Source organism: Hypanus sabinus, unplaced genomic scaffold, assembly GCF_030144855.1.
Source record: "Hypanus sabinus isolate sHypSab1 unplaced genomic scaffold, sHypSab1.hap1 scaffold_637, whole genome shotgun sequence".
Lineage (NCBI taxonomy): Eukaryota > Metazoa > Chordata > Chondrichthyes > Myliobatiformes > Dasyatidae > Hypanus > Hypanus sabinus.
This window is the reverse complement of record NW_026781493.1, coordinates 123,619-267,797: the sequence shown is the minus strand read 5'-3', so window position 1 is coordinate 267,797 and position 144,179 is coordinate 123,619. Positions and strand designations below refer to the sequence as shown.

Sequence of the window (144,179 nt, the reverse complement as noted above, 5' to 3'; positions counted from 1 at the left end):
GAGTTTAGCAGCCATTGATTGCTAATTTATTTGCTTAAGCACAAAATTTTGTGTCGAAGACTCTGTTCCTGTGCTGTACGTTCCATGCTCTCTGTCCATGTTCTATGTCCATGTACTCTGTCTATGTTCTACGTCTATATTCTCCGTCTATGTTCTATTTCTATGTTCTGTCTATGTTCTCTGTCTGTGTTCTACGTCTGTTCTACGTCTATGTTCTATGTCTATGTTCTATGTCTATGCTCTTCAACATTGTTAAGCCTACAATATTTCAAAGTGATTTCCAATTTGGAGTCTTGCTTTACCATACCGAGCACCAGAATTTCCTTCAGCATTTTGTCCAACTTTCCCTACCCATTCCTCATTTTCCCAAAGGGTTCCAATATTGCTCACTGGGACTGCGAGCCTTTGCCCATCACAAGGCTGAGGAAGGGCGGCGATTCCTCTGTCGGGGTTTTCTTCTCTGTGAGATCTGTGATGTCTTGTTGACAATGAATTTTTTGAGTGGCCGACTGAGTGAAAGAGAATGGGAAGACAATGCCTGCTCCGTGGTGGGTCGTCCCAGCGACTTTGATCACAGGAACAGTCACTGGGCAGCCACTTTTACCATTCTGTAAATTCAGTCATTAGCAGAAAAGCACTGACTGTGGAAATTACAAATCAGAATATTATGAATTAATTATTAATAGTATAAATTGGTCAGTTCTGCTAAACCAATGGCAATTGATAAAGTTCCAGTGCCTTCTTTAATTAATATTGCTTCCTTACGCCAAAGCTAACCCTCTCACTGTTTCAGAATCGCTGATTAAATCCGGCGCCAAACGCTGTGCTTTCACCCCTGCACATTGTAACTTGAACCATCTCACTGAGGGTCTGATGGAGACGCAACCCCTGCGCTCTGCATATGTGATCACATCTCCCCTCTTCTGACATTTCAAATAACCTCAGAATGGTTTTCTGATTCAGTCTGAAGGTTATGGTACATTCAGCTCGTCGTCGGACCTGACAAACGGTGTCTTCCCACAGCTGGATCCACCTGTTGGTGTGTCCTCTTTCCTCCGCCTCCAGGGAAGCTGCATCACCACAGAAACCCCTCACTTGCAAAGATTGCTTATACTTTTAACCATATCATTGTTACTTTTCCGTTAGCTTGTCTGACTTGCTCATCTCCGGATGTTCTCCCGCTCACTCTCCTCCTCAACAAGCCCCTGTCCTCAGTCACCATCTATAGAAGGAATAATAGAAAAGCAGATTATTATTTAAATGGTGAAATATTTCCCCACACTTTTGTGCAGAGGGACTTTGGAGTGCTTGTTCATGAATAGCAAAAAGTTTGCTTGAAGTTACAACAGTTTATTAAGAAGACAAATGGGATGCTGATCTTCATTGCTCGAGGGATTGAATTCAGGAGCAGGAAGGTCATGCTGCAACAATACAGGGTACAGGTGAGGCCGCACCTGGGGTACTGTGTGCAGTTCTGGTGTCCATACTTGACGAAGGATATACTGGCTTTGGAGGCAGTGCAGAGGAGGTTCACCAGCTTGATTGCAGGGATGAAGGGGTTAACCTATAAGGAGCGATTGAGTCGCCTGGGACTATACTGTCTGGAATTCAGAAGAGTGAGAGGGGCTCTTATAGAAACAGACAAAATTTAGAAAGGGGTAGATAAGATAGAAGTAGGAAAGTTGTTTCCATTGGTAGGTGAGCCTAGAAATAGGGGACATTGTCTGAAGATTCAAGGGAGAAGATTTAGGACGCAGATGAGGAGAAACTGTTGTTTGCCAGAGAATGGTGAATCTGTGGAATTCTCTGCCCAGGGAAGCAGTTGAGGCTTCTTCACTAAATATGTTTAAGTTAAGGTTAGATAGGTTTTTACATAGTAAGGGAATTAAGGGATCTGGGGAGGAGGCAGGTAGATGGAGCTGAGTTTAAGGACAGATCAGCCATGATCTTATTGTATGGCGGGGCAGACACGATGGGCCGAATGGCCTACTCCTGCTCCTATTTCTCATGATCCTTATGTTAAGTTTGACCTGCCTCCTGTCAAATGAATCTCAAGTTCCATTGCTCGATAGTATACCCGCATTATAAACGTGTTTACTTCTGATCATCATAGCATGAGTGTCTCTCATCTCTGATTTCCGTTCTTGGTGATTTCCGTTGTGAGTGGACTGCGCTCCTGAGAAACACGGGCACACTTCTCTGAACTGCCTTGGTGATTTCCGTTGTGAGTGGACTGCGCTCCTGAGAAACACAGGCAACAGTCGCAGCCTTTGGTCTCAATCGGCCACTTTGTATTTTGACAGGATATTTTTTGTTCAGGTTTCCCAGCGCCTGCCACCTATTCAGCATCGCATCACTAGCGGTTCGCTGACTGTCATGCCCAGCCCGAGCTCCAGACACGGCCCGGCGATCCCCAGGCAGCGGCGTGTCAGTCTGCTACATTGACATCCCTTCATTTCTAAAGCCAAAGGTATTGCTTTTTATACCGACAGACAGGATTTAGTTTCAGCCACCACGAACATGGAGAACAGACGCTGACCGGAGCACCGCCTAATCTGGGTACAGACATGTTTGGATTTGCTTCAGGACCGGGGGAGGGTAGGGGAGGTGGCGGGGTGCCGGGCTGGATTTACACCAGTGGGTATCTTCTCCCCGGACCTTATGCCCCTGAACCCGGACCTCACTGCAGAGCTGGAAACCGAGCTCCGGCTCCTCACCTGTCCTCAGAGTCGATGCGGCCGAGGGGCTCACCGTCCGAAGACTGCCTCCGGATGCCGTTCCCATTCTTTGCAACTTTGGCTGTTTATTCGTCTCTGTGTGTAGTTCTACACTTGAACTGCCCTCTTCAAAATTAAGTCCATGAAATTTCTGCATCCCTTACAAACAATGCAATGCTGCATAGTTCAGCAAACTGGTGTATTAACATCCCTCTGTTGTCGTGACTGCCTTCTTCCACACTCGACAAGTATTCTCAGTCGCCACTCCGTCCCGACGCTGTCCGCTCGCTGGTCTTATACCAACACACTCGACAAGTATTCTCAGTGGCCACTCCGTCCCGACGCTGTCCGCTCGCTGGTCTCTTATACCAACACACTCGACAAGTATTCTCAGTGGCCACTCCGTCCCGACGCTGTCCGCTCGCTGGTCTCTTATACCAACACACTCGACATGTATTCTCAGTGGCCAATCCGTCCCGACGCAGTCCGCTCGCTGGTCTCTTATACCAACACACTCGACAAGTATTCTCAGTAGCCACTCCGTCCCGACGCTGTCCGCTCGCTGGTCTCTTATACCAACACACTCGACAAGTATTCTCAGTGGCCACTCCGTCCCGACGCTGTCCGCTAGCTGGTCCCTTATACTAACACACTCGACAAGTATTCTCCGTAGCCACTCCGTCCCGACGCTGTCCGCTCGCTGGCCTCTTATACTAACACACTCGACAAGTATTCTCAGTAGCCACTCCGTCCCGACGCTGTCCGCTAGCTGGTCCCTTATACTAACACACTCGACAAGTATTCTCCGTAGCCACTCCGTCCCGACGCTGTCCGCTCGCTGGTCTCTTATACTAACACACTCGATAAGTATTCTCAGTGGCCACTCCGTCCCGACGCAGTCCGCTAGCTGGTCCCTTATATCAAAACACACTCGACAAGTATTCTCAGTAGCCACTCCGTCCCGACGCAGTCCGCTAGCTGGTCTCTTATACCAACACACTCGACAAGTATTCTCAGTGGCCACTCCGTCCCGACGCTGTCCGCCAGCTGGTCTCTTATACCAACACACTCAACAAGGATTCTCAGTAGCCACTCCGTCCCGACGCTCTCCGCTAGCTGGTCTCTTATAGCAACACACTCAGACTCTCAACCAGAGACACAGACACGCGCAATCATGCACATACATGTATAGAAAAAAACACATACCCAGTAACACACGCAAAGGTACGGCACACACAGACATACAGCAGACGCACACACACAAAACGCATGCACATAGACAAGCGCACACTCACACAAGGTAGACATAGTTAGGCGCACAAACACTCTCTCTCTCTCTCTCTCTCTCTCTCTCTCTCTCTCTCTCTCTCTCTCTCTCTCTCTCTCTCTCTCTCTCTCTCTCTCTCTCTCTCTCTTTCTCTCACACACACAAACGCACATACGTGCACACACGCATACATGTATAAGTCACACGCACACAAGCAGAAACATACAGAATCACATGCAGCCAGGAAAATGGACGCACACATATGAAAAACATTCAGACACAAGAACTCGCATACACACAGTTGACATTCACTGAAACATACAGACGTACGCATGTACACGCACAACAACATGCAGACACACACACACACACACACTCATGCACGCGCGCACGCACGCACGCACGCACATGCACGTACGGGCAGAGGCGCACAGACACACGCGCCCTGACACGCACACATGCACGACTAGACTTTTTAAAAAATCTTCCTCTCCATCTTCCTCTCCTTGACAAAGAGACAAAGAACTATAGATTCCTGAGACTAAAGCTTGGACTGCTGACTTTGATGGTCATGTGTTCGGTTTAGGGGTGTGTCCTAGACGAGCCTTTATATGTACTGACTGTGACACAGAGAAAATTGGAAAGGTTAGTGGACATATAAGTGTTGATTCATCACCACAATTAGACATTTTCCTGGAGAGTCTCAAACTCATGCTACGTCAAGGGTTTAATCTTCTGGAGACAATGGCGACAAAAGGGTGATTCAGTACAATTTTAACTAGGTTAACATAACTTACTTCAATATTTTGAGTCTGACAAACGGTACCTTTGAAGTACACATGGAAGAACATTGTAATTGATAAGATAGCATTGAAGTTTTACATACTTTTGCTGGTACAACTAATTCACACAGACAGTCAAAAAGCATCTTGGAAGAAAACCCAGAAGTCCGCAAAAAATGTTGTAAGATTGACAAACGGTCAGACAGGGAAAGTGAGTAGCCAATTATGCATAGGATGGAGCGGTCCGTTTGGCTGGTATTGACACTGTGGGCCGAAGGGTCTATTCCCTTCTCAGTACCATTCTCTGTTCTATGTAAGAATAAGACAAATAGAAAGCAGCAGCGTTTCTTTTCTCAAACCATACATTTATCTCAATGATAATGAAAATGCACACGTGCTTTATATTTGACTCAGAACGAAGCTTGGTACACTTCACCCAAATTGAGAATTGTTACTGATAATGCAGAGTGACAGGGAAGGATGCAGTCATATTATCTAGAAGGACAACGTGAAGAATCAGAGTGGAGTGGCGTTTTACTCTCAAAGGATCTGCTCAACAGATGGACAAAAGTCGCACCAAGGAAACGTGAGGTGGAGAGCTGGGTCTGATGGTGTTTGAAACAATGCCCCTTTTGCTGGAAGAATGACGCTCGCAATTTACACCCCTTAGTGCCATCACAGATTCCATTGTTAGCAGTTTCACAATTAATTCACTCAGTTAATCACATTCCGTCACCGCAGGGAATGCACTTGTCTGACGTAATCAGGTGGAAAACAATTTTAAAATCTTTATTTTTGGATCTGTTGCGCTCTGTCCCTGTGGAGTTGCTAAGTGTTATCAAAAACCCCAGGCATGCGTTGCCTCAACAGTTCATTCCGAGAGATCGCCTATAGCACACGGGGACACGTCACTGGACAAAGTAAATGTCTGCTTTATTTGATAGTTACTTGAGACTGTATAAAATATTCAACGTGTTCATTGCCGTAATTGGAGTTCCTGGTGAGTGAGCGGAGCAACTCATGTCTGGTATTTCTGTAACCTGCATGAACCTGTCCAAGTATCCGTCGGTGATATCTATCTTGTCAAATCAACATCCTAAATTTCATATTTAGTGACAAACAAAACTAAAACTCTGCCTCTGTCCCAACTCACGGGATGGACTTGAACACTGTACCTGTTTTCAATGGAATTTTCTCCAGTGTTGTCCCGGTGCTGGGAATAGGCATATCAGAGAAATGCACGACTAGGAGAGGTGCACAGTCGTGTTAATTGCTTCTGAGTTATTACAGAGTAGGTACATCGTCCTTTAATGACACCTTGGCGAGAGTTGTCCCAGTGCTGGGGAGAGGCAGATCTCCGCGAAGGTGTGAATGGCAAGTTTCAACAGCATCTTGTCCAGAGTTGTAGCAGTGCCTTGAACAGAAAGGTGCGATGGGATCTTCTCCAGAGCTGCCCCAGCGTTGTTCGACCGGGAGTCCTCCTGGAAGAGGTGACTGGAAGGCATTTAGTCGGAATTTGCCCAGAGTTATATCAGTGCCAGGGGCAGGCAGCTCTCCAGGAAGGGCAGGCTAGAATGGCTTCGGTAGGACCGTCTCAGAACTGTCCCGGACTTCGGGCGGGCGCTCTCCGGCAAGATGTGACTGGTAGCAGTTAACACCGCAAAGTTCACTGTTTCGGAATTATTGACCCGAGTGAACTGCTGTCCTGTGTTTCACGTCTCCCTCTGAAGCCTGTCACAGTCGGATTCCACTGACTGATCATCAAAAATAGGGCCTGTCCACAGATGTATTTACGTTGGTTTTCGAAATGACATGCGCTGTGGAATGAATCCATTAATGCAGCCACTCAGTATTGGGTTACACTGCTGTCACTGTTTTCCCTCTGAGACCCGTCATCGACTGGGCTGCGCTTTGTCCTGAAGTAAGGTCTCGGCGGGATACTTTGAATGTTTGTTCAGTTGCATGAATGATGCTTGAGCCGCTAAGTTCATCCAGCATTTCCGGTGTGTTGCTTCGCTTTGGATACATTCTTCGGCTCGGACAGATGCTGAGTTTCCACCTGCCTGGACACGTCATGGTTAAATCAGTGAAACAGGTCCCATCAGTGACTGGAATAGTGATTGGCACCGATCGTTGTACTGTATGCAGCTCGTTGTTAACTCTGACAATTACCCACATATCGCCCTGAAAAGGTCAAGTGAGAGACAGGGGTACACTTGTCTCGGTTTAGATAAACGGCCCTCCCGAACACTCTTGATCTTTCGCTGAAACCCGATCCTGTGTTCATTCCGGTAGACGGTGTTCAATAATGCACAGTGTCTGTTCTCTTTTCTCTCCGCAGCGAACTTAATGGCGCTTGTGATCCTGTCCCGGGGAAAGTGCCGCCTTTCTACCTGGTGGCCATGGCAACGGCGGATCTACTGACCGTCGTCACATTGCGTCAAATCATATATGATTACTTTCCGTGGAGTTTTCTCAGCATTACCCCTGTGTGCAGAGTTATCGAGGTACTGAGGTTCACAGCCACATTCTGTTCTGTCTGGTTCACCCGCACCTTCACTTTTGATCGGTTTGTCGCCATTCAGCCAGAAGCTGAAAACAAAATATTGCACCGGGAAAACTGCGGCTGCAATTCTAATAACAGCCGGCCTGCTGTCCTTTCTGAAAAATGTTCCGCGCTTCTTCCTCTGGGAAGCTAGGGAGATAATCGACAATGTACCCTGGTTCTGTAATCTAATGGACAATACTTTCACTGATCCCTGGTGGGTGGGATACGATTGGCTCGATAGTTTTAAATCCGTTCATCCCTTTCGCTGTGATTCTGCTGCTCAACGCTCTGACGGTCCGGCACATTGTTGTGGCCAGCCGTGTCCGTAAGGGGCTGAGGGGTCAGAGCAAGGGGGAGAACAGCAGAGACCCGGAGATGAAGAGCAGGAAGAGATCTGTGGTTTTACTCTTCTGGTAGCTTCATCCTCCTGTGGATGACACTGGTTGCGAATTTTCTGTATGCTGAGATCACAGGAAAAGGATTCGGGTTGACTGCTTGGGAATGGATCTTTCGTCACGTCAGAGCCTTGCTGAAGAATTTCAACTGCTGCACGAACACATTTATTTACGCCGTGACTCAGTCGAAATTCAGGGAGCAGGTGATCAGCGCGGTGAAATCTCCTATCACCACCTTGCGTCAGTTGATTAATAAAGCCTCGCATTGGGAACAAACCAGAGCGTCCAGCGGTGTCTCCCGTCTGGGTACGAGCTCCTTACACTCACCGCTTAACCTCACAGGTGATATTCCTGGGTGCTTTGTCGCATCAACTGGCAGCCCCTGGTGTGGAGGGAGGCGAGAGTATCGTGATCGAGTGAGACGGGCATGTGGTTGCGAAGGGTAGTCGTGAGGTGGTGAACAGAGAGCAGTGCTCGCGTGCGGTTGGTGAGATTGGGAGAACGAGGGAGATAAAATGTGTGTGTTTGTGTGTGTGTGTGTGTGTGTGTGTGTGTCTGTGTGTGTGTGTGTCTGTCTGTGTGTGTGTGTGTGTGTGTCTGTGTGTGTGTGTGTGTGTGTGTGTGTGTGTGTCTGTGTGTGCGTGTGTGTGTGTGTGTCTGTCTGTGTGTGTGTGTGTGTGTGTGTGTGTGTGTGTGTGTGTGTGTGTGTGTCTGTGTGTGTGTGTGTCTGTGTGTGTGTGTGTGTGTGTGTGTGTGTGTGTCTGTGTGTGTGTGTGTGAGAGAGAGAGAGAGAGAGCGAAATGTGGATAAACTGGAAGGAGTGTAGAAACCATTTACGAGAATGTCGCCAGTATGAGGGGACCTGTGTCATAGGGAGAGTTTGGCCTGGTTGGGGGTTTATTGCTTGGAACTTTCAAGAGGGAGAAGGAACCAAATGGAAACGATTAAAGGTCGCAGAAATTCGGAGAAGGTCGGTGATTCCAGTGCCTCGGCCTGGAATGCCGGCTGCTTACTAATATCCATAGATGCTGCCAGACCTGCTGAATTCCTCCAGCGTTGTGTATCTGTTGCAATGTTTCAAATTCCACGTACATGGTAAACTTGCATTCAGGAGGATAAATCTGAAACCCCAGCTTCTCCAATACACCCGCCGGTGTAAATACACAAAATGGGGAAACCGTCTCACCCAGCGAGAAGTGAATGTGTTCAATGGTATCGTGTAAGGGGAATGGGGACCCAGAGGGATGCAAGGAGGAACATTTTCAACCCCATGTCGGATCGATTTTAGAATCCACCAAGCATGCGGCAACAGCTTGACTGCACTTCTGGAAAATGACGGCTAACACGGGCATATCCTTCCCGGCAATAAATACAATCGTCGCCATTTTGGAAGCTAATCACTGAATATACTGACAATGTCATTACTGATCCAGAAACACCAGTGACTGCACTGGGTGTGTATTCCACTGACCCAAATCCTTCCCTGGGCGTACTAATAACATCACTGTCTATCCAGAGCCACCGATGTCTACACTGGGAAATGACTACTCTACAGTTCAGTCATTTTCCACAATGACAACGTCGCTGCTAATCCGACCCTATCTCTGAGGACGAGTGTATGTATCTTTAAATAAGTCATTCATCGAGTCGATACGATATTCCTTCCTTTATCCTTGAGCTGTCTCAACAAATGTGAAGATGTGTACCAGTGATATTAAACCTGGTTTTAATTGTGATTCCAAATCAAAGTTCTGGAGAATTGCTGACTGACATTCGTTGATCTTGTTGTCAAGCAATATTTTGGATGAATATATTTCACGTCGAAGAGTTTTACGTATGTCCGCTGCTCCTGATAGCTTTTCAATTCCGGAGTTCAGTTTTCTCTCGAAAAGAAGCCTCGTTTTCTTGCCGTTATCCGCCCTCATATACATTGACATCCAAGTCCTTTATTTCTGTCTTGTCCTCCCTTTTCGCACCTTCGGTTCTAAACGTTCTGATAATTTCACATCCTTATTGCTTCCTACCTGTCGAAAGTTGAGTTGATTGCAAGTAAATACTCTCAGTCCAGGTCCTGACAGTTCGCCAGCCAGGTCTCCCCAGAAGGGCTCAGGTAGACTCCCAGATAGAGGAGACGTCTACTGCTCCACTCAAAAGCCCTCATCTCCTCCGGTAGGGAGTCCACCTGCCACTGACCCACTAAGAGTCCGGAATATTTCGCCTAGATGATCCTAGCGGAGGATGCCGGCGAGAAAACGTCTTGGCACTCGCGTATCCTCCGCAGGTCATTGGGATCTGTCATCCTGAGGAGTACATCATGGGCGTAGGCCGAGAGGACGATCTCCATGTCCGGTTCACGCAGCCTTCGCCGAAGAATGCTCAGGAATGGCTCGACACAGATCGCGTACAATTGACCGGACATGGGGCATCCCTGACGTACTCCACTTCAGAAGGGAATGGGCGCTGCCAGTGATCCACTGACATTAACAAGGCACTCTGCGGCAGTGTATAGGAGCCGACCCCGGGCCACAAACTGTGGTCCGAGCCCAAAGGCCTGCAGAGTGCCCAAAAAGAAATTGTGGTCCACCTAGTCGAACACATTCTCCTGGTCAAGTGAAAGAAACGCTGCCCGGGACCCAGTCTCCTGCTGCAGGTGGATCAGGTCCCGTTTTTCTAAGTGGACATTGTCCTGGATGGAGCGGCCCGGGATTGCGTAAGATTGGTCAGGATGAAGCACCTGTCTCAGTACTGAACCAAGATGTTTGGCCATTGCCTGGGCAAAGATCTTGTAGTCTGTGTACAAGAGGGAGACCGGGCGCCAGTTCTTTAGAAGGCGGAGGTCTCCCGTCTTGGGCAGTAGGACCACAACAGCTCTCCGCCATGAGAGGGGCATTTCCCCGGTGGCTAGGCTCTCCGCCAGAACAAGGCTGTAATCGACCCCCAGGACATCCCAAAAAGCCTGATAAAACTCCACACTCAGACCATCTAAGCCAGGGGATTTACCCCTCCGGAGTTGCCGAAGGGCAGCAGACAGCTCCTCCCCAGTCAGGGAGGCGTCCAGACGCGCTGCGTCATCAGGGCTGACCTTTGGCAAATCTTCCCAGACCTCACTGCACGCCCCCGCATTTGACGGATCTGGTGAGAATAAGGACAGATAGAAAGTGCGAACATCTTTGATAATTTCGTCGGGGTCCATGATGGAGGAGCCATCAGCAGCCAGTAGCTCCACCAGCTGCTTTTGAACTCTCCGCCACTTCTCCAACGAGTAGAAGAAGAGTGAGCCGCGGTCCAAATCTTGCAGCATTTGGATCCGCGACCTCACATATGCACCTCGGGACTGCTGAAGCTGCAGATTCCCGAGTGCGACCTTCTTCTCCTGGTATTCCTGCTACATTTGCTGGTCTCCACTGGTCGGACCAAGACGTGACTCTCGGTCAAGCAACGCTCTGTCAAGCCGCTCAATCTCAGAGTCCCGCCTCTTTGTCGACTCCCTAGTGTACTCCCGACATAAAAACCGGATGTCGGCCTTGCCCACATCCCACCACAGCCGTAGGGAGCAGAACTCTCTCCGTCTCTCACTCCAGGTGGCCCAGAACGCTCGGAATGAATCCGGGAATCGGCTGTCCTCCAGCAGCCGGTTGCTTAAGTGCCAAGACCCGGATCCCACCCGAGGGTGCAGAGGAGTAAATTCCATCCACACAAGGTGATGATCCGAGCACGACACCGGCCGCATGGAGGACGCCGACACGCGGGAGACATAAGCCCGAGAGATATACAGGCGGTCTATCCGGGAAACCCCTCTCTAGATCTTCTGGAGAAGGCGCTAGCGTCGGGGTGAAGATTCCGCCAGCTGTCCACCAAGTCAAAGGAGCCGACTATCTCTTTTAACTTTTTCCCCGATGCTGGGTCGCGTTGGAGGCCCGAACGGTCCTTCACCTCGAGGGTACAGTTGAAGTCTCCCACGGGGCTGACGCAGTCACCAGGATAGATGGAACTCAGCAAGGTGGACAGCTGACAGAATAGGCGCGTCTGCATCACCCCGCGCCTGGGGGCATACACGTTGACAAAATGCAGCCGTACTCCATCGAGGTGCACAGCCAGCTGGAGCAGACGGCCGGGCACAACATCTTGGACTCCTCCGATTTCTGGCCGAAAGGTTGGGTCTAACAGGATCGCCACCCCGCTAGAGTTGGAGCTAAGGTGACTCATGTAGACCCCGCCCTGCCACCAAGAGCCAAGCCAAGAGTCCCCCGGGGTTGTATGGGTTTCCTGCAGGAAACTCACCTCGTATCTCCCATCCCTGAGGACTGAGAGATTGTTCTATCTGCGGAGAGAGCCCCTGCTACCGTTTACATTAAGACTAGCTATGGTAAGTTTCAAGTCGGGAGCACACTAGGCCTCAGAACCAGTACCCTTCCCACTGAGAGCGATGGCGCCCTCAGCCGCACTATCCCGAAGGAAAACAAGAATATTCTTTGCTTTCCGGGCCCGACTGCTACCATCGCTACCCTGTGACCCACCATCTCCCGAAGGACCGAGGCTGCTTTTCACCCTGATGCCCCTCACCAGGTCATCCAGGAAGGATTTCAGCTGCCGTCTGTCATTCCCCGGCACAGCATTCCTCTTCCCCTTCCCCTTCCGTCCGAGGGTGACCCTCAGGGATTTCACCAGCCTCGGCATGCTAGGCCAGCGAAGCGAGGCTAGTTTAGGCCGATGATTTGCACCCACGGAGGAGTGAATAAACTCTCTGATCTCCTCCACAGGTATCAATGGGGTTTTCTCAGGAGGGGTGACGATGTCCATTGTCTCGCTATCAAATGAATCCCCCTCCAACACCTCACTGCAGACAGATCCCCCACGGTCCTCCTCATGTGGTGTATAAGGTGGCTGCCCCTGTAACCTACATTGCACAGCGGGTCCCTCCCTCATACCTTCCCGCTCCACCGTCGCATCAGTCTTACCCACAGTTGCGACGATGGAGGGAAAATCCCAAGGGAATCCCTGCAGGCCATTAGTTGATGGGGTCGGCATGCAGGGTATATCACCCTCCCCAGAAGACAGGTATGAAGGGGACCCCAGCAGCTCTGGAAAATGGATTCACCGGCAGCCTGATGCTGACTGTGAGAGAGCCTGGTCACCTCTCCACTTGTACTACTTAATACAATTCCCTCCAGGGAGGTGCTTACTGCGGAGTCCTGGGTGGAGGGCTCCAGGTCTGTTTTAGACGTGCAAGCAGGCCCAGCACCAGCTTCATGCACAACCACACCACCCACAACAGGACTGGCGGCTACATCTGGGGATTCAGGGTTAGACACAACTTCCACCCGGATCCCCATCCCTTTCTGGGACTCACCCTCATCTACATTCTCTGCCCTCTTGGGGGAACAATCCCATCTCCTCTTCAAGCCGGAGGAGCTTACAGGTGCGGAATTCACCGACAGCGCGGTACTCTCCGCTTCTATCGCCCCGTCCAACCGTACGCTTCCCCGAGCCTCTCTCTCCACCTCAGGGCAAATGGGCGTGAGCTCTGCGATCTCGGGGGCCGACTTCTTCCCGTGTTTCGACTTCTTCCTCGCTTTCTTGCCCCGCACAGACTCCACCCCGTCCCTCGCTTGAACCTCCCCGCAAGTAGCCCCAGGACCACCCGCCTGAACCACAGGGGTAGGAGCAGAGACTGGAACAGACGTAGGAATAGGGACAGGGGTAGAGACAGGGTCAGGGGCAGGAGCAGGGGCCGGCACAGGTGTAGGAGCAGGAATGGGATCAGGGGCAGAGTTAGCTGGGGCACTGGTTCCCGAAGTGGACTCCCTGGGTTTTCGGGTGCTAGGACAGTCCCGCCGAAAGTGTCCCACCTCCCCGCACGCATGGCACAGTGGGCACTCAGAGCTCCAATACCCCTGATAATCTGCCCCCTCGTGCCGGACAGTAAACCAGCCCTCAACTTCGTCCTTACTTTTCCAGTTTCATGAATACTTGTCGCCGGAAAGAGATTACCGTACGGAGGGTGCGTCTCCTGAATATGTGCCTGATGGCAGTTATTTCTGACCGTATTTGCCCCAGGCAGGCAGTGTTATTAAAAGGAAAAGTGATGTTACACAATGGTAAACATGCCTCTGTCCCAACTTTTGTTGAGTGTGTTCCAGCCATCAAATTCTAAATTTGTGTATATTTACAAAATACAATTACGTTGGTCAGTAAAACTATTGAAGACTTTTTCTTTATACTTTTGTCAGTTAAATTAAGGTTCACGTGAATTAACATATCACTGATTTTTGTTTTTATTGCATTTTGGAAAATATCCCAACTTTTCTGGAAATGGGGTTTGTAAATGCACAAGCAATAACAGATCAATTTATAGAGATTATAAAAGAAAATAACTTAATCCCTATAGACATGTTCAACTAAATAAAACATGAATTTTCACAAGTGCTAGAACGACATCAAGCTAAAGACCAGGACAATGCTACGCATGAAAATAATGAGGTTGCAACCCACCGAACCACTGATAAAAATGCAATTAATTCAACTGCTACACAATCGAACGTGGACAGCAACAACACAGCTTCAGTGCCTTTGGAGAATGCCGACGCCGAAGCTGAGATTACAGACAAAATAGTCCTAATATCTAACACCGCACTAACAGAATATATGGACGTGGACCCAGCTAAAAGACCCTACATACAAAGCAAAATACATCATGAAAACTGTTAATACTTTCAACAATATTACATGACCAGATCATTTTGGAAAACATGAAACATTTGAAGAATTATACACAATTACTTTAACGACAAAATAGAGGAACTTCTTATTTGAAACTCAACACTGAATAATGTCAGAATGGAAGTAGAGATTAAGAAACAAAATTATAATCATAAGAGCAGAAGTAGTGCGAATAATAGATATAAAAAGGTTAACCAGAGCAAGATGATTAAGAGAAAAGCTACCGAAATATCAGCAACACTGAGGAAATACAAGATGCGATCAGCCTAACAATTTTACTGTAAAATTTACAGATTGACTAAAACCAAAGTTCAGTGCATAAAAAGCCAGACTAATTAGATACATGAAATACACAAAGCCACGAAACAGAATTAGCAGTCCAGGAAAAAAAAGGTTCGTATACGACACTGAAATTAAATTCGACACACCAAATTGACAATAGCCTTAGCAGAGAAAAGTACTGGAAGTGATAATATTCATAATTATTGCCATAAAAATAGCTTGCCTTCATCCGTGCATGCAAATACATATCGACAAGTTTCTCAAAAATCGTGAGAAAGTACGTGAATTTTTGATAGATGTTTGAACATTCCTGTTACCTAAAGGAGAAATCTCAGAAGTTCCATCTGCATATGGTCCTATTATTTATTTACAAACTGTATATAAAATTATAGCATTATGCACTTCTCAACTAGTTACCACTCACTTAGAACATAGAAACACAGCGAAACTTAGAACATTGAAAATATATTGATTATCCAAAATATATTTACAGAAGAGCAGAGAGGATAGAGTGAGGGTATGAAGCGATGTAAAGATTCCGTAATTATAAGTCAAGCCCGGCACACACACACACACACACACACATCATACATGGTCACGTACAGGTATATAAACAGACAGACTCCGTACACACACGCACGCACAGCTACAGGAACACTCGGACAAAACATCCATAGATACAGAAAAGCACAAACTTGCTGAAAAGCAGACATTGTGAAGAAGGCACTGAAAAGATCGGAGAGGATAGTGGATATGACAGTGGAATGTGCTTTTGCTGCAAATATGTACGTCAAAGGACCCTTTTTTTCAGACACAAAATATTGAAGTAAATTATGCCAAAGTTGCTTGTGAACTTTTATTGAATCGCCTACTGTTAATATTGCCTCCTAGAGCATATACTCGGCGTACATTCAGTTTGAGAGTCTCTGCCGGGAATAGATCCAAGAAAATGTTTATTCATTGGTCATGATAAGTCACCTTTGAAAGTTCAGACTCTTTTGTTAGATCCATCTCATTCTGATATAAGGTTAAAAAGCTTCCGAGACAACTGCTGTGAAGGTTGAGACATTCACAGACAGAGAATGTAGCGAACTGATCATGCGTATGTAGGTGAGATCCAATTAATATGACGTCACGGTTGGCACAGAGACTGTGGGCCGAAGGGTTTGTTCCTGTGCTTTACCTGTCTCTGTTCTGTGTAGAAGTAAGACGATAGATGTCACTAACGTTTATTTTCCGAGTACACTTTTCTCTCAGTTGTGATAAGCGTAGACATGTTTTGAACCAGGGCAAAGTTCGGTACACTTCAGGGAAACAAGCTGAGGATGGTTGCTGGTAATCGGGAGTAGGAGATAAAGCTACAATGGGATGAGCTGTGTTTACAATTGGTGGAGAAACAGAGTGGAGTAGCCGCTTTACTGTCAGCACGTCTCCTCAACCGATGGACAAAAGTCGCACTGAAACATCATTATGTGGAGAGCTGGGTTGGATGGTGCTTGAAGAAATATCCCCTTTCGTGGAAAAATGCTGCTTGCCATTTACACCCCTTAGTACCCTCAGAATTTTCATTGTTCTCATTTTCACAATTAGTTCACTAAATTAAATAGAATGGTTCGCCGCGAGGATTGCACTTGTCTGATGTAATCGGATTGTAATTAATTGAAAATTATTTTTATATAGGTTGAAGTCTGTCCCTGCGGAGCGCTAAATTGTATTAAAACGCCAGGCATGTGCTGCCTCAACATTTCATTGGGAGGTATCGCCTGTAGCATACAGAGACACATCACCGAATATGTCGGCAGTGTTGGACAGCTACTGGAGTGTGGAGAAAATATTGTACGTGTTCATTGCCGTCATTGGAGTTCCCGGTGCGTGAGCAGAGCAACTCGTATTTGGTAGTTCTGAGTGTTAACCGGTGTGAAACCGTTAAGGATCATTTGACAGGTTTCCAACTTGGTAATTGTTGCGCAAATATCCCTCAGTGATGTCGATCTCATCAATTGAATATTCTGATTTTGCATACTTAATGATGAACGAAACTAAACCTCTGTCTCTTCTCTGATTCGCGGGATCGACTCAAACGCTGTTTTGCCTTTAATGACACCTTGTCAAGAGCGGTACCAGTGCCGGGGGCAGGCAGCTGTCCGGGAATGTGTGGCTCTGGGAGTTATACAGTGCATTGAAATGTTGACCCTTTCTGAGTTAATGATCAGAGCGAACTCCCGGTCCGTTAATGGCACCTTGTCCAGAGTGGTACCAGTGCCAGGGACAGGCAGCTCTCGAGAATGTGTGACTGGGAGGGTATTAATAACAGAGCTGTTCAGAGTTTTTCCAGGGCTGGGGACAGAACGCTCCCCGGGAGGTTGTGATTTGGACGGTTTTAATGTTCCCTCGTCCAAAGGTGCCCCAATGCTGGGGTCACGCAACTCTCCAGTAAAGGTTGAATCTGAGGGAAATACATTGTGAAGTTCACTGCTCCTGAGTGAAACTCTGGTCGCGTGCAGTATTTCACGTCATCCTGTGGAGTTTGTCACTGTCTGAATCTACTGCCGGTTGGTCAATAATTGTGTCAGATCACCTGAACCAGTGTTCACTGATCTGCTAGCGTGTGTTGTCGAATTGAACTGCCCTATCGAGTTATTCAATGAACAGGGCAACTCAACCTTTGGTTAGTGAATTGTACCTGCTTTCCCTTTGAGACCCGTCGTACAATGTAGCACAGCTTCGACCTGGGGAAAGGTCTCGACCCGAAACGTTTTGTTAATCTCCATGGATGCTGCCTGATCTGCCGAGATCCTCCAGCATTTTACCTGCTTTGGTTCCCTTTGGACGTGGATCGCTCCTCGGCCCCGTCAGCTGTTGAGTTTCCAGATGCCTGGTCAGTCACGGTTAAATCAGTGAAACCGGTTCCACCAGTGACTGGAATGGGATTAGCGCCGATCGTTGTTGTCCATGCGCTTTATTTTTATCCCCGATGATCCCTCATACATCATCTTATCTGCACATTGAACACGGCAGGTCAGTGACAGAGCGACCCGTGTCAGACGTTGCATTAGGAGCCGTTCACCGGCTCCAGCACTGCTGATCTTTAGCTAAAACCCGTGTTAACCCGTGTTAACCCGTGTTAACTCCCTGAAGAAATGTTCAGTATGTCCAGTGTCTGTACTACTCTCTCTATCTCTTACCAGTGAATTTCGTGGCGATTGTGATCCTGTCCCGGGGAAAGTGCGGCCTCTCCACCTGCACCACTCGCTACCTGGTGGCCATGGCAACGGCGGATCTATTGACCATTGTCACCGAGGTGATTTTTGTTCCAATCAAATTCTATTACTTTCTGTGGAGCTTTCTGAGCGTTACCCCCGCCTGTAAGACTATCGAGGTACTGAGGTACACAGCCACAGACTGTTCTGTCTGGTTCACCGTCACTTTCACCTTCGATCGGTTTGTCGCCATTTGCTGTCAGAAACTGAAAACAAAATATTGCACCGGGAAAACTGCGGCTGTGATTCTAACGATAACCTGCGTACTGTCGTGTCTGAAAAACTTTGCCCGCTACTTCGCCCAAGAACCCTTAGTGATAATCGACAATATACCATGGCTCTGCAAACCTATAGACAATTATTTCACTGACCCAGGGTGGGTAGGATATGATTGGCTCGATACCGTTTTGACTCCGTTCCTCCCTTTCACTGTGATTCTGCTGCTAAACGCTCTGACGGTCAGGCACATTGTTGTGGCCAGTCGTGTCCGTAAGGGGCTGAGGGGTCAGAGCAAGGGGGAGAACAGCAGAGACCCGGAGATGGAGAGCCGGAGGAGGTCTGTGATTTTACTCTTCACCCTCTCCGGCAGTTTCATCCTCCTGTGGATGACGATGGTTGTTAACGTCATATATTATCAGGTCACAGGAGAAGGATTCGATTTCAATGATTCTGAATGGATCTTTCACTATGTCGGGTATTTGCTGAGGAATTTCAACTGCTGCACAAACACATTTATTTATTCAGTGACTCAGTTGAAATTCAGGGAGCAGGTGATCAGCGCGGTGAAATATCCGGTCATCTCGGTGTTTCAGTTCCTTAATAAAGCCACGGCCTGAGCATAACCCAGAGGCCACCACAGTGTCGCCATTCCGGATTCCGGCTCCCTACATTCATCGCCTGATCTCCTGGGTATTCCCTGGTCGATTCTCCTCTGGACCCGGCATCTCCGGGACGTTAAAAACAGCAGGGATGAGGACATGAGGACAGCATGACGATAGACGATGGAGGATAGAGGAGTGTGTGTGTGTGTGTGTGTGTGTGTGTGTGTGTGAGAGAGAGAGAGAGACAGAGAGCCATTGAGATAAAGAGAGAGAAAGAGAAAGTGTGAGTGGCAAATTGCTTTCCGAAAAATGAGAATATCACACCAAAGATTTATCTGAAGTAATAAAACAAGAAACAATGAGCAATCTGAAGCAATGAATCAATGGGCAATGTGGGCGGAAGATGGGCTGCGTTTACCAGTGTCCGTATGTGGGGAAGATAGCGCTGTCAGAGTTACATGCTTGTAATACTGTGCCAAGTTCTCGGAACAGGACCTCTCGAACTTAATTGCCTAGTCCTACAGACCTACACCGTGACCAAAACCCTCCATACCCCGATCAACTATGCACTTCACAAACCTCATTGAAATCCAGTTGGAGTACAGCACCTCTGCTCGCAGCTCGGCCACACTCTCACGATCCTCCGAGTGAAGAGGTTTTCCCTGATGTGCCCCTGAAACCTTTCAACTTTAACCCATGCCGTCTGGCTGTAGTCCCACCAAACCTCAATTGAATAAGCCTGCTTGTATCCATCATATGAAAACGCCAGACCACTCCCACTACGACATGTCTGTCCATGGCCTCCTCCATCGTCAAGAACAGGCCACATGCAGGTTAATGGAGCAACATCTTATCTCAGCCCTAGGTAGCCTCCTCCCTGCCGGCATGAACATTCAACTCACAGACCACCGTTGATACCCCTGCCCCCTCCCTTACCCCATCCCTATCTATAAATTTAGTCTGGTTCTCTTTCTCTCTCTTTTTCTCCCCTCACTATAATCTCCCCTAGTCCTACCTTTCTTTCTCCTTTATTTCCCATAATTCTCCACCTTCCCCCTAGCCCATTTCCTTTCAGCCTATCACTTCCCAGCTCTCTATTTCATCCCTCCCCCCACTTCTTATCCCCCCTCGACCATCCCATGTTACTTCACTCCTGATGAAGGGTTTCGGCCCGAAACGTCCTCAGTACCTCCTCCCATGGATGCTGTCTGGCCTGCTGAGTTCTGCCAGCATCTTGTGTGTTTATTTACTGTTCTCAATCTTGTTCGCTCGAAGCACTACATTCTTAACCTATTCAATCTTCCCTTGATATTCGGATTCTCAGTAGCCTGTATTATCCTTCTGAATTTTCTCTGTACTCTTTAAAACATTATATCCCATCTCTTGCACTCAGTATTTTGATTGAGGGAGGCCAATGTGCCAAAAAAAATATTTCTGACTCCATTTACCTGTGACACACTTTCACGCATTATGCACCTGTATCCCCAGGTCTCTTTGTTCTACTACACTTCTCAACACCCTACCGTTGACTGTGTAAGACCTAGCCTACTTGCTCCTACCTAACTGAAAATCGTCATTTTCGTCTGCATTAAATTCCGTCTTCTCCTTTTTAACCCTTTTTCCAGTTTTATCCCGTTTCCGTCATTTGCATAAAACACGTGATGTCAAGAAACGACTCTGGGCACTAGCAGAATAAAGTTAATGGGAACGAAGCAAATGCGGGTGTGGACAAGAATTTCTTCCATCTATCCTACCTCAATACAGATACAGTACTGGTTTCTTGTCAGTAATATATATATTGCCCTAGTGGAACGAACATGAGCAAAGTAATCTGACTGATGAAGAACAAAGATTCTCCGATTTCAATGGGCAGCGACGGGTTTGAAGGCGTCTTCAGCTGTGTTATCAGCAACAGATGATCTAACGCCCCAGTGCGATTACGAGAGGGACCACTCGGCTTCAGTCCTCATCACAATGATGGTCTGAACATGAACGATAACGTTGAAATCCCCCTGTGCAGAGATAGTCACTGGCTCTGAGAACATCCCAGCCACTGTAACGTTAATCAGCACATTCTACCGGATGCCTTTGTGCAAGGGCGCTTCAGTCTGCTTCCCCACAGTCTGAGAATGCTGGAATCTGAGCTTTGAAAGTGATTGACAGCACACTCGGCAATGACAACCAAAGTCTTCATAAAATGTACCTTCAACTTCTCTTCCCTCATTCAGAATAGATTCTTATCAACTGGATCGCGGTAAAGATGCAGCGCGGAAGAAGGCCATTCGGCCGTTCCACCGTTCTGCTGCATAGCAGTTTTATATAAGATAAGTCATGTACTTGGATTATTGCGAGCTGTTCTCGGGCTCTTATATGAGAAATGACCTGTGACATTGGATGAGATTTGAAGGAGCTACACCAGGAATGTTCCCGGGAATGAAAAGGTTACCATACCAGGAGCGTTTTATGGCTCTAGGAATGTACTCATTCGAGTTTAGTACAGTGTAAATGGGGAGGGGGTTAATCTCAATGAAACATATTGACTATTGAAAGGCCTACATAGAGCGGACGTGGAGCACGTTTCTATAGTTGCACTCGAGTAACAGAGGTCGCAGCCTCAAAATTCAAGGACGGAGTTTAGGATTGAAATGAGGAAGAGTGTCATTAGCCGGACGGTGATGAATTTGAGAACTCCATTGCCAGAAACCGCTATGGGTGCCAAGTCTTTGGGTCCATTGAAAGCGGTGGTTGATATGTGCTTGATTAGTCATCTGGTTAATGGTTACAGGGGGAAGACATGCAAATGAGATGAAGACGCATATTAAGATCAGACATGATTGAAGGGAAGACCGCCATGCACGGTTCTAAGCCAGGCTGCAAAAGGAGGAGAGTTGGGCATGGAGATATAAACGCCATCCTGTTCGAAACAGAGCCAATGAAACGTCAAAGGAAATCACTAAGATGTTCTTCCTCTGGACAGGAAGAATCATTGAAGATGGGTTGCAGATGAGTACAATTTGAAAGGAGGAAGAGGAAGAAGAAGAGGAAGGAAGGTGTGAATTACTCTGGAGGCCGAATGGACTCATTCTTCTCATGGTATCGTCTTACAGTCTACAAGGGCCTACACTGTGCTGTAATCCTCTAGGTGGTGATCTGACATGAATGGTGTTCCGCAGGGATCTCTACGGGTGTCTCTGCAGTTTGTCTTATATATAAATGACGTTGTGAAGATGCAGACGGTTGGTTTAACGCTGGTGGAGTGAACAGCACAGAAGACTAGCAAGGAAAACACTGGGATACCCTGTCAATAATTTGCAGATATGGGCGGAGAAATGGCAGATAGAGTTTAACACTGCCAAATGTGAGGTGTTGCAACTTGGTAGGTCAAATATAAAGAGAATGTACACTGTTAAATGCAAAACCCTGAACAGTGTTAATGAGCTTAAAGATCTTATGGTCGAAGCTCACAGCTCCCTAAATGTGTCTCTGCGGGATTATTGGATGGCTGAGATGGCAAATGGCACGTTTTCCCTTTATAGTTAGAAACATAGACATAGTAACATAGAAAATAGGTGCAGGAGTAGGCCATTCGGCCCTTCGAGCCTGCACCGCCATTCAGTATGATCATGGCTGATCATCCAACTCAGAACCCTGTACCTGCTTTCTCTCCACACCCACGATCCCTTTAGCCACAAGGGCCATATCTAACTCCCTCTTAAATATAGCCAATGAACTCGACTCAACTGTTTCCTGTGGCAGAGAATTCCACAGATTCACCACTCTCTGTGTGAAGAGGTTTTTCCTCATCTCGGTCCTAAAAGGCTTTCCCTTTATCCTTAAACTGTGACCCCTCGTTCTGCACTAACCCAAATTCGGAAACAATCTTCCTACATCTAGACTGCCCAATTCCTTTAGAATTTTATACGTTTCAATAAGATCCCCCTCAATCTTCTAAATTCCAGCGAGTATAAGCCTAGTCGATCCAGTCTTTCTTCATATGAAAGCCCTGCCACCCCAGGAATCAAACTGGCGAACCTTCTCTGTACTCCCTCTATGGCAAGAATGTCTTCCCTCAGATTAGGGGACCAAAACTGCACACAATACTCCAGGTGTAGTCTCACCAAGGCCTACTACAACTGCAGTAGAACATCCATGCTCCTGAACTCGAATCCTTTTGCTATGAATGTCAACATACCATTTGCCTTTTTCACCGCCTGCTGTACCTGCATGCCCACTTTTAAGGACTGATGTACAATGACACCCAGTTGAAGCATTGAATCCAAAAGTCAGGAGGTTAGGTTGCAGCTTTATAAAACTCTAGCGAGGCCACATCTGGAGAATTGTATACAACACTGTTAACCTTATTATATATATATACACGATAAGGATCTGGAGAGAGTGCAAAAGAGGATCACCACGGCATCGACTGGATTAGAGGGCACGTGATATAATGAGTGGTTGGCCAAACTTGTTATTAACTTGGGAGAGGCGGAGCCAGAGGTTACATCTGACAGAGGTTTATAAGATTATAGGAGGTATAGATAGATTGGACACAGAGTATCCAATGTTTTCTCAGTGTTGAAATACAGTGTCTAATCCCTGAGGCCATGTATTTACTGTGAGAGCAGATCAGCTCAAAGGACGTTTGCGAGGCAAGTTTTTTCACAAAACTGTTGGGTGGCTGGAATGCGTATCTGCGGTGGTGGCAGAGGCAGATACATCAGAGACTTTTAAGAAGTACTTAGATAGAAACATGAATCTGAAGAGACGGGAGGGATATGGATATTAAGTAGGTGTAAGGGATCAGTTTAGCAGCCATTGATTGCTAATTTATTTGCTTAAGCACAAAATTTTGCGTCGAAGACTCTGTTCCTGTGCTGTACGTTCCATGCTCTCTGTCCATGTTCTATGTCCATGTACTCTGTCTATGTTCTACGTCTATATTCTCCGTCTATGTTCTATTTCTATGTTCTGTCTATGTTCTCTGTCTGTGTTCTACGTCTGTTCTACGTCTATGTTCTATGTCTATGTTCTATGTCTATGTTCTATGTTCTATGTCTATGCTCTTCAACATTGTTAAGCCTACAATATTTCAAAGTGATTTCCAATTTGGAGTCTTGCTTTACCATACCGAGCACCAGAATTTCCTTCAGCATTTTGTCCAACTTTCCCTACCCATTCCTCATTTTCCCAAAGGGTTCCAATATTGCTCACTGGGACTGCGAGCCTTTGCCCATCACAAGGCTGAGGAAGGGCGGCGATTCCTCTGTTGGGGTTCTCTTCTCTGTGAGTTCTGTGATGTCTTGTTGACAATGAATTTTTTGAGTGGCCGACTGAGTGAAAGAGAATGGGAAGACAATGCCTGCTCCGTGGTGAGTCGTCCCAGCGACTTTGATCACAGGAACAGTCACTGGGCAGCCACTTCTACCATTCTGTAAATTCAGTCATTAGCAGAAAAGCACTGACTGTGGAAATTACAAATCAGAATATTATGAATTAATTATTAATAGTATAAATTGGTCAGTTCTGCTAAACCAATGGCAATTGATAAAGTTCCAGTGCCTTCTTTAATTAATATTGCTTCCTTACGCCAAAGCTAACCCTCTCACTGTTTCAGAATCGCTGATTAAATCCGGCGCCAAACGCTGTGCTTTCACCCCTGCACATTGTAACTTGAACCATCTCACTGAGGGTCTGATGGAGACGCAACCCCTGCGCTCTGCATATGTGATCACATCTCCCCTCTTCTGACATTTCAAATAACCTCAGAATGGTTTTCTGATTCAGTCTGAAGGTTATGGTACATTCAGCTCGTCGTCAGACCTGACAAACCGTGTCTTCCCACAGCTGGATCCACCTGTTGCTGTGTCCTCTTTCCTCCGCCTCCAGGGAAGCTGCAACACCACAGAAACCCCTCACTTGCAAAGATTGCTTATACTTTTAACCATCTCATTGTCACTTTTCCGTTAGCTTGTCTGACTTGCTGAACTCCGGATGTTCTCCCGCTCACTCTCCTCCTCAACAAGCCCCTGTCCTCAGTCACCATCTATAGAAGGAATAATAGAAAAGCAGATTATTATTTAAATGGTGAAATATTTCCCCACACTTTTGTGCAGAGGGACTTTGGAGTGCTTGTTCATGAATAGCAAAAAAAGTTTGCTTGAAGTTACAACAGTTTATTAAGAAGACAAATGGGATGCTGATCTTCATTGCTCGAGGGATTGAATTCAGGAACAGGAAGGTCATGCTGCAACAATACAGGGTACAGGTGAGGCCGCACCTGGGGTACTGTGTGCAGTTCTGGTGTCCATACTTGACGAAGGATATTCTGGCTTTGGAGGCAGTGCAGAGGAGGTTCACCAGCTTGATTGCATGGATGAAGGGGTTAACCTATAAGGAGCGATTGAGTCGCCTGGGACTATACTGTCTGGAATTCAGAAGAGTGACAGGGGCTCTTATAGAAACAGACAATATTTAGAAAGGGGTAGATAAGATAGAAGTAGGAAAGTTGTTTCCATTGGTAGGTGAGCCTAGAAATAGGGGACATTGTCTGAAGATTCAAGGGAGAAGATTTAGGACGCAGATGAGGAGAAACTGTTGTTTGCCAGAGAGTGGTGAATCTGTGGAATTCTCTGCCCAGGGAAGCAGTTGAGGCTTCTTCACTAAATATGTTTAAGTTAAGGTTAGATAGGTTTTTACATAGTAAGGGAATTAAGGGATCTGGGGAGGAGGCAGGTAGATGGAGCTGAGTTTAAGGACAGATCAGCCATGATCTTATTGTATGGCGGGGCAGACACGATGGGCCGAATGGCCTACTCCTGCTCCTATTTCTCATGATCCTTATGTTAAGTTTGACCTGCCTCCTGTCAAATGAATCTCAAGTTCCATTGCTCGATAGTATACCCGCATTATAAACGTGTTTACTTCTGATCATCATAGCATGAGTGTCTCTCATCTCTGATTTCCGTTCTTGGTGATTTCCGTTGTGAGTGGACTGCGCTCCTGAGAAACACGGGCACACTTCTCTGAACTGCCTTGGTGATTTCCGTTGTGAGTGGACTGCGCTCCTGAGAAACACAGGCAACAGTCGCAGCCTTTGGTCTCAATCGGCCACTTTGTATTTTGACAGGATATTTTTTGTTCAGGTTTCCCAGCGCCTGCCACCTATTCAGCATCGCATCACTAGCGGTTCGCTGACTGTCATGCCCAGCCCGAGCTCCAGACACGGCCCGGCGATCCCCAGGCAGCGGCGTGTCAGTCTGCTACATTGACATCCCTTCATTTCTAAAGCCAAAGGTATTGCTTTTTATACCGACAGACAGGATTTAGTTTCAGCCACCACGAACATGGAGAACAGACGCTGACCGGAGCACCGCCTAATCTGGGTACAGACATGTTTGGATTTGCTTCAGGACCGGGGGAGGGTAGGGGAGGTGGCGGGGTGCCGGGCTGGATTTACACCAGTGGGTATCTTCTCCCCGGACCTTATGCCCCTGAACCCGGACCTCACTGCAGAGCTGGAAACCGAGCTCCGGCTCCTCACCTGTCCTCAGAGTCGATGCGGCCGAGGGGCTCACCGTCCGAAGACTGCCTCCGGATGCCGTTCCCATTCTTTGCAACTTTGGCTGTTTATTCGTCTCTGTGTGTAGTTCTACACTTGAACTGCCCTCTTCAAAATTAAGTCCATGAAATTTCTGCATCCCTTACAAACAATGCAATGCTGCATAGTTCAGCAAACTGGTGTATTAACATCCCTCTGTTGTCGTGACTGCCTTCTTCCACACTCGACAAGTATTCTCAGTCGCCACTCCGTCCCGACGCTGTCCGCTCGCTGGTCTTATACCAACACACTCGACAAGTATTCTCAGTGGCCACTCCGTCCCGACGCTGTCCGCTCGCTGGTCTCTTATACCAACACACTCGACAAGTATTCTCAGTGGCCACTCCGTCCCGACGCTGTCCGCTCGCTGGTCTCTTATACCAACACACTCGACATGTATTCTCAGTGGCCAATCCGTCCCGACGCAGTCCGCTCGCTGGTCTCTTATACCAACACACTCGACAAGTATTCTCAGTAGCCACTCCGTCCCGACGCTGTCCGCTCGCTGGTCTCTTATACCAACACACTCGACAAGTATTCTCAGTGGCCACTCCGTCCCGACGCTGTCCGCTAGCTGGTCCCTTATACTAACACACTCGACAAGTATTCTCCGTAGCCACTCCGTCCCGACGCTGTCCGCTCGCTGGCCTCTTATACTAACACACTCGACAAGTATTCTCAGTAGCCACTCCGTCCCGACGCTGTCCGCTAGCTGGTCCCTTATACTAACACACTCGACAAGTATTCTCCGTAGCCACTCCGTCCCGACGCTGTCCGCTCGCTGGTCTCTTATACTAACACACTCGATAAGTATTCTCAGTGGCCACTCCGTCCCGACGCAGTCCGCTAGCTGGTCTCTTATACCAACACACTCGACAAGTATTCTCAGTCGCCACTCCGTCCCGACGCTGTCCGCTAGCTGGTCCCTTATACTAACACACTCGACAAGCATTCTCAGTGGCCACTCCGTCCCGACGCAGTCCGCTAGCTGGTCCCTTATATCAAAACACACTCGACAAGTATTCTCAGTAGCCACTCCGTCCCGACGCAGTCCGCTAGCTGGTCTCTTATACCAACACACTCGACAAGTATTCTCAGTGGCCACTCCGTCCCGACGCTGTCCGCCAGCTGGTCTCTTATACCAACACACTCAACAAGGATTCTCAGTAGCCACTCCGTCCCGACGCTCTCCGCTAGCTGGTCTCTTATAGCAACACACTCAGACTCTCAACCAGAGACACAGACACGCGCAATCATGCACATACATGTATAGAAAAAAACACATACCCAGTAACACACGCAAAGGTACGGCACACACAGACATACAGCAGACGCACACACACAAAACGCATGCACATAGACAAGCGCACACTCACACAAGGTAGACATAGTTAGGCGCACAAACACTCTCTCTCTCTCTCTCTCTCTCTCTCTCTCTCTCTCTCTCTCTCTCTCTCTCTCTCTCTCTCTCTCTCTCTCTCTCTCTCTCTCTCTCTCTCTCTTCTCTCACACACACAAACGCACATACGTGCACACACGCATACATGTATAAGTCACACGCACACAAGCAGAAACATACAGAATCACATGCAGCCAGGAAAATGGACGCACACATATGAAAAACATTCAGACACAAGAACTCGCATACACACAGTTGACATTCACTGAAACATACAGACGTACGCATGTACACGCACAACAACATGCAGACACACACACACACACACACTCATGCACGCGCGCACGCACGCACGCACGCACATGCACGTACGGGCAGAGGCGCACAGACACACGCGCCCTGACACGCACACATGCACGACTAGACTTTTTAAAAAATCTTCCTCTCCATCTTCCTCTCCTTGACAAAGAGACAAAGAACTATAGATTCCTGAGACTAAAGCTTGGACTGCTGACTTTGATGGTCATGTGTTCGGTTTAGGGGTGTGTCCTAGACGAGCCTTTATATGTACTGACTGTGACACAGTCACTGAGAAAATTGGAAAGGTTAGTGGACATATAAGTGTTGATTCATCACCACAATTAGACATTTTCCTGGAGAGTCTCAAACTCATGCTACGTCAAGGGTTTAATCTTCTGGAGACAATGGCGACAAAAGGGTGATTCAGTACAATTTTAACTAGGTTAACATAACTTACTTCAATATTTTGAGTCTGACAAACGGTACCTTTGAAGTACACATGGAAGAACATTGTAATTGATAAGATAGCATTGAAGTTTTACATACTTTTGCTGGTACAACTAATTCACACAGACAGTCAAAAAGCATCTTGGAAGAAAACCCAGAAGTCCGCAAAAAATGTTGTAAGATTGACAAACGGTCAGACAGGGAAAGTGAGTAGCCAATTATGCATAGGATGGAGCGGTCCGTTTGGCTGGTATTGACACTGTGGGCCGAAGGGTCTATTCCCTTCTCAGTACCATTCTCTGTTCTATGTAAGAATAAGACAAATAGAAAGCAGCAGCGTTTCTTTTCTCAAACCATACATTTATCTCAATGATAATGAAAATGCACACGTGCTTTATATTTGACTCAGAACGAAGCTTGGTACACTTCACCCAAATTGAGAATTGTTACTGATAATGCAGAGTGACAGGGAAGGATGCAGTCATATTATCTAGAAGGACAACGTGAAGAATCAGAGTGGAGTGGCGTTTTACTCTCAAAGGATCTGCTCAACAGATGGACAAAAGTCGCACCAAGGAAACGTGAGGTGGAGAGCTGGGTCTGATGGTGTTTGAAACAATGCCCCTTTTGCTGGAAGAATGACGCTCGCAATTTACACCCCTTAGTGCCATCACAGATTCCATTGTTAGCAGTTTCACAATTAATTCACTCAGTTAATCACATTCCGTCACCGCAGGGAATGCACTTGTCTGACGTAATCAGGTGGAAAACAATTTTAAAATCTTTATTTTTGGATCTGTTGCGCTCTGTCCCTGTGGAGTTGCTAAGTGTTATCAAAAACCCCAGGCATGCGTTGCCTCAACAGTTCATTCCGAGAGATCGCCTATAGCACACGGGGACACGTCACTGGACAAAGTAAATGTCTGCTTTATTTGATAGTTACTTGAGACTGTATAAAATATTCAACGTGTTCATTGCCGTAATTGGAGTTCCTGGTGAGTGAGCGGAGCAACTCATGTCTGGTATTTCTGTAACCTGCATGAACCTGTCCAAGTATCCGTCGGTGATATCTATCTTGTCAAATCAACATCCTAAATTTCATATTTAGTGACAAACAAAACTAAAACTCTGCCTCTGTCCCAACTCACGGGATGGACTTGAACACTGTACCTGTTTTCAATGGAATTTTCTCCAGTGTTGTCCCGGTGCTGGGAATAGGCATATCAGAGAAATGCACGACTAGGAGAGGTGCACAGTCGTGTTAATTGCTTCTGAGTTATTACAGAGTAGGTACATCGTCCTTTAATGACACCTTGGCGAGAGTTGTCCCAGTGCTGGGGAGAGGCAGATCTCCGCGAAGGTGTGAATGGCAAGTTTCAACAGCATCTTGTCCAGAGTTGTAGCAGTGCCTTGAACAGAAAGGTGCGATGGGATCTTCTCCAGAGCTGCCCCAGCGTTGTTCGACCGGGAGTCCTCCTGGAAGAGGTGACTGGAAGGCATTTAGTCGGAATTTGCCCAGAGTTATATCAGTGCCAGGGGCAGGCAGCTCTCCAGGAAGGGCAGGCTAGAATGGCTTCGGTAGGACCGTCTCAGAACTGTCCCGGACTTCGGGCGGGCGCTCTCCGGCAAGATGTGACTGGTAGCAGTTAACACCGCAAAGTTCACTGTTTCGGAATTATTGACCCGAGTGAACTGCTGTCCTGTGTTTCACGTCTCCCTCTGAAGCCTGTCACAGTCGGATTCCACTGACTGATCATCAAAAATAGGGCCTGTCCACAGATGTATTTACGTTGGTTTTCGAAATGACATGCGCTGTGGAATGAATCCATTAATGCAGCCACTCAGTATTGGGTTACACTGCTGTCACTGTTTTCCCTCTGAGACCCGTCATCGACTGGGCTGCGCTTTGTCCTGAAGTAAGGTCTCGGCGGGATACTTTGAATGTTTGTTCAGTTGCATGAATGATGCTTGAGCCGCTAAGTTCATCCAGCATTTCCGGTGTGTTGCTTCGCTTTGGATACATTCTTCGGCTCGGACAGATGCTGAGTTTCCACCTGCCTGGACACGTCATGGTTAAATCAGTGAAACAGGTCCCATCAGTGACTGGAATAGTGATTGGCACCGATCGTTGTACTGTATGCAGCTCGTTGTTAACTCTGACAATTACCCACATATCGCCCTGAAAAGGTCAAGTGAGAGACAGGGGTACACTTGTCTCGGTTTAGATAAACGGCCCTCCCGAACACTCTTGATCTTTCGCTGAAACCCGATCCTGTGTTCATTCCGGTAGACGGTGTTCAATAATGCACAGTGTCTGTTCTCTTTTCTCTCCGCAGCGAACTTAATGGCGCTTGTGATCCTGTCCCGGGGAAAGTGCCGCCTTTCTACCTGGTGGCCATGGCAACGGCGGATCTACTGACCGTCGTCACATTGCGTCAAATCATATATGATTACTTTCCGTGGAGTTTTCTCAGCATTACCCCTGTGTGCAGAGTTATCGAGGTACTGAGGTTCACAGCCACATTCTGTTCTGTCTGGTTCACCCGCACCTTCACTTTTGATCGGTTTGTCGCCATTCAGCCAGAAGCTGAAAACAAAATATTGCACCGGGAAAACTGCGGCTGCAATTCTAATAACAGCCGGCCTGCTGTCCTTTCTGAAAAATGTTCCGCGCTTCTTCCTCTGGGAAGCTAGGGAGATAATCGACAATGTACCCTGGTTCTGTAATCTAATGGACAATACTTTCACTGATCCCTGGTGGGTGGGATACGATTGGCTCGATAGTTTTAAATCCGTTCATCCCTTTCGCTGTGATTCTGCTGCTCAACGCTCTGACGGTCCGGCACATTGTTGTGGCCAGCCGTGTCCGTAAGGGGCTGAGGGGTCAGAGCAAGGGGGAGAACAGCAGAGACCCGGAGATGAAGAGCAGGAAGAGATCTGTGGTTTTACTCTTCTGGTAGCTTCATCCTCCTGTGGATGACACTGGTTGCGAATTTTCTGTATGCTGAGATCACAGGAAAAGGATTCGGGTTGACTGCTTGGGAATGGATCTTTCGTCACGTCAGAGCCTTGCTGAAGAATTTCAACTGCTGCACGAACACATTTATTTACGCCGTGACTCAGTCGAAATTCAGGGAGCAGGTGATCAGCGCGGTGAAATCTCCTATCACCACCTTGCGTCAGTTGATTAATAAAGCCTCGCATTGGGAACAAACCAGAGCGTCCAGCGGTGTCTCCCGTCTGGGTACGAGCTCCTTACACTCACCGCTTAACCTCACAGGTGATATTCCTGGGTGCTTTGTCGCATCAACTGGCAGCCCCTGGTGTGGAGGGAGGCGAGAGTATCGTGATCGAGTGAGACGGGCATGTGGTTGCGAAGGGTAGTCGTGAGGTGGTGAACAGAGAGCAGTGCTCGCGTGCGGTTGGTGAGATTGGGAGAACGAGGGAGATAAAATGTGTGTGTTTGTGTGTGTGTGTGTGTGTGTGTGTGTGTGTGTGTGTGTGTGTGTGTCTGTCTGTGTGTGTGTGTGTGTGTCTGTGTGTGTGTGTGTGTGTGTCTGTGTGTGTGTGTGTGTGTGTGTGTGTGTGTGTCTGTGTGTGTGTGTGTGTGTGTGTGTCTGTCTGTGTGTGTGTGTGTGTGTGTGTGTGTGTGTGTGTGTGTGTGTGTGTGTGTGTCTGTGTGTGTGTGTGTGTCTGTGTGTGTGTGTGTGTGTGTGTGTGTGTGTGTGTGTCTGTGTGTGTGTGTGAGAGAGAGAGAGAGAGAGCGAAATGTGGATAAACTGGAAGGAGTGTAGAAACCATTTACGAGAATGTCGCCAGTATGAGGGGACCTGTGTCATAGGGAGAGTTTGGCCTGGTTGGGGGTTTATTGCTTGGAACTTTCAAGAGGGAGAAGGAACCAAATGGAAACGATTAAAGGTCGCAGAAATTCGGAGAAGGTCGGTGATTCCAGTGCCTCGGCCTGGAATGCCGGCTGCTTACTAATATCCATAGATGCTGCCAGACCTGCTGAATTCCTCCAGCGTTGTGTATCTGTTGCAATGTTTCAAATTCCACGTACATGGTAAACTTGCATTCAGGAGGATAAATCTGAAACCCCAGCTTCTCCAATACACCCGCCGGTGTAAATACACAAAATGGGGAAACCGTCTCACCCAGCGAGAAGTGAATGTGTTCAATGGTATCGTGTAAGGGGAATGGGGACCCAGAGGGATGCAAGGAGGAACATTTTCAACCCCATGTCGGATCGATTTTAGAATCCACCAAGCATGCGGCAACAGCTTGACTGCACTTCTGGAAAATGACGGCTAACACGGGCATATCCTTCCCGGCAATAAATACAATCGTCGCCATTTTGGAAGCTAATCACTGAATATACTGACAATGTCATTACTGATCCAGAAACACCAGTGACTGCACTGGGTGTGTATTCCACTGACCCAAATCCTTCCCTGGGCGTACTAATAACATCACTGTCTATCCAGAGCCACCGATGTCTACACTGGGAAATGACTACTCTACAGTTCAGTCATTTTCCACAATGACAACGTCGCTGCTAATCCGACCCTATCTCTGAGGACGAGTGTATGTATCTTTAAATAAGTCATTCATCGAGTCGATACGATATTCCTTCCTTTATCCTTGAGCTGTCTCAACAAATGTGAAGATGTGTACCAGTGATATTAAACCTGGTTTTAATTGTGATTCCAAATCAAAGTTCTGGAGAATTGCTGACTGACATTCGTTGATCTTGTTGTCAAGCAATATTTTGGATGAATATATTTCACGTCGAAGAGTTTTACGTATGTCCGCTGCTCCTGATAGCTTTTCAATTCCGGAGTTCAGTTTTCTCTCGAAAAGAAGCCTCGTTTTCTTGCCGTTATCCGCCCTCATATACATTGACATCCAAGTCCTTTATTTCTGTCTTGTCCTCCCTTTTCGCACCTTCGGTTCTAAACGTTCTGATAATTTCACATCCTTATTGCTTCCTACCTGTCGAAAGTTGAGTTGATTGCAAGTAAATACTCTCAGTCCAGGTCCTGACAGTTCGCCAGCCAGGTCTCCCCAGAAGGGCTCAGGTAGACTCCCAGATAGAGGAGACGTCTACTGCTCCACTCAAAAGCCCTCATCTCCTCCGGTAGGGAGTCCACCTGCCACTGACCCACTAAGAGTCCGGAATATTTCGCCTAGATGATCCTAGCGGAGGATGCCGGCGAGAAAACGTCTTGGCACTCGCGTATCCTCCGCAGGTCATTGGGATCTGTCATCCTGAGGAGTACATCATGGGCGTAGGCCGAGAGGACGATCTCCATGTCCGGTTCACGCAGCCTTCGCCGAAGAATGCTCAGGAATGGCTCGACACAGATCGCGTACAATTGACCGGACATGGGGCATCCCTGACGTACTCCACTTCAGAAGGGAATGGGCGCTGCCAGTGATCCACTGACATTAACAAGGCACTCTGCGGCAGTGTATAGGAGCCGACCCCGGGCCACAAACTGTGGTCCGAGCCCAAAGGCCTGCAGAGTGCCCAAAAAGAAATTGTGGTCCACCTAGTCGAACACATTCTCCTGGTCAAGTGAAAGAAACGCTGCCCGGGACCCAGTCTCCTGCTGCAGGTGGATCAGGTCCCGTTTTTCTAAGTGGACATTGTCCTGGATGGAGCGGCCCGGGATTGCGTAAGATTGGTCAGGATGAAGCACCTGTCTCAGTACTGAACCAAGATGTTTGGCCATTGCCTGGGCAAAGATCTTGTAGTCTGTGTACAAGAGGGAGACCGGGCGCCAGTTCTTTAGAAGGCGGAGGTCTCCCGTCTTGGGCAGTAGGACCACAACAGCTCTCCGCCATGAGAGGGGCATTTCCCCGGTGGCTAGGCTCTCCGCCAGAACAAGGCTGTAATCGACCCCCAGGACATCCCAAAAAGCCTGATAAAACTCCACACTCAGACCATCTAAGCCAGGGGATTTACCCCTCCGGAGTTGCCGAAGGGCAGCAGACAGCTCCTCTCCAGTCAGGGAGGCGTCCAGACGCGCTGCGTCATCAGGGCTGACCTTTGGCAAATCTTCCCAGACCTCACTGCACGCCCCCGCATTTGACGGATCTGGTGAGAATAAGGACAGATAGAAAGTGCGAACATCTTTGATAATTTCGTCGGGGTCCATGATGGAGGAGCCATCAGCAGCCAGTAGCTCCACCAGCTGCTTTTGAACTCTCCGCCACTTCTCCAACGAGTAGAAGAAGAGTGAGCCGCGGTCCAAATCTTGCAGCATTTGGATCCGCGACCTCACATATGCACCTCGGGACTGCTGAAGCTGCAGATTCCCGAGTGCGACCTTCTTCTCCTGGTATTCCTGCTACATTTGCTGGTCTCCACTGGTCGGACCAAGACGTGACTCTCGGTCAAGCAACGCTCTGTCAAGCCGCTCAATCTCAGAGTCCCGCCTCTTTGTCGACTCCCTAGTGTACTCCCGACATAAAAACCGGATGTCGGCCTTGCCCACATCCCACCACAGCCGTAGGGAGCAGAACTCTCTCCGTCTCTCACTCCAGGTGGCCCAGAACGCTCGGAATGAATCCGGGAATCGGCTGTCCTCCAGCAGCCGGTTGCTTAAGTGCCAAGACCCGGATCCCACCCGAGGGTGCAGAGGAGTAAATTCCATCCACACAAGGTGATGATCCGAGCACGACACCGGCCGCATGGAGGACGCCGACACGCGGGAGACATAAGCCCGAGAGATATACAGGCGGTCTATCCGGGAAACCCCTCTCTAGATCTTCTGGAGAAGGCGCTAGCGTCGGGGTGAAGATTCCGCCAGCTGTCCACCAAGTCAAAGGAGCCGACTATCTCTTTTAACTTTTTCCCCGATGCTGGGTCGCGTTGGAGGCCCGAACGGTCCTTCACCTCGAGGGTACAGTTGAAGTCTCCCACGGGGCTGACGCAGTCACCAGGATAGATGGAACTCAGCAAGGTGGACAGCTGACAGAATAGGCGCGTCTGCATCACCCCGCGCCTGGGGGCATACACGTTGACAAAATGCAGCCGTACTCCATCGAGGTGCACAGCCAGCTGGAGCAGACGGCCGGGCACAACATCTTGGACTCCTCCGATTTCTGGCCGAAAGGTTGGGTCTAACAGGATCGCCACCCCGCTAGAGTTGGAGCTAAGGTGACTCATGTAGACCCCGCCCTGCCACCAAGAGCCAAGCCAAGAGTCCCCCGGGGTTGTATGGGTTTCCTGCAGGAAACTCACCTCGTATCTCCCATCCCTGAGGACTGAGAGATTGTTCTATCTGCGGAGAGAGCCCCTGCTACCGTTTACATTAAGACTAGCTATGGTAAGTTTCAAGTCGGGAGCACACTAGGCCTCAGAACCAGTACCCTTCCCACTGAGAGCGATGGCGCCCTCAGCCGCACTATCCCGAAGGAAAACAAGAATATTCTTTGCTTTCCGGGCCCGACTGCTACCATCGCTACCCTGTGACCCACCATCTCCCGAAGGACCGAGGCTGCTTTTCACCCTGATGCCCCTCACCAGGTCATCCAGGAAGGATTTCAGCTGCCGTCTGTCATTCCCCGGCACAGCATTCCTCTTCCCCTTCCCCTTCCGTCCGAGGGTGACCCTCAGGGATTTCACCAGCCTCGGCATGCTAGGCCAGCGAAGCGAGGCTAGTTTAGGCCGATGATTTGCACCCACGGAGGAGTGAATAAACTCTCTGATCTCCTCCACAGGTATCAATGGGGTTTTCTCAGGAGGGGTGACGATGTCCATTGTCTCGCTATCAAATGAATCCCCCTCCAACACCTCACTGCAGACAGATCCCCCACGGTCCTCCTCATGTGGTGTATAAGGTGGCTGCCCCTGTAACCTACATTGCACAGCGGGTCCCTCCCTCATACCTTCCCGCTCCACCGTCGCATCAGTCTTACCCACAGTTGCGACGATGGAGGGAAAATCCCAAGGGAATCCCTGCAGGCCATTAGTTGATGGGGTCGGCATGCAGGGTATATCACCCTCCCCAGAAGACAGGTATGAAGGGGACCCCAGCAGCTCTGGAAAATGGATTCACCGGCAGCCTGATGCTGACTGTGAGAGAGCCTGGTCACCTCTCCACTTGTACTACTTAATACAATTCCCTCCAGGGAGGTGCTTACTGCGGAGTCCTGGGTGGAGGGCTCCAGGTCTGTTTTAGACGTGCAAGCAGGCCCAGCACCAGCTTCATGCACAACCACACCACCCACAACAGGACTGGCGGCTACATCTGGGGATTCAGGGTTAGACACAACTTCCACCCGGATCCCCATCCCTTTCTGGGACTCACCCTCATCTACATTCTCTGCCCTCTTGGGGGAACAATCCCATCTCCTCTTCAAGCCGGAGGAGCTTACAGGTGCGGAATTCACCGACAGCGCGGTACTCTCCGCTTCTATCGCCCCGTCCAACCGTACGCTTCCCCGAGCCTCTCTCTCCACCTCAGGGCAAATGGGCGTGAGCTCTGCGATCTCGGGGGCCGACTTCTTCCCGTGTTTCGACTTCTTCCTCGCTTTCTTGCCCCGCACAGACTCCACCCCGTCCCTCGCTTGAACCTCCCCGCAAGTAGCCCCAGGACCACCCGCCTGAACCACAGGGGTAGGAGCAGAGACTGGAACAGACGTAGGAATAGGGACAGGGGTAGAGACAGGGTCAGGGGCAGGAGCAGGGGCCGGCACAGGTGTAGGAGCAGGAATGGGATCAGGGGCAGAGTTAGCTGGGGCACTGGTTCCCGAAGTGGACTCCCTGGGTTTTCGGGTGCTAGGACAGTCCCGCCGAAAGTGTCCCACCTCCCCGCACGCATGGCACAGTGGGCACTCAGAGCTCCAATACCCCTGATAATCTGCCCCCTCGTGCCGGACAGTAAACCAGCCCTCAACTTCGTCCTTACTTTTCCAGTTTCATGAATACTTGTCGCCGGAAAGAGATTACCGTACGGAGGGTGCGTCTCCTGAATATGTGCCTGATGGCAGTTATTTCTGACCGTATTTGCCCCAGGCAGGCCAGTGCGGGAAGCAGGTCCTCGTTGGGGATGAAAGGCTGTACGTGACCGAGGACGATGCGCTGTGTGGGAGCTGTCAGTAGTTCCATCTGTAAAAAGATGTTCACCACCGTGATCCCTCTACTGAGGGCCCGATGCACCAACTCATCATTCCTCAGGTAAAACACCGCTTTCCCGAACTCTTTCTCAGCGGCCAGAACACCATCTCTCCCCAAGTTCTCCATAGCCTCCGCGCACTTTTCCAGCGTAGTTCCAGTTCGCAAAATACATTGCACCCCGCGTTCAACTTTCACCGTCCGAAACAGGGCGTTGTCCAAGGCCGGAGAGGCAGCCGCCTTTGCATAAATCCCCGCAGGCCTGCGACTCCCTGTAGACTGGTCCGGCATGTTACTTATGTGTCCGAATCGAGAATGATACGGTGGTGCTAGTTATAAAGTCTTGGAGTGAGTTGAGTAACTGGCGGGAAAAGTTTGTACTCGACGGTACCTTGCTGGCTCAGTGACAGAAATTCCAACGCCAGGAAAGGCTCCGTTAGTCCTGCAGAAACTTCCAGGCCGTGAGAGGTCGAGACGTCTCAAACGATGTTTCGGCTCCGACACCGAACGAGAATCCTGACGATAGAGATGGAAGGAGGATGTCCCGATATCAGTGCGGACAAACAACGTCGTTTGTCTCCGGTTTTTGGAGCGAACCAGCTCCCCGGCGAGTTGCCAGCGGCCACAGCCGGGAGCTACGCAGTTCGAAGCCGTCAACGAACCCCGTCCAAACTGGCAGAAAAACTCCAAACGAAGCTCCACTCTAAACCGGCCGCTCACTTAGATGTTCAAGAGACTTTTCAAACCAATTTCCAAGTAATTCAAGACCTTCATAAAGCAGTTTTTCCCCGATTTCTCCCAGTGCAATCAGAACAGCTCGACTCTGTGTCTGACCACGGGAGTGTGTGATGAGACGGTGTGGAGGGAGGTACACTCTGTGTCTGACCCCGGGAGAGTGTGATGGGACAGTGAGGAGGGAGTTTCACTGTCTGACCCCGGGTTGGTGTGATGGAACGGTGTGGAGGGAGCTTCATTCTGTGTCTGACCACGGGAGGGGTGATGGGTCGGTGAGGAGGGAGATTCACACTGTGTCTGACCCCTTGGAGTGTGTGATGAGACGGTGTGGAGGGAGGTACACTCTCTGTCTGACCCCGGGAGAGAGTGATACGAAAGTGAGGAGGGAGCTTCACTCTGTGTCTGACCGTGGGTGTGGTGATGGGTCGGTGAGGAGGGAGATTCACTGTGTCTGACCCCAGGGAGTGTGGGATTGGACGTTGTGGAGAGAGATTCACTCTGTTTCTGACCCTGGGTGGGGTGATGGGTCGGAGAAGAGGGAGATTAACTGTGTCTGACCCCGGGAAGTGTGTGATGAGACAGTGTGGAGGGACGTAGACCCTGTGTCTTATCCCGGGAGAGAGTGATAGAACAGTGAGGAGGGTGCTTCACTCTGTGTCTGACCCCGGGTGGGGTGATGGGTCGGAGAAGAGGGAGATTAACACTGTGTCTGACCCCGGGGAGTGTGTGATGAGACAGTGAGGAGGGAGATTCACTCTGTGTCTGACCCCGGGTGGGGTGATGGGTCGGAGAAGAGGGAGATTAACACTGTGTCTGACCCCGGGGAGTGTGTGATGAGACAGTGAGGAGGGAGATTCACTCTGTGTCTGACCCCGGGTGGGGTGATGGGTCGGAGAAGAGGGAGATTAACACTGTGTCTGACCCCGGGTGGGGTGATGGGTCGGAGAAGAGGGAGATTCACACTGTGTCTGACCCCGGGTGGGGTGATGGGACGGAGAAGAGGGAGATTAACACTGTGTCTGACCCCGGGAAGTGTGTGATGAGACAGTGTGGAGGGACGTAGACCCTGTGTCTTATCCCGGGAGAGAGTGATAGAACAGTGAGGAGGGTGCTTCACTCTGTGTCTGACCCCGGGTGGGTGTGATGGGAAGGGTGAGGAGAGAGATTCACACTGTGAGTGACCATGGGTGTGTGTTGGGACGATACGGAGGGAGCTTCATTCTGTGTTTGACCCCAGGTTTGTGTGATGGGACAGTGAGGAGGGAGATTCTCTCTGTGTCGGATCCCGGGTGTGTGTGATGGGACGCTGTGGAGGGAGCTTCATTCTGTGTCTGACCCAGGGAGGGGTGATCGGACGGTGAGGAGGGAGATTCACACTGTCTGACCCCGGGAGTGTATGATGGGACGGTGTGGAGGGAGATTCATTCTGTGTCTGACCGTGGGTGTGGTGATGGGTCGGTGAGGAGGAAGATTCACACTGTGTCTGACCCCGGGGAGTGTGTGATGAGACGGTGTGGAAAGAGGTACATTCTGTGTCTGAACCCGGGAGGGGTGATGGGACAGTGAGGAGGGAGATTCACACAGTGTCTGACCCCGGGGAGAGTGTCATGGGTCGTTGTGGAGGGAGATTCATTCTGTGACTGACCCCAGGTGGGGTGATCTGTCGGTGAGGAAGGCGATTCACTCTGTGTCTGACCCCGAGAAGGTGTGATTAGACGGTGTGGAGGGAGATTCACACTGTGTCTGATCCCGGGGTGTGTGTGATGGGACGGTTTGGTGGGAGCTTCATACTGTGTCTGACCCCGGGGAGTGTGTGATGGGACGGTGTGGAGGGAGCTTCAATCTGTGTCTGACCACGAGAGGGTGTGATGGGACAGTGAGGAGGAAGATTCACACTGTGTCTGACCCTGTGAGTGTGTGATGGAACGTTGAGGAGGGAGATTCACTCTGTGTCTGACCCTGAGACTGTGTGATTAGATGGTGTGGAGGGAGATTCTCACTGTGACTGAACCAGGGTGTGTGTGATGGGACGATGTGGAGGAAGCTTCATTCTGTGTCTGACTCCGGGTTTGTGTGATGGGACAGTGAGGAGGGAGATTCACTCTTTGTCTGACACCGGGTGTGTGTGATGGGACGGTGACGATGGAGCTTCACTCTGTGTCTGACGCCCTGAGTGTGTGATGGGACTTTGTGGAGGGAGCTTCATTCTGTGTCTGACCCAGGTAGAGCTGATGCGACGGTGTGGAGGGAGATTCATTCTGCGTCTGACCGTGGGTGGGGTGATGGGTCGGTGAGGAGGGAGTTTCACACTTTGTCTGACCCCGGGGAGTGTGTGATAATAGACAATAGACAATAGACGCAGAAGTAGACCATTCGGCCCCTCGAGTCTGCACCGCCATTCTGAGATCATGGCTGATCATTCACTATCAATACCCTGTCCCTGCCTTGTCCCCTTATCCCTTGATTCCCCTATCCATCATATATCTATCCAGCTCCTTCTTGAAAGCATCCAGAAAATTGGCCTCCACTGTCTTCCGAGGCAATGCATTCCACACCTCCACAACTCTCTGGGAGAAGAAGCTCTTCCTCAACTCTGTTTTAAATAACTGACCTCTTATTCTCAATCCATGCCCTCTGGTACTGGACTCTCCCAACATCTGGAACATATTTCCTGCCTCAATCCTATCAAATCCTTTAATTCTCTTAAACGTTTCAATCAGATCCTCTCTCAATCTCCTCAATTCCAGCGTGTACAAGCCCAATCTCTCCAATCTCTCTGCATAAGACAGCCCTGCCATCCCAGGAATCAACCTAGTGAATCTACGCTGCACTTCCTCAACTGCCAGAATATCCTTCCTTAAACCTGGAGACTAAAACTGTACACAATATTCCAGGTGTGGTCTCACCAGGGCCCTGTACAAATGCAAAAGGACATCCTTGCTCTTGTATGCAATTCCCCTTGTAACAAAGGCCATTTGCCCTCTTCACTGCCTGTTGCACTTGCTCATTCACCTTCATTGACTGGTGAACTAGGACTCCTAGGTCTCTTTGCATTTCTCCCTTACCTAACTCTACACCGTTCAGACAATACTCTGCCCTCTTGGTCCTGCTTCCAAAGTGGATAACTTCACATTTATTCACATTGAATGACATCTGCTAAGTATCTGCCCACTCACTCAGCCTATCCAAGTCTCCCTGTATTCTCCTAACGTCCTCTTCGCATGTCACACTGCCACCCAGTTTAGTATCGTCAGCAAGCTTGCTGATATAGTTTTCAATGCCCTCATCTAAATCGTTGACATAAATCGTAAAGAGCTGTGGTCCCAATACAGAGCCCTGTGGTACCCTGCTAGTCACTCCAGCCAGTCCGAGAAACACTCATTCACTGCTACCCTTTGCTTTCTATCTGCCAACCAGTTTTCTATCCATGTTGAAACCCTGCCCCCAATGCCATGAGCTCTGATTTTACACACCAATCTCCTATGTGGCACCTTATTGAATGTCTTCTGAAAATCTAGGTACACAACATCCACTGGCTTACCCTCGTCTAACATCCTTGTTACACCCTCAAAAAAACTGCAACAGATTAGTCAAGCATGAGTTGCCCTTGGTAAATCCATGCTGGCTCGGCCTAATCCTATTTCTGCCATCTAGATGTGCCACTGTTTCGTCCTTAATAATGGACTCAAGCATCTTCCCCACGACTGACGTTAGGCTAACAGGGCGATAGTTCTCCGTTTTCTCCGTCCCTCCCTTCTTGAAAAGTGGGACAACATTAGCCACTCTCCAATCTTCAGGAACTGATCCTGAAATTAAGGAACATTGGAAAATGATTACCAATGCATCCGCAATTTCCTGAGCCACCTCTTTTAGAACCCTCGGATGCAGACCATCTGGACCCGGGGATTTATTAGCCTTCGGTCCTACCAGTCTACTCATCACAGTTTCTTTCCTAATGTCAATCTGTCTCAATTCCTCTGATATCTTATGACCCTGGCCCATCCATACATCTGGGAGATTGCTTGTGTCCTCCCTGGTGAAGAGAGATCTAAAGTACGCATTAAATTCTGTTGCCATTTCCCTGTTTCCCATAACAATTTCTCCCAATTCATTCTTCAAGGGGCCAACATTGTTCTTAACTATCTTCTTTCTCTTCACATAGCTAAAAAAGCTTTTGCTATCCCCTTGTATATTTCTGGCTAGACTGAGCTCATACCTGATTTTTTCTCTCCGTATTGCTTTTTTAGTTAAGATCTGCTGTTCCTTAAAACTTTCCCAATCATCTGTATTCCCACTCATCTTAGCCCTGTCATACTTCTTTTTCTTTAATGCTATACAATCTCTGACTTCCTTTGTCAACCACTGTGGCCCCTTCCCCCTCTTTGAATCCTTCCTTCTCATTGGAATGAACTGCTTTTGCATCTTTTGTATTATGCCCAAGAATATCTGCCACTGCTGATCCACTGTCTTTCCTGCCAGGGCATCCGCCCATTTAACTTTGGCCAGCTCTTCCCTCATGGCTCCGTAGTCCCCTTTATTTAATTGCAACACTGACACCTCTGATCTGCCCTTATCCCTCGCAAATTGTAGATAAAAACTTATCATGTTATGATCACTACTTCCTAATGGCTCCTTTACTTCAAGATCACTTATCAATTCCTGTTCATTACACGTCACCAAGTCCAAAATAGCCTCGTTCCTGGTTGGCTCAAGCACAAGCTGTTCCACAAATACATCCCTTAGACACTCCACAAACTCCCTATCCTGGGGTCCAGCACCTACCTGATTCTCCCAGTTCACCTGCATGTTGAAATCTCCCATAACGACTGCATTACCTTTAGCACATGCCAATGTTAACTCCCTAATCAACTTGTACCCAATATAAACGCTACTGTTTGGGGGCCTGTACACAACACCCATTAGGGTCTTTTTTACCCTTACTGTTCCTCAGCTCAATCCACACAGACTCTATTTCCCCTGTTCCCAAGTCACCTCTTGCTGAATCTCATTCCTCACCAACGGGGCCACCCCACCCCCTCTTCCCATATTTCTGTCTCTACGATAGCACGTATACCCTGGTACACTCAATTCCCAGGCCTGATCCCCTTGCAGCCATGTCTCCGTTATCCCAACAATATCTTAGTTCCCCATTTCATCTGAGCTTCAAGCTCATCTGTCTTATTTCTGACACTACGCACATTCAAGTATAGAATTCTTAGCCCATTCCTCCTCTCTTTGCTTAAAACACTGTCTACCGTGCCTAACCCAGCTCCTTGAACTTCCATCGGGCTAATTGCACCCTGAATTTTGATGACCTTCTCAAGATCACCCAAACCTTCTACACGTTTAACCCCATGCTCCTTCTGACCAACCCTCTGGATCAGGATCCCTGCCCCCTGCACAACTAGTTTAACCCCCCACCCCCCGCCCCCGAGCAGCACTGGCAAACATTCCTGCAAGAATGTTAGTACCCCTCCCGTTCAGATGTAGACCGTCCCTTCGAAACAGATCCCAATGTCCCTGGAACAAAGAACAATTATCCAAAAACCTGAACCCTTCCTTCCTGCACCATGCTCTCAGCCTCGTATTAATGTGCATAATCATTCTATTCTTCGCCTCACTCGCACGTGGAACAGGTAGCAATCCCGAGATTGTCACCCTGGAGGTCCTGCCTTTCAGCTTCACTCCTAACTCCCTGAACTCTCTAAGCAGGACCCCCTCACTCACCTTACCTACATCGTTGGTCCCTACATGGACCCCTACATCTGGGTTCATGCCCTCGTTCTCAAGAATAGCCTGCACCCGATCTGAGATGTCCCGGACCCTGGCACCAGGGAGACAACATACCATCCGAGACTCCTGATCTGCCCCACAAAATCTCCTATCTGCCCCCCTGACTATGGAATCCCCTAAAACTATCGTTCTCTTCTCTTCCCTCCTCGCCTTTCTAGTTGAGGGTTCAACCTCTGTGCCAGAGGCAGGACCACTACAACTCATTCCTGGTAGGTCATCCCCATCAACAGTATCCAGTACGGTATACTTATTGTTAATGGGAATGGCCGCAGGGGTGCTCTGCTCTCTCTGCCTGCTCCCCCTGCCTCTCAGGACCGTCACCCATCTGCCTACTTCTTGTTTTTTTTTGGTGTGACTACCTGCTTTAAAATACATTTTAATCTATTGAAGTTCTGAATCATTTTACAGCTGTAGAAAATTATGGACCAATAAAAAAGATTCGAAAAATGACAAATGAAAATTACAAAACAATCTCTGTAACAAAGCATTATGGCTGCAGAGAAAGTGCAGTGTAGATAGACATATGGTGCAGGGTCACGTCGAGTTACATTGTGGGGCTGAGTCCATTTTATCATCCATTCGGCTTATAACTGCAGACAGGAAACCGTCCTTGAGCCGGGTGGTTCGCGCTTTAAGGCTTTTGTATCTCTTCCCCGATGGGGGAGCGGGTTTGCAGCGAGAATGTCCAGGTTTGAAGATCTTTGAGTACATGGACTGCCTTTCCGAGGCAGCGGAAGTGTAGGAAGAGTCCATGGAGGGGAGGCTTGTTTCTCTGATGTTCTCTGCTCTCCAAAGTTCTCTGAAGTTCGCTGCAGTCATGGGCAGAGCAGTAGCCACACGAAGGCGTGAAGTATCGACAAGAAGCTCAGAGACCTCGGCCTTCACCCTGCCTTGTGTAGCTGGATCCTGGACTTGCTGTCAGATCGACGGCAGGTGGTAAGAGTGGACTCCCTCACCTCTGTCTCTCTGACCCTCAGCACACATACCCCACAGGATTGTCTCCTTGCCCACTCCCTTACTCTCTGTGCACCCATGACTTGAGTTGCCACCCGCAGCTCCAATCTGCTAATTAAATTTGCTGACTACACTACACTGACTGGCCTAATCTCAAATAATAACGAGGCAGCCGACAGAGAAGAAGTCATCACCCGACACAGTGGTGTCAAGAAAACAATCTCTCCCTCATTGTGACAAAAACCCAGGAGCTGGTTGTGGATTACAGGATGAATGGAGACAGGGACCAAATTCAACATTTCCAAGACTGTTATTGACACAAAATGTACATTTTACTATTGATCATGACACAATGTATTTTATATAACGTTAATGACATGAAACATTTTTACAAATTGTTACTGACGGAAAATCGGATAATTTGTGTTCCGTGTATAATCTGAATGTACTTGCCTGTGATGCTGCCACAAGTCAGTGTTTCTCTGTCCCTGTACCTTCCCGTACTTGTACACTTGGCAATAAATTCAACTGGACCTGAGAAATCTCAGTGAGATTTGATTAGTGATGATCATCTTGGCAGCTCGGTAGGTCGAATGTATGAGACAGTACACTGCAAAACCCTGAACAGTGTTGATGATCAGAGGGATCTTAGACTCCAAGTTCATCGCTCCCTGAAAGAGACTACACAGATTGATCGGGTGGTTAAGAAGGCAAATGGCGTGGTTGTCTTTATTAGTTGAATCATTCAGTTCAAAAGTCGGGAAGTTGTGTTGCGGCTGTTCCGAGCCTGCGGTCGTACTGTGACTGTTTCTTTAAGAGCCCCGGCGTGAGGAGGCGGGGCTATGACGTCAGTCACAGGCTAAAAGCGCTGACTGTGGACAGAACCATAAGAGAGAGAGCGATCTGCAGACAGGCAGTCGGCCAGTCTAAAGAGAGAGAGAGAGACTGGAAAAGCTGATGGCTTCAGTTAGTCGCAGCTGAGGCTTGGAACTCTCCTATGCCCACAAGAGTGGGTTGATCATCGGTACACGGAACCACAACGAATGTTTGTGGCTGTCACTTCGTATAATCCAGAGGAGTGGATTTTGGAATATCTTGTGTTAACCCCTGCCAGGGTATGTTGTGTGGTAACCCGTGGAAGACGGTATTCCTGTGACAGGTCACTTTCGCTAATAACTCGTATATGGACGGATTCAACGGATAAGAAATTCGACGGGGATTGTTTTGAAGTAACGGCCTTTTTTCTACGTTTCACCCTGGATTATCAATATCTCTGCCCTATCATTTATTCCGTGGATTACTGAATTTTCCTACTTTACCATCTCAAGACTCTGGGCTTTGTTCCCTCAGGCTCGATAGTCTGGGAATTACATTTACACACATATACACTTAACACTGTTAACTTTCCTTTATTTCGTTAAATTACTATATTATAAGTAGATAATAATAAACAGCGTGTCTTAACCATCAAAACCAGACTCCAGTGTGAACTCTATTGCTGCTGGTTCGTTTCTAAAACGTTGCAGCTCGTAACACAGTTTTATGAAACTAGTTAGACCACATCTGGAGTGTGTCATACATTTCTGGTCGCCCCCATTCTCGGAAGGATGTTGGGGCTTTGGACAGGGCGGGGACGAGGTTTACCAGGACACTGCCTGGATTAGAGGGCATGAGCTATAACGAGAGGTTGGACAAACTTGTGTTGTTTTCTCCAGAGCGGCGCAGGCTGCGGTGAGACTGGATGGACGTTTACAAGATTACGAGAGGAATAGATAGAGTGGACAGACGATATATTTTTCCTGGGGGTTGAAATGTCTAATACATTTAAGGTGAGAGGAGATGTGAGCGGCAAGTTTGCTTCTTTCCACAGACTAATGAGTAGTTGGAGTCTCTGCCAGCGGGAGGGGTGGGGGGGGGAGGTGTCGCCAATCACGACACGTGATCCCGTTTGCCCCTCCCATTTAACTGCAGATGGGCAGCATCTGCGCGTCTGTTACCGAGGCCCCGCCTCCCGATGATGTAACAATCTCTTCGCGCATGTTCACAGTCTCCGGGTGGACGGTGTTATCCTCTCCGCTCAGAGCTGAAGTGGGTCGGCGGTGTGTTCGGGAAAGACCTTCGTCTCTTGCGTCGGGATCACTGTCTGCGGGCCGAAGATATCACTTTCCCATCGGTGAGTATTGAGACCGATCCCGAGCGGGGAGATCCGATGTTGGCCGTGAGCCCCGAACTGAGGGCCAGGAATTCATTTGTTTCCCCAACTATCTCAGCTCGTCAGAAATGTGTCGACTTCACTTAATCTGCATTGAACGATCCAAACCAGGAGCCCAGGCTGTCTGTTTCCGCAGAATTGAAATGGAAGACCCGACCCGCCGACAGGTCACGTGAGGCTGTGTGTAGATGCCAGATCACGTGGTATGATTTTTGCCACTGAGTCCCATAACTTCCCCGAACTCGTCTCTCTTCCTGAGGCTCCTCGCGTTTGTCCTGGAGCTTTATGGCTGTTGTGACTTCTCCCGGACTGGGGTGGGTGAGAAAGAAGAACGTCCGAGGTTGTGGGGATCTTTGATTTCACTGCCTGCTTTACCGATGGACTGGGAAGTCTCGGGGGGAGAATGGTTTGAGCCTCAGCTCCAAGCAGTAGAGCTGAGCCACACGTTACTACTGTAAGTTTATGGTCCATCGACGGCGGTCGGTCCAGTATAGACAAGACAGGATCTGTAATACAAATTTCCTGAAATGGCCCTGTTTTAACCTGGAAATGGAGTGATAGTATAACAGTAAAGGAAGCACAACTTTTCCTTGTAAATTATCCTGGAACCAGTTTGTCTGTTATTCCTGGAAATGTGTCCGGTGCAGTTCTTGCTAATGAGGTTCACATGAATAATCTCAGGAATGATCGGTGTTATGTATGAGGAGCATTTGATGGTTCTGGACCTGTGCTCGATGGAGTTCAGAGGGACGGTGGGAGTGGTGGAGGGATGCATGGTTAAGTAAACCTACCGAATGCTGAAAAGTCTGGATATAGTGGACATGGAGAGGAGGTTTCCATTAGACAGGGAGTCTGTAATCTGACAGCACAGTCTCAGAATAAAGATGCTTCCTTTAAAACTGAGATAAAAAAAAATTTTTGGCTAAAAGATGTCTGATATGTGGAATTTGTTACCACAGAATTTGTTTGAGGCTGCCATTTGGGTATATTTGTGACAGATTAATATATTGATTATTGCTGAGTAGCTTCAGGGTTACAGGAGGAAGACAGGGATATGGTGTTGGAATAAAAATCAGCCATGGTTGAATGGTGGGACAGACCAGATGGATTGAATCACCTAATTCTGTTCCTGTGTCTTATGTCTTACCATGACTGAATGATGGCTCCTTCTTATCCCATATTGTCTATTTCATGTGAGGGACAATAAAAGATTGTTCACTGAGATCATTATATTTGCCTTCAATGTTTAAATTTCAGTGAGTTTTGATTCTAGTAACATTAAGCAGATATGATTGGTCCTCCTTTTCATTGTTAATGTGCTTCATTATCTTTCATGTTAAAGTTAGACCTGCAGTGAGACATTTATTGGAAGAAAAGCACACAACTGGAAGCAGAGCGCGACTGAAGTCGAGGGAACAGCAGCAAGTGAACCAGCCCGAGGATTGAGAGCACCGACTGGAGAGAACCCATCTGACTCGGAGATTCCAGTGATTCAGTCAGGAGAAAGTTGGTGAGTCTCATTTACTCAAACACTGGTCCTTTAGACAATACATACCTGTGCAAAGGAAAGTACAAAATAGTTGGGAGTGAAACAGAATGTGCCCAGAAAAACCAGTTATGCCAGTACCAGTCAGACCCAGTTGTGAAGAAGCCCACTGAACCAATATTACCTTTAAACCTTTTGCCCTTCACCCTTAACCCATGTCCTCTGGGTTTTTTTCTCCCCTAGCCTCAGTGGAAAAAGCCTGCTTGCATTCACTCTATCTATACCCATCCTAATTTTATACACCTCTATCAAATCACCCCTCATTCTCCTACGCTCCAGGGAATAAAGTCCTAACCTATTCAACCTTTCTCTGTAACTCAGTTTCTCAAGTCCCAGCAACACCCTTGTAAATCTTCTCTGCACTCTTTCGACCTTATTAATATTCTTCCTGTAATTTGGTGACCGAAACTGCACACAATACTCCAAATTCCGCCTCACTAATGCAATATACAACCTCACCATTACATTCCAACTCATATACTCAGTACTTTGATTTATAAAGGCCAATGTACCAAAAGCTCTCTTTACTACCCTATCTACATGTGATGCCACTTTTAGGGAATTTTGTATCAGTATTCCTAGATCCCTCTGTTCTAGTGCACTACTCAGTGCCCTACCATTACCTTGTATGTTCTACCTTGGTTTGACCTTCCGAAGTGGAATACCTCACACTTGTCTGTATTAAACTCTATCTGCCATTTTTCCAACTGGTTCAGATCCCTCTGCAAGCTTTGAAAACCTTCCTCACTGTGCACTACACCTCCAATCTTTGTATCATCAACAAATTTGCTGATCCAATTTACCAAATTATTATCCAGATCATTGATATAGATGACAAATAACAATAGACCCAGCACTGATCCTTGTGCTTCACCAGATTCCAGAAGGTTCACCAGATTGATTCCTGGGATGGCAGGACTTTCATATGAAGAAAGACTGGGTCGACTAGGCTTATACTCACTGGAATTTAGAAGATTAAGGGGGGATCTTATTGAAACATATAAAATTCTAAAGGGATTGGACAGGCTAGATGCAGGAAGATTGTTTCCAATGTTGGAGGAGTCCAGAACGAGGGGTCACAGTTTAAGGATAAAGGGGAAGACTTTTAGGACCGAGATGAGGAAAAACTTCTTCACACAGAGAGTGGAGAATCCGTGGAATTCTCTGCCACAGGAAACAGTTGAGGCCAGTTCATTGGCTATATTTAAGAGGGTGTTAGATATGGCCCTTGTGGCTAAAGGCATCAGGGGTATGGAGAGAAAGCAGGTACAGGGTTCTGAGTTGGATGATCAGCCATGATCATACTGAATGGCGGTGTAGGCTCGAAGGGCCAAATGGCCTACTCCTGCACCTTTTTTGTATGTTTCTATGTGTGGAAAATTAGAATCTCCCACAATCACAACCTTGTGCTTGCTACAAATACCTGCTATCTCCTTACAAATTTGCTCCTCCAATTCTCGCTCCCAATTAGGTGGTTTACAATACGCCCCTATACGTGTTACTATACCTTTCCCAATCCTCAGTTCCACCCAAATAGGGTCCCTAACTGAGCCCTGTAATCTATCCTGTCAAAGCACCGCTGTAATATTTTCTCGGACAAGCATTGCAATACCTCCGCCTCTTGCCCCTCCGATTCTATCACACCGGAAGCAACGAAATCCAGGGATATTTAGTTGCCAATCACAGCCCTCCTGCAACCCTGTTTCACTAATGGATACAACATCATATTTCCAGTTATCATTCCATGCTCTAAGCTCATCCACCTTTCTTACAATGCTCATGGCATTAAAATAGGTGCATTCCAGAAACTTTCCACCTCTTTCTCTCTGTTTCTCCTAAAGCAACTTTATTATCTCTTTTTTTTCCTTCTCCCCTACATCTTCGGTCTGAGCGCTCCTACATCAGGGAGGAAGTTCAAATCATCTCTGTGTTAAAAGTTTCGCCATCACAGTGACTGAAGGCAGCTGCAGGTTCATGAGGGACTGTTACTGTCAGATTCTGCAGTTCTTGCGGCTGCTCATCGCACCCAGGACTGAACCCTGGTCACTGAGCATTGGAGGAGTCTGTTCTGCTGATGTTAGCCTTAAACTAGGCAGAAGTTTTACATTGTGGATCTGTGAATGATAAATCAATTCTGAATCATTTATCCCGTGTCTCAGGTATTTACTGTCTCTATCACCCTCACTATGTAAGGCCACTCAGTCCATCTGGTTCCTGTCCATGTTTCTGTTCCATATCAGTTTATCAAAATCTATCTCTGCCATTTCCCTCTCAACCTCCCTATGATGACAGGTTGCAACTAGTCACCTCTCCGTGTGATAAGAGATTTCCCTTGAATTTCATAGAATTATAGAAATCTACAGAGCATTATAGACGCGTTGGCCCATAATGTTGTGCCGACCATGTAACTTACTCTAGAAACTGTCCAGAATTACCCTACCGCATAGCCACCTATTTTCCTGAGCTCCATCTAAGAGTCCCTTAAAAGATCCTATTGTATCTGCCTCTACCACCGTTGCTGGCAGTGCATTCCAAACACACACCACTTTGTTTAAAAAACTTAGCTCTGACATCTCCTCTGTACCAACGCTCAAGCAATTTAAACCTATGCCCCTCGTGTTAGCCGTTCCAGCCCTGAGAAAAAGCCTTTGGCTATCCACACGTGAAATGCCTGTCGTCATCAAATACACCTCCATGAATTTCCTGCATGATTTTCTCCATGCTGAAGAACTGTGGTTTTAACGTTCTTCAGAACTCCAGACTGAGGTGGTTAACTCCTTTTTCCCTGCTCTTTTGAACGTTTTGGGTCATTTTCACTAATTTCAAAGGACTGTGCCTCAGACAGTTGGGTTGTTGCAACGCGCCTCTAAACTCTGACAGCACATCAGCAAGTTCACACTCTGGAGAGGCCGTTCACCTGCTCAGACTGTGGGAAGGGATTCACGTTGTCATCTCACCTATTGAGACATCAGTTAGTACACACTGGTGAGAGGCCATTCACCTGCTCTGAATGTGGGAAGGGATTCGCTTTGTCATCTCACCTATTGAGACATCAGTTAGTACACACAGGTGAGAGGCCATTCACCTGCTCAGACTGTGGGAAAGGATTCACTTCATCATCTCAACTTAAGGTACATCAGTGAGTTCACACCGGGGAGAGGCCATTCACCTGCTCAGACTGTGGGAAAGGATTCACTCAGTCATCCCACCTGCGAGCACACTACTCAGTTCACACTGGGGAGACTCTGGACACAAATAAATCAGTTCTATTTTAAACTCTGTCTCTGGTACTTAGTGAATTTATAACACACGTAGTGCTCAGTAGAGAGTCAACTCAGGCTGCCTGGACCTTGCTGAGATTCAATTCCACAACAGTCCTTTTAAATCATCCCCTGTTATTCACCTCTCACTCTCCCTGTGGTGATGGGTTCCAAACAGTCACTACTCTGTGGGTGAAGAGGTTTCCCTTGAATTTCCAGCAGACTGAAGAAGTTGAGCTGACTGCAGTTCTACCTGAGATGTTCTTCGCCCTTCAAATCTCTGGATGAGGAAGAGTGACATTGGTAGTTAACCTCCGTAATCACGACTCATTTCCATCTTATGGGTCATTTCTCCTGATAACAAAGGGTTGTTGAAAACACCAGTGTTCTTTAAAGACTGGAAGTAGAATCGGAAACCATCAGTTGGATGTTCAAAGAATCATGGTCAGAAACCAGAGGCAGGTCTGCACACGGTAGAGTTTGGGGCTCTGGAAGATGGTTGGGGTAAGAATGTATCGTGAGAAGGGAATCAGCAGCAGGGAGAGGAACTGCATAACAGAGTAGGAACATTTCAAAGCTGATTGACAGAAAATAATTGGGTTGTCTGACTGATGACAGAAACAATACCTGTGGTGAGGTGCTCCATTGGTCGAGGGAGATCTGGGTGTTGGGAATGGTTATATCTTTTGAGGGAGTTAGTCCTGCTTGTTTATCCTGTAGTATAATTTCTGGATGGTTATTATATAACCACATAACAATTACAGCACGGAAACAGGCCTTCTCGGCCCTTCTCGTCCGTGCTGAAACCTTACTCTCACCTAATCCCACCGAACTGCACTCACCCCATAAAAAATATCGAACCTGCTTCTACCACTTTTACTAGAAGCTCCTCCACACAGCTACCACTCTCTGAGTAAAGAAGTTCCCACTCATGTTACCCCTAAACTTTTTCCCCCTAACTCTCAACTCATGTCCTTTTGTTTGCATCTCCCCTACTCTCAATGGAAAAAGCCTATCCACGTCAACTCAATCTATCCCCATCATAATTTTAAATTCCTCTATCGAGTCCCCCCTGAACCTTCTACACTCCAAAGAATAAAGACCTAACTTGTTCAACCTTTACCTATAACTTAGGTGTTGAAACCCAGGTAACATTCTAGAAAATTTTCTCCGTACTCTCTCAATTATATTGACATCTTTCTTATAATTTGGTGAACAGAACTGCACACAATACTCCAAATTCAGCCTGAACAATGCCTTGTATAATTTTAACATTACATCCCAACTCCTATACTCAGTGCTCTGATTTATAAAGGCCAGCATACCAAAAGCTTTCTTTACAACCCTATCCACATGAGATGCCACCTTCAGGGGACTATTCACCATTATTCTATTATCTATGTCCCATAGATCACTCTGTCTACTGCATTCTTCAATGCCCTACCATTTACCATGTAAGTCCTATTTTAGTCCAAAATGTAGCTCCTCACACTTATTAGCATTAACCTCCATCTGCGATCTTTCTGTCCACTCTTCTAACTGGCTTAAATCTCTCTGCAAGCTTTGCAAACCTACTTCATTATCCACAATGCCACCTATCTTAGTATTATCTGCATACTTTCCAATCCAATGTACCGCTCCATCATCCAGATCATTAATGTATATGACAAACAACATTGGACCCAGTACTAATCCCTGAGGCACACCGCTAGTCACCGGCCTCTAGCCTGACAAACAGTTATCCACCACTACTCTCTGGCATCTCCCACCCAGCCACTGTTGAATCCATTTTACTACTTCAATATTAATACCTGACGATTGAACCTTTGTAACTATCCTTCCATGTGGAATCTTGTCAAAGGCCTTACTGAAGTCCATATAGACAACATCCACTGCTTTACCCTCATCAACTTTCCTAGTAACCACTTCAAAAAGTTCAATACGGTTTGTAAAACATGATCTTCCACGCACAAATCCATGTTGACTGTTCCTAATCAAACCCTGTCTAATCAGATAATTATATACCATATCCAAGAATATTTTCCATTAATTTATCCATCACTGATGTCAAACTTACAGGCCCATCATTGCTAGGTTTACTGTGAGACCCCTTTTTAAACAATGGAACATGAGCAATTTGCCAATCTTCTGGCACCATCCATGTTTTTAATGATATTTGAAATATTTCCGACAGAGCTCCTGCTGTTTCTACACTAAATTCCCTCAAGGTTCTAGAGAATATCCTGTCAGGAACCGGAGGGTTGTCCACTTTTATATTCCTTAAAAGCTCCTTACTTCCTTTTCTTTAATCATCAGAGTTTCCGTATCTACCCTACTTGTTTCTCTTACCTTACATAATTCAATATCCTTCTCCTTTGTGAATACCAATGAAAATAATTTTTCAAAATCTCCCCCATAGCTGTCCACTCTGATTCTCTAAGGGACCAATTTTATCCCTCACTATCGTTTTGCTATTAATATAACTGTAGAAACCCTTTGGATTCATTTTCACCTTACTTGCCAAAGCAACCTCATATCCTCTTTTAGCTTTTCTAATTACTTTCTTAAGATTCTTTTTACATTCTTTATATTCCTCGAGCACCTCATTTGCTCCATGCTGCCTATATTTATTATAGATCTCTTTTTCCGAACCATGTTTCCAATATCTCTTGAAACCATGGCTCTCTAGAACTTTTAACCTTTCCTTTCAACCTAATAGGAACATAAAGATCCTGTACCCTCAAAATTTCACCTTTAAATGAACTCCATTTCTTTGTTGTATCCTTCCCATAAACAAATTGTCCCAATCCACTCCTAAATCTTTTCACATTTCATCAAAGTCAGCCTTTCTCCAATCAAAAATCTCAACCCTGGGTCCAGTCCTATCCTTTTCCATAATTATATTGAAACTAATGGTATTGTGATCACTGGACCCGAAGTGCTCCCCAACACATACCTCTGTCACCTGACCTATCTCATTCCCAGCAGGAGATCCAACACTGCCATTTCTCTAATTGGTACCTCCATGTATTGCTGCAAAAACCTATCCTGCACACATTTTACAAACTCCAAACCATCCATCCCTTTTACAGAATGGACTTCCAGTCTGTGTGTGGAAAATTAAAATCTGCCACAATCACAACCTTGTGCTTACTACAAATATCTGCTATCTCCTTACAAATTTGCTCCTCCAATTCTCGCTCCCCATTATGTGGTCTATAATACACTCTTATAAGTGTTACTACACCTTTCCCATTCCTCAATTCCACCCAAGTAGTCTCCCTAGACGAGCCCTCTAATCTGTCCTGTCAAAACACCAATGTAATATTTTCTCGGACAAGCAATGCAATGCCTCATCCTCTTGCCCCTCCGATTCTATCACACCTTAAACAATGAAATCTAGGAATATTTAGTTGCCAATCACACCTGTCCTGCAACCATGTTTCACTAATAGCTACAACATCATATTTCCATGTCTCAATCCATGCTCTAACCTCATCCACCTATCTAACAATGCTCCTAGCATTAAAATAGATGCATTTAAGAATCTCTCCACCTCTTCCTCTCTGTTTATCCCTAATGGTGCACGCAACTTTATTACCTTTTTGTTTTCCTTCTCCCCTACATCTTCGGTCTGAACCCTCCTACATCAGGGAGGAAGTTCAAATCACCTCTGTGTTAAAAGTTTAACCATCACAGTAACTGAAGGCAGCTGCAGGTTCATGAGGAACTGTTACTGTCTAATTCTGCAGTTTTTGCGGCTGCTCATCGCACCCAGGACTGAACCCTGGTCACTGAGCATTGGAGGAGTCTGTTCTGCTGATGTTAGTGTTAAACTAGACTGGTGTTTAATACTGTGGATCTGTGAAAGATAAAACAGTTTTGTATCAAATCCCATGTCTCAGGTACTTACTGTTTGTACCACACTCACAATGTACACTGGAAAGGCCACTCGGCCCATCTGGTTCATGCCCATGTTTCTGTTCCATATCCGTATATCAAAATCTACCCCTGCCGTTCCCCTCTCACTCTCCTTGAGATGACAGGTTGCAACTAGTCACCACTCTGTGGGATAGGAGATTTCCCTTGAATTTCATAGAATCATCGAAATCTATTTTCCTAAGCTCCATGTACCTTTCTGAGAGTCTCTTAAAAGACCCTATTGTATCTGCCTCTACCACTGTCAGTGCATTCCACACACACACCACTACCACTCTTTGCTTAAAAAAATCTTTGCTCTGATATCTCCTCTGCAACTACTTCCAGGCAGCTTAAACCTATTTCCCCTCGTGTTAGCCATTTCTGCACTGGGAAAAAGCCTCTGGCTATCCAGACGACCAATGCCTCTCATCATCTTATACACCTGAATGATTTTCTCCAGTCTGAGTAAGATGATGAGCTCACTGTGGTTTTGACATTCTCGCCCCTCCCCATCCCCTCCCCCTCTCCTACCCCTCTCCCCCTCCCCGTCTTTCCCTCCCCCTCCCTTCCCCCTCCTCCTTTGTGTTTTACGTCAAAGACCCTTCTCACTCAGGCACTTAAAGCGACACTCGCAGTAAACGAACCTGCAGTTTCGTAACACAATGCACCTCCAAAGTCTGACAGCAGACAAGTGAGTGAATCTTCGATGGTGCAGAGTCAAAAACCAAAGATTTGCCAGATTGAGTCAGGCTTTGGGGCTGCAAAGAGAGATGGGGTCTAGAGTTTACGAGGAGGAGGAATCAGACCAGCAGGATGTGGCTACACAAGAAAGATTAGAAGCATTTGGAAACTGGTTGATCGAAAAAAAAAGGTGGTTAATTTCTGCAAAATACTGGTGGAAATCAACAGTCAGGCAGCAATTGTGAAGAGGCATGAAAAGACAACGTTTACACCGAGCCTCTTCAGCACGCCTAGACTGTGTACTCCGCTGCTTAGTTGCTGCTTGAACTGCAGAGTTCCTCCAGCATTTTGTGTGTATGTATCTCTGTATTCCCAGCAACTGCAGAATCTCCTGTGTTTTATAACCGCATTTTACTTTGGCATTAGATGCGCGTTGATATTGAGTATATTGCTTATGGGAGCTGCTTTCTGCGTTAAAACAGCTACAGATTTTTCGATACACACGAAAAAAAATAAGGTATGGACCTTGAACCGGTGCCTGCACAAATTTTTAATGGCACTCTGATTACCCATAGGGCCATGAGTTAAAAATTTCGCTGTCGATGAAATGCGCAGGCGTCAGGCTGAGGACATCCCCAAGTATCAAGTATGCACGCAGCACACTGAAGGCATTGAAAATGTCGGATGTAGGTAAGAGCGATTGTCCGTGATTTTATCTTAAACACTGGCTTCAGGATAATTCCTGTGAAATCCAGACATCATAGTCCGCAATCCCGGGTCAGTCCTGCTCTCTTCCCTCTCTCTCAGCCCCACGATCCGTACACGGTCCCAGGGGAGCTTCCGGCTGATGAGGGAATGGGAACCGATGGATCTCTCAGACAGAGCTGAGCTCCAGCTATCTAAATGCAAGGATTAGGAACTCGGAGGAAGGGCACAAAATCTTTTACATCACCAGTTGAGAAAATCACTTTTGTTCTACCTCCAATCACAAAGAAGAGGAAATCTGCAGATGCTGGAAATCCCAAGCAACACACACAAAATGCCAGAGGAACTCAGCATTGGTACTCAATCCAGTCAATGCCAAACAAACATTTAAACTGTCTAATGCAACTACCTGCACTGGGACCATCGCCCTCCATACCCCTACTGTCCAGGCTCCCATCCAAACTTCTTTTAAATGGTGAAACCGAGCTCATATTCACCACTTGTCCTGGCATCTCACTGCACGCTCTCACAACCATTTCAGTAAAGAGCTTTTCCAAATGTTCCCATTAAATTTTCACTTCCCCGCTTACCCATGACCTATGGTTGTCATCACACCCATCCTCAGTGGAAAAAGCTGCTTACCTGTACCCTATCTATACTGTCATAATGTTGTCTATTCCCAACAAATCCTCAAAGAAATGTATAATATCTTTGTTTATGTTTAGAGCCTTTTTCAGATGTATAAGATGATGAGGGACACTGATCGTGTGGATAGCTAGAGGTTTTTACCCCAGGGCTGAAATGGCTAATGTGAAGGGGTATAGTTTCAAGGTGCTTGAAAGTTGATATGGAGGGGATGTCAGGGGTAACTTTATTTACACTGAGAGTTGTGGGTGCATGGAACGGATTGCAGGCTACTTGTGTGAGATTGTTTCAGTTACTGTGGGGGAGGAACCCATGCAGCTCAGGAGGAACAGGGAATAATACCAATTGAGAGAGTCAGACTGAGCCAGGTCACAGATTGGAGACGGCAGAAATGCCCCATTCTTATAGAGACAGGAAAAGCGTCAGGAGATGATTTCTGTCTCCAACTTGGGTTGAACTTCACTGTAACAGTGTGATGCCAGGTCACACCTTGACAACTCAAGCGATCTCATTAGAAATGTCCTACACCCATTGATGGATTTTGTAAATCTTTTTACAGGTTAAAAATGACAAGGAATTTGCCTAAGGGAATCTCGAACACAACACGCCAGTTTTGCTGTCTCTGTCCAGATATTTAAGAACAGGAGCAAGGGATTCAGCCGATCATCCTTCCTGCTCAGACTGTCGAGAGGGATTCACTTGATCATCTGACCAATTGGCATGCCCATTAGTTTACATGGGGGGAGCCCATTCATCTGCTCAGACGGTGGGAATGGATTCACTCAGTCATCTCAACTGAAGGTACATCAGCAAGTTCACACTGGGACAAGGCCATTCACCTGTCCTGTGAGTGAGCAGGGATTCAGTGGGTCTTCCCACCTGTGGACACACCAGTCAGATCACATTGGGCAAAGACTGGTCATCTGAAGAATTTGTGGGGAAGCATTCACTCTGTCATCTGACCTAATGGCTCAACAGCGAGTTCACACTCGGGAGCGGCCGTTCACCTGCTCAGACTGTGGGAAAGGATTCACTCAGTCATCTCAGTTACTGAGACACCAGTCAGTTCACACTGGGGACAGGCCATTCAACTGCTCGCTCTGCAGGAAGGGATTCCCTTCCGCATATAAGCTACTGAGACACCAGTCAGTTCACACTGGGGAGAGGCCATTCACCTGCTCAGACTGTGGGAAGGGATTCACTTCATCATATCAGCTACTGAGACACCAGTCAGTTCACACCGGAGAGTGGCCGTTCACCTGCTCAGACTGTGGGAAGCGATTCACTGAATTATCTCGACTGAAGATACATCAGCGAGTTCACACTGGAGAGAGGCCGTTCACCTGCTCAGATTGTGGGAAGGGATTCGCACAGTCATCTCAACTGAAGGTACATCAGCGAGTTCACACTGGGGAAAGGCCGTTCACCTGCTCGGACTGTGGGAAGGGATTCACTTCATCATCTCTACTGAAGGTACATCAGCGAGTTCACACTGGGGAGAAGCCATTCACCTGCTTGGACTGTGGCAAGGCATTCACTTCATCAGCTCACTTACTGAGACACCAGCAGCGAGTTCACACTGGGGAGAAGCCATTCACCTGCTCAATCTGTTGGAAAGGATTCACTTCGTCATATAAGTTACTGAAACACCGGTCAGTTCACACCAGAGAGTGGCCGTTCACCTGCTCAGACTGCGGGAAGGGATTCACCGAATTACCTCAACTGAAGGTACATCAGCGAGTTCACACCAGAGAGAGGCCATTCACCTGCTCAAAATGTGGGAAGGGATTCGCTCAGTCATCTCAACTGAAGGTACATCAGCGAGTTCACACTGGAGAGAAGCCGTTCACCTGCTCAGACTGTGGGAAAGGTTTTACTCAGTTATCTCAACTGAAGGCACACCAGAGCGTTCACACCGGAGAGTGGCCAATCACCTGCTCGGACTGCGGGAAGGGATTCGCTTCGTCATCCCATCTGAAGATACATCAGCGAGTTCACACTGGAGAGAAGCCGTTCACCTGCTCAGACTGTGGGAAGGGTTTCTCTTCGTCATCCCACCTGAAGGTACATCAGCGAGTTCACACTGGAGAGAGGCCATTCACCTGCTCAAACTGTGGGAAAGGATTCACTCAGTCATCCATCCTAAAGGCACACCAGCGACTTCACACTGGGTAGAGACTGATCTGCTCGGACTTTGGAAAAAGATTCTCTCAGCCAAATCAACCAGTGTGCATCATTGAGTTCACACTGGGGAGAGGCCATTCACCGGCTGTGAATGTAGGAAGCGATTCACTCCATCATCTAATCTTATGTAGCTCTCAGTTCTTCTGGCAGCTTAACAGAGGGGGTTATAGCCCCCCCCCCCAGTCCAGTTTGGCCAAACTGAAGAATCTCGTTTGGGTGGATACTGTGCGATGTGTCCCCTGTGTAATGTGTCCCTGGGGTTTATACTTTCTGTGGACTGTCTCTTTAAAATGCAAAGAGAACCGAGACTGACGTTGGACACGCTGTTGGATTTCTGCAGAAGTGCTGGGTTGCTATGATGACCAGCTAATGTTTATGTTCTGTGTGGTTAAGCAAGGTCAGAATGATCCTTTACCGACACAGAACAAGCAAGCGACTTCTTACAGAGAGAGGGGGCGGAGCTACGTGATGGACAGCTGGTGTTCAGCACAACGGTATTTAAACACACGTAACTGCTTTACTCGCAGGACACGCAGACGCTCAAAGGCTAGTGATGAAAGTTTCTGCTGGTTGGACTTTCTTGTACCCACAAGGGTGGGATTTGAGGATTGATAAAGAAGAATCGATCTGTGGCTGTTAGTGCGTGTAAGAGCGACCCTGTGGGATCTACCGGAGAGTCTAACCCTTACCTGGGTTGGTAGACTTTCTCGTGAAGAAGGTGCTCTTGAGTTGGTCACGTCTGGCTAACTTGGAAGATTTGATGGGCATTGGAAAAGGTCGACAACACCTGTTTACTTGGATTACATCTCCCTCACCCTCGCCCTCTCCTTCCCTCCCTCCCTCCCCCTCCAATCTTGTGAACTAAATTGAATCTACCACATCATCGTAAGACTGGCGGTGAAGACCCGAGGGGCCGAATGGTCTACTTCTGCACCTATTTCCTATTGTCTATTGACTATATCGTTTACCACCTAGGTTTTGGATTTTATATACAGGTGGCTCCCGTTTTTCGGACGTTTGCTTTACAACAGCTCATTGTTATGAAAGACCTACGTTAGTACCTGTTTTTTCTAACCAAAGAGGATTTTCGCTTTTACGATAAAGATGATGCCTGCTTTATATGTGAGTTTACCCCGAGAAAGGCTACCGTGACCGTGAAGCCTTGTGCGGCAGTTGTGTACGCATGCGTGCACGTGCCGATTTTTTTTTTCTCTCCAAATCAATTTCAGTTCACTATCTTCTGGATTTTCAGTGAAACTACACCGTACATACAATATTTCTACTTTATATAGTGTGTATACTTATCATTCCTACTTTTACTATAGGTTAGTGTTATTTTAGGTTTTATGTGCTATTTGGTATGATTTGGTGGGTTATTCTTTGGGCCTGGGAACATCCACAATCTTTTCCCATTTAAATTAATGGTGATTGCTTCTTCGCTTCATGACATTTCGGCTTACAAATGGTTTCATAGGAACGCTCTAGCTTTAGATACAGGGGGAAACCTGTATTTACACCTATGCATAACATTGCTAACCCTTGGATTATCTGGTTTAAGTTCACTATTATTAGTAGTTACCACTAAAATAGTGTTTGTTCACTGCAAAACCCTACTCCCAAGTGTGTTCAATTGTTGCTGGTAGTTTTATAGGTTTGCGTCTGTGCGACACCTGAAGTAACAAATGGTACATGATATGTGATTACACTATTAACATTTATAATTCTTACTTTGAATAAAGGGTCAGTAAAGAAAACAAAAAAAAAGAAAAAGGGCCCACTCAATCCATTCACGTCTTCTCATCTCTCCCCAGCAAAAGACCCTGAAAATCTCTTTTCCAGACTCACAAGAAAGAACATTTCTGTCATTGGATAGCCTCGCACTCCAAAACCCTGTCATCTCTAGTTGTAACCTATACATTGCTGCTGCAGAGAAACCATTACCTCAGCAGTGAAACATTACAGAGAGGCCATTACATCAGCAATTGAATCCTTACAGTGTGTTACACTTGTGACACACTACTGGGTTCAAACTGGGGAGAAAGTTTCAATGAGCTGCATGCTGGATATTAGTCTATCACCGTTGCTGAATGCAATTTTGGGAGTGACTGTCGGTGCTGAACTCTGCAATTATTGCTGCTGCTCACCACACCCAGTTCTGCACCATGGTCACTGGGCATTGGAGGAGTTTTTTCTGCTGCACATTCACCTTTAATGGAACTGCAGTTTAATATTCTGGATCTGAGACAAATAAACCAGTTCTATTTTAAACTCTGTCTTCCACCTACTAAATCTGCCTCAGCTATTCAATCGTTTCTCTCTAATTATGATATCTCTGATATATGGTGTTTCCTTCATCCTACTGAGAGAGATTATTCTTTTTTTTCACATGTTCACCATACCTTTACTAGAATTGACTACTTCTTACTCGACAATCAACTCATTCCATTTGTCTATTCTTGTGATTATCAGAGTATACTGATTTCTGACCATGCCCCAATTACTCTGTCCTTAAATTTTCCTGGCCTTCCTCAGAGGAATAAACACTGGCGGTTTGATAAGACTTTACTATTGGATGATGATTTTCTAAAATTTATCAAAGATCAGATAACCTTTTATTTTAACACCAATACATCACCTGAAGTGTCATCCCAGATTGTCTGGGATGCCATGAAAGCGTATCTGAGGGGTCAAATAATCTCCTATACAGCAATTCTTAATAGAAAGTCCTGTGCAGATTGATTAGACCTCATTAATCAGATTAAAGAGTTGAATCAACTCCATGCGCAAACTAAGAATCTTGAACTATACAAGAAACGTGTAGAACTTCAAACTAAATTTAATCTTCTGTCCACTCAATCTGTCGAACGCCAACTTCTTGAAAGTAAGAGTGGTTTTTATATTCATGGTGACAAATCTGGTAAATTTCTAGCCAATCAGCTGAGGCATTCCAAAGCCAAGCAACATATTACAAAGATCCGGAAGGAGAATGGAGACCTTACATCGGATCACTTAGAAATCAATGACGCATTTAAAAAATTCTATTCTCGACTTTATTCCTCTGAATCATTAAATGACAATATCTCTATCAATCATTTTTTAAATAATCTGAATATTCCTTCACTTTCATCCGATTTTAAAGCCAAACTTAATGCACCTATATCATTAGAAGAAATATCTTCTGCAATTTCTGCATTGTCCTCAGGGAAATCTCCAGGACCTGATGGGTTCCCCATAGAATTTTATAAATCATTCTCTTCACTTCTCTCCCCTCAGTTACTTTCAGTATTATCTGACTCATTTAACTACAGCAAATTGCCACCCTCTTTCAATGAGGCTTCTATTATTCTTTTATTTAGAAAGGTTAAAGACACAACAGAGTGTTCCTCGTATAGGCCGATTTCATTGCTTAATGTTGATGTTAAAATCTTGGCCAAAGTTTTGGCATAGATTAGAAACTTATTCCCTCTATTGTTTCTGATGATCAAACTGGTTTTATTAAAAACCGTCTTCCTTTTTTTTTAACATTCGGCGTTTATTTAACATTTTATATTCACCTCCAACTGGGATTCCTGAATGTGTTATTTCCCTTGATGCGGAGAAAGCATTTGATCGTATAGAGTGGAACTACCATTTTGCAGTTTTAGAAAAAATTTGACTTCGGTCAAAGTTTTATCTCTTGGATCAAATTGCTGTATTTGTGTCCGACTGCCTCTGTTTTAACTAAATCTCAGAAATCCCAGTTATTTAACCTCAAACGTGGCACCCGTCAGGGATGGATGCCCTTTAAGTCCCTTTCTCTTTGATTTGGCTATAGAACCTTTGGCGATAGCTTTTCGAAATTGTCCTGAACTGACCGGGATTTGGAGATGGGGTGTTGAGCATAAAGTTTCTATTTATGTTGATGACTTATTACTTTTTCTTTCAAATCGGTCTACATCCTTACCTCCAATGTTTTCACTTCTTGACCAGTTTAGCCAGTTCTCTGGATATAAACTTAATTTACATAAGAGCGAACTTTCCCCAATTAATAAAAAAGCACAAGAATTAACATTTCGTGATCTCCCCTTTAAAGTAGTCCACGATCAATTTACTTATCTTGGGATTATATTCACAAGGAAGTTTAAAGATCTCTTTCGTGAAAATTTTGCCAATCTTTCATATACTATAAAACAGAGTCTGTTACATTGGTCACCTCTATCTATGCCTTTGGTAGGTCGTATTAATGTTGTTAAAATGTATGTTCTCCCTAAACTTTTATATTTATTTCAATCAATCCCAATTTTTATTCCTAAATTCTTATTTGATTCCTTAGACTCTGTTATTTTGTCATATCTGTGGAAGAATAAGCGCTCTAGAATTAACAAAGTTTATCTCCAAAAATCTAAAGAAGATGGTGGCATGGCTTTACCTAACTTTTGTTTATATTATTGGGCAGCCAATATATGTTGTGCTACCTTCTGGTCTTTTTTCCATGGCCAACCCGAGTGCCCTAAATAGGTGGCAATGGAGTTGAGCTCCACTAAAGAATTATCTATCTCTGCACTTCTCGGCACCGTACTCCCTAGTAGTTTGTCCAGATTAATAGTTAATCCTCTTGTCAGACACACTTTGCGTATATGGGCTCAGTTTAGGAAACTTTATGGGTTCCATGGTATTTCCTTTTCTAGCCCTATCTTACATAATCACCTTTTTTTTTACCTACTGCATATGACTCAGCCTTCCATGATTGGTATAGGAAGGGCATTAGACATTTTGAAGATTTTTTTATTGATAATCGCTTTGCCTCTTTTCAACAGCTCTCTGCTAAGTTTAATCTGCCTAATGCTCATTTTTTTAGATATCTCCAAATTAGACACTTTATTACTCCTTTAATCCCTAACTTCCCTGAAATGCCTGAGAAAAATGTTATGGACTTATTTCTTTCTATTAATCCACTAGGTAAAGTTTTAATATCATTTATTCGTGATAAATTAGCAGCCCTACGACGTGCCCTTGTGGATAAACTTAAAATGGCATGGGAGGATGATTTAAATACCTCTTTATCCGATGAGACTTGGAACTCGATTCTCAAATCGGTTAACCCAACCTCCCTGTGTGCTCGCCATTGCCTTTTATAGTTTAAGATTGTTCATAGAGCCCATATGTCTAAATCCAAATGATCTCTGTTTTACTGTAACATCAGTCCGCTTTGTGATAAATGAGGCCTCTCTCATTCATATGTAATGGCTTTGTCCTAGCTTGGAGAAATTTTGGAAAGATGTCTTCATAATGTTATCGTATATTCAGAATCACCACCTAGAACCTAACCCTTTAATTGCTTTGTTTGGTTTCGGGGGTGAGACAGATTTACGTCTGAGTTTGACTCAGTGTCGAATATTATCTTTTGCCTCTCTCCTGGCTAGGCGTTTAATCTTCCTTAGATGGAGAGATGTTGCCCCGCCCACACATGCTCAATGGCTTAACGATATCATGGCCTGCTTAGACCTTGAAAAAATTCATTATTCAGTCCTTAATTCGGATTTGAAGTTCTATAAGGTCTGGGGACCTTTTATTGAGTACTTTCATAACCTTCCTCTTGACTAAGGTTTTTTTTTCGGTCCCTTGCTTTCAGCTCCTTTTTTTTTGGTAGTAGGCATTAATGCCTTCTATTGCTAAGTGTATTCACAGTTCGGGGGTTTGATTGTCCTAATTTATATTCTCTATATTGTGTTGTGGTTGGTCTGGAGTTTTTTTTTGTTGCGGGGCTTGGGGAGGACACTAATTTTACATGTCTTCAATTTGGCTGCTTTCTCAATTATCTTTCTTCGTATCAGATTATTATTGTATGTTTATTTTTGCACTGTATCAATGTTCTTCATTTTGATCCGGGCTTTTTTTATCTGTAGCTATGTAGAAAATGTATAAAAAAACTAATAAAAAAACTCTGTGTTTGGTACTTAGTGAATTTATAACACAACTGGTGTACTCAGGCCTGCTGAACCCGGCCAGTGAATCTGTTCCACATTCGTCCATCTGAATCCTCCCCTGTTGTTTCCCTTGAATTCTCTGCAGACTGAGGAAGTCGAGATGGCTGCAGTTCTAATCTCTGGGCTGATGAAGAATGACATTGTTCGTTAACCTCCTTAATCACAACTCATTTCCACATTATGACTCATTTTCCCTGCTTTTAAAGGGTTGTTGGAAACGCCACTGTCCTCTAAAGACTTAAATTGGAATGGGAACCCATAAGTTGGATGTTCGAAGGAGCAGGGTCAGAGATCAGAGGTGGGTCTGCACAGGGCAGAGTTTGGGACTCTGGGCGATGGATGGACTAAGAACGTATGATGAGGAAAAAGGACTCAACAGTGGGACGTGGCAATGGATGACAGAGTAGCAACATTTGGACGTTAATTGGCAGACGAAATAACTTGGTTATCTGACTGACGAAAAATGCCAGTGGTGAGGGGCCCCATTGGTCGAGGCACATGTGTGTGTTGAGAATGGTTATACCTATTGAGGGAGTTATTCCTGCTTGTTTATCCTGTAATATTATATCTGAATGGTTATTTGAGATGATCCTATCTGAAACAATGTATTGATTATCATATAATTTGTGAGATTATGTCCTTAACTGAATCAGGCTTGAAGGCATGGTGCCTTAATGAAGTTACCGTGGTCATTCATCAGTTTGTGTTTTAAAGCAAGATTTTGGTGAATGATTTTTGCCACTTGATTTTACCTGCATAAGTAATCAGATTGAGTTCAACTACTGCAGGATCCTGGAATGTGTTGGGTTGTGTCTGGTTTCTCTTGGCATTTTCTGCATTTAGTGTCTTGTTTGCTTGTATTGCATGTATTTCAGATTTTTTTTCTTTTTCTTAAACACCTTGTCCTGTATTTCCGCAAGGAACTCCTCTGTTTCTGGGAAGAGCTCTCCAACTCTCAGTCAGGTGCTCGGTGCTTCCTTGTCACCATCGAGTCTTCTCAGATCGTTGGGATGTCTCCCATGGAGGGTCATACTCATTCCACTGGTTCATGTTTTCTTCCAGAGTGATGATTCAATTTTCTGAGTTGGCCTCTCATTTAAGTTTTCTGCTCTGTATTTCTTATCACGATTGCATATACACACATGGAGTGCTGAATCCAGTTCATTTTTGATGAAAATACATATAACTAGAAGTTTAATCTGACTGTTGTGTGATTTCGTTTTATTTCATGTGTGTTATTTCTCTTCCTCCTCCTGTCCAAGGCAGTGTTAATCTAAGTGGGTTTGAGTGTAAATGGTCTTTTCTAAAGCTTTCTTAAGTTCTTGTTTATCATTCTAAATTTTACTGATTGAAAAGGGACCAAGATATTTTTAATTAAAAAAAATTCAATGTCGGTATTGATGAAAATGTTTATTGCCTGTATTGTATTTGTTAATTATTGAGCTCTATTTGGTAGTTTTTTTTAAAGCCTTGGACTAAATTTTGTCAAAGGTTTTCCCTATTCCGCACTACTTTCTATTTTCTTTGCTTGTTGGTATTCCAGATACGAGGGTATCAAGAGTCCCGGTGAAGGGTCTTGGCCCGAAATGTTGATTCCCATCCATAGATGCTGCCTGACATGCTGAGCTCCTCCAGCACTTTGTGTGTAGTTCTCTAGATTTCTAGCATCTGCAGGTCCTCTTGTTTCCCAGATAGTTATGTTTCTTGAAAGAACAAGCCAAGAACAAGCGAGTAGTGGGGTTGTGTGGCTCTGTTGGTGAAATATTAAATAAAATCATTAGCAAGAGGTAGTAAAGGGTTGGAAGGTGTAGAATCTGTGGGTAGCATTAAGGAACAGCAAATGTTAAGAAAAACCCTGATGGGAATTGTGCAGAGACTTTCAAACAATAGTAAGAATGAGGTCCACAAATTACAATGGGAAATAGAAAATGTGTGCCATACGGGCGATGTTACCAGAGTCATGGGGGATTGTCATTCAGGTGATTAAGAAAATTAGGATGCTATTGGTCTCAAGAGGAGGAATTCCTAGAATGCCTACGAGATGGGTTTTTTGTTATAGCAGCTCATGGTTGAGCCCGCTTGGGGATCAGATATACTGGATTATTGTAATGAACTGGAATTAATTAGGTCACTTCAGTCCAAAGAACCCTTAGGGGTAAGTGCTCTTAATATGATCAAATTCACCCCGAAATTAGAGAAGGAGAAGCTAAAGTCAGATATGGAATAAAGAGAATTAGAGAGGCATGAGATTAAAAATAGGTCAAAATTGATTTTAAAAGAATATGGGCAGGGACGAAAACAGAACAGCAATGGCTGGAATTTCTGGAAGCAATTTGGAAGGCACAGGATATATACAGTGGCATACAAAAGTTTGGGCACCCCGGTCAAAATTTCTATTCCTGTGAATAGCTAAGCGAGTAAAAGATGACCTGATTACAAAAGGCATAAAGTTAAAGATGACACATTTCTTTAATATTTTAAGCAAGATTACATTTTTAGTTCCATCTTTTACAATCTCAAAATAATAAACAAGAAAAAAGGCCAGAAGCAAAGGTTTGTGTACCCTGCATTGTCAGTACTGAGTAACACCCCCTTTGGCAAGTATCACAGCTTGTAAACACTTTCTGTAGCAAGCCAAGAGTCTTTCGGTTCTTGTTTGGGTAAATGTCTGTGTTCAGTCATAAGTAGCAAAGTACTGACTATGGAAATTACAAATCAGAATATTATTAGAGTCACAGAGAGCAGCAGCTCAGAAACAGGCCGCTCGGCCCTTCTAGTCCATGCCGACCTGTTTTTGTTGTTACTGCCTGGTTCCAGCTACCTGCAGCAGAGCCTCCATACACCTCCCATCCACGTCCTCACACAAATTCCTTTTTAGTGTCTAAATCAAACCCACATTCTCCACTTCCACTGGCAGCTCATTCCACACTCTCACCAACCTCTAAGTGAAGAATTCCCCTTCAGATTCCCCAAAAATAATTCACTTTCACCCTGAACGAATGTCCAAAGTCAGGGTGAGAAGGAGGACGGGGCAGAGAGGGAAGACGGTCAAATGCAGAGAGGGAAACAGAGCAGAAAGTTTATACTGAATATCTTTCAGAAATAGTAATTGAACTTGCTGCAAACCTACTCTTCATATCCTGTACATTCTTAACCAAATTATTGATCTAGATGACAATAATGGTTGATGTTCAAAGTAAATGTTATTATCAGAGTACGTATATGTCACCACGTACAACCCTGAGATTGTTTTTCCTACTGGAATGCTTAGCAAATCTATAGAATAGAAACAGGAGCAATGAAAGATCAAGTGGAGCATAGAATTCAACAAACTGCAAATGCAAATATAATTAAATATCAATGAATAATGAGAGCAATGGGGTGTAACCCTGGGGAGCCTCACTAGGCAGGGGCCTCGAGTCCAATAAACAGCCTCCCACCATCACTCTCTGCTTCCTACCATCAAGACAACTGTGCATCCAGTTATCCAGCTTCCCTGGATCCCATGTGGTCTGACTTTCCACAGGAACTTAACATGCTGAACCTTACCAAAGGCCTCACTGATGCCCAAATAGGCCACGATCCTGGGACAGAGGTGTCTCAGATCAGAGGGCAAGGATTTAAGCAGAGGATGAAGAGGTTTAGAGGGATCTGAGGAAGAGATTTCTCACTCAGAGGGTAGCTGAAATCTGGAACTCACTGCCCGAGGTGTCCACAGTTTTCCTTACTCCTTCATGTCCACCTAAAGGCACACTATGAGCTAAAGTCAAAATCTCATTTCGATAAACGTTCGGGATAACTACCTGGTAAACAACATTCCAATCCTCACTTGCAGGAATTGTAGGTGATCTCCACTTCCTCATCAACACTCCTTTTTCCAAGTAATATCCTCCTGGCACCTTCTCAATTTCACTACCTAGTAAAGCTTGTTCTCTTAATTTTATAATCTCAGGGTCTCTATTCTGCTCTGCTATCATCTCCTTCCGAGACAGAGATAAATCTTCATAGTCAGACTTACTCCAAGAATCTTGTACAGACAACGAAGATAAGAAAGTCTCTGACAGATTCTCAAATCTCGAATCCTGAGTTGAACAGTCCTGAGTAAAAACCTCATTCTGCGCATCAATCTTTTTAGCCATAGCTCTAGTTACAACACCCGAAGAATCTGTGTTAGAATTCAACTCTGGTTCCGCTGACTCCATTGTCAAATGCACTTCAGGAAAAACTTGTCCACCTGCCAAGTCATTACTTAATAATAAAGAAATACCCTTCACAGGTACGCAATTCTGTAATCCTACTTTAACAAATCCAGTAACTAACCCTGACTTTAAATTTACTTCATGTAAATGTACAGGCAAAAAATCACTCCCAACACCTCTTATGTAATTCACCTCACCAGTATCAGACTCTTCATTAAACTTCAACACACTGTCTCACATCAGTGATTGAGAAGCTCCAGTATCCCTAAGGATTTTTATTGGCACCAGAGTAGATCCTTTTTTGAAGGATACAAACCCTTCAGTTATAAAAGGATCATATCCCTTATTAACTTATTCAGACTCTAACAAAGCCTCATTTGTGTTTATCAAACCCTGTAACTTTACAGGTGCTTCAGTATGTTGCACACAAGCATCTGAAACTGCTTCCTTCTCTTTCTTTTTCAATCTGATACAGTTAGCTATTACATGGCCAGGCTTCTTACAAGAGTTACAAATAAGACCAAACTGTCTATCCTTAAGAGGTTTTCCTTCCTCCTTACCTTTCTCATTAACTTCTGATTTAATTTCTGATTTACCTCGAGTCTCTATGTTATTTTTCCTCTTAAAATTTCTACCCAGAGGAAATTTATTCTTATGGATTAAAACATACTCATCAGCTAATCTAGCACAATCCTGCAATTTATCAGTACACCTCTCATTTAAGTAGGTCTTTACTTCAACAGGAATGCTTCTTTTAAATTCCTCCATTAAAATCAGCTCTTTCAATGTATTATAATCCCCATTTGCATTTCTAAGAGAAACCCATCTCTCAAAACACACAGGTTTATCATACGCAAATTCCACATAAGTTTTATCCACAGACATTTTCAAACTTCTGAATCTTTCCATATAAGCTTCTGGGACTAATTCGTATGCGTTTGGAATATGCATTTTCACAATATCATAATCAAGTGCTTGCACAGCTGTTAAAGCTGTGTAAGCTTGTTGTGCTTTACCTTTAATTACACTCTGTAACAACACTGACCATTTATCTTTCGGCCACTCTAACATCCGAGCAATAGTTTCAAAATGTTGAAAATATCTTTCCACTTCTGTTTCACTGAATGGAGGGACCAATTTAATTTCTTGACTAGCAACAAACCGTTTTTCAGAACCAGAAGAATATTTCGCAGACCTTAATTCCTCCATTGCATATGCAAATTCCCTCTTCATTTGTTTAGCCTCCAATTTAAAACGCTCCATTTTCATTTGTTCGATTTGCAACTGTATCTCCAGATTACATATTGGAAACGTCTCTAAAACCGAATCATCAAAAACATCCGAATCCACATAGTGTGACGCGATTTTTCTCTGTATCACAGCCTTTGATGTAGTCTGCAAAATACCTTCAAGTTGCAATCTACGAGCTATCTCAGACACCTCGGTTTTTTTCGCCTTTGCTAACAACTCCGCATCTGGCGAAACCAGAAACTCATCAATATTCATTGTTGCCGAAAAACACTCACAAGCCAATCAAACAATAGAATCGAGTATTCCCCTTTTCCAAAACACCGAACGATTCAAAAGTTAGCAAGCATTTAAACTCAAACGATCCAATCCGGACGCAGCCCCCATGTTTATGTTACATATTCAGGCAACAATAAATATATGAGTTCGGCAAGGGTTTATATAACAAACAACACGTTTATTAACGCTGAAGACAAACCCCCAAAAGTAAACAAACACTAACATAACCGAAAACAGCTGCTGTGCGGCAGCTCAAACAGTTCTTAAAGCGATGTTGCAAAAACAGTTCTTTAAAGTAGTATTGCCAAAAGTTCGAAATGCTCACAGTTCATTTAAAAGGAGAGACTTTAAAAGACGATTTAAATTCTCTTTCACGTCGTTTTGCTTCGATCCCCGGCGTCGAACTTCCCACAAAGGATTTACGAAACGAAACGGCTTAAAGGCACTGACCTTTCCTTTATCACACTGTCCTCAATCTCCTGCTATCCCGCAGAGATTAACACGAGAACAGTCAACGAATTCCTTTCAAATAAGGATTAAATAAGGTCGAACCCATTTCACCGTCGAAAATAGATTCTCCTCGATCTTTAACTCCCGAACTCCGATCTTCACTCTCCACTGATTTCTGAACTAGCAGTATTGTAAAGAACCTGTTGGCAATGACCTTTTAAACTTTAGGCATTAAATAAAACTTCATCTTTCAACTAAACAGCGTCATCACATTAAATCACGCAGTGGCATGAAGTCAACTTGGCAAATCCAGCCACGAACTGCCCCTCCTTACAGGCTGGGGTCTTTCTTTTGTAACTTGTAAAGAAAAACCTGTCACATGATCTCTACTGGCGGGAAAATGACGTCACTCTACCGTCACAAGACCATTACCTCAAATCCAGTGCAGCTTCAACCCCAGTCACGTGACAAGGGTTCCACTGTCATGTCACGAGTACGTAACGGTACTAGCTATCTACTATACAATGTAATCACTCTTATGTACTGAATATTACCATGTATTAGTTTACTAGACACATTTTGCTATGTATTTTTTACTAGGTACCTTGTATTCTCTTAGCTACATACTGTGGCAGTTAATGAACACCTGTTTCGCATTAGCAACACTAATGAGCAGAAATGTACATATATACAACAGCATGGCTTCTGAGGAGATAACGGTGGCAGCGAGGATGGTATGAGCAGGAAATGTATTGTGAGGGAGGTGAAGGGAGGCTGACTGAGAAACAACCGTGGCCAGGAATGAGGCCCAAGAGATGAACTGGAGAGAAATACTGGTGGCGCACCGAGAGCTAGGCAAGAGCGATTGATTAGTGAATGTATAGATGATATGCAACTAAAATTTGATTGGGTATGCTCATAAAACTGAAATGTAACTGAGATAAGAAATTACTATAAAGAATGCTGTACACCGGACCTCGGCGGGCTTTCGGTGAGAAGTTCATTGATTGCCTCAGCCTTTGTTTGCAAATAAAGGTTTAAACTTCTCGAAGAATTGTCTACGTCTCCTGGTCATTTTAAGTAACCACGACAATCTCCACCACAGAGGGCTATGGAGACTCAGTCATCGTTCTCACATAAAACAGAGGCCGGCAGATGTGTGGAGACCGAAGGGATCGAGGAAATGAGGATCGGAGAGAAATGTGGCTGAGATGGGAGAGCAGTCGCCATCTTACTGATGGTTAGAGCGGCTGAATGTCCACATCCCGCTGTTTCTCACTTGATATTTCAGTGTTCCTGTACAGTGAGGCCACAGGAATTTGAATAGAAATTAGTGTTTATAAACATTAACTGATTTAAATGAAATCTGCACATTTCCTGTGTGGTCTTGAATTGTGTGTCGGGACGGGATGGGAATCGAAATTATAACTCTGAGAACTCTATGACCTGGGGGTGGCTGAAAAGGGATCGGGGAAGATATGGAGGGAAAAACTAAATACGTGTCTGGTGTAAATATGGAAATAATATAGGGAAATAATGAAATATTTTGGGAAATGCGGCGGTGGGTAGGGCAAAATGTGAAGGGGGAGAAACAGTCAGCGAGTCACGTGATCCTGTTTTACCGCAGATCGGCAGCATCTGCGGTTTTGATTCCGAGGCTCCGCCCAACGCCTGTGACGCAATGAGCACAATGCGCATGCTCACAGTCCCGGGAAAGGCAGTGTTGTTTTTTCGTTCTTTGTGGAAGCCGGTTGGCGGTGTGTTCGGGATCGGGAGGTGGTTCTCTCCCCCTTGGACGGGGAGCCGGAGGCAGATTATTCTCTGCGGGGCAACACCAACAATTTCCCTTCGGTGAGTATTGAAGCCGGTCCCGAGCGGGGAGGTCTGACGTTGTGTAGTGAGTTAACTTTCCCGAACTCAAACAAGATAAAGCCTGCAGTTGCTGGAAATGCGAGCAACGCGCACAAAATGCTGGAGGAACTCAGCAGGCCGGGCAGCATCTCGGGGAAGAATACAGTCGACATAACCGGCCGAAACCCTTCGGCAGGACTGGAGTATAAAAGGTGGGGGTGGGGAAGAGAGAGAGAAACACAAGGTGATCGGTGAAACCTGAAGGGGGAGGGGATGAACTTTCCCGAACTGGCGGCCTCGCCTCGCTTCCTTCACAGAATCTGCCGGGGTCGGTCCGGGTTGTGAGACCTTCACACCGAACCGTCTGAGATGAGCCGCCGCTCAGCCCCTGTTGTTCTGGTCCTATTAGCAGGATGAAGTAAAACATGTTTCTATCTTGTTACTGACAGAAAATTGTATATTTGCTGTTCTCTGTGTTATCTGAATGTACTTGCCTGTGATGCTGCTACAAGTCAGTGTTTCTCTGTACCTGTACCTTCCCGTACTTATGCACTTGGCAATAGGTTCAACAGGACCTGAGAAATCTCAGTGAGATTTGATTAGTGATGATCATCTTGGCAACTCGGTAGGTTGAAGGTATGAGATAGTACACTGTAAAATGCAAAACCCTACACAGTGTCGATGATCAGAGGGATCTTAGACTCCAAGTTCATCGCTCCCTGAAAGAGACTGCACAGATTGATCAGGTGGTTAAGAAGGCAAATGGCATGGTTGTCTTTATTAGTTGAAGCACTGAGTTCAAAAGTCGGGAAGTTGTGTTGCAGCTTTATAAAACTAGTTAGAGCACATCTGGAGTGTTTCATACAGTTCTGGTCGCCCCCATTCACGGAAGGATGTCGGGGCTTTGAAGAGAGCGCAGAAGAGGTATACCAGGATAGTGTCCGGATTAGAGGGCATGAGCTGTAACAATCTCATGTTGTTTTCTCTGGATAGATGTTTATACGATTACCAGAGGATTAGAAGCAGTGTCTCAGAAGGCAGCGTCCATTGTTAAGGAACTCCAGCACCCAGGGCTGCCCTTTTCTCAATTTTACCATCAGATAGCGAGGTACAGAAGGCTGAAGGCACACACTCAGTGATTCAGAAACAGTTTCTTCCCCTCTGCCATCTGATTGCCAAATGGACATTGAACCCTTGAACACGACCTATGCCTCTTATAATCTTATACATCTCTATCAGGTCACCTCTTATCCTCCATCACTCCAAGAAGAAATGGTCGAGTTCACTCCACCTATTCTTATAAGGCATGCTCCCCAATCCAGGCAACATCCTTGTAAACCTCCTTTGCACTCTTTCTAAGGTTTCCACATTCTTCCTGTAGTAAGGTGACCAGAATTGAGCACAGTGGTGTGTGACCAGGGTCCTGTATGGCTGCAACATTACCTCTCGCTTCTAAACGCATTCCCACGATTAATAAAGGTCAATGCAGTATACATCGTCTTAAACAGAGAGTCAACCTGCGTTGCAGCTTTGAGTATCCTATGGACTCGGACCCCAAGATCCCGCGGATCCTCCACACTGCCATGAGCCTTACCATTAATGCTATATTCTGCCATTACATTTGACCAAACAAAATGAACAACTTCAAACTTATCCGGGTTGAACTCCAATTGCGACCCCTCAGCCTGGTTTTGCATGCTTTCGGTGCCCGCTGTAAGTGCTAACACTTTCCACACTATCCACAACACCCCCAAGCTTTGTGCCATCAGCAAATTTACTAACATATCCCTTCACTTCCTCATCCAGTTCATTTTATAAAAATCACAATGAGCAATGTTCCCAGATATATGGATACTGTAATTGATTTAGTTATTTATTTTTAGGATTATTTTTCTTCTATATTGTGTATTGCATTGAACTGCTGCTGCAAAGTTAACAAATTTCATGATGCACGCCAGTGATAATAAAACTGAATCTGAGTGGACAGATGATATATTTTTCCTGGGGGTTGAAATGTCTAATACACTTAAGGTGAGAGGAGATGTAAGTGGCAAGTTTGGCTCTTTCCACAGAAGTGGTTGGCAGCTGGACTCTCTGCCTGGGGTAGGAGATCCCACCAGCCACGTGATCCCGTTTGCCCCTCCCATTTAACCACAGATGTAACAATCCCTTCGCTCATGCTCACAGACTCCGGGTGGGCGGTGTTTTCCTTTCTGCTCCGTACTGAAGAGGAATGTCTGTGGGATCGGGGAAGGTGTCCTCGCCTCCTGGGTCGGGGAGCCAGAGGTCAGATCACAGTCTGTGGGCCAAAGATATTGCTGTCCCATCGGTGAGTGCTGCGACCGATCCCGAGTGGGGAGATCCAATGTGGGCCGTGAGCCTCGAACTGAGAGCCAATTACTCATTTATTTTCCGATTATCTGGGCTGGTCAAAAATGTGTCCCCTTCACTTAATCTGCATTGAACGATCCAAACCAGGAGCACAGGCTGTCTATTTCTGCCGAGTTGAAATGGGTGACCCACAGACAGGTCACATACGGCTTTTTCTTGCAGAACTCTCCCGCCCTCCAGTTTGTGATGCAAGATCACATGTTGTGTTGGGGAAATCTGATGTTGGCCACTGAGTCCCGTTAACTTTCCCCAAGTCGCCAAGCTTGCTGAGGCTCCTCACATTTGTCCGTGAGCTTTGTGGTTATTGTCTTCTCCCGGACTGGGGTGGGTGAGAAAGGAGAATGTCCCAGGTTGTGTGGATCTTTGATTTCACTGCCTGCTTTACCGAGGGACTGGGAAGTCTAGGGGAAGAGTGGTTTCTGTGATGTGCTGATCTGGATCCAAAAGTCTCTGCAGATCCTCACAGTCAGAGGCAGAGTAGTTACCATAAAAAGCAGGAAGTGTCCGGATGGAAAGCTTGTTGATAAAACTACGGTGAGGATCAAAGTATATCTGGCAATGTTTTTACTGCTTGTTCTAACTTTGTCATTTTGGAATCCTTTATACAGTAGTATGTACCATTAATTCAGTATCTGCATATTGCTGGAGAACCATCAGTGATTGTCCTTGATCTCTTCTCCCATCTGGTTACATCTGCTCATTCCCTGCCCATCTTGTTCAACCTCTGTCCAGTCTCTCTGACCCCAGCTTCAGTGATATGCATCAACTATCTGGGTCAGCCTTGGTCCGCCCTGTATCACACCTTTTCAGTGATATATATCAGCAATCCTTCTAACCATAGTCTTCATTGTGAACTATTCTTTTACACCTTTGACCTCACTGAGTTATTTCCAAAATCACTTTTTGTTAGCTGGAATGCCAGAGGGTCATCAGGTCCCATTTCTGTTGTGCATTGGTGTGGAGGGTCTAGTTTTTGAACTGTGACTGGCTGACACACTTCATCGTATTACAGTCAGCAAAGAGTACTGGGAGAGTTGGTGCTTGGACCCTAGTCCTGTGATGGCTTTGACTTCAGTTAGTGCTTCTACAGAAGGGGCTGGATGGTCATCCTTCTGCAATGAAGCAGAAATTTTGAGCAGCTGCACATTGGTTGTGGGGAAATCCCGGACTGCACTACCCAGTGTGAGAACTGTGAGGTTGGGTCCTGGGATATTACAGTTTTTGATCCAGGTAAAATGGAGCCGGGAATCGAGCTGCTTGGGCCTATGAGATGTTGAGCGAGTACTTCTGTTGTAGGTTCAGATGTTTGTTTCTGGAGTTCCTTTGGAAGCATTGACTGCTAATCTGAGGAGTGGCTATGAGTAAATGGGCTGTTCTGTGTTTACAACAGGAAAAATAGACCTGCGAGTTTGGTGTTCAAACTGTGTTTAGAACTCCCCCCCCCCCCCCCACCCCTGCCTCATCTGTTGGCCACTCGGTGTAAGTCAAGCAGAATCTCAAGTTGCTAGAGATCTGCACTAAAAACTGAAAACGTTTGAAGACATTCTGATGAAACGTTATTAACCTGAATTGTAAAGTTTGTACCTCTCCCCACAGCTGTTCCTTACCTGCTGAGCATTTCTGGTAATTCCAGCTTCTTTTTATTACATTAATCCTGGACTGGTTTATATTTTCCAATATGGACCTGATTTAACCTGGGAATGGAAATGGCTCGTTCTGTGCTGGTACAACAGTGAAGAAAGCACAACTTTCCCTATCAATTAACCTGGTACCAATTTGTCTGTTTTTCCTGGAAATGTGTTCAGTGCAATTGTTGCCAACAAGGTTCACATGAATGCTGAAAAGCCTGGTTACAGTGGACATGGAGAGGATGTTTCCATTAGACAGAGAGTCTGTGGTATGAGAGCTTAATCTCAGAATAAAGATGCTTCCCTTTAAAACTGAGAAAAATGTTTTGTCCAACAGATGTCTGATCTGTGGAATTTGTTGCAGCAGAGGTTGGTTGAGGTATATTTATGACAGAGATTAATATATTCCAGATGGCTAAGTAGCTGCAGGGTTACAGGAAGAAGGCAGGAATATTGTGTTGGAATAAAAATTAACCATGGTTGAATGGTGGGGCAGACCAGATTGATTGAATCATCTGCTTCTGTTCCTGACTGAATGATTGCTCCTTATCCCATATCTTTTTGTGACGTGTAAGGGACAATAAAAGCTTGTTTGCTGAGATCATTATATCTGCATTCAACTTTTAACTTGCAGTGAGTTTTGTTCTTAGTAATATTAAGCAGAAATGTTTGGTTCTCCTTTTTATTGTTAATGTGCTTTATTATCCCTCTGGTTAAAGTTCGACCTGCGGTGAGAGGTCTATTGGAAGAAAGACCCCAACTGGAAGCAAACCACGGCTGAAGACGGGAACAGCAACAAGTGAACCAGTGCGAGGACTGAGAGCATCAACTGGAGAGAACGCTCCTGATTCAGAGTTTCCATTGATTCAGTCAGGAGAAAGTTTGGTGAGTCTCATTTAGTCAAACATTGAAGTCATGGTTCAGCATGGTACGATGAATGTGCTGAGCTGTGTATATCACAATGCAAGAAGCATCGTAGGAAAGCCCGATGAGCTCAGGAAAGGGAATTATGATATTGTAGACATTATTGGAACTTGTTTTCACCCAACAGTCTTAGGGATTTAGAGGAACAAATTTGTAGAGAGATTGCAGACCATGCCAAGAAAGAAAAGTTGATTCAGTAAGTGATTTTAACTTTTGATATACAGGCAGTCCCCGGGTTACATATGAGTTCCATTCCTGAGTCCGTCTTTAAGACAGATTTGTACATATGTCGGAACAAGTACATCCGGTATTATTTAGTGTCAGTTAGTCAAATGTTTGTCTTAGTATATAGTATATATTTTACTTTTCTATGTATATAAAACACTTATAAGTATGTATTCCAATAATTAAACTATTGTGTTGCTTAATAATAATTGTAGCTTTCATCAGGGCAGGGACTTTCACATGCTCCATTATTCTCACCTTATCCATTATCGTTTAAAATTGTTACGATAGTTGATCGACTAGCCTAAAGCTTTTCCAATGATGGATGGCATTTCACCTCTTTCCAAACGCTTTATTATTCGCACTTTATTTTCAAGTGTGATTGCTTCCTGTCAATGGAACAGAAACACTGCAGGCAGTGGGTGCCAACCTGCGCCTGCTCCAAAGCTCCACTGGGTCCTAACAACTGCAGTACTAAATTCCACAGGTCCTAAACTGTACCGCACCGAGACAGGTTAAATGGGACAAGTGGGGGCTGTGCTGGGTTTGGGTATTTGATCCTCCATAATATTCTGTGTGGGAATTTAAACTGGAGGTGGCGGTGTTTTATTTACTAGGTCGAGTTGCGAGCTCGACATCAACCCTACATGGAGGATACAGGAGTCACTGGATCGACATCAACCCGGCACGGGAGCAGTCTGTCACTAAAACAAACTCGAGAACCTCCGTTCTCTAGCCCAGTGCTGAGCTGACTGCGCCACCAGCTGACAGGAATGGTGGGAGGGGTTTGTGGGGTCAGGGTAAATCTTACTAAGAAAAATTTAAGCCCAATACAAAGTTAAACACTCAACACAGTGTCAGTGGCAACGACTTAAAATGGCGGACTGCATTCTCCTTCCTCGGTTCGTAAGTACAAGTTGCCTGTAAGTCGGACATTTGTAACTCAGGGACTACCTGTATTGATTGGGACTCGAATAGTGTAAAAGGGGTAGATGGGGTAGAGTTTCTCAAATGTGCCCTTAATCAGTATGTAAAATTCCTAACGTAGAAGTGTGCAATAAGCTGTTAGGAAATGATCAGGGCTTGTGACAGAAATTAGTGATCATAATGCCATGAAATTCAAAATAAAGATAGAGAAAGAGAGGTCTGGACCACGGGTTGATATTCTAAATTGGAGAAAAGTCAATTTTGATGGTAACAGGAAGGATCTGACAAGTGTGGCTTGGGACAGTCTGTTTCCTGGCAAAGGAGTACTTGGTAAGTGGGAGGCATTGAGAAGTGAAATTTTGAGAGTGTAGAGTTTGTATGTGCCTAAAAACATAAAAGTTGAAACGTAACCAGTGCAGGGAACCTTGATTTTCAGGAAATATTGAGGCCCCGGATATTTTGTTCCTCTAAATGCCTCGGACTGTTGGGTGCTGCCAAGACTCATGAATGACTACAATATCATAATTCCACTTCCTGCGCTCATCTGACTTTTTTTTAGTTGTCTTCTGTTAGGTTCTAAAAGCTTCCAAATAATGTTTGCTCTTTTGTTTTCCCGTCTCTTTGGCTTTTATGTTGTTTTTGGCTTCTCATTTCAGCCACGGTTGTGTCCTCCTGCCTTTCCAATGCTTCCACTTCTTTGGGATGCATCGATGACTCAGCTTCCAAAATGCTCCCAGAAACTCCAGCCATTGCTGCTCCGTTGTCACTCCTACCTTTTCCCTTCCAAACAAGTTTGGCCAGCTTCTCTGACATAGAAACATGGAGAAGTTCAGTACAGAAATAGGCTATTTGGCCCATCTAGTCAATGCTGAAAAAAACATTTAAGCTGTGCAACTACCTGCACCAGGACCATCGCCCTCCATACCCCTACCATCCACACTCCCATCCAAACTTCTTTTAAATGGTGAAACCGAGCTCATATTCACCACTTGTGCTGACATCTCATTCCACCCTCTCACAACCATTTCAGTAAAGAGCTTTTCCAAATGTTCCCATTAAATTTTCACCTTCTCCACTTACCTATGACTTCTGGTTATCATTGTACCCAACCTCAGTGGAAAATCCTCCTTCCATTTACCCTATCTTTACCCTCATAATGTTGTATACTTCTGACAAATACTCAAAGCAATGTATAATTTAATTTTTTATGTTTAGAGCATTTTTAGGTGTATAAGCTGATGAGGGGTATTGATCATGTGGATATCCACAGGTTTATTCCCAGGGCTGAAATCACTAACACGAGGGGACATAGTTTTAAGGTGCTTGGAAATATATACCGAGGGGATGTCAGGGGTAAGTTTTTTTACACAGAGAGTGGTGGGTGCGTGGAATGCACTGCCGGCTATTTGTGTGAGAGTGTTTCAGTTACTGTGGGGGAGGAACCCATGCAGCTCAGTGGGAACAGGGAATAATACCAATCGAGAGAGTCAAACTGAGGCAGGTCACAGATTGGAGATGGCAGAGGTGACCCATTCTTATAGAGACAGGAAGAGCGTCAGAGAGTTTAATGGTCATTCCAGATACCAGCACTGTGCCCAGTTAGAAGGTGATTTCTCTCTCCAAATTGGGTTAAACTTCACTGTAACAGTGTGATGTCAGAACACACCTTGACAACTCAAGTGATCTCAGCTGAAATGTTGTTCTACACCAATTGATGGATTTTGTAAATCTTTTCGCAGGTTAAAAATGACAAGGAATTTGTCTATGGGAATGTCTAACACAACACACATGTTTTGCTGTCTCTTTTGATATTTAAGAAGTGGAGCAAGGGATTCACTCGATTATCCTTCCTGCTCAGACTGTGGCGAGGGATTTACTCGGTCATTTCAATTGAAGGTACATCAGCAAGTTCACACTGGGACAAGGCCATTCACCTGTTCTGTTTGTGAGAAAGGATTCAGTCGTCTTCCCACCTGTGGACACACTAGTCAGATCACACTGGGCAGAAGCTCTTCATCTGCTGAATTTGTGGGGAAAGATTCATTTTGTCATCTAACCTAATGGCTCACCAGCGAGTTCACACCAGAGAGCGGCCATTCACCTGCTCAGACTGTGGGAAGAGATTCACTCGGTCATCCCAACTGAAGGCACATCAGAGAGTTCACACTGGAGAGAGACCATTCACTTGCTCAGACTGTGGGAAGGGATTCACTCAGTCATCCGACCTACTCACACACCAGTCAGTTCACACTGGCGAAAGGCCATTCACCTGCTCAGACTGTGGGAAGGGTTTCACTCAGTCGTCCGCCCTAATGGCACACCGACGAGTTCACACTGGGGAGCGGCCGTTCACCTGCTCGAACTGTGGGAAGAGATTCACTCGGTCATCCCAACTGAAGGTACATCAGCGAGTTCACACCGGGGAGAGGCCATTCACTTGCTCAGACTGTGGGAAGGGATTCACTCGGTCATCTAACCTAATGGCACACCAGCAAATTCACACCGGGGAGAGGCCGTTCACCTGTTCAGACTGTGGGAAGGGATTCACCTGCTCATCCCAACTGAAGGTGCATCAGCGAGTTCACACCGGGGAGAGGCCGTTCACCTGCTCAGAATGTGGGAAGAGATTCACTTGGTCAGCCCAAATGAAGGTACATCAGAGAGTTCACACTGGAGAGAGGCCGTTCATCTGCTCGGACTGTGGGAAGGGATTCATTTGCTCATCCCAGCTGAAGGTACACCAGTCAGTTCACACTGGGGAGAGGCTGTACACTTGCTCAGTCTGTGGGAAGGGATTCACCCGGTCATCTCAGTTACTGAGACACCAGTCAGTTCACACTGGTGAGTGGCTGTTCACCTGCTCAGACTGTGGGAAGGGATTCACTGAATCATCTCAACTGAAGGTACATCAGAGAGTTCACACTGTAGAGAGGCCATTCACCTGCTCAGACTGTGGGAAGGGATTCACTCGTTCATCCGACCTACTGGCACACCAACGAGTTCACACCGGGGAGCGGCCATTCACCTGCTCAGACTGTGGGAAGGGATTCACTCGGTCATCTGACCTACTGGCACACCAGCGAATTCACACCGGGGAGCGGCCATTCACCTGCTCAGACTGTGGGAAGGGATTCACTCGGTCATCGAAGCTGAAGGTACATCAGCGAATTCACACTGGGTAGAGGCTGATCACCTGCTCAGACTTCGGGAAAAGATTTTCTCAGCCAAATCAACCAAGTGTGCATCATTGAGTTCTTACCGGGGAGTGTCTGTTCACCTGCTGTGAATGTGGTAAGCAATTAACTCAGTAATCAGACACAGACATACTTTATTGTTCCTGAGGGAAATTGGGTTTCGTGACAGTCGCACCAACCAAGAACAGGAAATATAGCAATATGAAACCATAAATAATTAAATAATACTAAGTAAAGTATGCTGTTACGTACCCAGTAACTGGGTTAACAGACCAGCAGAAATGGAAGGATATGTTGGTGTCTGGTGGTTCTTTAACTAAAGGTGTTTATTAGTAAAATAAACCAAAGAGTATCAATAATGCAAATATACATATAAAACAGGTTAGCAATAATAAACAAGCTCTATCAATATCTAGGGGTAAATGAATAGTCATAAGAGAATATAAAGTTCAGTTCAGTTCGTCCATGCTGAGGTAGCTGTTGCTGTGCTGCAATTGGAGAGAGAGAGAGGGGGGCAGAAAGCGACCAAGAGATTGGGCAGCTGCAGCAAGCAAACCTTCTGTTGTCTTCTTATTCCGTTGTACCATTGTGGTCATTCGGTTATGACCCCTCCGTTCTCAGCTAGACTGTTCTTCAGTGGTGGACTCATCACCCTGGCATGACTGGACACACACACAAGTCCCCACCAGCCCTGCCGTCACACTGTGAGCCTTTGTGACCGATCTTCTGATTCGGTCCTCTAAGCCCCCACCTTCCTGTGGGTGCACAACACTCGGTCAGTGTCCACTGGTGTGTTTGAAGAGTGTCTCCCCAGACCCGTCTTTTATCCCCACTGACGGGGTATCAGCCATCCATCAACTCAATATGTCTATGTCCATCAAACTAGGCCACTCCTGCTGTCTCTTCAGGAATGTTAACGAGCAAAGAAGTGTCCCTGCAGCAAAAGGTTTCGTTTACCTGTCCATCAGTGAAGCAGCCATAATACCTAAATCAGTTGTCTCTCTCTTATCTGTAGCAGATATCTCTACCTCTGTTCTTCATCTCTCTCTCACTCTCATTAGCTGCATAGTCCTCAAAGGGCGGGGGGGAAGGGTCAGCTCTGGACCCCATTTCCATCAGGTCTGTTCAGCACACATAACACCCCCACCCTTCAAAGAATCTTCACCGGGTTGAAAATTCACTAGTAAAGCACATTACAGAGTCTAATCTAATACAGAAGTGGTCTTTAACTACAAGGATAACACAGGTATACTTTCAAATTATCACCTGGATAAACAATCAGCAATTACATTGTCATTTCCCTTTACATTTTGTATTTTAATATCAAATTCTTGTAACAACAGACTCCAACTTAATAACCATCTATTTTTATTCTTCATGTTTGTCAAAAATACCAAGGGCTTGTGATCAGTATAAACTATCACTGGTTTCTATGCTGGTCAAATGTAGACCTCAAAATGCTGTAATGCCAGGGTAAGTGACAGTAATTCTTTTTCTACAGTGGAGTTAGTTCTTAGCTTAGGTGTATATCACAAAGAGTGAACCACTACATGTGTGATTATAATGTAGTACATTACAGAAGATTGTGCAAATAGTAATCTCTATTTTACTTCAAAACCTAACTTTCAGTCAACCTACTATGATATCATCTTTAACTTTCACAAGCTTCGTACAGAAAAATAAAGCTTATCACCGATGTTTTCTAAACTAAGCCCATTTTCTGAACTTCCACACCACTCATTAATTTTAAGCAGGTCATTAATTTTATCTTCAGGATCTTTAATTTGATTAGTTTCCTTGATGACACTAGCAGATGGTCTCTCTGGGCCAAAACAACACTTTAAGTTCTGCCTCTCCAAATCACATACTTGAGCAACATCACCAAGTTGTTTATCCTTAAATTTCAAAACAAACATCTTGTTAACAAACCATTGTTTAGTTAACGGTCCCTTCCCTTTGCACAACAGTCCTGGAACCAAACCTGACTTTACATTTACTTTATTCAAAAGTCGAGTAACACTTTTTCGCTCAGTATCTCCAATAACATCCATCTCACCAGCTTTTATCTCATCACTGACTTTTAATACACATGACTGAGAATCCTCACTCTCTACTGGTGCCAAGGTTAACCCTTTCTTCACTGAACCAAGTGCATCTGACCCAAAAGGATTGCATTCCTTTTTAACCAAATGAGACATTTCAGACCTTTCCTGAGTCTCCACACAAGGTTCAGTAAACTGAACACAGGCCAATGGGACAACTGCCTCTTCTTGGCTTTCAATACCAGTCCCAGTTTCAAATTCCGAGTTCCCCTGATCCTCCCAGTTACTCTCTGGGCAACTCCCATCTGGAGTAAACTCAACCTTGCAGGTTAAAACAACCTCGTCCGCTAACCCAGCGGACTCCCTCAAGGTATTATCTCAGAAAGCCTTTGCATTATTGAGAACACACTTAAATTCTTCAACTACAACCAGCTCTGTCAATCCAGATACATCATCCGTGTCCAACCCTGGACCTTCTAACTGCCACATCTGTTCCTCATCTTGGGTCTGTGCCTCCATAAATTCCTTGCTCACTCCAAAATGTCCACCCAGGGGTATCTTACGGGCCAATTTCAAGATTCTGTTCCTTGACAACACTGACTCTGCTTTGTCTCCCTTACTTTCCTTAGCCCCACTATTCTCCGTTTTACCACCCTCCAACCTCTCCTGGTACAAGGCTGGTAAAAATGTCTCTGCTAAATCAAGGTTGGACTCGGCTAAATCAGGGGTTGTCTTAACAGCTTTCCTCGACATTCTTCTGGTGACTGCACCTGCGGGATTAAATTCAGAAACTATGGGCGGGGGCTCAGTCCTGGCAGGCTTACTCGCGAGCTGAACTGCAGAGAACACATCCCCCGCCCAGGTCATTCCTGAGTAAGACATCTACATGGGGTATCAGGAGTGCAGACTGTATCCCGATCGTGACTGGTCCAGATACCAGATCACTCTTCAAAAATACTTTATGTAACGGTACGGCCTCAGTTCCTTTTCCAACCCCTTCTATCACGTTCACGTCACCAGTATCTGTCTCACTATTGAATTCCAATGCTCTGTTTAGGACTAAGGACTAAAAAGCCCCAGTGTCTGTCCAGATTCTTACTGGCACTGGGGGTGACCCCTCCCTCACAGGTACCAACCCGGTTGAAAGGGATTTCTCACATCCCTCCTGAACTCGGTTTAGCTCCTCTTTTAACGGCATTTCAACCGGCTTAACACAGCCCGTCGGCGCGGTCGCCTTTCCTTTCCCTGTCTCCTCCTTTGGAGCAAAGCACTTAGATGCTATGTGGCCAGATTTCCCACTGTTATAACACACACCGCTAGGAGACCTGCCAGACAGCTTTTCCTCCTTGTCTTTTCCGGTAGACCCCGGCTTAGTCTCAGACTTAGACGTTAGGCTTTCTCTACCACCCCTACTACTCCTGTGGTAGCACTTATTTGGGGAAAATTTCATTTGATGGGTTAAGGCGTATTCATCTGCTAGCTTGGCAGATTCTGATATGGACTTATTCTTCTTCTCATTCAGGTATGTCCGGACATTATCCGGAACACAATCTTTTAATTCTTCAATCAGGATCATCTTTCGTAGGCAGTAGAAATCCTCCCCAACCCCTTCTGCAGCGCACCAGCGGTCAAAGTACACACACTTGTCGTATGTAACCTCTGTGAACGTCTGATTCCACTGCTTCCTTAAGTCCATGAACTCTTGTCTATAGGCTTCAGGTACCAGCTCATAGGCCCGAAGGATAGCCAGTTTTGCTTCCTCATAATCCTCTGCAGCCTCCACAGACAATGCTGCATATGCACGTTGAGCCTTCCTTTTAAGTACACTTTGTAACAACACCACCCACTTATCTCTAGGCCACTTCTGGATCACAGCCACTTTTTTCCCTACAGGAAAGTGTTCTAACAACTCTTCCTTGAATATCTGCATCATGAGATAATGTTCAGCCATCTTACGTTGTATCTCTGCCATTGTCGTCCCTTTCTTAACCTCCTTGAATTCCAAGGACTCCACCATTTCCCAAAACTCAGACTTTTTAGCCTTCTTTAATGCCACAAAGTCTGGACTTAACAGAAACTCGTCAACATCCATTTCTGCTGCCTGTCTTTCTGGTTTCTCACACAACCAGATCAGATAAGGGAAATCTATCACGTTAGCTAAAGGTGTTTATTAGTAAAATAAGCAAAACAGTATCAATAATACAAATACACATATAAAACAAGTTAGCAATAATAAACATAGAAGTGTAGGAATAATAATCAATAATAAGAAACAAGCTCAATCAATGTCTAGGGGTAAGTGGAAACCAGCGCAGGACCAGCCTATTGGCTCAGGGTGTCTGAAACTCTGAGGGAGGAGTTGAAAAGTTTGATGGCCACAGGCAGGAATGACTTCCTGTGACGCTCAGGTTTACATCTCAGTGGAATGAGTCTCTGGCTGAGTGTACTCCTATGCCTAACCAGTACTTTATGGAGTGGATGGGAGACATTGTCCAAGATGGCATGCAACTTGGACAACATCCTCTTTTCAGACACCACCGTCAGAGAGTCCAGTTCCACCCCCACAACATCACTGGCCTTACGAATGAGTTTGTTGTTTCAGTTGGTGTCTGCTACCCTCAGCCTGCTGCCCCAGCACACAACAGCAAACACAATAGCACTGGGCACCACAGACTCATAGAACATCCTCAGCATCGTCCGGCAGATGTTAAAGGACCTCAGTCTCCTCAGGAAATAGAGACGGCTCTGACCCTTCTTGTAGACAGCCCCAGTGTTCTTTAATCTAACCACATGTAACTCTCGCTTTGGCCCTCAGCTTAATATGGGGGGTGATAGACCCGCAGCCCGGCCAAACTAAAGAAATATCGTTTTGGTGGATGCTGTGTGCCGTGTCCCCTGTAGTAAATCAGTACCCTGAAATACAAAACAGTACACAATATGTGATTAAATGATTGAGCTTTATAATTCTTACTTTGACCCCAGGGTTAGTAAAGAAAACAAAAAAAAAAGAAAAAGGGTCCAGTCTCTCCATTCACGTCTTCTCATCTCTCCCCAGCAAAAGAGCACAAAATCTCTCTTCCAAACTCACAAGAAAGAACATTTCTCTCATTGGATAGCCTCGCACTCCAAAACCCTGTCACCTCTAGTCATAACCTAAACATTGTTATACTTGTGACAGACTACCAGTTTCACACTGGGGAGAAAGTTTCAATAGGCTGCATGCTGGATATTTGTCCATCACCGTTGCTGAATGCAAGTTTGAGACTGACTGTCGGTGCTGAACTCTGCAATTATTGCTGCTGCTCACCACACCCAGTCCTGCACCCTGGTCACTGGGCATGGGAGGAGTTTTTTCTGCTGCACATTCACCTTTAATGGGACGGGAGTTTAATATTCTGGGTCTAAGACAAATAAATCAGTTCTATGTTAAACTCTGTCTTGGTGAATTTACAACACACCTAGTGTACAGTAGAGAGTCAACTCGGGCCAGCTGGACCCTGTGATTCTGTCCACAACTGTCCTTGTAAATCCTCCGGTTTTCCCCCTCTCACTCTCCCTGTGGTGATGGGTTCCTAACAGTCACCACTCTGTGGGTGAAAAGGTTTCCCTTGAATTTTCTGCTGACTGAAGAAGTCGAGCTGACTGCAGTTCTGTCTGAGATGTTCTTCACCCCTCTAATCTCTGGATGAGGAAGAATGACATTGGGAGTTAAACTCCTTAATCACATCTCATTTCCACATTATGGTTCACTTTCCCTGCTTCTAAAGTGTTGTTAGAGAACACCACTGTTCTCTAAAAACTGAAAGCAGAATGGGAAACGATTAGTTGAATGCTCAATGAAGCAGGGTCAGAAACCAGAGGCGAGTCTGCACAGGGCAGAGTTTGGGGGTCTGGATGATAGTTGACGTAAGAACATATGATGAGAAGGGGATCAGCAGCAGAATGAGGCAATGAATGACAGAGTAGCAACATTTGGAAGCTGATTGACAGAGAAAATAATTTGGTTGTCTGACTGATGACACAAACAACACCTGGGGTGCGGTGCTCTACTGGTTGAGGAACACGTGTGTGTTGGCAATGGTTTTATCTGTTGGGGGAGTTGTTCCTGTTCGTTTATCCTGTAATATTATATCTGGATGGTTCTTATGGATTGTCCTATCTGAAATAATGTATTGATTATCATCTAATTTGCAAGATTTTGACACTAAAACTGTATTGGGCTTGAATTTATTGTACCATTATGAAGTGATGGAGGGCATTCATGAGTTTGTACTTTAAAGCAAGATTTTAGTGAATGATATTTGCCATTTCTTTGTAACTTTGTAAGTAATCAGATTGAGTAAATCTGCTGCAGGATCCTGGAATGTGTTGGATTGTGTCTGATTTCTCTGGCATTTTCTGCACTAACTTCCTCATTTGTTAATATTGCATGTATTTTTGATGTTTCCCCCCTTTTGTCAAACAACTTGTCCTGTATTTCTGCAAGGAACTCCTTTGTTTTTTTAGGGGGAGTTCTTGAACTCTCAGTCAGGTGCTCAAGGCTTCCTTGTCACCATCTGGTCTACTCAGATTGTTGGGATGTCTCGCATGGAGGGTCATACTCATTTCACTGGTTAAAGTTTTCTTCCGGAGTGATGATTGATTGTTCTGAGTTGGCCTATCATTTAGGTTTTCTGGTCTGTATTTCTTATCACGATTGCAAATACACACATGGAGTGCTGAATCCTGTTCATTTTTGATGAAAATATATACTGAAAAGTTTTATCTGACTGTTTTTTCTTGTTTTTTTTTATTGAAGTTCATCATAAAACAAACATTTCCAGAAGATGTATTTCAGACATTGTAAATATGTATCATATAATAATATATGCCACAAATCCCCACATAGAATTTATCTGAGGTATACACTTCTATAAGTGTGAAAGAAAAAACAAGCAAAAGGAAAAAAAAACTATGTACAAGTAGGGAGTGATCTTTTTTTTACAACATATTCATTGATTTGTGAGAATAAAAGCAGGCCTAGAGGGATTATGTAGTTAAACCATTTTTCCCAGTATGAATCAATTTGTTCCAGATTATGATTATCTTCTCCATCTTGTCCATTGTAATTTCCATCCATGCATTTAAAGTTGGGCTCTCCTGTGATAACCATTTCCTAGTAACAGTCTTTTTACCAGCTGCCAACAATATATTCATTAAATATTTATCTTTTTTCAACCATTCTTGAGGTATACCTCCAAAATATATGGTCTTACTCCCCAAGGGTATTTCACATCTAACGATGCCATGTAGGGCATTGTGTATCCCCCTCCAATAGCCTTTGATAACAGGGCAGTCACAAAAAATATAATAATGATTTGCATTTCAATTTCCACAGTTTCTCCAGCAAACAGTGATGTTACTATCATAATGGGATTTCTGGGAGGGTGTAATGAAATATCTTATCAAGTTTTTCCATCCGAACTCCCTCCATTTCTGAGAACTGGTACACTTCCATTGATACCTCCATATTATTGTCCATTCTTCATCAGATATAATTATCCCTCCTTCCTTCTCCCATTTTGTTTTAATGTTTGAAGTCAAATATGTTTTAAGATTTGACAAACTCTTATGCATGCTTGTAATAATTCTACTACCGTTATCTGAATTATATGCTTTTCTAAATAGCTCTATCATGCATGTGCTTGCCTTGGATACAATTTTAAGCATCCTATTAACATACTGTCGCATCTATAATACTGATAAAAATCTTGTTTTTCTAAATGTTTCTCTTTCAGCATTTCAAAGCTGAACAGTATTCCTTCTTTCATTATGTTGCAAAGAACTGTTATTCCTTTAGCTGTCCAGTCCTTAAATCTAGCATCCAATTTATTTGGTGTAAAATCTGAGTTATATGCACACCATTGAAGAATTGCAGTATCTCCTTCGAGATTATATTCTTTTAGAGTAGTTTTCCATATTAAGAGTCAATTTCACCCATGGATTATCAATAGTATTTATGTACCTTTGCAAGTTATTATCAGCCAAAACTGCTTGTATGGGGATGGGAAGTACCCGCTCCTCAATGTTTTTCCTTTGTGCGTCATACGATGGGTTGCTCCAGCATATCACAGCTCTCAACTGTGCTGCAAAATAATAACCTCGAAGAGAAGTTAGGCCGCATTCACCCTTTTCCTTTGCTAATTGCAAAGTTTTGAGATGAACTCTAGGCCTTGTACCTTGCCAAATATACCTTGATAACATCTTGTTCCTTTCATTGAATTGATTTTGATTAATCTCTATTGGTAGGGTCTGAAAGAGATATAACAGTCTGGGCAGTGTATTCATTATAATAGACTCACTCCTTGAACTGAAACTAAAAGAAAGGAATCAGGTTCCATCTTGCTATATATTCCTTAATGTTCTTTTTATATAAAGGCTGATAATTACATTCTGATAATGTTGCCTAATCTTTTGGCATAATGATGCCCAAATATTTGAAAGACTCTGTTTGCCATGCCCGGGGTTATCTACTTTCAATTTCTCTTGCTGGGCTGTAGTAATATGAAAGTAATTGGGTTTTATCTATATTGATCTTGTATCCTGATAATTGACCATATTGTTCAAAGGATTGCATCAATTCAGGTAAAGAGTATGTTGGTTGCCCTAGATAGATCAAAATGTCATCCATGTAACAAGCCAATTTATGCTCTGTCCCTTTACTAGTAATTCCCCACTTTGTCTCATGTATTGAGCTAATGGTTCCAGATATAATGCGAAGAGTAGTGCTGACCATGCACAACCCTGTCTTGTGCCCCTTTCTAGGGTAAGACTATTTGATTAAATATCCATTGATTTTAATCCTAGCGGTAGGGTTGTCATATAGTGCCTGTATAGTTTTAATAATTGTTATGGAAACCAACTCTATGTAAAACTCTGTAAAGAAAATTCCAATTAACCGAATCAAATGCCTTTTCAGCATCCACGCTTATCACTATTGCTTTGATTTTATTTTTTTGTATATATGATCCATAATGTGAAGTATCCTTCGTATATTGTGCAAACACAAGGAAATCTGCAGATGCTGGAAATTCAAACAACACACACACAATGCTGGTGGAACACAGGAGGCCAGGCAGCATCTATAGGGAGAAGCACTGTCAACGGCTCTGGCCGAGACCCTTTGTCAGAACTAACAGAAAGGAAAGATACTAAGAGATTTGAAAGCAGTTGGGGGAGGGGGAAATGCAAAATGATAGGAGAGGACCGGAGCGGGTGGAGTGAAGCTGAAAGCTGGAAAGGTGACTGGCAAAAGTGATACAGCGCTGGAGAAGGGAAAGGATCATGGGACAGGAGGCCTAGGGAGAAAGAAAGGTGGAGGGGAGCACCAGAGGGAGATGGAGAACAAGTGGAGTGATGGGCAACTAAGCATGTCAGGGATGGGGTAAGAAGGGGAGGAGGGGCATTAACGGAAGTTAGATAAGTCAATATTCATGCCTTTCTTTCTCCCTTATCACTATTGCTTTGATTTTTTTTGTATATGAATTTGTATACAAGTTCCCTCTCTTCAGCAAGAGTCATTCCTTTGCCGCCCGGCTGGCAGTTTCCGCAGCCACAACCCCCGCATTTTGGCTCGCATGCTGCGCCAATACTATCCCACTTCCGATTTCCACACTCCATTTCCATAGCGGTTTTCTAGAACACAGAAGATGACATCTGCAGTTTTATAAGTTTTGAGGCGAAGGTCTCTTCTGACTTTGTGGTCAAGACTGTCCAGCAGTTGAACCTTTTTCACCTTTCTTGCACCGGTCGGCTCTCGCTGCCTCTGGAGTGCTTCCCAGTCCTTTCTCCACCTGTGAAAATCACGTCTGCTGCCAGTAAACTTGGGAAGGGCCGTCGGTTTCAGTCTGATGGCTGGCGTGGGAAAATTGGAGGAAAAGCCCAATGCCGTCAGTGTTAGTCTTTCAGCATCCTCCTTTCTCCTTGCCTGTATGAAGTGGGCCTTCTTGGAAACCAGCTTGGGGATTTGGAGTTCGACTCTGAAGGTGCTTCCGATCCCCTGGCCGGTTCCATCGTTCCCACCTCCTTTGCTGTCTTTACCAGTCCTTGCAGGTGGTTAAGCATGAAGCCATACGCCTCCTGGTGGCCATCAGGTTGTACAGCAGTGACGTCTTCACATTCATCCTCTGCTGCTTGTAGTACTGTGAGCAACTCAACATTTCCAAAGTTGGTCCAAAGAGTCTCCCGGATCAACCTTCTGATTTCCTTCAGTTTCAACTCACACTCATTTGCCGTCTTTGCCAGGTCGGCTTTTTGCTGTTCAGTTAACACAGCTACTTTCTATGTGTTCAGCACTGCCTCCCGTTCTGCAGTGAGTCCGGCCTCCGCATCATCATTGGCTTCCATGACTTTCTCGGCTTCTATTGTGAGTTTATTGAAACTCACTCTGAGCTCCTCTTCAGACATGTCTTCATAGGTCCTGGTAATACTGTTGGCCAGACAAGAAAACAATCTTTTTGATGTCATTCTCTCTAGCTTGAGCTGCTCAACTCATTTCCCAATAGCTTGATCAGCCATGTTTGATTCCATCTGCCGGCTGTTCACAGGTGAGAGTACAACTTTTTAGTGATGCTTTGATGTTGTTTTATCTGAACTTGATTTCCTTCCTTTTTCAGGACTCCAGGTTATTGCTCTTGCTGGTCCAGTTCAAAGCTCCCAGATTTCTGTTTCCTGGTCAAACAGTGCTGTCAAGCAGTATTTTCACTGTCAACCAGTTTTTCACTGTCAAGTCGGAGTTCTTGCTCCCATGTGCAGCTTCCCCACTTGAAAGGGACTGAATACGCCTACCCGAAGGTTTTAACCGGATTCCACTCAATGACCTTTTCCTTTCTTTTTCCTTTTTTATTTTTATTTTCGCAAGTGTGGCAGTTGGTAATTATTAGTCAGTAGTCATAAGTAATCAGCGGTAAGTCAGTCATTAGTCTAGTCAAGGATAGTCATAAGGCAGTGGTAGTAACATTAGGATTAGGTGAAAAACTGGCTGCCTGTTGGACTTCGGAGACGATTTTGGACCTGCACCTCCGTTTCTCTACTGGACCGTTATGGTTCCAAACTGGGTGAACTCTCTCGAAGGTTCACAAGCTCTTCTTAAGCCTCGCACCGTTTTCAAGAAGTGCCTGTGTGCGATGACCCGATGGCGGAGTTCACCCAAACGCAGTGACAGCAGTGCTCCTTTCCGTGAAACAGTCTCAACAATTATTTAAAGTTCGGCATCTTACCGCGGGTTGTGACACTGCTCCTGGCTGCTGAGGTGATGCTGCTCTCGGACTGCCACTGTGACGCTGCGGGGTCCGCACAAATGTTCTGGGCAGAAACCGCCCTCAGGCAGTAGGTTCCGTCCTCTCTGCCAGTGCAGTCTTGCTCTTCCTTAATACCTTCCTGAAACTCAAGTTTGACTTGACAATGATGCACATTTGGTGGAGGTGGCCGAGAGAATCTCTTCCCAAAGACTGAGCAGGTGAATGGCCTCTACCCATTGTGAACTCGCTGGTGTCTCAGTAGATTAGATGACTGAGTGAATCCTTTCCCACAGACTGAGCAGGTGAATGGCCTCTACCCATTGTGAACTCGCTGGTGTCTCAGTAGATTAGATGACTGAGTGAATCCTTTGCCACATTCTGAGCAGGTGAACGGCCTCTCCCCAGTGTGAACTCGCTGGTGATTTTGTAGATCAGATAATTGTGTGAATCCCTTCCCACAGTTCGAGCAGGTGAATGGCTTCTCCCCAGTGTGAACTCGCAGATGTCTCTGTAGGGTGGATGAACTACTGAATCCCTTGCCACAGTCTGAGCAGGTGAATGGCCTCTCCCCAGTGTGAACGTGTTGGTGACTCTGTAGGTTGGATGACTGAGTGAATCCCTTCTCACATTCTGAGCAGGTGAACAGCCACACCCCAGTGTGAACTCGCCAATGTACCTTCAGTTCAGATGACCGAGTGAATCCCTTCCCACAGTCTGAGCAGGTGAACGGCCTCTCCCCAGTATGAACTCGCTGATGTACCTTCAGTTGAGATGACGAAGTGAATCTTTTCCCACAGTCTGAGCAGGTGAATGGCTTCTCCCCAGTGTGAACTCGCTGGTGACTCTGTAGGTTGTATAACTGAGTAAATCTCTTCCCACAATCCGAGCAGGTGAATGGCTTCTTCCCAGTGTGAACTGACTGGTGTCTCAGTAGGTGAAATGATTGAGTAAATCCCTTCCCACAGTCTGAGCAGTTGAATGGCCTCTCTCCAGTGTGAACTCGCTGATGTACCTTCAGTACAGATAACTGACTGAATCCCTTCCCACAGTCTGGGCAGGTGAATGGCCTCTCTCTAGTGTGAACACGTTGGTGAACCAGTAGGTGAAATGATCGAGTGAATCCCTTCTCACAGTCTGAGCAGGTGAATGGCCTCTCTCCAGTGTGAACACGTTGGTGTACCAGGAGGTGAGATGACTGAGTGAATCTCTTCCCACAGTCTGAGCAGGTGAATTGCCTCTCCTGATTGTGAACTGACTGGTGTCTCAGTAGGTGAAATGACCGAGTGAATCCCTTCCCACAGTCCGAGCAGGTGAACGGTCACTCCTCAGTGAGAACCCGCTGGTGAGCCATTAGATCAGATGACCGAGTGACTCCTTCCCCACAAATTCAGCAGATGACCAGCCTCTGCCCGGTGTGATATACTGGTGTGTCCACAGGTGGGAAGACCGACTGAATCCCTTCCCACAGTCTGAGCAGATGAACGGCCTCTCCCCTGTGTAAAATGACGGACGTGCCAGTTGGTCAGATGACCGAGTGAATCCCTCCGCACAGTCTGAACAGGAAGGATGGCTGATTGAATCCCTTGCTCCTTAAATATCTAGTCAGAGACAGCACAACTGGTGTGTTGTGTTTCAATTCCCATAGACAAATTCCTTGGCGATATTAATCTGTAAAAAGATTTAAAAATCCATCAGTGGGTGAAGGACAACATTTGAGATCACTTGAGTTGGCAAGGTGTGATCCGACATCACACTGTTACAGTGAAGTTCAACAAAAGTTGGAGAGCAAAATCACCTTCTAACTGGGCACAGTGCTGGTATCTGGAACGACCCTCAAACTCTCTGATGGTCTATAAGAATGGGGCACTTATGCCATCTCCAATCTGTGACTTGGCTCTGTTTGACTCTGTCCATTTGAATTAGTCCCTCTTCCCACTGAGCTGAAAGGGTGTCTGGCCCCACGGTAACTAAACCCTCTCACACAAATGGCCTTTGTTGATGTGCAGCTGGGGTTTTCCTTTATGTAATGTTAATTTAAAATGCCACAGTTTCAATGCCATAAAAAATATCTCCTGACCTGGCTGGTGGCATAGTGGCATCAGTGCCAGACTTCGGGACGAAAGGTCCTGAGTTCGAATCCAGCCGGCTCCCCTGCACGCTTTCCATCCGTGCTGGGTTACGAGCTGGTGATCTCTTTGGAAACTCACCCGGCAGAATTTTCCCCTCATGTGGCCCTTAACATTTCACCTTTCACCCTTAACCCATGGCCTCTGGTTGTAGTCTCACCCCATCTCAGTGGTAAAAGCTAGCTTGCTTTTACCCTATCCATAAACCTCTAAATTGTCGTATAACTCCATCAAATCTCCCCTCAATCTTCTACATTCCAAGGAATAATGTCCTGGCCTTTTCAATCTCTCCTTATAACACAAGTCCTCCAGACCTGACAACATCCTTGTGAACTTTCTCTGAACTCTTTCAAAGTCTTGACATCTTTACTGTAGGTTGCTGACTAAAACTGCACTCAATACTCCAAATTAGGCCTCACCAATGTCTTGTACAAAGTCAACATAACATACCATTCAGTACTTTGGTTTATGAAGGACTATGTGCCAAAATCCTTCTTTCCGTCCCTATCGAACTGTGTCACCAGTTTTAGTGAAATATAGACCTGTATTCCCAGATCCCATTCCTCAACAACACTCCTCCATGTCCGATCAGTCACTGCGTAACACCCACCCTGGTAGGTCCTACCAACATGCAACAGCTCGCACTTGTTTGCATTGAATTCCATTTTCCATTTCTCAAGCCATATTTCCACCTGGTCCAGTTCGCACTGCAAGCCATGATAGTCTTCTCACAGTCCGCTGAATCCCCAGACTCGGTTTCATCCAAAAATTTGCTGATCCCTAACCATCTTATTATCCAGATTACTGATACAGATGACAAACAACAACAGATCCAGCACTGATCCCTGTGGCTCACCACCAGTCACAGGTTCCAGTCAGAGAGGCAACCATCTGCTACCATACTGGTTTCTCCCAAAGACATTGTCTCATCCAATTTACTGTCTCATCTTGAATGCTGAATGACTGAACCTTCTTGACCAACCTCCCATATGAGACTTTGTCAAGTGCCTTGCTAACGTCCATGTAGACAACATCCACTGCCTTGTCTTCACTTTCCTGATAACTTCCTCGAGAGACTCTATAAGACTGGTTAGACATGACCTACCATTCACAAAGCCATGCTGTCTATCCTTAATCAGTGCACACCTATCCAAATACTTATAAATCCGGTTCCTGCACATATGTTCTCATAAATTTCCCACTACTGATCTCAAGCTCACAAATGTAACATTTTCGCGTTTCTCCTTAGAGCCCCTCTCAAACAGCGGAACAACATCGGCAGTCCTCCAATCCTGCAGTACCTCACCTGTCGCTAAGGATGATTTAAATATTTGTGCTTGGGCCCCGATAACTTCTGCACTTGTCTTCCGCAGGGTCCCTGTGAACAACTTGTCAGGCCCTGGGGATTGATCCATGCTAATTTGCCTAAAGACAGCAAACACTTCCACCTCTGTAATGTGTACAGGGTCCATGAAGTCGATGCTGCCTTGCCTCACCTGTGTCCATCTCCTGAGCAAATACAGATGCTACACTACTATTTAAAGCCTCCCCCATCTATTTTGTCTCCCGTATAGATTACCATTCTGATCGTACAGAGAGGGCATATTTCTGTTCTGAGCTTCTCCATGTTTCTGTGACTGAGAAGCTGGCCAAACCTGACTGGAAGGGGAATCTGGTAGGAGTGACGACGGAGCAGCAATGGCTGGAGTTTCTGGGAGCAGCTCAGGAGGTGCATGGTAGATATATCCCAAAGAACTGGAAGCATTGGAAAGGCAGGAGGACACAACCGTGGCTGAAATAAGAAGCCAAAGCCAATATAAAAGCCAAAGAGAGGGCAAACAAAAGAGCAGTAACTATTGGGAAGCTTTTAGAAACCAAGAGAAGACAACTAAAAAAATTGTCGGATGAGCTCACGGTGTGGAATTATGATATTGCAGCACCCAACAGTCTGAGGCATTGAGAGGAACAAAATATCCAGGGCCTCGATATCTCTTGAAAACCAGTTATCTTTCAACTTTTACTTTTGCAGGCACCTACAAACTCTACATCATCAAAATTTCACTTCTGAAGAACTCCCACTCACCAACTAATTATGGTATTTATCATAAATTATCGAATTAGTAAAATTATAAATTAGAAAATTATCATAATTTGCCAGAAAACAGCTTGTCCCAAGCCACACTTGGCAGATCTTTTCTGACGCCATCAAAATTGACCTTTCTCCAATTTAGAATCTCAACCCGTGGTCCAGACCTCGCTTTTTCCTTATTTACTTTGAATTTCAAGGCATTATGATCAGTAATTTCTGTCAACAGCCCCGGATCATTTCCTAATAGCTTATTGCACACGTAATTGCACATGCAACTTCTACATTGGGAATTCTACGTCCCGATTAAGGGCACATTTGACAAACTCTACCCCAACAGTCTTTTTATGGTATGGGAGTCTCAGTCAATAGATGGAAAAGTAAAATCACTTAATATATCAAGCTTTGTTTCTTGGCATGGTCTGTGATCACTGGAGAAAGATTTGTTCCTCCATATCCCTCAGACTGTTGGCTGGAACCAAGTCCCAGCAATGGCTACAATATCATAATACATGGTCCATCCATACTGGTTGTGTGGTGAAAAAAAACACAACAGTGCTTCTTTCACCTCAGAACATTGAAAAGTTTGAAATGGGGACCTAAATCCTAAGAACTTTCTACAGGGTCACAACTAAGAGCATTGTGACTGGCTGTGTCACTGCCTGGTATGGGGACTGTACTTCCCTCAATTGCACGACTCTGCAAAGAGTGGTGCGGACAGCCCAGCACATCTGTAGATGTGAACTTCCCACTATTCATGGCTGTAAAGAGGACCTGAAGGGTCATTGGGGATCGCAGTCAGCCCAACCACCAACTGCTCCAGCTGCTACCATCTGGGAAATGGGACCGCAGTATAAAAGCCAGGACCAACAGGCTCTGGGACAGCTTCTTCCACCAAGTCATCAGACTTATTAATTCATGCAGATACAAATGTATTTCTCTGTTATGTTGACTGTCCTGTTGTACATACTGTTAATTATAAATTACTATAAATTGCACATTGCACATTTAGACAGAGACATAATGTAAATATTTCTACGGCTCATGTATATGAAGGATATAAGTATTAAAGTCAATTCAATTCGATTCACCCCCTCCATTATCTGTTCTGTCATTCTGTCTCCCTCCCTGCCTGCAACTTTAAATCCCCCACTAGCACTTGCAAGCTTTACTACTAGGAGATTAGTCCCCTTCTAGTTCTGTTCCCCTAACTATCGAATCCCCTATCACACCTTTGACTTACCTCTGCCAGATAATCCCTCCCCCAACAGTTTCGAAAGTGGTCCACCTGTTGTTGTGGGGGATGGCCACAGGAGTATTCTATGATGGCTGTTTAACCTCATTCCCCTTTCTGACTCTCAATCAGTTTCCTGTGTCCTGCACCTCGATGAGGCACACCTCTCTTTCTGTCATTTCTATCAGCCCCTCCCACTCCCGGCTGATCCAGAATTCATCCATTTCAAGTTCCAGCTTCTTAATGTGCAGGGTTACAAGCTGCAGCTGGATGCACATCTTGTAGGTGAGGGTATCAGGGACACTGGAGGTCTCCCCACCTTCCCACCAGTATCTCCTCCAATTTGTAATCACCAGTGTTCACAAAAACCTTGTGCTGTGCAAATTTTTGCCCAGTGACAACAACACGTGCACCCTGAATTTTATATAGAGAGATATTCATTTCTACAGCTAGCAAGTCACTGTCAACAAGCACTTTGATCTCCTCTGGGTTTCACTGACTTCATCCTCACTCTCACACAGCCAATGCAACAGGCCTGTAGCAGTACTGAAGGATTTTCTCGCCAGTGCTTTTGCACACCATATATACATTGGTAGGCAAAAGGTTGGGCACCCCGGTCAAAATTTCTGTTATTCTGAATAGCTAACTGAGTGGAAGATGAACTGATCTCCAAAAGTCATAAAGTTAAAGATGAAACATTCTTTTCAACATATTAAGCAAGCTTAGTGTATTATTTTTGTTTTTACAATTTCAGAGTGGAAAAAAAGGAAAAGAGCACCATGCAAAAGTTTGGGAACCCCAAGAGATTTGAGCTGTCAGTAAATTTTTACCAAGGTCTCAGACCTTAATTAGCTTGTTAGGGCTATGGATTGTTCACAATCTTCATCAGAAAAAGCCAGGTGTTGCAAATTTCAAAGCTTTATAAATACCCTGACTCCACAAAACTTGTCCCAACAATCAGCAGCCACGGACTCCTCTAAGCCCCTGCCTAGCTCTCTGAAAATTAAAATACATGATGCAGGAGAAGACTATAAGAAGATAGCAAAGCATTTTCAGGTAGCCATTACCTCAGTTCATGATGTAGTTAAGTAATGGCAGTTAACAGGTACAGTGGAGGTCAAGTTGAGGTCCAGAAGACCAAGAAATCCTTCTGCGAGAACTGCTTGTAGGATTGCTAGAAAGGGAAATCAAAACCCCTGTTTGACTGCAAAAGACCTTCAGTAATATTCAGCAGACTCTGAAGTGGTGGTGCTCTGTTCTATTGTGCAGGGACACCTGTACAAATATGACCTTCATGGAAGAGTCATCAGAAGAAAACCTTACCTGTGCCCTTGCCACAAAATTCAGCGTCAGAAGTTTGCAAAAGAACATCTAAACAAGCGAAACGACGAAGGGTGTCGGCCTGAAACATCGACAGTGCTTTTCCCTATAGATGCTGGCTGGCCTGCTGCGTTCCACCAGCATTTTGTGTGTGTTATCTAAACAAGCCTTATGCATTTTGGAAACAAGTCCTGTGGACTGATGAATATAAAAAAAGAACTTTTTGGCCACAATGAGCAAAGGTACGTTTGAAGAAAAAAAAGGTGCAGAATATCATGAAAAGAACACCCCTCTAACTGTTAACCATGGGGATGGGTCGATCATGCTTTGGGCTTGTGTTGCAGCCAGTGGCACAGGGAACATTTCACTGGTAGAGGGAAAAATTAATTCAATTCAATACCAGCAAGTTCTTGAAGCAAACATCACACCATCTGTAAAAAAGCTGAAGATGAAAAGAGGATGGCTTCTACAACAGGATAATGATCATAAACAGACCTCAAAATCCACAATGGACTCCCTCAGGAAGCGGAAGCTGAAGGTCTTGCCATGGCCATCACAGTCCCCCGACCTAAACATCAACGAAAATCTCTGGATAGACCGTAAAAGAGCGGTGCATGCAAGATGACCCAAGAATCTCATAGAACTAGAAGCCTTTTGCAAGGAAGAATGGGCAAAAATCCCCAAACAAGAATTGAAGGAATCTTAGCTGGCTGCAGAAAGCCTTTAGAAGCTGTGATACTTGCCAAAGGGGTTGTTACTAAATACTGACCATGCAGGCTGCCCAAACTTTTGCATATCACTGTATGCAATTTTCTTCCTGAATGGTGCTTCAAAAAGTTGGACTTCCAAATATCACTCTTCTTCTTCCCACTTGCAAATTCTCCAGCAACTTTTGCATCACCACAATGCACACAGGTAACACCAGATTCTGTACTGTACATAAATATTTCCCCTGAAACCTCCCTCAAGTGACGGACGGTGATGTACTCGATGATGACAATGCCAATGAATTTGAAGGGAAGGGCAGCAGTCTGTCTCATTGGAGTCTGGCACATTTGTGATGTGAAAGCTACTTGTTGCCCAGGACAAAGGTGTTTGATATCGTTATGTGCCCAGAGAGAATTGGCAGAACATGTTCTCACGGGTAGAAAAGTCCAGAGCAAGAGCAGGCGGAGCAAGCAACACACACAAAATGCCGGAGGAACTCAGCAGGCCGGGCAGCATCTATGGGAAAGAGTACTAATGCTGAGTCCCGCCGGCATTTTGTGTCTGTTGCTTGGATTTACAGCAGCTGCAGATTTTCTCCTGCTGCGGTTGGAGATAGAGCAAAGGTGATTTTCTGATGCACCATCAATAACTCACACTGAGACGTAGGCGAGATATCGGCTTTTATTGACTGGAAGAAGGAACCATGAGTGAGTGTCTATCATACAAGGTCTTGGAGACTGAGGCCGAGCTTCAGGCCGCAGGTCTCCTTTATACAGGGGCCTGTGGGAGGAGCCACAGGAGCAGTCAGCAGGGGCGTGTCCCGACAGGCACATAGTTCACCACATTCACCCCCCCTTCATTTGAAAAAGTCCTCATGTGGCGAAGGTTCTTACAAGTCAAGCCGATCAGGTGGTCGAATCTGTCGCTGCGATCTACGTAGCACCGGCTGTGACCGCATAGATGCCGGCAACATTGCCGATTGCACAGGGGACGGGGGTTGCGCGTGTTCTTGCCCACTAGGCGCCGGTGATCCCTCATGCATGTGCGAGGCGCCTGGTATAAATGCGTACGAAACGCCCGGTATACAAGTGTCGTGAGGAGTCTGTGTAAGGCCTGGTGAGCACGGTGTCAACTCTGGTGCAGGGTTCACAGTCACCGGAGAGCCTTCAGGGTAGTGGTCTGCTGCACCTGCGGGTGCCAGGTCGCGGATGGAGACCGTGTCCTCCCGCCCATCAGGTAAGACCACGTAAGCATACTGGGGGTTCGCATGTAGAAGGTGAACCCTCTCCACCAGCGGGGAGTATTTATTGCTCCTCACATGTTTCCGGAGCAGCACTGGCCCCGGGGACGTCAGCCAAACTGGTAGAGTGGTCCCAGTGACAGACTTCCTGGGAAAAGAGAATAGGCGTTCGTGAGGGGTGTTTATTGGTGGACGTACATAACAGAGAGCGGATAGAGTGCAGTGCCTCAGGGAGGACCTCCTGCCATCGAGAGACCGGCAACCCTTTTGACTTAAGGGCTAAAAGTGTGGCCTTCCACACTGTGGCATTCTCCCGCTCCACCTGGCCATTACCCCGGGGATTATAACTCGTGGTCCGACTGGTAGCAATGCCCCTAGCTAGCAAGTACTGGCGCAGCTCCTCACTCATAAAGGAGGACCCTCTATCACTGTGGATATAGCAGGGATACCCGAACAGAGTGAAGAGCTGGCGCAGGGCTTTTATGACGGACGTGGCAGTGGTGTCGGGGCAGGGGATGGCAAAGGGGAACCGTGAGAACTCGTCAATAACACTGAGAAAATAGACATTGCGGTCAGTGGAGGGAAGGGGGCCCTTAAAGTCAACACTCAGGCGTTCAAAAGGGCGGGTGGCCTTGACAAGTTGTGCCGTGTCAGGACAGTAGAAGTGCGGTTTGCACTCGGCGCAAATTTGGCAGTCCCTGGTCATCGTCCTGATGTCCTCCAGGGAGTACGGCAGGTTCCGAGCTTTCACAAAATGGTAAAATCGGGTGACCCCCGCATGGCAAAGTTGTGCATGAAGGGCGTACAGCTGGTCGAGCTGTGTGTTAGCACATGTTCCCCGGGATAGGGCATCAGGGGGCTCATTGAGTCTGCCAGGCCGGTACAGGATATCATAGTTGTAGGTGGAGAGTTCTATTCTCCACCGCAAAATCTTATCATTTTTGATTTTGTCCCGCTGTTGGTTGCTGAACAGGAACGCAACCGAGCGCTGGTCGGTCAGCACGGTGAATCTTTTGCCAGCAAGATAGTGCCTCTAGTGCCTAACAGCCTCCACTATGGCCTGGGCTTCTTTCTCCACCGCGGAGTGCCGAATTTCAGAGCCTTGGAGGGTGCGAGAAAAGAATGCTACTGGTCTGCCTTCCTGATTAAGGGTAGCAGCCAGAGCGAAATCGGAGGCATCACACTCCACTTGGAAGGGAGCGGTCTCGTCCACTGCATGCATCGTAGCTTTGGCAATGTCCGCTTTAATGCAGTTGAAGGCCGCGCAGGCCTCAGCAGAGAGGGGAAACGAGGTAGACTTGACCAGGGGGCGAGCCTTGTCTGCGTAATGGGGGACCCATTGGGCGTAATAGGAAAAAAACCCAGGCACCGTCTGAGGGCCTTCAGAGTGGTGGGAAGAGGGAGCTCTAACAGGGGGCGTATACGTTCGGGATCAGGCCCAATAACCCCGTTTTCCACGACATACCCAAGTATAGCAAGGCGGGTGGTACCAAAAACACACTTGTCCCTGTTATAAGTAAGGTTCAGAGCTGCGGCCACTTGGAGAAATCGTTGGAGGTTGGCGTCGTGATCTGGCCTGTCATGACCACAGATGGTGATGTTATCCAGATAGGGAAATGTGGCCTGCAGTTGGTACTGGTCCACCATTTCCCTCTGGAAGACAGAGACACCATTCGTGACACCGAAAGGGACGCGCAGGAAGTGATAGAGCCGGCCGCCCGCCTCGAAGGCGGTGTAGGGGCGGTCCTCTGGGCAGATGGGGAGCTGGTGATAAGCGGATTTCAGATCTATTGTCGAGTACACCTTATACTGAGCAATCTGGTTGACCATATCCGCGATGCGGTGTAGGGGGTATGCGTCAAGCTGCGAAAACCTATTGATGGTTTGACTATAGTCCACCACCATCCTATCTTTCTGCCCAGTCCGAACAACAACTACCTGGGCCCTCCAAGGGCTTGTGCTCGGCTCAATGATCCCCTACCTGAGCAGCCGCTGCACCTCCGACTGAATGAAGGCCCGGTCCCCCGCGCTGTACCTCCTGCTTTTGGTTGCCACAGGTTTACAGTCGGGGGTCAGGTTGACGAACAGCGGTAGGGGAGGGATCTTGAGAGTGGAGAGGCTGCCAGTGTCGGTAGCGCAGCTGTCGGCCTGGTTCTGGATGGGATGTGTGTGCCCGTGTGTGTGTGTGGTCAGTAGCGGGGTATGTGAAGAAGTCCCACAAAACTGAGGATTCTTGACAGTGAGTGGTGGGAGGGGCCCGTCGTATACCATAGTCACACTTTCGAGATGGCTCTGGAAGTCCAGCCCCAATAGCACAGGTGCGCACAGATTAGGCATGACCAGCAGCTCAAAGTCCCGATATTCTGTGCCTTGCACCACCAAAGTCGCTACACAACCCGCCCGGATGTCTGCGGACTGCGACCCAGAGGCCAAATGGAACCTCCGACTGACCGGCCGCGTTGCAAGTCCGCAGCATTGCACTGTGTCCGGGTGAATAAAACTCCCAGTGCTGCCCGTGTCAAACAGGCATCCAGTCCAGTGCCACTCCACCTGGATGTCCATCATGGATCTTGCAAGCTGGTGTGGGGCGCTTTGGTCGAGAGTTACAGTGGGCTCAGTTGGATCGCCGTCGGGGTACCCGGTCAGCATCGGAGGGTCGGGGGCGGGGCATGCTGACGCCGACAAAGATGGCCGCTCACATCCGGGGTACCCGGTCAGCATCGGAGGATCGGGGGCGGGGCGTACTGACGTCGACAAAGATGTCCGCCCACATCCCGGCATGCAAGATGGCGGCCCCCACGTTTCACCCGCAGCGTTGACCTCCGCTCGAGGTTGAGACTTACAGACCTTGGCGAAGTGGCCCTGCTTTCCGCAGCTGGAGCAGATCGCTTCTCGCGCTGGACAGCGTCGTCGAGGATGTTTCTTTTGGCAACAGAAATAACAAAGCACGAGTTTCTGACGGGCCACAGCCGTGGTCTGGGTCGGGGAGCGCGTGGAATCGCGACTGGCGGCGGCGTTGGCGAATTCGCTCCCGGGAGCCGGCGGTGGCGGGGTCTGAGGAGTCCACGGAACCGGCGGGGAATCGCGCGACTGGACAGCGTCGGCGTTATGCAAAGCAGCTTCTAGAGCATTGGCCGTCTCTATCGCCGAGCTGAAGGTAAGATCTGAGTTTTCCAGCAGTCGCTGGCGCATGTACACTGACCTCAGTCCTGTCACAAAGGCGTCTCGCACCAGCAGCTCCGCATGCTGTTCTGCCGTGAGCGTCTTGCAGTCGCAAGCTCGGACGAGTGTCTGTAGTGCTCGGAGAAACTCAGCGCACGATTCGCCAGGCCGCTGTTGCCGGGTAGCTAAGCGATGTCTTGCGTAGACGGTGTTCACCGGCCGCAGGTACTGTCGTTTGAGGGCGTCCAGTGCCCCTTCGTAGGTCGGCAGGTCCCGGATAATGGAGTAAACTTTGGAGGAGACCCTCGAGAGTAGGATTCTGTGCATAACGGCGGGTTCAGTCGCACGAAGCTCCGCCAAGTACGATTGGAAGCATGCAAGCCAGTGTTCAAAAGCGAGAGCTGCGTCAGGGTCTTGAGGGTCCAAATCCAACCGGTCCGGACGCAAAACGGGTTCCATGTTTTAAAACTTCCAGTCAATAAAATTGATGCACCATCAATAACTCACACTGAGACGTAGGCGAGATATCGGCTTTTATTGACTGGAAGAAGGAACCAGGAGTGAGTGTCTATCATACAAGGTCTTGGAGACTGAGGCCGAGCTTCAGGCCGCAGGTCTCCTTTATACAGGGGCCTGTGGGAGGAGCCACAGGAGCAGTCAGCAGGGGCGTGTCCCGACAGGCACATAGTTCACCACATTTTCTTAACAGCTGATAGAAAGATTTTGTTCACTTTTTCCGAATTCCTAATCCTTGCATTCAGTTAGCTAGAGCTCAGCTCTGTCTGTGAGATCTATCTGCTCCCGTTCCCTGATCAGCCGGAAGCTCCCCGGGGCCAGTGTACGGATCGTGGGGCTGAGAGAGAGGAAAAAGACCTGCCTGTGCCGGGTTTACGGGCCACAGTTCTCACAGCAATTGTCACTCAATTAGAGTCAGAAAAAACCCTTACCTCTCCGCTCCTCCCGACATTTTGTATAATGCGCGCATGCGTAGTTATCGGAGACGGCAGCAACCCTGCGCCTGCGGATTTGATCGCTGCTTCAAACGACTGCGGAATTTTATTCACGCGGTTTTATGGGTAACCATGGTGCCATTAAAAATTTCTGCAAGCACAGGTTCCTTGTCCATATCACAGTTTTTTTTTTGTGTGTAGAAAACTCAGCAGCTTTCTTAATGCAGAAAGCGGCTCCCATAAACGATACACTCAATATCAACAGGCATTTTGTGTATCTAATGCCAAAGTGCAATCCTCTTACAAACGCAGATCTGAAACAAAAGAGATTCTGCATTTGCTGGAAATACAAAGTCGCACGCACACAAAATGCTGAAGGAGCACTGCAGTTCAGGCAGCAACTAAGCAGAGGAGTACACAGTCTGGACATGCTGAAGGGGCTCGGAATAAATGCTGCCCATTTATTCCTCTCCACATTTGCTGATTACCTGCAATGTTTTGTAGAAATTAACCATTTTGTTTTTCAATTGACCAGTTTCCAAATGTTTCTCATCTTTCATTCATAGCCACATCCCGCTGGTCTGGTTCCTCTTCCTCCTCCTGCTCGTAACCTCCAGATCCCATCTCTTTCCGGAGCCCCAAAGCCCTGATTGGAGCTGGAAACTCTTTGGTTTCTGACTCTGCTCCATCGAAGATTCACTCGCCATTCTGCTGTCAGGCTTTAGTGGCGCATTGCAACAACCCGGCTGTCTGAGGCACAGTCCTCTGAAATTAGTGGAAATGACACAAAATTTGAAAAGAGCAGGGAAAAAGGAGTTTAACCATCTTAGTCCAGAGCCCTGGGGAAATACTCAGCGAGCTCATCGTGTTAATTAGCCTGGGGAAATTCATGCAGGAAATTCATGCAGGTGTATCAGATGATGAGAGGCATTGATCGTGTGAAAAGTCAGTGGACTGCACTGCCAGCGATGGTGGTAGAGACGGGTACAATAGAGTCTTTTAAGAGAATCTTAGAGAGGTACATGGAGCTTAGGAAAATAGAGGGTTCTGTGGTAGGGTCATTCTAGGCATTTTCTAGAGTAGGTTACATGGTCAGAACAACATTGTGGGCCGAAGGGTCTGTAATTTGCTGCAGATTTCTCAGATTCTAAGAAATTCAAGGGAAATCTCTTCTCCCACACAGTGGTGACAAGTTGCAACAGGGAGAGTGAGAGATAAGTTTTAAAATACTGATATGGAACAGAAAACTGGGCAGGGACCAGAGAGACTGAGTGGCCTCTCTAGTCTACATTGTACTGAGATCACATTTTATTTACGCGGCTGCGACGAGAGACTTTCTGATTATTATGTCCATCCCGGCATTTGACGGTGGTAAACTCAGAGTCAGCAATGGTATTGTACCTCAGGAGTAGGTGATTAGGCTTTTTCGTTGGAGATGATAAACTGCCGGTAGTGTGTGTCTGGATGAGTGGGTCGTTTTCAGACTGGAAGGAGGTAGCGTTTGGAGTACCCCAGAGATCAGTCCCTGACCACAGTTGTTCACAGTTTAATGTCCTGGCGGAGGCAGCGAGATGTGAGATGCCCCAATCTGCTGGTGAGGCAGAAAGAGTGGAGTTGGGGGAGGGGAGGCTATGCACATGCAATTTCGTAGCTTTGCAATCAGTACATAGTGCACTGTGGGGCTGCAGTGGCGGGTTCCAATGCTGGGATCCGTGCACAGTCACTGTGGACTGTGACAATTTTGTGAATAAAGCACCATTCTCCAATTTAGAATCCCAAGCTGGGGAACAAGCCTACCGATTGTATATTTAAGTTGTATAATAATAATCTGATAACCAGATAGTATAGCTCTCCACGACCTCTCTATCCAGTCCTTTCAATATTCGAATTCGTTTGTAAATTTCCCCAGCGGGCCATCAATACTGTCATCCGATGCATTGACAGTGAACTCGCCGAAAGAAAAGTAAAATTTTCTCACTAGCAACCCTATGGCTTCTAAGCAAAAACGTTACTTTACCTGCTTGATAATTATATTTTATGATAATTAGTGAGCGCAACCATGCAATACTTCGTCATATTATTAAAGTAAGTATTAAATGGCACTGCACCACTGCTCCAGCCGTCCGGCAGAGCTCAGGCCCGGTCCTTTCTCAATGCAACCGGCCTCGATTTACACAATCTCGGGATCAGCCCATAATTATCGCCGCCCGAATGGGAGATGCAGAGGTCTGCACATCGCCGCCGGTGGCCGGAGGTCCATGCAGTGCAAACGGGTTGGCGGGTGGAGGGGGGGGGGGGATACTCGGATAGAATATAGGGACTGATCCTGGACCCTGAGGGTGGCCTCATCTTGGCACAAGAGGAGGCGATATTTCACACGTCGGAACGGGAATGGGAATGGGAATGGGAATTAACATGTTTGGACACCGGGAAGCCCCGCTCGGAGCGGATAGTTCAAAGGTTAATTTATTAGCAAAGCAGGTATCCTTAAACAACTCTGAATTTTTTACTTCTCCAGAGAGCCACGAAACAAATGTCGTTCACAGTGAAAAATGAAATTTCCACCCCAATCCCCGCATAAAAACTAACGGCATCCCGATCATCAAACCCCAAAACCCACCCCTCCCGTACAAAAGGGAACAATAACATCAACACCCCCGAAAATAAACACTCCTACCCGGCACAACTGCGGAGGAGCCGGTGTCACCAGTGTGGAGGCGGCCGCATCGGGAGCAGCGGACACAACAGGCGACCCCGGAAGATTCACAGGTGAAGTGTCGCCTCACCTGGAAGGATGTTTGGACAACGGAGAGAGTTCGGCCGTCCGGCCCTTTCACTGTGACACCCCGAACTCCACATCAAATCCGTCCAAACGAATTTGGGTGAACTTTAATGACCAATAAATATAATTCCTCTCAGCGATCAGCTGTCTGAATGATCCCCTGACTCTGAGAGGAAGGGATATCTTTGGCCCACACTGTCAGGATGTTGAGTTTACCAGGAGACAAAGACTGCAGGGACGAGAGGTTTTCTGTTGACTAATACACTGTGTGTGGACCACGCTGGCAATTCTGGTGTTGTGACCCGAATCGAGACAAACACCACGCTGCCCACTCCACCAACAACACGGCACAGCCGGACACATAACAGGGGACTTTACATCCCACAACCCTGGATTCAGTGATGAAACCCGTGATTAATGTTGTTCTCCCACTGAAAAGTCCGTCAATGTGCTTTTGAATGCGAGCGCTCTCCCACAGGTGACATCATACAGCTTCTCACCCCACGCGCCTGACGTCACACACGCGCTGCCGTGCTCGACCTTTATCGGTTTAACAGCTGGGCTAATGATCACGTGACCAGACAATTTCCTCCCCCCCCCCCCCCCCCCCACCGCTGTCAACGCAGGATTCAGGATCTGTGCTATGCCAATTCGTGCGAAGCGATGTCAATCACTGATTATACCCAGTCGCGGAGGCGGACAAGCCGAGTGGGCGTTACCCCTCTGAGTCCGTCTCCCGCTCGAGCGCCGACCGCCTCCTCAGAGCGGAGAAAACCTCAAAGTAAATGTCCGCTCTCTGATTTATTTCCATTTCCCTCCGAGGGAAGTTGGGGCGTTTGTGAAGCGTCTCCTGCGGCCGGAGTCTGATGTATCGCCTCGAAGTAGGAGGAGACCGTTCGGCCCGTCGGTTTGATGCCAGTTCCACGGGGAGAGGGGGGATTTTATTGAAAGGATGAAAATGGTGAGGGAGGGGCGGACAGGATGTTTGTCCTAGTGGGGACAGGAGGGGCTAATCGGTAGAAATGTCTGAGCCCACGGTGGTGTCGAGCAGAGGGATTCACCACATTGGGGGCAAACACCAGCAGACTGTTGAACTGCAAGCGGGGCCGATGGTCCGGGCAAAGTGACAATTATTTGGGATTTGTTGAGATTGTACCTGGAATATGGTGTAAAATCCCGCTCCCCATACTAACACGGGTTATACAGACCGAAGAACAAACTGCCGGAGGAACTCAATGGGTCGGGCAGCATCTGTGGAGGGAAATGGACCGTCAACATTTCGGGCTGAGACCCTCCCTCTGGACTAAGTGTGGACGGGAAATAATCAGAGAGAAGAGGTGAGGGTTGGGGATGGGGCAAGAGCTGGGGAGAGAGAGGTGGATCCAGGTGAGGGGGGAGGTGGGAGGTGGTATTTGCTATAGAGAGTGCAATGAAAATTCACCTGACTGATCCCTAGAGTGGTGTGGTCATCATATGGAGAAATATCAAATGCGATAATCCGTTCATTTGGAGAATCAAGGACTGAGAACGCATTGAAATGCACAGCATCATTGCCGGTTGAACCAGGGATCCCAGTCTCTGAAACAGGAATGGACTATCCAGGACTGAAATGAGGGGAAATGTCTCCATTCCGACGGTGGTAAATGTCTGTAAAACCCCTCCACAGATGGCGGCAAATGTGTGGAGACCGAAGGGATGGAGGAAATGAGGACTGGGCAGAAACATGCGGCTGAGATGGGAGAGCAGACACCATCTTGCTGATGGTTAGAGGGGCTGAATGGCCTCCTGCTGTTTCTCACTTGATGTTTCAGTGTTCCTGTCCAGCAAGGCACCGGAGGAATGTGAATAGAAATTAGTGTTTATAAACACAGAACTGATTTAAATGAAACGTAAAAGGGATCGGGGAAGATATGGTGTGAAATAATAATCATGTCTCTGGGGTAAATATGGAATAATGTGGGGAATGCAGTGGATGGGTCGGGCAGCGTGTGAGGGGCGAGGAGTAGAGTCACTGGTTCAGGTGGGAAACCCTCCACCCGTCACCTGATTCCGTTTCCCATTCATGTTTTTCTGCAGATCTGCAGCATCTGCGGGTCTCTGCTCTACGTGTCCGTGTAGCTTGACCTTTCACCCGTTCAGACAAGTCAGTGAGATCCGGATCTGTCACGTCCTCTCGTTGTGGGTGGACAATGTATTTTTTTTCTCTGCAATACTTTCTGCATGTTTCATTCCACTGTTTTGAGATGCTGAAGTGCAGCCGATGTTTCTGGGTGTCTGACCCACTTATGTGAGAATTTATATATTCTTCTTTAAAAATCACAATTGTTAAAAAAATATTGTTATGAATTAGGGTCCTACTACTACCGCAGCAACAACAAATTTCATGACACATGCCGGTGCTATTAAACCTGATTCTGATATTGATATGGGAGACCCACCACCGGTCACCTGATCCCAGTTACCGCAGATCGTAATGTGAGATTGAAGCCTTTTCCATATATTTGCATTCCACAGAAATGACAACAGGTCAGTTTCCTTCTGTGGTTCCAGAGCAGAAGCTCAGTCTGTCTAATATTTCCACACAATTAAAATGGGGAATTTGTTTATTATCATCATGTACTGAGCTGCAGTGAGAATCTTGCCTGACGTACCATCCACACAGATGGATACATTTCAAAAGTACATTGAGCTGATATAGGACAAAGCAATAATCACTGTAACAAAGCATTGTGGCTGCAGAGAAAGAGCAGTGCAGATAGACATATGGTGCAGGGTCACGTCGAGTTACATTGTGAGGACGAGTCTATTTTATTATTCATTTGGCTTATAACCACAGACAGGAAGCCATCCTTCAGCCTGGAGTTACGCACTTTAAGGCTTTTGTATCTCTTCCCCGATGGGGGAGCGGGTTTGCAGCAAGAATGTCCAGGTTGTGAGGTACTTTGAGTACATGGCCTGCTTTTCCGAGGGAGGGCAAGTGTAGGAAGAATCCATGGAGGGGAGGCTTGTTTCTCTGATGTTCTCTGCTCTCCAAAGTTCTCTGCAGTTCCTTGCAGTCATGGGCAGAGCAGTAGCCATACGAAGGCGTGAAGTATCGACAAGGAGCTCAGAGACCTCGGCCTTCACCCTGCCTTGTGTAGCTGGATCCTGGACTTCCTGTCAGATCGCCGGCAGGTGGTAAGAGTGGGCTCCATCTCCTCTGTCTCTCTGACCCTCAGCACACATACCCCACAGGGTTGTCTCTTTGACCCCCTCCTTTACTCTCTGTGCACCCATGACTTGTGTTGCCACCCACAGCTCCAATCTGCTATTTAAATTTGCTGTCAGCACTACATTGATTGGCCTAATCTGAAATACTGATAACAATCAATCAAATGCCTTCTGACAAGGCTCGGTCCAAACAAACTTTTCACCCTTCTTCAGGAGATTGGTCAGAGTTCTTACAGAACTTACGATAATATCCATCCATTCCCAGAAACCTTCTGAGAACCTTCTTAGCAGTCAGAATAGGATCTTGAGAAATTGTCTGGACTTTTGCCCGAACAGGAGCCTACTTGCTTTGACCTACAACATAGCCAAGACAGGTCACAGTGTCATGGCCAAATTCACTCTTAGCCAAGTTAACTGTAAGGTTGTCCTAGGAAAGCCTGTCAAATAGCTTTTCTACTGCAGAGATATGCTCTTCCCAAGTGCCACTCCCTGTAACTAACTCATCAATATAGGTATCTGTGTGTTCTAACCCTCGAATTACAAAATCAGTCATTCTCTGGGATGTTCCTGGAGCATGTTTCCTTCCAAAACGCAAAACATTGTATTCATACAACCCAGATGGTGTCACAAATGCAGAAATTTCTCTATGTCTCTCCGTCAATGGAACACACCAATACCCTGTCAACAGATCAATCTTTGTAAGAAATTAGCTTTTCCAGCCTTATCGATGCAATAATCCACTCTAGGGATAGGATAGGCATCTGTTTTTGTTACTGCATTTACCTTTCTATAATCAGTGCAAAATCTAACACTACCATCAGGTTTGTGCACAATAATGCAGGATGACTCCAATCTCATTTTGAAGGCCTGATAATACCATTCTCCAGCACATACTCAATTCCCTGGTCAGCCAAATCACACTTTTCTACGTTCATGCAATATTGGTGTTGTTTAATCAGTTTGCCTTGACCAACATCTACATCATGTACTGCGACCGTGGTTTGATTGGGAACATCGGGAAATAAATCTTTAAACTTCAGAATTAATTCCTTCAGCTGTTGTTGCTTTGGCTGCAGATGAGCCAACTCGTTATCAATGTTTTCTGGAAAAACCGAGTTCATTAGTCTAACTGGGACCATGTTTGGCTTGTGAAAAGTCTCAGACGAGTCAATTGTTTCATTCTCAAAATAAGGCTTTATCAATATTTATGTGTACCAGCTGTGTTAGTTTACTTCGGTCTTGTGTTGTAATAACATAATTCACATCATTAAATTGAGAGACTATTTCATACGGTCTATTGAATTTCACCTGAAATGGACTCATCAACATAAGGCAAGCACCTTATCCCCCACCCGATATTTTCTTTCGCAACCCTGCTTATCAAACTAACATTTCATTTTGTTTTGAGAAATCTTTAAGTTTTGTCTCGCTAGACTACAGGTTTGGTGTAGTTTATTTTTGAACTTCAAAACATAGTCTAACGAGTTAACATGTACATCCCCATCAATCCACTGTTCCTTTAACAAGGTCAAAGGGCACACTGCGACCAAATACAAGTTCAAAAGGAGTAAAGCCCAGCGATTCCTGTACTGACTCTATTTCTGTGGACAAAAGCAAATGTATTCCTTCATCCCAGTCTTTTCCATTTTCAACACAATATGTCTTAATCATTGTTTTGAGGGTAGAATGAAATCTACCTAAAGCCCCTTGTGATTCTGTATGGTACGCAGATGACGCAATTTGGTTTGCTCCCAGTTCAGAAACTACCTGCTGGAATAATCCAGATGTAAAATTACATCCTTGATCAGACTGGATATCTTTAGGCAAATTGAATAATGTGAAAATCTTGGTAAGAGCCTTCGCCACAGTTTTAGCTTTAATATTTCTGAGAGGTATTGCCTCTGGGAATCTGGATGCTGTATACATAATAGATAGCAGATACTGATGGCTAGCTTTAGTCTTTGGTAATGGGCCAACACAATCCACTATAACTTTGGAAAAGGGTTCACCGAATGCAGGTATAGGCCACTGGGGCGAGCTCATTAGGTTTACCCACAACTTGACAAGTGCCTTTTGGAAGCTGTTATTCAGGGTAAACATAACTTTATGAGTTAAAGCAAACTGATCTGCTAATCCAGCAGATTCCTTCATAGTGGCAGCATCATTTCCATCAAAATACGTTTTTATGTCATCAGGGACGCACCTTCTGAATTCTTCAATTAAAACCAACTCTTTCAAGCTGTTAAAATCATCATTCACATGTTCAGATGTGCACCAACGGTCAAAACACACAAATTTCTCATAAGCAAATTCCGTATGTCTGGTTCACAGATTTATTCAAATTTCTAAACTTTTGCCTGTCTGCTTCTGGGACCAACTCATAAGCTTTGAGCACAGCCTGTTTCACTATGTCATAATGTGTGGTGCGTGACCATGTGGTTAAGGTGGTGAACTAGAGATCTGAAAGTCATGAGTTCGAGCCTCAGCCGAGGCAGCGTGTGTGTCCTTGAGCAAAGCACTGAACCACACACGGCTCCGGCACATTTATAGCCCAGTGGCGATGATTGGGTCAGCATAAATAAGTAAATAATAAGCTGCTTCAGCAACTGTCAAAGCAGAATAGGCTTGCTAGGCCTTTCCCTTAATTAGACTTTGTAAGAGAATCTTCTTTCTGCTTTTCTGCCTCTCCAGCCTGAAACAGCCTTTGCCTTTCCGGAGTCTCCATCTTCTATTTTTCTAACTTGTCCTGGAGCTCAAGCTCACTATGTTTACTTTCAGGAAACTCCAACTCCTCCACTTTAAACACACCTCAGATACATAATGTTCAGCTGTTACCCTCTGCATCTGTGCCCTCCTCATTGTCAATTTCACCTTAGCAAGTATTAACGTTTTAGCAATATGCAACAACTCAATCCTTCTGCTGTCCTCTAATGCCTGAGAGGTTCACACTTCCAGATATCTATCAACATCCATTGCTGCTGATTTTCCACACACAAGTAAATCAAAAGGGATTTCCCGAATGAAATCGATATTAAATCAATCCTTAAATTTGTTCATATCCCAGACGCAGGCCCCATTTTGTTACAAATCATAACGCTTTAGAAACGAACCAGCAGCAACAGACTACTCCCAGTGGCCACACATTTTAATTCCATATCCCATTCCCATTCTGATATGTCTATCCATGGCCTCCTCTACTGTCAAAATTAATCCAAACTAAGTTTGGAGTGATAACACCTTATATACTGGCTGGGTAGCCTCCAAACTGATGGGATGAACATTGACTTCTCTAGCTTCCGTTAATGCCCCTCTTCCTCTTCTTACCCCATCACTGACATATTTAATTGTTTGCCTGTTTTCCATGTCTCTCTGGTGCTTCCCCCCCCCCCACCTTTCTTTCTCCTGAAGCCTCCTGTCCAATGATCCTTTCCCATCTCCAGCTCTGTATCTCTTTCGCCGATCACCTTTCCAGATAATAGCTTCATCCCACCACCTCCAGTCTTCTCCTATCATTTCGCATTTCACCCTCCCCCCACTACTTTCAAATCTCTTAGTATTTTTATTTTCAGTTAGTCCTGATGAAGGGTCTCAGCCTGAAACGTTGACATTTCTTCTCCTCATTGATACTGCCTGGCCTGCTGTGTTCCACCAGCATGTTGTGTGTGTTGTTTGAATTTCCAGCATCTGCAGATTTCCTCTTGAGTGTTATGTGTATAAATATAACTCCCAAACTATTGAGCTCGGGGGAAACAAGGCATGGAGTCTTGAGATGGGAAAGTATGAAAGTTCAGTTCAACCACAGAATAGGTGATGAGAGAGATATTTGTAATCCAGGATAAATGTTGAGAGAAGGCAATTATGTCGTATTCTACAGGTTCCATGGTGGTAAAACGAGACCAACAGTCACTGTAGATTTTATCTGTCATCCTTCCAAATCCACATACTAATTATCACCCGAAGTGACTTGTCATAATTGGTATTGTCTTAGTGAATTACCACACCACAGCCAGGCAATGGTTAACACTTAAGTGGTCTCCACAGGATACCCCAAATCAGATCCACTTCTATGGATCAAATGAGGTGACAACCACAATTTTGATGTACGGTGAATCAATAATTAGCCCACCCTTGTGGTCAAAGGAAAGTTCCAAACAGTCACCCTTGGCCACTAGTTCCCTGGTTTCGATTCTTCCATTTTCCTTCCTTCGTCTCCGTCTGACTCTGAGTGTCTGTGTCCTCGGTTAAAACTAAACAAGCTGCGAGCGATGTAAACAAGCTGCAAGTCAGACACATTTGCCTTCTTAATCTCTCTCTCTCTTAAAATGACAATCCACAGCAAAAAAAACCTAGGAATTCATAACAATTGCCACTCGCCATTGTGAACTGACAGGTGTGCCAGTAGGTGGGATGACTGAGTGAATCCTTTCCCACATTCTCAGCAGGTGAATGGCCTCTCCCTAGTGTGAACTAGCTGGTGTCTCTGTAGGGTAGATGACTGAGTGAATCCCTTCCCACAGACTGAGCAGGTGAACGGCTTCTCCCCAGTGTGAACTCGCTGATGTACCAGTAGGGTAGATGATTCAGTGAATCCTTTCCCACAGACTGAGCAGGTGAATGGCTTCTCTCCAGTGTGAACTCGCTGGTGTCTCTGTAGGGTGGATGAGCGAGTGAATCTCTTCCCACATTCTGAACAGGTGAACGCTTTCTCCCCGGTGTGAACTTGCTGGTGACTCTGTAGGTGAGATAACTGAGTGAATCCCTTCCCACATTCTGAGCAGGTGAAAGGCCTCTCCCCAGTGTGAACTCGCAGGTGATTCTGTAGGTGGGATTTATGAGTGAATCTCTTCCCACAGACTGAGCAAGTGAACGGCTTCTCCCCAGTGTAAACTCGCTGGTGTCTCTGTAGGTTAGCTAACCGAGTGAATCCCTTCCCACAGACTGAGCAGATGAACGGCCTCTCCCCAGTGTGAAGTCGCTGATGACTCTGTAGGTGAGATGAATGAGTGAATCTCTTCCCACATTCTGAACAGGTGAACGGCTTCTCCCCAGTGTGAACTCGCTGATGACTCCGTAAATCAGATGACCAAGTGAATCCTTTCCCACAGACTGAGCAGATGAATGGCCTCTCCCCAGTGTGAACTCGCTGATGACTCTGTAGGGTGGAAGAGTCAGCGTATCTCTTCCCACATTCTGAGCAGGTAAACGGCCTCTCCCCAGTGTGAACTCGCTGATGTTTCTGTAGGCTGGATAAATTAGTGAATCTCTTCCCACAGACTGAGCAGGTGAAAGGCTTCTCCCCAGTGTGAACTTGCTGATGTACCAGTAAGGTAGATGACTGAGTGAATCCTTTCCCACAGACTGAGCAGGTGAATGGCTTCACCCCAGTGTGAACTTGCTGGTGTCTCTGTAGGGTGGATGAGTGAGTGAATCTCTTCCCACATTCTGAGCAGGTGAACGCTTTCTCCCTGGTGTGAACTTGCTGGTGACTCTGTAGGTGAGATAACTGAGTGAATCCCTTCCCACATTCTGAGCAGGAGAATGGCTTCTCCCCAGTGTGAACTCGCTGATGTACCAGTAGGGTAGATGACTGTGTAAATCCTTTCCCACACTCTGAGCAGGTGAATGGCTTCTCCCCAGTGTGAACCCGCTGGTGAGCCATTAGGTCAGATGACTGAGTGAATCCTTTCCCAGAAATTCAGCAGATGACCAGCCTCTGCCCAGTGTGAACTGACTGGTGTGTCCACAGGTAGGATGACCAACTGAACCCCTTCTCACACACAGAACAGGTGAATGGCCTTGTCCAGTGTGAATTTGCTGATGTACCTTCAATTGTGATGACAGAGGGAATCCATTCCCACTGTCTGAGCAGGTGAAAGGCCTTTCTCCTGTGTAAATTCCAGGTGTGTCAGTTGGTCAAATGACCGAGTGAATCCCTCCCCACAGTCTGAGCAGGAAGGGTGGTCAATTGGATCCCTTGCTCCACTTCTTAAATATCTAGACAGAGACAACAAAACTGGTGTGCCGTGTTTGAGCTTCCTGGAGACAAATTCCTTCTCACTTTTAACCTGTAAAAAGATTTTAAAAATCCATCAATGGGTGTAGGACAACATTTCAGATGAGATTACTGGAGTTGCCAAGGTTTCATCTGGTATCACACTGTTACAGTGAGGTTCAACAAAAGTTGGACAGAGAAATCATCTCCTGTCTGGGCAGAGTGCTGGCATCTGGAATGACCATCAATTCCCTGATGCTCTTCCTGTCTCTATAAGAATGGGGCATTTCTGCCGTCTCCTGGCTCAGCTTGACTCTCTCCATTGGTATTATTCCCTGTTCATGCTGAGCTGCATGGGTTCCTGGCCCCACAGTAACTGAAACACTCTCACACAATTAGTTTTTCTTGACTTGCAGCTGGGATCATCTTTTGTGTATTATTAACTTAAAGTGTTACAGTTTTAACACCACATAAAAAACTCCTGCTGAAATGACTGGTTGGTTCACACAGCTGTCAAAAGGGGTTAGAGTGAACTTTTGTATTATTTCAGGTTCTTGTCACAATCATAGAAAATTTCAACATAGAAACAGGCCCTTTGGGCCATCTAGTTTGTGCTGAACTATTTAAACAGCCCACTCCCACACCTCTACCATCCAGGTACCAACACAAACCTCTTAAATGTTGAAATCGAGCTCGCATGCACCACTTGTGCTGGCTGCTCATTCCACAGCCGGATGACCATCTGTGTGAAGAAGTTTCCCCTCATGTTCCCCTTAACATTTCACCTTTCACCCTTAACCCATGGCCTCTGGTTGTTGTCCCACCCAATCTTCATGGAAAAAGCCTGTTTAAATTAACACTATGTGTGCCTCCATATCACAATCAAATCTCCCCTCAATCTTCTGCATTCCAAGGTATAAAGTCCTGATTTGTTCAATCTTTCCTTATAACCCAAATCCTCCAGACATGGCAACATCCTTGTGAATTTTCTCTGAAATCTCTGAACTTCTTTTACATCTTTCCTGTAGGTAGGTGACCAAAACTGCACACAATACTCCAAATTAGGCCTCACCAATATCTTCTAGAAGTCAACATAACATCCATCTATTGTTATCAGTACTTTGGTTCATGAAGGGCAATGGGCTGAAATCATTTTTTCCATCCCTATCTACCTGTGGTACCGCTCTCAGTGAATTAAGGACTTGTATTCCTAGGCCCCTTTCTTCCACAACACTCCTCCGTGCCTGACCAGTCACTGTGAAAGACCTCCCTTGGTAGGTCATACCAAAGTGCAACAACTCACACTGGTCTGCATTGAGTTTCATTTTCCATTTTTCAAACCATTTTCCCACCTGGTCCAGATCACACTGCAAGCCATGATAGTCTTCTCGCAGTCCGCTAAACCCCCAGTCTTGTTGTCATCCACAAATTTGCTGATCCAGTTAACCACACTATCATCCAGATTACTGATATAGATGACAAACAACAACAGATCCAGCACTGATCCCTGTGGCAACCACTAGTCACAGGCCTCCAGTCAGAGAGGCAACCATCTGCTATCACACTCTGGCTTCTCCCAAAGACAGTGTCTCATCCAATTTACTGTCTCATCTTGAATGCTGAGTGACTGAACCTTCCTGACAAACCTCCCATATGAGACTTTGTCAAGTGCCTTGCTAACGTCCATGTAGACAACATCCACTGCCTTGCCTTCATCCACTTCCCTGATAACTTCCTCGAGAGACTCTATAAGATTGGCGAGAGCCATGCTGTCTATCCTTTATCAGTCCACACCTATCCAAATACTTACAGTATATACCTGGTTCCTGCACCCACATGCCAATAACTTTCCCAGTTCTGATGTCAAGCTCACCAATGTATAAATTCCTAGTTCATTTTTACAGCCTTTCTTGAACAACAGAACAACATTGTCTGTCCTCCAATCCTCCAGTACCTCACCTGTCACTAAGGATGATTTAAATATCTGTGCTAAGGCCCCGATAATTTCTGCACTTGTCCTCCGCAGGGTCCTAGTGAACAACTTGTCAGGCCCTGGGGATTGATCCACACTAATTTGCCTCAAACCCCTCCACCTCTGTAATCTGTACAGGGTCCATGAAGTTGATGCAGCTTTGCCTCACTTCTATAGACTCTGTGTCCATCTCCTGTGTAAATACGGATGCGAAAAAAAATCTTCCCAAATCTATGTTATCCCTTCATATGGATTACCATTCTGATCTTCCAGAGAATTATTTTTTTTTCCCTTGCAATCTTTTTGCTCTTAACATATCTGCAGATTCCCTTAGGAACCTCCTTCACCTTGTCTGCTGGGGCAAACTCATGCCTTCTTTTATTTTTTTCATAAGTGTTCACTTGAATTTCCTGTATTTCATAAGTACCCCATTTGTTCCTATCTGCCTGTACCTGGTATGCACTTCCTTTTTATTGATCTGGGAGAGGAAAGCCAAAGGGGTGATAGATCTGCATGGTGGGAGGTGGGGGTAAGGAGGGTTAAACTAAAGTTGCAGGGGGAATGGGAGCCTGAATAACAGAACAGAGAGTGGAGAGGTTGTGGAGACAGATGTTGTTCAGGCCTCAGACAAAGTCAGGAATGAAAAAGTTGAGCATGGTGCAGTGAATATGCTGAGCCCTGTATATTTCAATACAAGGAGCAGCGTAGGAAAGGTGGATGTGTTCAGGACATGGATCAACACCTGGAATCAACACTAGGATCTGGCAACTGTGGACCGGGACAGGCTGCTTTATGGCAAAGGTGTGTTTGGTAAATGGGAGGCCTTCAAAGCGAAATTTTGAAAGTAGTAAGCTGGTATGTCAGAATAAAAGGTAAAGGTAGAAACTGTAGGGAAACTCGGATTGCAAGAGATATTGAGACCCTGGTAAAGCACAAAATTGAATTACATAACAGGGATAGGCAGTCAGTTTCTTATGGAGTATAAGAAATGCAAGAGAACACATAAGAAATCAATCAGGATGGCTAAAAGATGGCATGAGGTTGCTGTCACAGAAAAGGTGAAGGATAATCCTCAGGGATTCTAGTGATAGATTAAGAGCAAAAGGATTGCAAGGCACAAAGTTGGTCCTCTGGAAGACCGGAATGGCAATCCACGTGTGGATCCAAAGCAGATGGGGGAGATCTTAAATATTTTTCCATCTCTATTTACTCAGGAGATGGACAAAGGGTCTTTGGGAGTGTGGAAACTCGGCATTAACCATTTCAACCCTGGGGAAAAAACACTCCTCTGGCCACTCACACGCTCAATACCCCTCATCATTTTATACACCAAAAAATGTCTCTAAATATAAACAAGGAAATTATACATTGTTCAATCTACTTTCCACGATTCAGTACATTTACACAGACAGGTGTGTAAAAAGGTCCCAACGAATATCAGGGACAAACAGGCCCAATTCACCATAACCACAAGCTGTTCCTGCTGCTATCATCCAGGAAACGGTACCACAGCAAAAGGACCAACAAGCCCCGGGACATCATCTTCCACCAGGCCATCAGACTGATTAATTCATGCTGATACAATTGCATTTCAATGTTGTATTGACTGTCCTATGTACAAACTATCTATTATAAATCACTATAAATTACACATTGCCCATTTAGATGGAGATGTAAGGTAAATATTTCTACTCCTCATGTTTATAAAGTATGTATCTAATAAAGTCAATTCAATTCACCCTCTCCATTATCTGTTCTGTCACTCTGGCTCCCATTCCCCCTACAACTTATTTTAACCACATTTTATTTAACCCCCTCCCCTGCTCACTACCACTAGCAAGCCTTACCACTAGGATATTCGTCCCCTCTTGTTCTGTTCCTCTAACTGACAAATCCCCTATCAGCCCTTTGACTTTCCTCTGCCAAGTAATTCCCCCCCCCCCCCAACAGTTTCTAAAGTGCTCTACCTGTTGTTGAGGGGGATGGCCACTAGAGTACTCTGTGATGCCTATTTAACCTCATTCCCCTTCCTGATTCTCACCCAGTTTCCTGTGTCCTGCACCTTGCGAGTAACTCACCTCTCTGCATGTCATATCTATCACCCCCTCCAACTGCTGGATGATATGGAATTCACCCATTTCAAGTTGCAGCTCATTGAAGTGCTGGGTTACAAGCTGCACATCTTGTAGGTGAGGGCATCAGGGACACTGGAGGTCTCCCCTCTTCCCTCCAATACCCCTCTAATTTGTAGTAATCTCCCCTCTAATTTGTAATAACCAGTGTGCAGATATATCTTGCACTGTGCATTTTTTACCCAGTGACAAGACGTGCACAGTGAATTTTATATAGAGAGGTATTCATTTTAACATCTAGCAAATCACTGTCAATAGGAACTTTGATCTCCTCTGGGTTTGATCGAGTTCATCTGCACTCTCACACAACCTATGTAGCAGGCCTGGAACAGGAAATGGAGGATTTTCTCACCAAAGCTTTTGCACATTGTCCATATGTGGTTTCCTTGCTAAATTACACTTTAAAAAGTCAGATTTCCAAATATCACTCCACTTCTTCCCACTTGCAAATTCTCCAGCAACTTTTCCATCACCAAAATGCAAACAGGCATCACTAGTTTCTGTATTCTACATAAATATTCCCCCTGAACCCTCCCCCAATGACTGACGGTGGTGAACTCAGTGAATGAAATCCCAATGAATATGAAGGGAAGGGCAGTCGTCTGTCTCACTGGAGTCTGGCACATTTGTGATGTGAAAGCTACTTGTTGCCCAGGGCAAAGGTGTTTGATGTCATTACATACCCAGAGAGAATGGGACAAAACATGTTTTCACCGGTAGAAAAGTCCAGAGCAAGAGGAGGTAGAGGAAGCAACACACACAAAATACTGGAGGAGTTCAGCAGGCCAGGCAGCATCTACGGAAAAGAGTCCTAATGCCGATTTTCTCAATTGCTGATGTAAAAGATTTTGTTCCCTTTCTCCGAGTTCCCAATCCTTGCATTTAGATAGCTGGAGCTCAGCTCTGTCTGAGAGATCCATCGGTTCCCATTCTCTCATCAGCCGGAAGCTCCCGGGGTCCGTGTACGGATCGTGGGGCTGAGAGAGAGGGAAGAGGGCAGGACTGTCCCGGGGTTGCTGGTCACGGTGTCCGAAATTCAGATGAATTATCCTAAAATCGGTGTTTAAGATAAAAACACGGAGAATCACTCTTACCTGCAACCGACATTTTCAAAGGCTTCTGTGTACTGCGCGCATGCGTGAAACTCAGGGGCGGCCTCAGCCTGACGCCTGCGCATTTCATCAGCGCTTCAGCGCCGATGAAATTCTTAACGCATGGCTCTATGGGTAATCACGGTGCCATTAAAGATTTCTGCAAGCACCGGTTCAATGTCCATATCTCATTTTTTTTTATCTTGGGTATAGAAAAAATCTGCAGCTGTTTTAACGCAGAAAGCGGCTCCCATAACCAATATACTCAATATCAACGTGTATCTAATGCCAAAGTAAAATGCAGATATAAAACACAGGAGCTTCTGCAGTTGCTGGAAATACAGAGACGCATACACACAAAACAATTCAGAGAGCAACTAAGCAGCGGAGTACACAGGCTAGGCATGCGGAAGGGGCTCTGCCTAAACGTTTTCTATTTATTCCTCTCCAAAATTTCTGCCTGATCTGTTGATTTCCACCTGTGTTTTGCAGAAATTAACCCCCCCTTTTTTTCGATCAACCAGTTTCCAAATGCTTCTAATCTTTCACTTTTAACCACATCTTGCTGGTCTTATTCGTCCTCCTCCTCTGGACCCCATTTCTCTCTGGAGCCCCTGATTCAGGCTGGCAACTCTTTTGTTTCTGACTCTGCACCATCGAAGATTCACTCGCTAGTCTGCTGTCAGACTTTAGAGGTGCATTGTGTTGCGAGACCGCAGGTTCGTTTACTGTGAGTGTCGCTTTAAGTGCCTGAGTGAGGCGGGTCTGTGACGTCAGACACAAGCTGCGGCAGCCTGAGGGAGCGGGAGAGGGAGAGGGAGAGGGAGACAAGCTGTTGGAACTTCAGCGTGTGACTGCTATAGGCTGAAACTCATCCATGCCCAAAAGGTTGGGTTGATCTGATCATCGGCACGCAGTGCACAACGGATGTGTGACTGTCACTTCGTATCATCCATATGTGTGGATTTGCTGGAGTATCCTGTGGTGTCACTTTTGTTGGCCCTTACCTGGAATCGGGGTGTTCTGTGCTAACCACTTGAAGACGATTTTCCTGTGACTGTCACCTGGTGATATTTCTAATCTTCGGCGACTGTTATTTCGTTTACCCAGCGTGGAATGTGTGTGGAATTCTTCATAATTGCCTTCTCTCTACATCTTCGTGTGGATTTACAAATCTCTCCTCTCACTCACTTACTCCGTGGATCACTGAACTTTTCTAATTTACCATCTGAAGACTTTAAGCATTGTTTCCCAAGCTTGATAGTTTGGGAGCTATATATACGCATAACACTGTTAACTTCTGTTTATTTCATTTAATCTTTTATATTTGGAGTAGATACTGTTAGGTATCCCGTGACGGGTCAAAGAACCAGCAGAAATATAAAACACCGTGTCGTCTGGTATTGCAGTAAACTAATGCTATTTATTAGTAACTACAGCAATATAAATGCAGATATATCAAACAGGTTATCAATCATTTTATATATATATATGTGTGTGTGTGTGTGTGTGTGTGTGTGGAAATAGGAAAGCCAAGCTCCTTCACGCCTCGGGGTAAATGGATACCGTCTTACGGTGATGAGTGAAGTTCGGTTCAGTTCGTGGGATTGAGTCGAGCAGTGATGGAGAGAGAGAGAGGAGAGGTTTGAGTCTTCAGGTAAGCTGATGCCGTCGATAGTCACGTCGTCCTCCGAAGTCCTTTGGAAGTCACCGACTGTGATACTACAAACGGGACCGTTCTTCTATGGTGGAGTTATTAACCCAGGCGACGGATGGACACACGAATAACTCCCCACCGGTCACAGCCTTTTCACACTGCGAGAGCCACTGATCGATGCTCCGGATCGATCTTCCAAAACCCACCTTTTTCTGTGGACACAACAAAGCTGATTCAGTGTCCAAAACCATGTGTCTGGAGGTCTATCAGCGGACCTCCTACTTATCGCACCGTGCTGAGCCCCAGCTGTCCATCAAACAGTTCCTCCCTTCTCTCTGTGTAAGAACACAGAAGCTGACAGTGTCCTTGTAAAAGTGGAAACAAGCTTGCAGAGAAACCATAACACCATCTCTGAGCAGTCTCTCTCTCTCTCTCTCTCTCTCTCTCTCTCTCTCTCTCTCTCTCTCTCTCTCTCTCTCTCTCTCTCCCTCTCTCTCTCTCTCTCATGATTACAATACAACAACCATAACGACATCAGCACTCATGAACTGAACTGTATTTTGTACTTTTCCATGACAATTCATTTACCCCTAGACATCGATAGAGCTTGTTTATTATTGCTTGTTATTATTCCTACACTTTTAGGTTTATTACTGCTAACTTGTTTTATATGTATATTCGCATTATTGATATGGTTTTGCTTATTTTTATTAATAAACATCTTTAGTTTGGTACCACCAGACTCCACCGGATTCTTCTTTCTCTTCTGTTTAAAAACCCAGTTACGGGGTACGTAACAAATTTCCTATCCCATAGAGAGGTGACTAGTTGCAACCTGTCATCTCAGGGAGAGCAAGAGGGGAACGGCAGGGATATATTTTCATATACTGATATGGAACAGAAACATGGGCAGGGTCAAGATGGGCCGAGTGGCCTCTCCAGTGAGACACGGAATTTGATACAGAGGTGATTTATATATCACAGCTCCACAATATTAAACACCAGTCTAGTTTAAGGCTAACATCAGCAGAACAGACTCCTCCAATGCTCAGTGACCAGGGTTCAGCCCTGGGTGCGATGAGCAGCCGCAAGAACTGCAGAATCTGACAGTAACAGTCCCTCATGAACCTGCAGCTGCCTTCAGTCACCGTGATGGTTAAACATTTAACACGGAGCTGATTTGAACTTCCTCCCTGATGTGAAGTTGCTGGTGTTGCAGCAGCTGGGATGATTGAGTAAAACTCTTTACTCACTCCGGACAGAAATGTGGCCTCTATTTATTGTGAACTCACCGGAGCATCACAAGGTGGGTTATCTGAATGAGTCTCTTCCCACACACGGAGCAAGTGAACGGCCACTTCCCAGAGAGAAGCTGCTGGTGTATCTGCGATGGCCGACTGAATCCCTTCCAAAATGAGAGCCAGTGAATGACGTCACACTGCTAGCGACGTCATGGCGATGTATCCAATCAGATCACGGACATGGACATGTGTTCGAGCTCTCCTTGTAGCTTGTAGCTTGTGGGTCGTTATCTTCTCCAGCATCTCCGCCTCCACATCCAAGCATCGGCGGCATTCAAGCACTGGTGAACTGACAGATACAGCGGAACTAACAAGCTGTTGTGTTTGTGATTCCCATACACAAATCCTTTGACTTCCTACACTGCTAAACATTTACAAAGTAAGTCAGTGGGTGACGGACAACATTTCAACTGAAATAATTTTAGTTTCCATGATGCCTTCTGATTAAAACACTGTCACATCACTAAACAATTTAGAGGAACAAGATTTCATCTTTAAACTGGCCACAGTTCCGGCATCAGGCAGAACAAACTCTCCGCTTCCCTCTCTGTATCAAAATGGATCATTCCTCCCCTTCATCAGTCTGTGACTTGGCTCAGTCTGTCTGTCTCCTTCGCATTCTGAGCATGCGCCACACACCCACTGAGATCACATTTTATTTACACGGCTGTGACTGCAGACTTTCTGATTATTATGACCCTCCCGGCATTTGACGCTGGTAAACTCAGTCGGCAATGGTATTGAACATCGGGAGAAGGTGATTAGGCTTTTTCGTTGGAGATCGATAAACTGCCGGTAGTGTGTGGCTGGATGAGTGGGTCGTTTTCAGACTGGAAGGGGGTAGCGTTTGGAGTACCCCAGAGAGCAGCCCCTGATCACAGTTGTTCCCAGTTTAATGTCCTGGCGGAGGGAGCGAGATGTGAGATGTCCCAGTCTGCTGGTGACGCAGAAAGAGTGGAGTTGGGGGAGGGGAGGCTATTCACATGCAATTTCGTAGCTTTGCAATCAGTACATAGAGCACTGTGGGGCTGCAGTGGCGGGTTCCAATCTGCTAATTACATTTGCTGACGGCACTACATTGATCGGCCGAATCCCAAATAATAACGAGGCAGCGTATAGAGAAGAAGTCATCACCCCGACACACGCTGAGTTTTTTTTTCCTGCTCCAGAGAGCCAAAAAAACAAAGAAAGAGCATGAAAGTCGTTTAGAGAGAAAAATCAAACTCCCACCCCCAACCCCAGCTTAAAAAAAGAACGGCATCCCGATCATCAATCTACAAACCCCACCCCTCTGGACAAAAGGGAACAATAACATCGAGCCCCCCCCCCCCAAAGGAAACAACCCTACCCCGCACAACAGCGGAGGAGCCGGTGTCACCAGGGTAGCTGAAATCTGGAACTCACTGCCCGAGGTGGTGGTGGAGGCAGGTCGCTTCACAACATTTACGAAGGGGATGAGCATTGAAACTGCCGAGATACAGTCGGCTGTGAACCAAGTGCTGATAAATGGGACCAGTGTAGACAGTGAGTGGATGGTCAGGACAGGTATGGCCGGCCAAAGGCCTGTTTCCGTGCTGTGTGATCCACCGCTCCGGACATGGTAAATTAACAATGGTGGCACCACGAGGCATTGATTTCAAAACTCCACACCCCTCTCCAACCTCAAATAAACCAGACTGCACCCCTTTCTCACCTCTGGGAATATCCGTTTCTGTCAAAGTAGCATAGAGATTGGTCACTTCTGCTAAACAACTGGCAACTGATGAAGTTCCTGTGTCTTCTTGCACTAATGTTGCTTCCTTACAGCAAAACTAACCCTCTCACTGTGTCAGAATCAGTGATTAAATCAGACCCCAAACACTGTGCTTTCATCCCTGCACGTTATAACTGGAACCATCTCACTGAGGGTCTGATGGAGACATAGGATCACATCTCCTTGATTCAGACATTTCAAATACCCTCAGAATGATTTTCTGATTCAGTCTGAAGGTTTTGGTACATTCAGCTCGTCATCAGACCTGAAAAATCATGTCTTCCCGCAGCTGGTTCCTCCTGTTGGTGTGTCCTCTTTCGTCCACCTCCAGGGAAGCTGCATCTCCACACAGACTCCTCACTTGAGAATACACACAGTGTATTCTGTTGACTAATATGTGTGTGGACCCCGCTGGCAATTCTAGTGTTGTGACCCGAATCGAGACAAACACCACGCTGCCCACTCCACCAACAACACGGCCGGACACATAACAGGGGACTTTACATCCCACAACACTGGATTCAGTGATGAAACCCGTCATTAATGTTGTTGTCCCACTGAAAAGTCCGTTAAGGTGCTTTTAAATGCCAGCGCTCTCCCACAGGTGACGTCACACAGCTCCTCCCCGCACGCACATGACGTCACACATGGGCTCCCCACACCGGGATTTGCCCTCACGTGCGCGGTGTCTTACGTCACCCACGCGCTGCTGTGCTCGAGCTTTATCGGTTTAACGGCTGGGCTAATAATCACGTGACCAGCCCCTCCCCCACCGCTGTCAACAGAGGATTCAGGAGCTACGCTATTCCTATTGGTGCTAAGCGATGTCAATCACTGTTTACAACCAGTCGCGAAGGCGGACAAGCCGAGTGGGAGTTACCCCGCTGAGTTCGTCTCCCGCTCAAGCGCCGACCGCCTCCTCAGAGCGGAGAAAACCTCAAAGTAAATGTCCGCTTTCTGATTTATTTCCATTTCCCTCCGAGGGAAGTTGGGGCGTTTGTGAAGCGTCTCCTGCGGCCGGAGTCTGATGTATCGCTGAGAGGTAGGAGGAAACCGCTCGGCCCTTCGGTTTGATGCCGGTTCCCCGGGGAGGGAGGGATTTTATTGACAGGATGAAGATGCTGAGAGAGGGGGCGGACAGGATGTTTGTCCCGGTGGGGACAGGAGGGGCTCATCTGTGGAAATGTCTGAACCCACGGTGGTGTCGAGCAGAGGGATTCACCACATTGGGGGCAAACACCGGCAGACTGTTGCCCTGCAAGCGGGGCCAATGGTCCGGGCAAAGTGACAATTATTTGTGTTTTGTTGAGATTGTACCTGGAATATGGTGTAAAATCCCGCTCCCCAAACTAACATGGGTTATACAGACCAAAGAACAAACTGCCGGAGGAACTCAGTGGGTCGGGCAGCATCTGTGGAGGGAAATGGACCGTCAACATTTCGGGCCGAGACCCTCCCTCTGGACTGAGAGTGGACGGGAAATAGTCAGAGAAAAGAGGTGAGGGGTGGGGATGGGGCAAGAGCTGGGGAGTGAGAGGTGGATACAGGTGAGGGGGGAGGTGGGAAGGTGGAAATAGTGACAGGGGTGGGAGGTGAGTGTTTGGGGCAACATGGGGCTGCAGAAGATGGAAGTTAATTCCACAGAAGATTAACAAAGAAGTTAGAGAGTATTTGTTATAGAGAGTGCAATGCCGATTCACCAGACTGATCCCTGGGGTGCTGGGCTCATCATATGAATAAAGATCAAATGTGATAACCCTTTCATTTAGAGAATCGAGGATTGAGACACATTGAAATGCACAACATCCTTACCGGCTGAACCAGGGATCACAGTCTCTGAAAAAAGGAGTGCTCTGTCCGGGACTGAGATGAGGGGAAATGTCTCCATTCCGAGGGTGGTGAATGTCTGTAAATCCCCACCACAGAGGTTGTTGAAGACTCGGTGATCGTCCGCACGTAAAACAGAGGCTGACTCATGTGTGGAGACCGGAGGGATTGAGCAAATTAGGATCGGACAGAAACATGTGTCTGAGATGGGAGAGCAGCCGCCATCTTGTTGATGGTTTGAGGGGCTGAATGGCCACCTACTGCTGTTTCTCACTTGATGTTTCAGTGTTCCTGTCCAGTGAGGCAGGAGGAATGTGAGTAGGAATTAGTATTTATAAACATCGACTGATTTACATGAAACCTGCACAATCCTATTTTGGATCTAAAATGTTAGTCGGATCGGAATGGGATTCGAACCCGTAGCCCCTAACCCAGGGAGGTGGAGGGATGGGACGGGAATATACGGAGGGGAAATGTTAAACATGTACCCGGTGTAAATAGGGAATAATGTGGGAGATGCGGTGGGGAGGTCGGGCAGAGTGTGAGGGGCGAGGAGCGGAGTCACCGGGTCACGTGGGAGACCATCCACCCGTCACGTGATCCCGTTTTACCGCGGATCCGCTGCACACAAAATGCCGGTGGAACACAGCAGGCCAGGCAGCATCTACAGGGAGAAGCTCTGTCGACGTTTCGGGCCGAGACCCTTCGTCAGGACGTCCACCAGCATTTTGTGTGTGTTGTTCTCCAGCTTTTTCCTTCTTTCCACAATCAGATCTTCCCTTCTCCAGACAACACACACACAACACTGGTGGAACACAGCAGGCCAGGCAGCATCTACAGGGAGAAGCTCTGTCGACGTTTCGGGCCGAGACCCTTCGTCAGACTAACTGAAAGGAAAGATAGTAGGAGATTTGAAAGTACGAGGGGAGGGGAAAATGCGAAATGATAGGAGAAGACCGGAGGGGGTGGGGAGAAGCCAAGAGCTGGAAAGGTGATTGACGAAATTGATACAGAGCTGGAGAAGGGAAAGGATCAGGGGAAGGGAGGTCTCAGGGGAAAGAAAGGGGGAGGGGAGCACCAGAGGGAGATGGAGAACAGGCAGAGTGACGGGCAGAAAGAGAGAAAAAAACGAGGAGAGTGGCAAAAAAACTAAATATGTCAGGGATGGGGTAAGAAGGGGAGGAGGGGCATTAACGGAAGTTAGAGAAGCCAATGTTCATGCCATCAGGTTGGGGGCTACCCAGCCTGATATAAGGTGTTGTTCCTTCAACCTGAGTGTGGCTTCATCTTGACAGTAGAGGCCATGGATAGACATATCAGAAAGGGAATGGGACGTGGAATTAAAATGTGCTGCCACTGGGAGATCCTGCTTTTTCTGGCGGACCGCGCGTTGGTGTTCAGCGAAACGGTCTCCCAGTCTGCGTCGGGTCTCACCAATATATAAAAGGTCACACCGGGAGCACCAGACGCAGTAAACCACACCGGCCGACTCACAGGTGAAGTGTCGCCTCACCTGGAAGGACTGTCTGGGACCCTGAGTGGTGGTGAGGGAGGAAGTGTAAGGGCAGGTGTAGCACTTGTTACGAACCCCGTAACTGGGTCACTTACCAGCAAAGATAGAGATGTCTGTTGAAGTCTGATGATACTATTTTTAACAGTATTTATTAGTAAAAATGCACAAAAATAATATCAATGCAAATATACAGATAATATACGTCGTCAATACTAAATCTAAAAGTGCGGGTATATTAATAATCAATAAGAAATAAGCTCTATCGTTGTCTCGGGGATAACGAATTGTCCAATGGAAATATACAGTTCACTGCAGTTCCACAAGTTGCCGTCTTTTGGTTGTCGCTGTGTTGCACTTGGTTGGAGAGAGAGAGAAATAAGAATAGAATGGAACAGCTACCGCTACGGGTTTTCTAACCTTTCTGATTTCGATCCTTCGGGAGTCCCGTTGGTGTGGCCGTTCAGTTGTGGCCTCTCGTTCTTAATTGGTGAGGCCGCCAATCTCAGGCAAGGGAAAGGACGCACACGAACCCCCCACCGGCTGTCGCTATTAAACGCTGTCACGGGATTCCTAGCGTTTCTCCTGCTGCGTCTAAAGGGGTTGTTCCCCAGACCCTCTTTTATCCTCACTCACGGGGTCTCAAATGTCAATCAGGTTGGGATGATGCAATCCCTCAACCAGACCACTCTGGTTGTCTCCTGAGTGTTTTCAATGAATAGTACAGCACTCAATACACAATTCCGTCTCCCAGAGACAATGGCCGGTATCCGTGGCTCCGTTTCGCTGAGGCCAGGACACATTCCAAACCTTGAGGATTCTCTCTCATTTCCTGCGTCCCAGAACCGAATTAATAGCGATCTTGCGATTCTCCAAAAGGAGGGGGCGACTTTGTACCCTTCGGCCCCTCAGAGTTGCTTCACCTTCGTAACACACTTCAGATTCAGATTGTTTATTGTCATTTAGAAACCACAAATGCAATGAGTTAAAAAAATGAGACAATGTTCTCCAGAATTATATCACAAAAGCACAGGACAAAACAGAGTACACCAGAAAATCCACATAACGTTTGGCAATCCCCAATCCAGAGTCCGGAGAGGCTGCTGCGTATTAATATCAGGCTAGCATCTTAGCGCGTTCCCCGGAAAGGAGCTCCAAATCCACCAGACAAAACAAGACCAAAAACTAAAGCTACAAGACCTGCACAAAACCACATAGTTACAACAGTGCAAACAATAGCATAATTGATTTAAAAAAAAACAGACTATGGGCACAGTAAAAATAGTCCAAGATGTTAAAGGACTGTACGTTCAAAATAAATTACCACAGTTTCCACGAGTCCCCAGGGTCCCGACAGACTCGCCATCCCACGCCGGCGGCAGAAGGGAATACCCCCGCTATTGCCTTCCACGGCGCCGCCCGACTCAGCCTTGCAGACGCAGCACACACCGAATGCGCCGAGTCCGTCGAACCTCCGAGCCAAAGACCATCCCCTCCAGCACAGCTTCTCCGAGCACCATCCTCTGCCGAGTATATCAAGACGGCCCCGCCAATGCGACCCCGAGGACTGGGGGCCTGTTCTTCCCAACAGAGTGTTGGACCTCACAGCAACAGCAACAACGAAGAAGAACTTCCTGGGATTTCCCGGTGTTTCTCCGTACTTCCACGTCCGTTTTCAATCGATTATGATTGCGCACGGCACCCCACTTCACAAATAACTGATAATCAGCTCCGGACTGGCCGCTGCAAGCTGCGTCGCGCCGCCATCTTGGATCTTTCCAAGTTGTTCCGCTTGCAAGGATAAGTAACAGGAGGGAGATCGGTGGGAATGAATGGACAAGGGAGTCGCGTCGGGAGCGATCTCTGTGGAAAGCAGAAAGGGGGGGGTTGGTGGAAAGATGTGTTTGGTAGTGGGATTCCGTTGGAGGTGGCGGAAGATACGGAGAATTATACGTTGGACCTGGAGGCTGGTGGGGTGGTAGGTGAGGACAAGGGGAACCCTATCCCGAGTGGGGTGGCGAGCGGATGGGGTGAGGGCATGGGAGTTGGAAATGGGAGAGATGTGTTTGAAAGCAGAGTTAATAGTGGAGGAAGGGAAGCCCCTTTGTTTAAAAAAGGAAGACATCTCCTTCGTCCTGGAATGAAAAGCCTCATCCTGAGAGCAGATGCGACGGAGACGGCGGAATTGCGATAAAGGGATTGCATTTTTGCTAGAGACAGGGTGGGAAGAGGAATAGTCCAGGTAGCTGTGAGAGTCTGTAGGCTTACAGTAGACATCAGTAGATAGGCCGTCTCCACAGATGGAGAATGAAAGATTAAAAAAGGGGAGGGAGGTTTCGAAAATGGACCAGGTAAATTTGAGGGCAGGGTGAAAGTTGGAGGCAAAGTTAATGAAGTCAACGAGCTCAGCATGCGTACAGGAGGCAGAGCCAATGCAGTCGTCGATGAAGCGAAGGAAAAGAGGGAGATGGATACTCGTATAGGCTTGGAACATGGGCTGTTCCACATAACCAACAAAAAGGCTGGCATAACTGGGACCCGTGCGGGTGCCCATGGCTACACCCTTGGTTCGGAAGAAGTGCGAGGAGCCAAAGGATAAATGATTGAGAGTAAGAACTAATTCCGCTGGGCAGAGGAGAGTGGTGGTAGAGGGGAATTGGTTAGGTATGGAATCCAAAAAGAAGCGGAGGACTTTGAGACCGTCCAGGTGGGGGATGGAGGTATATGAGGGCTGAACGTCCATGGTGAAAATAAATCGGTGGGAGCGAAAATGTTTTCATTGAAAAAATTCAAAGCGTGAGAAGTGTCACGAACATAGGTGGGAAGGGATTGTACAAGGGAGGGGGGGGGATAAGACAGCGTCAAGGTATGCAGAAATGAGTTCGGTGGGGCAGGAGCAATCTGAGACAATGGGTCTACCTGGACAGGCAGGTTCAGAGGCCCCGCCCACTTACCTGGTGACGCGCCGGCGACATCGCGCATGCTCAGTCCGGGAAGGATAGTGTTTTTCGTTCTTTGTTGAAGCGGGTCGGCCGTGGGATTGGGATCGGGAGGGGGTTCCCACCCTCGCCCCCTGGGGCAGGGAGCCAGGGACGGATTATTCTCTGCGGGGCGACGACAAGTTTCCTTTCGGTGAGTACTGAAACAGGTCCGGAGCGGGGAGGTCCCGAATTCAAACAAGAGAACTGGAGAATAAAAGGTGGGGGTGGGGAGGGAGAGAGAAACACAAGGTGATCGGTGAAACCTGAAGGGGGAGGGGATAAACTTTCCCGAACTGGCGGCCTCGCCTCGCTTCCTTCTCAGAATCTGCCGGGGTCGGTCCGGGTTGTGAGACCTTCTCACCGAACCGTCTGAGATGAGCCGCCGCTCAGCCCCTGTTGTTCTGGTCCTATTAGCAGGATAACGTAAACATGTTTCTATATTGTTACTGACAGAGAATTGTACAATTTGTGTTCCGTGTGTTATCTGAATGTATTTGCCTGTGATGCTGCCACAAGTCAGTGTTTCTCTGTACCTGTACCTTCCCGCACTTGTGCACTTGGCAATAAATTCAACAGGACCTGAGAAATCTCAGTGAGATTTGATTAGTGATGATCATCTTGGCAGCTCGGTAGGTCGAATGTATGAGACAGTACACTGTTAAATGCAAAACACTGAACAGTGTCGATGATCAGAGGGATCTTAGACTCCAAGTTCATCGCTCCCTGAGAGAGACTGCACAGATTGATCGGGTGGTTAAGAAGGCAAATGACATGGTTGTCTTTATTAGTTGAAGCATTGAGTTCAAAAGTCGGGAAGTTGTGCTGTAGCTTTATAAAACTAGTTAGACCAAATCTGGAGTGTTTCTTCAGTTCTGGTCGCCCCCATTCTCGGAAGGATGTCGGGGCTTTGGAGAGGGCGCAGAAGAGGTTTACCAGGACACTGCCTGGATTACAGGGCATGAGCTATAACGAGAGGTTGGACAAACTTGTGTTGTTTTCTCCAGAGCGGCGCAGGCTGAGGTGAGACTGGATGGACGTTTATCAGATTACGAGAGGAATAGATAGAGTGGACAGACGATATATTTTTCCTGGGGGTTGAAATGTCTAAGATAAGAGGCCATTCATTTGAGGTGAAAGGGGATAGGTTAATGGAGATATGAGGGGCGTGTATGTTGTTCCTCACCGAGTCTGCTGGGTCGGTCGCTGGAATTTGCTCCCTGGGGAGACCCTCCGCTCTGACGTAGTAATCACCCTGCGAATACTCACAGCCGCCCCCCCCCCCCCCCCATGTATGGTGGTTTATCTCCTCGTTCGTTGTTGAAACGATATATATTCCTTAATTGATTAGACTGAGCACTGTGCTGTACTGTTCTATGTTCTGGGTCTCTTGTTGAGAGGTTTTGGGGTAATGGAGGCAAAAGGGATGAGTGGGAACAACAGGTCACTGGAGTCCAGTGTGGGAAATGTGAGATCACCCACTTCTGCAGGAGAAACTGCAATCCTGAGTGTGTTAAAATGGAGAGTTTAAGTGCAGTGGGTAGAGAGGGAGGTGAAAGGTACATTGTATTTATTGTAAGAGTTATTGGGTGTAAGAGTGAAATGACATTAACAATTACTCGCGTTTTGTTGAGATTGTACCTGGGATATGATGTAAAATCCCGCTCTCCATGGGTTATACAGACCTGCTGTTGAAGAAAGGCTTAAAAAACCCCCCAGCAAACTATAGACCAGTGCTTCTGACATCAGTATTCGAAGCACTGCATATATAAGTGTTTGAAAAGACAAGACTGACTTGGAACAGTCAGCATGACTTTGTTTACTCCTGGCAACACACACAATTTTTTTTTTGATGAGGTTATTGGGAATATTACCAGGAAAGTAGATAAAGGCAATGAAGCGAATGTTGTTTACATGGTCTTTTGCAAGCATTTAGCAATCCTGCGTGGGAGGTTGGTCAGGGAAATTCATTTGCATCACGTTCAATGTAAGGAAGTAAATTGGAGTAGACAATGACATTTTGGGAGAAGGTGGACTATGATGGTTGATGATTGTCTCCATTAATCGTTGGGTCCGTTGCTGTTTGTCATTTATATCAATGATTGGGATGGTAATGTTTTTAACTTGATAAGCACATTTACATGTGACACCAAGATTAGGGGTGTAGTTGACAGTGAGGGAAATTATCTATCATAGGTTACAGGGATCTGGAACAGCTGGAAATACTGAGCTGAAAATAGCAGATGGAATTTAATGCAGGCAAGTGCAAAGTGTTGTGCTATGGTAGGTCTTGCACAGTAAACAGTAGAACAAAAGGATCTGGGAATAGAGGTCCATAATTCATTGAAAGCAGCACCACAGGTAGATAGGGTGGTTAATAAATGCTTTTGGCATTGTGACCTTCATCAATTAAATTTTTGACTGCAGGAGATGGGATGTTATTTTGAAGTTGTATATGACATCGGTGAGTCCAAATTTAGAGTATTGTGTGTAGTTTTGGTCACCTACCTACAGGAGAGGTGTAAGTTTGAAAGTGTACTGGGAAAAACTTCAAGGATGTTTCCAGAGGACCTGGGTGATAAGGAAAGGTTGAATAGTTTTGGACTTCAATCCTTGAAATGCTAAAAATTGAGAGGAGATTTGATAGAGCAGTGCAACATGAAGATGGGTAAAGATTGGTAAATGCAAGCAGGCCTTTTCCACTGAAGTCAGGTGGAACGACAACCAGAGATCATGCATCATGGGTGACAGATGAGAAGTTTTAGTGGGACATGAGTGGATAAGTCTTCAATCAGAGGGTCGAGAGAATGTGGAACGAGCTGCCAACAGGAGTGGTACATGCGAGCACGATTTCACCTTTGAAAATATGGATGGGGGAATATGGCTACTGTGCAGGTGGGTGGGAACAGGTGGTTTAAATGGCTCAGACAATGCACCTGTACTGTGTTCTGTTTCGATATGACTCTCTAACCATGACTCCTTGATCACAGACAGAAGTTTGATTGAGTAAAGATCCAAAATTAATATCAGACTTGAATAATTCACACCTTAATTCCCCAAGAATACTCAACAGCCTGGATGTGTTTTGACATGGTTTTAAACTGCTCCCTGTCATGGATATTTCGTAACCAGGGAAAGACAAAATGCTGGAGTAACTCAGCAGGTCCGGGCAGTATGTATGGAACTGAATACAATGGGAACGTTTTGGGCCGAGACCCTTCAGGGGAACTGGAAAGGAAGAGCGAAGAGGCAATATCATTGATTGATTTGGAAGGTGCAGGTTGCTTTTGTGTGAGACTTGGAGCTCAGGGTTTGTGTTTAAACAGCTGCCTGCATATTCCTCAGAACAGGGAGCAGCCTTTCTGCTGAAACCAATTCTAACTGGTTTGACATTTCACTCTCTATCACATAAACAAAGTCACTTCAGTGTTCTGTTTAACTATTTCTGCATATGCAAATGTGCTAAACTGTTAATAGTTTGCAAGGAACCTGTAACATGTCATAAACGACACTGCCAATGGGCTTGAACGAGCTACATTACCAGTTACAGTTGCTGTCCTGTTTGCTGTGAGTTTGCAGAATTTAATTATTTTTACTTCAAACTCTCATTATCTGCAATTGTTTTAAAACTTTTTTTATGATACTAAAAAAAAGATGCATGCCATTCCCAACTGTGACATTCCTTAATACAAAGACACGACACAGTGTATGAAAAATGCGTCTTTACCAAAATTGCCAATAACCCTTAAAATATTGTTGATGTACGGGTAAAGGTGAGGGGCAGAGAGAGAGAGGTTGAGCAGGGAGAGGGGAAAAAGTCAGGGCGAGGGTCTGTTATGTACCCCGTAACTGGGTGTCTAACTCGCAGAGAAAGAAGAATTCATTGGAATCTGGTGGTACTATACTGAAGGTGTTTATTAATAAAAATAAGCAAAACCATATCAATAATGCAAATATACATATAAAACCAGTTAGCAGTAATAACCCTAAAAGTGTAGGAATAATAATAATAATCAATAATAAACAAGCTCTATTGATGTCTAGGGGTAAATAAATTGTCATAGAAAAGGATAAAGTTCAGTTCAGTTCATGAGTGCTGATGTAGTTATAGTTGCTGTATTGTAATGGTTGGAGAGAGAGAGAGAGAGCGAGCGAGATGTAACAGCTACAGTCAGGCAAACCTTTCTTTGCTTTCTTAATCCGTCATATCGGTGTGGTCATTCAGTTATGACCTCTCCATTCTTCTGTGGTGGACTCGTCACTCTGGCATGAGTGGACACACACACAAGTCCCCACCGGCCCTGCTTTTACACTGATAGCCTTACTGACCGACCTCCTGGTTCGGTCTCCGAAGCCCCCACCTTTCTTGTGGGTTCCAACACTCAGTCAGAGTCCACTGGCGTGTCTGGAGGGTGTCTCTCCAGACCTATCTTTTATTCCTACTCATGGGGACTCAGCTATCCATCACTCCTGAATGACTGTGTCCATCAAATCAGGCCACTCCTTCAATCCACTGAGGAATGTTTATGAGCAAATATTGTCCTTGCAGTGAAACAGTAAATAATTCAAAAAGGAGTCACAATATGGTTAATCAGCAATTTCCCCCTCTCTCTGATCTGTCGCTGATGTTCCTGCTTGTTTTTCCATCTCTCTTTCTCATGGTCAGCATAGCAATAGTAATAGTTTGTGTTTCTCAGGAGGGGAATGGTTAACTTTACCCCATTGTCCATCAGGTCTATTCATCACTCATAACAGGTCTATGAGGTGGACAGGGAGCAACTAAGATGAAAGTGAGGCAGAGGAGTAGGTAGAAGGGGGGTAGATGATGGGACACAATGGGGAGACAGCGGGAGGGAATATGATTAGAGAGAAAGGGACAGAAAGGGAGTTTGGTGCAGAAAATTTATTTGCTCCACGTTCAACGTAAGGAAGTAAATTGGCATAGACAGTGGAGCTTTGGGTGAAGGCTGACAATGATAGTAGATGATTGTCTCCCTGATTGGGGGTTTATGACCGGCTGAGAGCCACAGAAATGGTAGTTGGGCCGTTGCTGTTTGTTATCTATGATAATGTGTTTAACTTGATAAGCACATTTGCATATGACAGCAATATCAGGGGTGTAGTCGGCAGAGAGGCAGGTTACAGTGGGATCTGGCGCAGCTGCAAATACTGAGCTGAAAATTGCAGATGGAATTTAATGTAAGCAAGTGCAAAGTGTTGCACTATGTAGGTCTTACACAGTAAACGATAGCGCACTAAAGAGTGCGGTGGAGTAAAAGGAATAAGACATTGCTGAGTTTGAATTTGGAGTATTGACTGCAGTTTTGGTCATCTATCTATAAGAGAAATAAATAAGGTTGAAAGAGTACTGGGAAAAGGTGCGGGTTGTTTTTCTGGGAGATTCAAAGCTCAGGGTCTGGTGTAAGCAGCTGTTTGGCCCTGCACATTCCACAGAACTGTAGGCAGCTCTTCTTAAAGCAGCACTTTAGGCCATTCTGCTAAAACCATATCCAACTGCTTTGAAGTTTCATTCTCATTTGGGTTTGAAACATTCACATTATTAGTCTGCTTAACTATTTCTGCTGCAGGGTGGGTCAATGAATGTGAAAGCTGATATAAAGAACACTACCGATGATTCAGAAACCTCGCTACCAATTACAGTTGATGCTCTGCTTGCTGTGAGTTTCTGGAATTTTATAATTTCTTCCTTCAGACTCACATTGTCTATATTTGTTTCTAAAACATTCTTTTCATGATTCCTTAAAAAAATCAGTTTGTGACAGTCACCGGACCATGAGACACAGGAGCAGAATTCAGCCTGTCGATTCAGCTCCACCATTCCATCATGGCTGATCCCCGATCCCACTCAACCCTATACCATTCTCACCATATCCTTTGATGTTCTGAATGATCAAGCGACAATCAACTTTTGCCTTAAACACCCACGGATTGTCCTCCACTACAGTCTGTGACAGATTCACTACTCTCTGGCTAAAACAAATCCTTCTTCAATCTTTTCTAAACGGTCGCCCCTCAATTTTAAGGCTGCAACCCCTAGATTTGGATACCTTCACCACAGGAGCATCCTCTCCACATTCACCCCAGCCAGTCCTTTTTACAGTCAGTAGGTGTCAATGAGATTCCCCAGCATTTTTCTAAATTCCAGTGAGTACAGACCCAAAGCTGCATCATGCTCCTTGTATGTGAACCCCTTCATTGCTGGAATCATCCTCATGAGCCTCCTGCGGTCATTCAACAACGACAACACATGCTTCCTGAGATATTGGGCCCAAAACTGTTAATGACACTTGAAATATGTCCTGATTAATGTCTCATAAAGACTGAGAATTTTCTCCTTGCTTTTATATTCTATTCCCCTTGCAATAAATGACAACATTGCACTTGCCTTCTTTATCACAGACTCAACCTATAGATTAACCTTCCAGGAGTCAGACCCGAGTACACCTGATTCCCTCTGCACTCTGATGTTTGAACATTCTCCCGTTTAGATGACAGTCTACATTGTTAGACAGGGATTGACAGGCGGCAGCTGGGCAGGAAAAAGAAGGCGAGATGGAGAGGGATGAAGGCACGAGAGAGCGGGGAAGGGTGTAGGGAAAGAGGAATGGTAGTTGAGCATGGGATGAGCAGAGCGCAGGATGGGGAAGGAGAGAGCTTGGGGAAGGAAGGTGGGAGGAAAAGTGGACGGGGGGGTGGGAGAAGAGCGGAGCGGGGAGGGGGCAAGTGGGAGGAAAGTGCGGGAAGGAAAGCGAGTGTTTTGTAATGAGCGACAGACACTATATAACCGAATAACCTCGGGTTTAGCGGCTCAGACTGACATCTCTGTATATGGTGAGCACACTGTTCACCCGGCACCTCACTGAACTCCGTCCGGTTTCAACATCACAGTAAGTGATGTCTCCGATTCTTCAGAACCAGGGAGCATTTACAATCGGGTTTGGCTTTTGTCGGGCTCAGGAGGGAAGTCAGTGGGAGAAGGGAACTCTGAAATCTTTAAATTAACAAATTAATTATTGACCAAATGGATTAAAAGAAACAATTACCTTCAACTACAAACATTCTCTAGTTGGTTTCTACTGAGACTCTGCAGAAAAACCTTTCTGCAGTGATATGCAAAATGTCCCCACAGGGCAGCGAAAGAGTCTCTCTCCCTCTTCGCCCTCCCTGACACACACTCACTCACATACGCAGGAAAAACTATTGAGAATACAGAACTACTGTAAGATATTGGCATTCGGAACATCGTCGTGGACTATGCCACAGATCGATTCATTTAATTAAATCGCAAATATATATATATATATATATATATATATATATATATATATATATAAAAACCACAGATATTGGGTGTTTGAAGTAAAATAAACTACTGGAAACTCTCAACGTCTAATAGCAATTGTAATAAGTAGGCATTCAGATTGCAGACACGGGTGAACTTTCTTTTCTATATCGGTGTTTTTTTTCATGTTACAGAAATATTTAAATTCAGTGTTAAATTAGTTTTCTTCACAGTTGAAGGTGAGCGCAAAATGTTGAAGTAGTTTGTTCGTTTTCAGCAGAGAAGCCGCTCCCTGCTCCGAGGAATGCCTGCGTGTCAGAATTTGTCCTGCAGACAGGCAGCAGCTTGCACACAGAAAATTGCACTGTGAGTCTCACAGAGCAGCAACACCGGCCCCTCCCCCATAGTTACTAAATGACCCTCCTCTGATGGTCTGGTGTAAAGTTAGAAGGAAACAACTTGAAAATATACCCACAGGGAGACTGAACATTCTTAGTGAATTAAGGTGAATTCAGCTTCTGTTCTTTATTTCTGATCTTTACTTCCAGTTGACACGTTACCCGTGTTTTGGATCAGTGACCAAGAAGTTACTTGCAAACAAGAGAACATTTGCAGATGCTAGAGCAACACACACAAAATGTTGGAGTAACTCAGCAGGCCAGACAGCATCTAGGAAGAGAGTGAACAGATGACGTTTTGGGCTGAAACCCTTCGGCAAGACTCCTTTCCCAGATGCTGCCTGGCCTGCTGAGCTCTTCTGGCATTTTGTGTGTATTGGAAGAAGTTATTTGTCTCTTCTGGCGGTCATGGTATTTGTGTTCTTGCATTATCCTGTCTGCATGGTTGAGATTCTCCACAATTCATGTCCAGGTTAAAAACAGTTCCTGAATCAGGGGTTACGATTCCAAAGCAAGTGTGCAAAAAGATGTTTCATCAACACGGCTTCTG

General features: G+C 46.0%; 4 protein-coding genes across 6 annotated transcripts; 2 read left to right on the top strand and 2 right to left on the bottom strand.

Annotated features, from left to right (window-relative positions):
- Positions 1-47,093: 47,093 nt before the first annotated feature.
- On the top strand, positions 47,094-67,658 carry LOC132389725 (zinc finger protein 229-like). 3 transcript variants are annotated; one of them, XM_059962289.1, is made up of 4 exons: positions 47,095-47,314; positions 48,696-48,863; positions 57,337-57,451; positions 58,671-67,658. In XM_059962289.1, exon 4 carries the CDS (start codon positions 59,078-59,080, stop codon positions 60,284-60,286), a length of 1,209 nt encoding a protein of 402 aa, XP_059818272.1. In that variant the 5' UTR covers positions 47,095-47,314; positions 48,696-48,863; positions 57,337-57,451; positions 58,671-59,077; the 3' UTR covers positions 60,287-67,658. The 3 variants fall into 3 exon arrangements, with proteins under 3 accessions (XP_059818273.1, XP_059818272.1, XP_059818271.1); XM_059962290.1 differs by lacking the exon at positions 57,337-57,451 and having other exon boundaries at positions 47,094-47,314; positions 48,700-48,863; XM_059962288.1 differs by lacking the exon at positions 57,337-57,451 and having other exon boundaries at positions 47,097-47,314.
- A 6,484-nt stretch (positions 67,659-74,142) lies between these two features.
- Positions 74,143-88,601, top strand: LOC132389721 (zinc finger protein 239-like). The gene is made up of 3 exons (XM_059962285.1): positions 74,143-74,288; positions 79,027-79,192; positions 82,123-88,601. The coding sequence occupies exon 3, from the start codon at positions 82,444-82,446 to the stop codon at positions 83,563-83,565; it is 1,122 nt and encodes a 373-aa protein (XP_059818268.1). The 5' UTR covers positions 74,143-74,288; positions 79,027-79,192; positions 82,123-82,443; the 3' UTR covers positions 83,566-88,601.
- Positions 83,628-92,825, bottom strand: LOC132389722 (uncharacterized). The gene is made up of 2 exons (XM_059962286.1): positions 91,624-92,825; positions 83,628-88,532 (listed from the first exon to the last, which is right to left on the bottom strand). Exon 2 carries the CDS (start codon positions 87,709-87,711, stop codon positions 86,686-86,688), a length of 1,026 nt encoding a protein of 341 aa, XP_059818269.1. The 5' UTR covers positions 87,712-88,532; positions 91,624-92,825; the 3' UTR covers positions 83,628-86,685.
- A 729-nt stretch (positions 92,826-93,554) lies between these two features.
- LOC132389723 (gastrula zinc finger protein XlCGF26.1-like) lies at positions 93,555-124,933 on the bottom strand. The gene is made up of 4 exons (XM_059962287.1): positions 124,906-124,933; positions 118,167-119,780; positions 102,159-102,231; positions 93,555-93,914 (listed from the first exon to the last, which is right to left on the bottom strand). Exons 2-4 carry the CDS (start codon positions 119,372-119,374, stop codon positions 93,555-93,557), a joined length of 1,641 nt encoding a protein of 546 aa, XP_059818270.1. The 5' UTR covers positions 119,375-119,780; positions 124,906-124,933.
- Between the last annotated feature and the right edge of the window lie 19,246 nt (positions 124,934-144,179).

Coding starts and splice junctions, on each gene's coding strand:
- LOC132389725 (XM_059962290.1), top strand. CDS start 59,078: ATGGCTCAACAGCGAGTTCACACTCGGGAGCGGCCGTTCACCTGCTCA.
- LOC132389721 (XM_059962285.1), top strand. CDS start 82,444: ATGGCTCACCAGCGAGTTCACACCAGAGAGCGGCCATTCACCTGCTCA.
- LOC132389722 (XM_059962286.1), bottom strand. CDS start 87,711: ATGGATGTTGACGAGTTTCTGTTAAGTCCAGACTTTGTGGCATTAAAG.
- LOC132389723 (XM_059962287.1), bottom strand. CDS start 119,374: ATGGCTCACCAGCGGGTTCACACTGGGGAGAAGCCATTCACCTGCTCA. Junction 102,232..118,166: donor CTAGTTCACACTAGGGAGAG/GCCATTCACCTG, acceptor GTTGATGTTTAG/GTCGGGGGACTGTGATGGCC. Junction 93,915..102,158: donor AGTCCATTGTGGATTTTGAG/GTCTGTTTATGA, acceptor TTAACTGAACAG/CAAAAAGCCGACCTGGCAAA.